The 131384-nt window shown below is 41.1% G+C and overlaps 2 protein-coding genes and 1 pseudogene across 15 annotated transcripts; 2 read left to right on the top strand and 1 right to left on the bottom strand.

The window, feature by feature from the left end:
- Positions 1-9849: 9849 nt before the first annotated feature.
- LOC112205654 (U7 small nuclear RNA) lies at positions 9850-9940 on the top strand (annotated as a pseudogene).
- An 11656-nt stretch (positions 9941-21596) lies between these two features.
- TM6SF1 (transmembrane 6 superfamily member 1) lies at positions 21597-50905 on the top strand. 12 transcript variants are annotated; one of them, XM_054667878.2, is made up of 11 exons: positions 25043-25123; positions 25539-25671; positions 26756-26859; positions 29805-29902; positions 33558-33661; positions 35895-35977; positions 36723-36844; positions 38632-38736; positions 40721-40813; positions 41328-41447; positions 50465-50905. In XM_054667878.2, exons 2-11 carry the CDS (start codon positions 25568-25570, stop codon positions 50654-50656), a joined length of 1125 nt encoding a protein of 374 aa, XP_054523853.1. In that variant the 5' UTR covers positions 25043-25123; positions 25539-25567; the 3' UTR covers positions 50657-50905. The 12 variants fall into 12 exon arrangements, with proteins under 12 accessions (XP_024205108.1, XP_016782801.1, XP_063650362.1 ...); XM_063794287.1 differs by lacking the exon at positions 50465-50905 and adding an exon at positions 44703-44924 and having other exon boundaries at positions 25053-25123; XM_063794289.1 differs by lacking the exon at positions 50465-50905 and adding an exon at positions 50250-50393 and having other exon boundaries at positions 25060-25123.
- On the bottom strand, positions 27576-121653 carry HDGFL3 (HDGF like 3). 3 transcript variants are annotated; one of them, XR_008539646.2, is made up of 7 exons: positions 121161-121512; positions 77984-78060; positions 71883-72021; positions 71395-71553; positions 65199-65345; positions 28418-29701; positions 27576-27737 (listed from the first exon to the last, which is right to left on the bottom strand). XR_008539646.2 is itself a non-coding variant. In XM_009429704.5 (6 exons), the coding sequence occupies exons 1-6, from the start codon at positions 121242-121244 to the stop codon at positions 29669-29671; spliced, it is 639 nt and encodes a 212-aa protein (XP_009427979.1). In that variant the 5' UTR covers positions 121245-121512; the 3' UTR covers positions 28087-29668. The 3 variants fall into 3 exon arrangements, 2 of the variants coding, with proteins under 2 accessions (XP_009427979.1, XP_001149122.2); XM_009429704.5 differs by lacking the exon at positions 27576-27737 and having other exon boundaries at positions 28087-29701; XM_001149122.8 differs by lacking the exons at positions 27576-27737; positions 28418-29701 and adding an exon at positions 51787-53260 and having other exon boundaries at positions 121161-121653.
- Between the last annotated feature and the right edge of the window lie 9731 nt (positions 121654-131384).

Here is a 131384-nt window from a genome sequence, read left to right as displayed (position 1 = left end):
TGTCCTATGTCCATGAAGCAGTCCCTGTCTATATAGTAGGTGGTAGAAGTTTTTAGAATATGGTCTGGGGTCCTGAGGATCATGGAGACCCTTCAAGTGATTTGTGAGGTCAAAAGCATTTTCATAAAAATACTAAGACATTTTTGCCTTTTTTACTCTCATTGTCTCAGGAGCGTGCAGTGGGGTTTTCCAAAGGCTACTTGACTTGCGATACTGAAACAGATGGAATGCAGAAGCAGAGAATCCTGCTGTCTCCTATTAAGCCAGACATTGAAGAGTTTGTTTTTTTGTGTGTTTTTTGTTTTCGTTTTTTTTGTTTGTTTTTTGAGATGGAGTCTCACTCTGTTGCCCAGGCTGGAGTACAGTGGTGCAATCTCAGCTCACTGTAACCTCTGCCTCCCAGGTTCAAGCAATTCTCCTGCCTCAGCCTCCTGAGTAGCTGGGATTATAGGTGCATGCCAACACACCCAGCTAATTTTTGTATTTTCAGTAGAGACGGGGTTTCACCATGTTGGCCAGACTGGTCTCGAACTCCTGACCTTAGGTAATCTGCTCGCCTTGAGCTCCCAAAGTGTTGGGATTACAAGCGTGAGCCACTGCACCCAGCCTTTTTGCAGGGGTTTTGTGTGTGTGTGTGTGTGTGTATGTGTGTGTGTGTGTATTCTTTGTGGTTTTCTATATATAGGATCATGTCATCTGTTAATAAAGATAATTTTACTTCCTCCCTTCCAATTTGGATGCTTTTTTTTTTTCTTTTTCTTGGCTAATTGCTCCATCTAGGAGTTCTAGTACAGTGTTGAATAGCAGTGGTGAAAACAGGCATCCTTGTCTTATCCCTGATCTTAAGAGAAAAGTTGGCCGGGCACGGTGGCTCATGCCTGTAATCCCAGCACTTTGGGAGGCCGAGATACGTGGATCACCTGAGGTTGGGAGTTCGACACTAGCTTGACCAACATGTAGAAACCCCCGTCTGTACTAAAAATACAAAATTAGCCAGGTGTTGTGGCACATGCCTGTAATACCAGCTACTTGGGAGGCTGAGGCAGGAGAATCACTTGAACCCGGGAGACAGAGGTTGCGATGAGCCGAGATCGCGCCATTGCACTCTATCCTAGGCAACAAGAATGAAACTCCACCTGAAAAAAAAAAAGAGGAAAATTTTGCTTTTTACCATTGAGTATGATGTTAGCTGTGTTTTTCATCAGGTTGAGGATAGTCTCCTTCTATTCCTAGTTTGCTGAATGTTTTATCAAGAAAGCCTCAATAATTTTTAAGAACGTGAAGTGTCCGTGAGACCCGTTTGAGAACTGTAGATCTAGAGTATTAGTTAAGAGCAAGGGCTGTAAAGTTAGTCTACCTGGTTTTGAACTGCAGCTGGGCCACTTATTTGCTATAAGACCTTGGCCAATTTACTTAACCTTTCTGTGCCCTAGTTTCCTTACTTGGAAAATAGGAATGACGATAATAGTAACATGATCTACCTCAGAGGGTTAAATTAAAATGAGATGAATACATATTAGAACGGTGCCCAATGTAGGATAAGTGCTCAACAAATGTTAGCAAGTATTCAAAGAACCAAACCAATTTCAATACTGGCTGGCAATTTCTGTATTACTCTTTTCCTAAAGTCTACCCTACAAGGATTTAATAATTTGACTTCGCTTTTGATTGTTTAACACAAGATGCCTCATTTTTCAAATTTACATTTCTGTAATTGTTATTGTTTACATTTTTGTCATAGTTGTTTTTCTTCTTAATCCATTTTAACTGTCCAATTGTGCTTTTATTATTAGCTGTCTTACCCACTGCTTTGATGCAGTCAAATATAAGATAAATAACTAAATTTAGGCCAGTTTATACCACATTATCAAGGCTGTTGTTGTGTCAATAAAAATAATAATAGGGCTCCAAGGACTGAAATTATCTGTCCCACATGTTCTGAATCTTTTAAATAATCTATGAAGACTAGGCACAGTTGCTGTGATTCTACTGCAGTGATATAAATATGACCTTCCACGAAAAAGCATGTCATGGCCAGAAGTAAAATTCAAAGCAGCAGGTTGGGTTTCAGAGTCTACGATGCTAGAATATGCTGCCTCTCTGGTTACAGGGAAATAAATATAGACCAGACTGATTATGTGAACACATTTTATTTAACTTTGCCCATCTTTACTCATTTCCCAGCCAACAGAAACTAAATCAACCCAGCTATAAGTAGGTCTGCTTATCTCTTTCCTTCCAGCCTCAGAAATTTCCCTTCTTTTCAAGGCTAAATTTTCCATCTTTGCTGTTGAGTTTATTCCCTTGCTGTCTTGCTAAATTACCTGTCCATTTTTTTTTTCTTTTTTTTTTTGAGACGGAGTTTTGCTTTTGTTGGCCAGACTGCAGTGCAGTGGTGCGATCTTGGCTCACCACAACCTCCATCTCCCGAGTTCAAGCAATTCTCCTGCCTCAGCCTCCTAGGTAGCTGCAATTACAGGCATGCGCCACCATGCCCGGCTAATTTTGTATTTTTAGTAGAGATGGGGTTTCTCCATGTTGGCCAGGTTGGTCTCGAACTCCTGACCTCAGGTGATCCACCCGCCTCAGCCTCCCAAAGTGATGGGATTACAGGCGTGAACCACCGTGCCTGGCCTGTCCATTTCGTTTCTGGTGACTTTGATGTCTCCATTTCCACTGGTTCCTTTCCTTGATATCCACAAATACATAACTAATTTCCCTAACAGAAAAACATCTCCTCAAAGCCTCTGCTTCAGCTTCTGAGTGTCTTCCTTTCTTCTTCCTTCCTATCAAAGTTTCTTCACTCCACATTTCCATCTCCTCACAGTCTTCATGCCGCTGTGGTCTGGCTCTGGCCACCACTCCCCTGAGTGGCTCTAAGGCCACTGGCTGGTGATCTCCTACCTGCCAAGTCCATGAGTCTTTTTCTGTCATGTTATTTGACCTCACTGGGCTTGGTGGTTGACCATTCACTCCTTGAAACTCTCCTTACCTGGAATTTGTAACACAGTTTTATAATTTTTCACACTTGTCTTTCTCTAATGTTTTCTTTTCAGTTTGCTGTATCACAACCTCCTCTTCTGCCCCACCTTGGGCACTGGTATTACCCATGCTTCCATCCTTGGCTGTCTACTTCCTACTCTCAACCCACTTTCTGCTTAATCTCATGGATTCCCATGATTTCAGCTAGTGCTGGTGATCTCCAAAGCTGTATCTCCAGCCCTGATCATTCTTAGCATAATACTTGTTTTGAATATTCAAACGTCTAGAAATCTGTTGGTGTCCTACAGACATGTCAAACTGAACTGACTACATCTCCTTCCCTGGAGCCTCTTTCAATTCCTTGTAAGCAAATTTCTGCTACCTTAAAAAAAATCCAGCCAAAATCCTGGTAGTGAAGCGGGAAGAATGTCTGGCTGTCTGACGATAGCCTGTGGCCTCAACAGATCATTTATATAAGAATGTGACAGAAATGTGCTAGCTATGTCATACAGTTGTGTCCAGAGATGAGGGGAAAGATTTCATCACATTCCTATTTCAGGGAATAACACCACCAACCAGTTAGCCACATGCTGTGGTAGAAACTAGCTAAGCCCCGGTTGCTATCCTGCTATCCTGGTCTACTCATCAACAGCTAGGTGAATTTGGGCAAGGATTTTTGTTTGTTTGTTTGTTTGTTTTTAATTGAGACAGAGTTTCTCTCTTGTTGCCCAGGCTGGAGTGCAGTGGCGCAATCTCAGCTCACTGCAATCTCTGCCTGCTGGGTTCAAGTGATTCTCCTGCCTCAGCTTCCTAAGGAGCTGGGATTACAGGTGTGCGCCACCACGCCCAGCTAATTTTGTATTTTTAGTAGAGACAGAGTTTCACCATGTTGGCCAGGCTGGTCTCAAACTCCTGACCTCAGGATATCTGGCTGCCTTGGCCTCCCAAAGTGCTAGGATTACAGGCGTGAGCCACTGTGCCTGGCCTGGGCAAGGTTTTAAACCTTGCTAGGTTTCTATTTCTTCTTCTGTCAAATGGGGATAATAACATTGTTGTTTACCTACCTAGGATAACATAAAAGATCAGATTGTTCAATTAGACTCACAGGACTCAGTAATCTTATCCACTATTGGCCTTTACTGAGAATTCGAAAGATACACATGATATTGAGACTTGGGCCAAGCACAGAGATGCTGAGGACCACCAGTGCAGCTCCCGGTCCTCTCTTGCCATATTAGGATGCACCCTGGCACAAAATGGACATAGGAGGTTTTTAAGTGATGCATGCAGGATATAACTTACATAAAGAGGTCAGGAAACACCTTCGTTTTATACTTCAGTAATTACACAGCTGACAGATCAGCTATATCCTGGTAAATTATTGCATAAATAAGGGCTTTTTGTTATCTTTCTGATTGTAAATGCCATCAATAAGTATTTAGGAGACTGGGCCAGGTGTGGTGGCTCACGCCTGTAATCCCAGCACTTTGGGAGGCTGAGGTGGGCGGATCACAAGGTCAGGAGATTGAGACCATCCTGGCCAACATGGTGAAACCCTATCTCTACTAAAAATTAGCTGGGTGTGGTGGTGCCTGCCTGTAGTCCCAGCAACTCAGGAGGCTGAGGCAGGAGAATCGCTTGAACCTGGGAGGTGGAGGTTGTAGTGAGCCGAGATCGTGCCACTGCACTCCAGCCTGGCAATAGAGTGAAACTCTGTCTCAAAAAAAAAAAAAAAAAAAAAAAAAAAAAGCATTTAGGAGATTGACCTGGGTCAATTCTTTTTTCTTTTTGTCCCCTTTCCTCAGATGTTCTGAAGGTTGGAAATATGACTTACTACCATTACCTAACAGTTATTTCTTCTTCTTTCCTAGTTAATACAACCTGATTTCATTTGGGCCACAACATGTACAAAGAAGGAATACCTGTCCCCAGGCCTCAGAGAAAAGTCATGATTGATTGAAGCTTAGCCCGTTCCCCTGCTAGAGATTGCTTCTGAACTCAGCATGTGGCCAATTATGGCCAATGAGATGGAAGAGTCTGGAAGCAGGCTTTTGGAAAGATTCTTGTAGCCTAGTTAAAGATAAAATCCCGGAAAGGGAAAAGCCTTGTGTTGACAAGCTTAAGAGTGAAAAACCAACGTGTTGAGGAGGAGGATTAGGAAGACATAAAGAGGCCGGGTTCTTAATGACATCCTTGAGCCACTGCAGCTAAAAAGGAAACTTCTTTCTCCAGGATTCTTATGTCAGATTTTCAAATGTCTTCATGGCTTAAACCAGATTTATGCATTCTGTTACCTATAACTTCATGTGTTCCCAGTGAAAACAGTACCTTGTAGAGTTGCTTGAGAATCAAGACAGGCACTGAAAGTAATGCGTCAAGCATACAACAAGTTTCTATCTTATAAGCACTACCCAACATCTTTTTCTCCTTTCTTCCCTGGTTTATAAAACTTGATTTTATTTGGGCAGCCACAAGCACAAGGAAGGAGGACCTTGTTTCCAGGCCTCAGAGAAGAACCCAAATAGGTCTTAGCATCTCTCAGTATACCTTAGTCCTTTTAGTTCCCTTTCCTTTTCCTTCTCCCAGCCAGCTGTCATCCCTAAATTCTTCTGTGGTCCATGTTTCTCAACATCCATTTAATCATCAAACTCTTAGATTTGATTCCTAATTAACCTTTCCTTTCTCCTTTCGTTGCAGCCGCCATAGTCAAGACCCGTTCATTTGTAGCTTAGATTACTGCTCTTCTCAGCTCTTTGCTGCGTAGTTCATACCCCCTCACCTCATTCTCTGTATATCTACCAGACTAAGCTACTAAAATGGCCAAGCTGAGCATGTCACTCCTCTGCTTAAAAGTTTCACTAGGATGGGCACAGTGGCTCACACCTGTAATCCCAGAAATTTGGGAGGCTGAGGCGGGCAGATCACCTGAGGTCAGGAGTTCGAGACCAGCCTGGACAACATGGAGAAACTCCATCTCTACTAAAAATACAAAATTAGGCCGGGCGCAGTGGCTCATGCCTGTAATCCCCGCACTTTTGGAGGCCGAGACGGGCAGCTCACAAGGTCAGGAGTTCAAGACCAGCCTGGCCAGCATGGTGTAACCCCGTTTCTACTAAAAATACAAAAATTAGCCAGGCATGGTGGTGTGTGCCTGTAGTCCTCAGGAGGCTGAGGCAGGAGAATCGCTTGAACCTGGGAGGCGGAGCTTGCAGTGAGCCGAGATCAGGCTACTGCACTCCAGCTTGGGCAACAGAGTGAGACTCCGTCTCAAAAACAAACAAACAAACAAACAAACAAAACACAACAAAATTAGCTGGGCATGGTGGCAGGTGCCTGTAATCCCAGCTACTCAGCTACTCAGGAGGCTGCGGCAGGAGAGTCACTTGAACCTGGGAGGCAGAGGTTGCAGTGAGCCAAGATCACGCCATTGCACTCCAGCCTGGGCAACAAGAGGGAAATTACATCTCAAAAAAAAAAAAAAAAGGTTTCACTAACCTTCCTCCCCCGGCCAGGTGGCTGGGAGTTCCTAGATTATGCTGTGGGATTATAGCGTCTGGGCCATTCTACCTGCTCTAACTACCTTTCTTCTGAAAGGCACTCTCTGCCCTGGTCTTTCAGGGTTCACAGTCTCTATCTAACTAGCCTGCCTCCCTAGCTGAATTAATCACTCTCTCCTGATGAGGTTCAGGACATGTTACCCCAAAAGATAGCATCTTGGCATTTGAGAAAACAGCAGAATTAGTAAGGTCACTCTCACCTCCCTCTTGCCCTTCTTTGGAGTGAATCATAAAACCCTCACTCCAGAAGTAGCCTTCCTATGTGCAGAGGAAAGGGGCATTAGGAACATCCTAATCCTGAAGAGACACCAAGAAGAATCTGAACAAACAGGACTTGCTGAGTTCCCCTCAGTTTCTTTCCATTAGATCACATCCTCTTTGTCTAATCATACTTCCTCATGACTACCCACTGGCTGGGGCTGGTCCTGGACTGATAAGTACACACTTGATCTCAGCCAAAGAGCAGAGAAGCGACGGACTGACCAAGTATAAGGAGGCTCCAGACAACGTGCAGACACCCAGCAGCTGGCCCTTTTGCTTTTATACATCATTGCCCCAGAGAAACTCCTGAGCATGTACACAAGGCAAGCAGTACAAGGATGTTCACTACAACATGGTTTATAGTAGTGAAAAATTTAAACCTAGCACAAAAATGTGCAAGTTTCTTTGTTTCTTTTTTTTTATTTATTTTTTTATTTTTTTATTTTTTTATTTTTTAAGACGGAGTCTTGCTCTGTCACCCAGGCTGGAGTGCAGTGGCGTGATCTTGGCTCACTGCAACCTCTGCCTCCCGGGTTCAAGCGATTCTCCTGCCTCAGCCTCTCGAGTAGCTGGGACTACAGGCCCACACCACCATGCCCAGCTAATTTTTGTATTTTTAGTAGAGACGAGGTTTCACCATGTTGGCCCAGATGATCTCGATCTCCTGACCTCATGATCTGCCCGTCTCAGCCTCCCAAAGTTTTGGGATTACAGGCGTGAGCCATCGCACTCGGCCAAGTTTCCTTGTTTCTTTGGGTCTTCATTTGGAATATAAGCCTGTTTGCTTAGTTTTTTATTTCCTCTCACTACTTCTGCCTCAAATCCTCTGGTGAAAAAGTTTTTGTCTCTAAGACCTTCAAACATACTAGATAACCTAATAATTTCATCTTTCTTTGGAGGCAGCCCTCCTGCCCTAAGCAGGACTGTTTGTCATCCAGGCTTGCTGTACAGCTGTCACCCCATCAATGCTAGGGGACCCCTCAGCCTCACTCCTGGGCTGCAGCTCCTGTTTCCTGAACCCCACATCTTCCTCTGCATCGTGTACTGCCTGGTTTTGGTGGAGTAAAGGCCCTTGGGAGGTAGATTTTTTTTGAAATCTTGCATCCCTGAAAATGCTTCTTTTTTTGCTCCTCTTACCTGATAGTTAAATTTTTCAAGTTCAAATCTCAAACTATCTTCATTAGATAATCTGAGAACACTTCCACTACAAAACACCTAAAAATGCTGGATACAGGCTGGGTGCGGTGGCTCACACCTGTAATCCCAGCACTTTGGGAGGCCGAGGCAGGCGGATCACAAGGTCAGGAGATTGAGACCATCCTGGCTAACACGGTGAAACCCTGTCTCTACTGAAAATACAAAAAATTAGCCGGGCGTGGCAGCGTGTGCCTGTAGTCCCAGCTACTCAGGAGGCTGAGGCAGGAGGATGGCGTGAACCCGGGAGGCAGAGCTTGCAGTGAGCCGAGATTGCGCCACTGCACTCCAGCCTGGGTGACAGAGCGAGACTCTGTCTCAAAAAAAAAAAAAAAAAAAAGCTGGATAAAATAGAACAAAATCATTTAAACACACATCCAAGCATCCAAGAAAATAGGTAAAAGCCCCAGAGGCTAGGAGAAAACTAAACTCTGGGACCTAGAGTCTATGAGCAACGTGGCACAGCTCTAGGGAGGTTGCCAGCTCAGTAACCTAGAAGCTTGGTTTTTGTTTACACCAAGTTAGAAGAGCAGGCTTTGAGTTTACTGGATGCAGAAAATGGATACTGACATCTCTGCAGAGAGCTGGGGCTTTTAAAGGTGATGTGGGGATAAAAGGGTGAACTAGCAAAAAAATGTCCCTGCACACAGGGAGACAACAATGAAGACTATACGTCTTGGCCTGGACTCAAAGTAGGGTGAAAACTCTTGCTTATTAATTTGTGGCCATTGTATACCATTGTTTGAGATTTGAGTTTCTGCTACCAGCACATTCTGGAAGCAATGACTCCCCTTACCCATCTGATTCTTCTGGCAACACATAGCACCTTTTGTGGATGTCTGGTTTAGGTTAAAAGGTGTTGTCTGTAGCTGTGGATTAGGAGAATGTTTCTCAGAGTGTAGGCTACAGACTACTTGTATTGGAATCTCTGGGGAACTTGTTAAAGATTCAGATTCTTAGGCCTTACCCTAGAGCTAACAAATCAGAATATCCGGGAGACTACATTTTTAACAAGTTTCCCAAGCAGTCCTTGGACACACTAAAACTTGAGGCCACTTGATTAAAGCCAAGCTGAGTGACTCTTAAAGGGCCTTTGCTTTCAAAGCTCAGCAGGTCAGTAAAGGAACTGGCTGGAGCTGGTCCTGGACTGATCAAGTACACACTTGATCTCAGCCAAATCACAGAGAAGCGATGGACCGACCAAGTATAAAGAGGCCCCAAATAACGTGCACACACCCAGCACCTGGCCATTTCACTTTTAGGCATTGCTGCCCTGGAGAAACTCCTGAGCATGTGCACAAGGCGAACAGTACAAGGATATTCACTACAACGTGGTTTAGAGTAGTGAAACAACTCAGTGGCCCATTAGTGAGGGGAATGAAAAATTGAGGTATAGTCAATACTCTAACAGTGAAAATGAGTGACCAAATGTATAAAAAGCAGTGGATTTCAAAAACTTAAGTGAAAAAAAATGTAAGGATATTATTTACATAAACTTTAAATTTTTATAAAATAACTATATATTGTTTATAGGTAAAGTATATAAATATGGGTTGATCATGCCCCAGTTTCAGGAGAGTGATTGCTTCTACAGATGGAGAGAGAGGACCAGGACTGCAGAGGGGATTTCAATTTTGTTTTTTTTTAAAAGAAGCATATTTTCTGCTCACCCCCTGCCCTCACCTCAATTTTTGTCAGTTACTGTTCTTACAGGGTAAACGTTTATACAATTTACATTTTATTTTGTAACTCCAAGTAAGTTTTCTATGTTTTGCCTATAATTGTTTCAAAAATTAAAAACTTTTAAATAGCATTTCAGCTTTGTGACTATGTAAATATTATTAACTAAATAACCAATTGTTACAGCTCTTTTAGAATTTGTCTAGCAGGTTTTCTGTTTTTTGTTTGTTTGTTTGTTTGTTGTTTTTTTTTACTGGAAAACCCCCATTAAAAAAAGAACCAATTAATATGACTGGAGCCAGGGAATATTAATAAATGTAAATCCTCATGCCATTTGAAATGTTGGTCCAAGGAAATCCTTTTGGGCATCTGAAAATGATGAATCCTCTTAATCTCTTGCTGGCTTCTTTCACTTCTTTGGGGTTTCAATTTCTTGTATCCCATGTTGTCCTTTTTCTTGGACCCTCCTTTAATTTTTGCTGGAAAATATGTTTGAATAATTTTGTCATCCAAGGAATATGAACAGTAAATGTTCCAAGTTCTTGTATGTCTGAAAATGCCCTACGATTGCCTTTACAAATAACTGGTACTTCGGCAGGGTTTAGATTGTACCAAGCTTTTCTTCCTTGCTAACTATGAAGATGTTATGTTATTCATTGTTGTCCAGGATCCAATGTTGTTCATGTCAGGTGAAAGTTCTGTTTCTTTTTCTTTCTAGGAAATCCCCAAGATTTTAAGATTTCCCATTTATATTTGGAGTTGTGAAATTGTACCAAGATGTGTCTGGATTTTAATTCAATTTGACGTATCTTTACTGATGGCTCCAGGGTGCAAGGCACTGTTCAAGGTGCTGGGCTTCATTAGGGAACAAATCAAAGATTCCTGCCCTCCTGGAACTTACATTCTAGCAGGGGAGACAGGTCATAAATAATATGCATAATGCATAAGACAATTATGTAGTGTGCTAGTATTATATAGTGCTATCAAAAAAAGGAATAAATAGAGTAAGGAGAACTGAGAATGCTAGTGAGGGAGGTTTAATCTTATTTTTTTCTTTTTATTGAGGCAGGGTCTCACTGTGTTGCCCCAGGCTGGAGTGCAGTGGTGCAATCATAGTTCACTGCAGCCTCCACCTCCCAGATTTGAGTGATCCTCCCACCTCAGCCTTCTGAGTAACTGGGACTACAGGTGTGCGACATCACGCCTGGCTAATTTTTAAATTTTTTGTACAGATGGGGTCTCACCATATTGCCCAGGCTAGTCTTGAAATTCTGGGCTCAAGTGATCCTCCTGCCTTAGCCTCCCAAAGTGCTGGGATTATAGGCATGAGCCACCATGCCTAAGAGTTTAACCCTTTTACCTTAATTTTGTTCAGTGAACACTTTCAGTCTTAAAGACTCACATATTTCTTGAGCTTAAGAAAATGTTGTTCTGTGACTTCTTTGGGTATTCTCTCTCTTTCATTTTCTCTGTTCTTTCCTAATCAGACAGATGCTGGATCTCTGTGTCTGTCCTTGGCACTCTCTTATGTTTGCTGTCTCTTTGTTTTTCTTGCTCTACATTCTGAGATTCCTTGATTCCAGATCAACTGCTTGGTCTTTTGCTGCATCCAATTTATTATTTGGTGCACTTATTGAGTGTTCCCTATTGCAATCCCACTTTTAATTCCCAAGAATCTTTTCTTGTTCTTTGCTTGTTCCTTTCCCATAGCCACCTCTTCTCAGTTCTTGAATGCAGCATCTTCTCAAATTATTCTGAAGATAGTGACCACAATTTTTATAAAATCTTTCTTTCCTAAATTATCTCTGTTTCCTCCAAGGTCAATTTTTCTATTGGTCCAACTTGGATCTTCTCTTCCATGCTGTTGGTTTTCCTAATGTATTTGCAATCTTTGGTTTTCTGTTTACATTGATGAATAAAGGACTATGTTCATTAGTATGGTAGTTTCCATGAGTGTCTTTGCAGAGATGTGTAAGTCACTGTTAGGCCCCTTCCTTGGCTGACAGAATCATCTGAGGGTTCTTTGTAAGTAGGTGGGGCCTATCAAAAGATAGAAACCCTTTTAGGTTGTCTGAAGGAGAAGCAAACAGTCAGGTTAGAGACATTCACAGTAGTTCAAGTGGGCTTTACCCTCCACTGAGGGGTAGATCTCTTTAGTATTTCAAACTGGGGTCTGCTTCATTCTCAAGCCCTATACCCCGCTTCAAACACTCCATGAGCCACCCTGGGCAACATAACAAGATCTCGTCTCTACAAAAAATTAGCCAGGTGTGGTGGTGCAAGTCTGTAGTCCAAGACTCTGGAGGCTGAAGTGGGAGGATCACTTCAACTCAGAAATTTGAAGCTGCAGTGAGCTATGACTGCACAACTGTACTCCAGCCTGGGTGACAGAGCAAGACCCTGTCTCTAAAACAACAAAAAACACTCCTTAGGAAGTTTGCCCACTTTCTTTAAAAAGCAGTTTTCCTGATTAATCTTGAGTGTGAAAGCCATTGCTTCTAGTTACTACATGTTCATGCACAGAAGAGGATAAGAGCTGACTATCTGAGCTATTCTCAGTGCTGTTCCTGAATGATCATCCAAAGTCTCTGTCTACTCTTTGCATTTGTTGATTCTGAGCTTGGACCTATGTCCCCTAGGAAGAATTCTGGTGCTTCAGTCTTAATCCTCTATTCTTTCTCCATTGCTGTTTTGTATTTTTCAGTTATCTACTGCTGCATAACCACCCCAAAATTTAGTGGCTTAAAACATTTAAAAAAGTATCATTTCTCATGTGGGTTGATTATGCAGTTGTTTTGCTTTATTTGGTGTTGAAAGGTTCATGACATCCTCCCATGGCTAATTTTTAGTGATACCTACTGGCTGGGATCTCAATTCAGGTTGTCAGCCAGGGACCTTAGTTCTTCTCCATGTTAGCCTTTCTACATGGCTGGTTGAGCTTCCTGACAGCATGGTGGCTTAGGTTCCAAGAAGGTGCATTCTAAGAGGATTAAACCCTAATGTACAAGCAGTTTTATAAGCCTCTGCTTACATTTCCTAATGTCTCACTGGCCAAAACAAACTACATAGCCAAGTTCACAGTCAAGTGGTAGGAGAGATGCTGTTTATTAGGGGCACCCAAAGTAACAGCACAATATTCTATGTATCCTTCACATTTTCTGGTTCACTAGTAGAACCCTTTCCTGTTTTCAAGTACTGTGTTTTTTCTTCTTTAAAAAATAAAACAGAGCTGAGATTGGTGGTGCACACCTGTAGTCCCAGATACTCAGGAGGCCGAGGTAGGAGCATTGCTTGAGCCCAAGAGATCAAGGTCAGCCTGGTAAACATAGCAAGACCCTGTCTCTAAAAGAAAAAAAAATGTGTGTGTGCATGTATGTGTATGTATGAGAGATACATACCCAGGAACAGTCTAGATACTACAACAACACTGGGTTTTGATTTAGTTCTTACTCTAATTCACTTTTTTCATACAGAATGTCAAATTATCCATTTCTTTGCTTATCAAACCATTACATTTTATCCTTACTTATCAATACATAATATTTCTTCTTTCTTGCCAGCCACTGTAACTGCACACTTCCTCTTGCCTCATTTGTATTCAAGCTTTATTATATGAAATAATATTCATAGAGCATTGCTTGAAGGATATTCACCAATTCCCTTTGATCAGAGCTGGCAGATAGATTCAAGTTGGCATGGGAGAAGAACCCTATTAATGAGTACGGTTGGAAAGGATTATGAGGCAACGTCCAGTCTCAACGGGAAAAAGTTCAGTGATCATTTGGTGATGTTTGTCCTGGGCTTGGACTAGAAGTGATGGTGTGGGTGCCAGGAAGGCATTTTCATCCCTTTTCCCAGATATTGTAAAATGTATCACTGAAAACAAGCCAGAACTTCAGAAAGTTGCTTTTCTGTATGTAATTGTTTTGACCACTTGAGTGTCCTGAGTGGCACTTGACAATATGCCAATCACCTGCCTTGAGGATGTTCTGGGAGACAATTGTTCAGAGTTTGATTCTATATTTATTGCAGAAATGTTGCTGAGGATAAACTATATGACATGGTGTTCCCTTTAAGAAGAGCCAGGGAAGAGTTTTTCTGAGCAACAGATCTGTTTTTATCTTATGGACACTGTGAATGTTATAACTGATTATGTTTCCCTCCTTGCTTTGGTTGCTAGGAAACCCAGGACAAAATTGCAGACCTCCTCTGGCAACTGCACAAGACCTTTGAAAAACATTTGACATGCTAACTTTACCTCTCCTGTCATTTTATTTTCATATCACTTTTTCTTTAGAACTCCTTCCTTCCCTCTCGATTTCCTTCCGTCCTTTCCCCCGTTTTCTTTCTTCATCTCTCCTTTCCCCTCCTCAGTTAACATTAATTGTGCATCTGCTGTATGCCTGGCACCATGTTAGGGGTTGGACACACAGCCACCTTTACCCCCACCCCCCTTCAAACCCACGTTAATAATTGCAGCCCTAGTCACAGCACTCGGGGTTGCTGGAAAGACTTAGGGAGATACATGCACCGAGGGATTCTTCCAGAGTTTTTTTTCAGGTGGGCTGGGCCCTCCCTGGTTTCTTCTTCAGAGAGGATTCTAGTGACCTACACACTAAGCACATCATCCTTGCCCTGGTCTCTCTCAGATCATTTGTTCTGTCCCTATACACCCCATAGATCAATCTGTTTAATTGCCTCTTGCACATTCATCTAGAGTGGGTAGCCTTTCATGAGTACACAAATACAACTTTTATCAAAAAGATTTTTTGAAAAAGGAGAATGGAAGCATGTGATGAAGGGAAGAGGATGAATGTTCAGGAGCTGGGGGCTAAAGCATGAAAGCTGACTTCCACTTAACTTTTCCTGAAGATCATTAATCTGCCCAGCCCCACTCTTCCATTGTTCCTGCTTCCAATGTGACCAAGCTCCTCAAAGTTCTGCTTTCACTTCCCCTCTGTGGCAGAAACAGGCATGGTAAGGTGGGGGCTTTGCATTTAATTCCTGATTAGTCAGTTAAGTCAGTGATTTTGAATCTGCATTACAAAACACTGTGTGTTTCTCAGGTAATCGGCATTGTACAGCCTCTATGTTTCTATTTTTGCTTCCAGGAAGCTTGGAGTCAAATTCGATGCTTCGTCACAGCTGCAATATTAGCCTTCATGGCTTGCAAGATTGATGCTCCTTAAAAAGCAGAAAACAAAAATCAAAAAACATCTTTATTGTTTGAATGACTTTTTTTTTTCTTTTGAGATGGAGTCTTTCTTGCTCTGTTGCCCAGTTTGGTGTGCAGTGGGTATGATCTTGGCTCACTGCAACCTCGGCTTCCAGGGTTCAAGCAATTTTCATGCCTCAGATTCCCAAGTAGCTGGGATTACAGGTGTGTGCCACCATGCCCAGCTAATATTTGTATTTTTAGTAGAGATAGGATTTCACCATGTTGGCCAGGCTGGTCTCGAACTCCTGACCTCAACTGATCTGCCCACCTGGGCCTTCCAAAGTGCTGGGGTTACAGGCGTGAGCCACCACACCCAGCCTGAATGCCTTTTTAAAAAGCCATATACAACCCTTTTTCAAACAATGATTTTGAAATTGACCTACACTGAGCAGAACTTCAGACCTTAATCTCCTGGGCAATGAGTCAAATGATCAAATCAAAGCGTGTCCAAACACCATTGTCTAAGGTGCTGGGCATGGAGCTTTGCTGGGGGTCAGCTGTGATATCATGAGTCTAGCTACTTTAAGTCAGAAGATGTGAATTCAAGTTTCCCCTGTGTCTTCTTAGACATTTGAATTTGGCAAGTCATCTGTCTTCTTTCAGCCCCAGTTTCTTCATCCATAAATGGCTCTATGTTCTTCAGACAGCTGTTGTGAGGATTACAGGAGATAGAATTGATGGAATTACTGTTTAATCTACAGAATACTATATTGTCACAAAATCGGATTATATTTGTTGGGTTTATGACTTACCCCAAAACCCAGGGAAGTTTCCTGTAAAAACTGAAAACTTCTTCCCAACTACAAGACCACTCATATTTTCAGCGTTAAGAGAAACTTGTCAACAAAAATCATGTAGTCTCCAATACGCACATCACAATACCTCAAACACTGCCATGTCACTTGGGTCCCTTGTGGGCTCTAAGGGAGCAGCTCTCAGTGTTGGGCTGTTGGATGTTTCTGTTATTGAGTTCAGATGCCCATGGCTGTTCTGCTGGTGGCAAGGCTCACCGACCCCTCTGAAGTGGCTTCTGTTCACCATTCTCTTTGGCTCTCTCCTTTTCCTGGGACATTGATTCATTTCCTTTGTTTTAAGCCCCACCTCTTGCTAATGACCCCCAAACTCTCTGTAGCTTGTGCCTCTCTTGGTGCCACAGATGAGTATCCAAACAGTTGACAGCTCTTCATGGAAGCCCCTGGGTACTGAAAAACCCACATGTCCACAACCAAAATCACCTCTAGTGCCCTCCTCCCAGCCGTCTCCAATTCCTATCTAGATCTTTCACACCTGTGTCCTCCTCTTCTCCTCTTCCCTCTCACTGCCATTGCCTTGGTTCAGGGCCCATCCTCTCTTGCCAGGACAATTGTAGGAGCCTCCTAATTGTTCTTTCTGCCTCCTATCCCCCTTCCTTGTAAACCATGGTCCATGCCAGCTACCAGACAGAGCTTTAAAGATGCTACTCTGATCAAGTCCATCCCTCCTCCCACTTATACGGTTTATTTTTTATTTTTCAGAGATGAGGTCTCATTCTGTTGCCCAAGCTGGAATGCAGTAGCACAATCATGGTTCACTGCAGCCTTGACCTCCTGGGCTCAAGTAATCCTCCCACCTCAGCCTCCAGAGTAGCTGGGACTATAGATGTGTGCCACCACACCTGGCTAATTTTTTGGCGGGGGGGGGGGGTGGGGTAAAGATGGGGTCTCATTATGTTGCCCAGGCTGGTCTCCAACTCCTGGCCTCAAGTGATCCTCCCCCCTCAGCCTCCCAAAGTACTGGCCACCATGCCCAGCCTCATATACAAATAATTTAAGATTTATAATCTTTTCTGAGATTGAGCCCCTGATCCCTCTCCATCTTCACCTCCTGCCAGCCCCACTCACACACGACATCCCAGTATTTCCAACCAGCGCAAATTACTTGCACTTCATAAAGTGGCAAGCTCTCCCACACATTTCTTTCTGCCTTTAACATGTTTTGGCTCTGTTGCCTGGAAAGCCCAACCTCTTCTGTGTCTGTTTGGCCAGCTTCTACTTGTTCTTCAAGGCTAGTCTAAAGCCTCACTTCGTTCTGAGGCTTTTCTTGGATCCTTCAGACCAAATTTGCTGTTTCCTATAGCAATTGGCTTATATATTTTTTATTGCATTATATGGTAATTGTTTACATGTCTTTCTCATACTAGTCTGTGGTCCTCTTGGGCAATTTGTAATTCATCTTTGTATGCTCACTTCTTAGAATAATGACGGAAACACGGCAGACTGTCTGAGGATGTTTGTTGATAAAATGAATTGATTAGTGATGTAATTATCATATCTATTTTTACAATAGTAGAGAGCACAACTGAAGCCAGGTCAGTATGACAGGAGGGGTAAGTCTAGAGCTGCCATGTCCAGTACAGAAGCCACTAGCCACATGTGGCTGTTGGGCACTTGAAATAAGACTAGTCTGAGTTGAGATGTGCTATGTCAAATACACATGGGATTTTGAAGACTCAGAATGAAAAAGATTATAAACTATCTCATTAATATATTTCATGTTGATAACTTGTTGAAATGATAATCTTTTGGATATACTGGGCTAAATAAAATATATTATAAATTAATTTTACTGTTTCTTTAAAACTTTTTGATGTGGCTACAAGAATATTTAAAATTATACATGTGACTGGGCGCGGTGGCTCACGCCTGTAATCCCAGCACTTTGGGAGGCCGAGTTGGGCAGATCACTTGAGGTCAGGAATTCAAGACCAGCCTGGGCAACATAGAGAAACCCCATCTCACTAAAAATACAAAAAATTAGCTGGGTGTGGTGGCGCACACCTGTAATCCCAGTTACTTGGGAGGCTGATGCACGAGAATTGCTTGAACCAGGGAGGCGGAGGCTGCAGTGAGCCGAGATCGCACCACTGCGCTCTAGCCTGGGCAGCAGAGTGAGATTAGGTCTTGAAAAAAAATTAATAAATAAAAATAAAATAATACATGTGGCTCACATTTGGGCTCACAGTATATTTCTGTTGAGCAATAATGATCTAGAGCATTCAATCACTGAACAAATATTTCTTTCTTTTTCTTTTTTTTTTTTTTTGAGACAGAGTCTTGCTCTATCACCCACGCTGGAGTGCAGTGGCATGATCTCTGCTCACTGCAACCTCTGCCTCCTGGGTTCAAGTGATTCTTGTGCCTCAGCCTTCTGAGTAGCTGGGACTACAGGCACACATCACCATGCCCAACTAATTTTTGTATTTTTAGTAGAGATAGGGTTTCACCATGTTGCCTAGGCTGGTCTCAAACTCCTGACCTCAAGTGATCTGTCTGCCTTGGCCTCCCAACGTGCTGAGATTACAGGCTGAAGCACTGCGCCTGGCTTACAAATATTTCTTGAGCACCTCCTATGTACTGGGCATTAATCTAGATGATGGGAATGGAACAATGAACCAGCCAGAGAAGGTTCCCAACCTCGAGGAGCTTCCATTATCATGGAGGAGAGATCCAGACCAGTAAACAAAGGCGTAAGCCAGATAATTTTAGATAGTAAAAGTACTCTGAATCAAATAAAGCAGGGCGCTTGATAGGTGAAAGTTCAGGAGGGTGGTCAGGTAAGGCCTTCTACAGCAGCTGAGTCAACTGAGCTCAGAGGCAGGAATCAGAGGGAGGAGACTAGGACATGTTTAGATGAGAGGCAGTATAGACCAAAACTAAGAGGAGGTGCGGATGGGGAGGAGCAAACAGACTTGAGTGATATTTGGAAAGTCACACTGGGAGAATTGTGTAACAAAAGGAATTCCGGAGAGGTGGGAACTGATGGCTCCCAGGCTTCTGGCTTGGGTGAGTGGGCGAATTGTGGTGCCACCAGATAAAATAAAGCAGGAGTGTGTCTTGAGGAAATGAGGAACTCTGTTTTGACATTGTGAGGTGCCACCGGGATGCCCAGGCAGCCATGCTAAGGGAATAACAGGTCAGGGCTTGTTATTTGGGATCTAGCATCATAGATGTGGCCATTAAAACCAAGTGTGTCTGAGAAAGAAACGAGAGAAGATGGTAGGCAAAAGAGGACACTCAGGGCCAGGTGTGGTGGTTCACACCTGTAATCCCAGCACTTTGGGAGATGGAGACGGGTGGATCACCTGAGTTCAGGAGTTTGAGACCAGCCCGGCCAACATGATGAAACCCCATCTATACTAAAAATACAAAAATTAGCCAGGTATGGTGGCGGGCACCTGTAATCCCAGTTCCTTGGGAGGCTGAGGCAGAATTGCTTGAACCCGGCGGGGGGCAGGGCAGAGGTTGCAGTGAGCTGAGATTGTGCCACTTCACTCCAGCCTGAGTGAAAGAGCGAGACTTTGTCTCAAAAACAAACAGACAAACAAAAAACAAACAAACAAACAAAACCCAGGACACTCAGGTTCAGGGAGCAGATTTCTAAATTGGAAGCTACTTGAGCATGTGTCTAGGTTGAGCGGAAGGATCCAGGGCAGCCAGAGGGGTTCACTTATCCCAAAAGCCAGGGAAGGTTCCTGCGAAAAACTCTTCCCAACTACAAGCATTCTGACCACTCATATTTTCAGCATTAAGAGAGAAACTGTTGTCAACAAAAAAATCATGCAATTCCCAATATGTATATCACAATACCTTGAAACTTTGCCATGTCACTTGGGTCCCTTGTGGGCTCTGAGGGAGCAGCTCTGAGACTGATGCAACAAGGTTGGGTGTTGATGGAAGGGATGGGCTGGCTTGGGAGCCTGGATGGGAGCTCAGAGGTATAGGAGGAGGTGTCTCTTGTCAGGGAGGAAGTAGGAGTTTAAGGAGAGTGGTGAAGGTTAGGGGTGGAAGAGGGTGATGTGCAGGTAACAGGTGAGGACACCTCTTGGAGAAACTTTGGATATGTCACAGTGTGGGCCAAGGCTTAAACGTTATGCACTCAGAGTTGGAGAAGCCTTCAAGAAGAACTAGGATGAAGGATTAGGAGAACTGGCATTTGAAAAGTGGAGTGGCCCTGGAGCAGGCCATAGCCTCCTTGTAGCTCATTTTCCTCATGTCTAAAATGAGCCAAATGGTCTTTTAGAGGCTAGGTGCGGTGGCTCACACCTGTAATCCCAGCACTTTGGGAGGCTGAGGAGGGAGGATCACTTGAGCCCAGGAGTTTGAGACCAGCTTGGGCAACATAGTGAGACTCTGCCTCTACAAAGAAGTGGTGCGAGACTGTAGTCCCAGCAGCTAAGGAGGCTAAGCTGGGAGGATGGCTTGGCGTGGGAAAGTGGGGACTGCAGTGAGCCCTCATCTCTCCACTGCCTCTAGCCTGGTTTGCAGAGTGAGACCCTGTCTTAAAAAAATAAAAATAAAAATAGGCTGGGCGCGGTGGCTCACGCCTGTAATCCCAGCACTTTGGGAGGCCGAGGCGGGCGGATCACGAGGTCAGGAGATCAAGACCACGGTGAAACCCCGTCTCTACTAAAAATACAAAAAATTAGCCCGGCGCGGTGGCGGGCACCTGTAGTCCCAGCTACTCTGGAGGCTGAGGCAGAATGGCGTGAACCCCGGGAGGTGGAGCTTGCAGTGAGCCAAGATTGCGCCACTGCACTCCAGCCTGGGTGACAGAGCGAGACTCTGTCTCAAAAAAAAAAAAAATAAACAAAAATAATAAATAAATAAATAAATAAAATAACCCCCTCAAATGGCAACAGCAAAAACACATAAATGGTCTCTTAAATTCCCTGGAAGTTGTAAAGACAGTAAGTACATGCCGGTACCTCCCTCAGTTGCTTGAGCTGTTTTCCTGGAACTCACTGCCCTTCAGATAGCCACAACACTTGACACACAATATTTTCCATACCCGTAGGCATCTATCATTCAGAGGAAGAGGCTTATCTTCCAGTCTTTGTACCCTGCAGGGCCCAGTGCAGGCTGGCTGGTGGCAACCTGGCCTCCAGGAATGCTTGGAATAGCAATGAATGGCGCTCTAGTCTCTTAAGAGTCTCAGCATTTACGTCCATTTCAATTAAAGAAAAAAAAAAAAAAAAGAATCGCAGGAGGTGGTGTAGTCAGCAGCACAGGATAACGCGCTTCGTAGGTATGAACTCAGTTAACCCCACAGTCACACTATGAAGTGTGTTATCCCCATTTCCCAGATAAGGGAAAAGACAGAGAGGTTAAGTAATTTGACCAAAGTCAACAGCTGGTGAGTGGAGAGCCAGGTTTAAAAACCGGATGCCGGCTCCGTGCAGCAGCCCGCCGATGGCTACTGGAGCGGAGAGGTTCCGAGGTTTCAGGGGCATTTTGTCCTTTCCCACTTCTGGGCCGTGGGCTCCCCCATAGACGATCCCGCGGGCCCTTCCTGCTCTGACACCCTCGGATCTGGTTCCACCTTTCCCAGACCGCAGCTCAGCCCCGCGCCTCTCCAGCTCGTCGATGACCGGTTCCCGGCCGTGCCCCGGGCCCTCCCTCGGAGCGCGCGCCGCCAGGGGCACCTGTCCCCGCGCGGGGGTGTCGCCGCCCCTCGGCGCCGCCGGGCGCTTGCCGCTGAGCAGTGGCGCCCCTGGCAGGAGCACTGCAAGGACGCCTCCCGGGACTGCACCGCGGCCCTGCGCACTTGGGGCGACGGGGCCAGGCGCGGGGGACGGCTGCGGGCTGGGAGGGCGCGCGGAGGAGACACCGCTGAGGGGACGCCGCTGAGGGCGCCACGCGGGGGGCGCGGCTGGGGCGCCTCGAAGGGCAAGCGCCAAGGGGGCGCGGGCGCCGCCGGAAGCTGGGGCGGGGCGCCCAGCGGGATGCGGTGAAGGGCGAGCGGCGCGGCGGCTGCGATGAGTGCCTCTGCGGCCACCGGGGTCTTCGTGCTGTCCCTCTCGGCCATCCCGGTCACCTATGTCTTCAACCACCTGGCGGCCCAGCATGAGTGAGTGAGCCGGCGCGGCGGGGGTCGCGCCGAGGGGCGGCGGGAGTTGGCTCGGCGCGACGGGAGCCTCGCAACTTTTCCGAGGGGGCTGGGACCGTCCGCCGCGGGACAGAGGTTCGTGGCCGCAGGGGCTCCCCGCGCCTGGCCAGACTAGGGGGGCGCCCCAGGGGTCGCACGCGCCGGGTCTTGGAGCCGGGCCCTGAGGTGCCCAGGCTGGCGCATTTCGGGATGTTGGTGCCAGCACCGCGCCAGGTGCCCGGGGTCACAGGCGTCAATACGGCCATGCCCCTGCCCTGGAGGGGCCCAGGGGCCGGTGGGGAGCGGAACAAACACGGACACTACGAACCTGGCCGTGTCAGCTCGTTTGTGCCTTGTTCTTTTTGCATCTCACGGGAACGTTTCCATGTATGGACTTTCGCATACTTATCATTTCTTATTAATTTTAGAAACTGTTGTGAATGACTAGCAGAAATAGCCGAGAACCAACAGGCAGAGACGTGGGTTCTAGGCCTGGCTTTGGCACTGACGGTGTGGTCTGGCCTCGGTTTTCCGGTCAAGTGGACTTTGTGTGCGTCCTATTGTAAGGTTCCACGGAGACCTGTTTGTGAAGGGGCGTTGTGAATGGAGAAGTGCTTCCCAGTGCCTGCGCTGGGGTAGGATGGGGACAGGCAGCAGAGGCAGAACACTTCAATGTGAAGGAAATGGGTGGGGCTGATGGAGGGGGACAGGGCTTGGGTTCGAAGCCCTGCCTCCCACTCCACTGCAGGGATCACAGACTAACCTGCAGCGGGCAGCTGAAGGCCTGAGGGTCGCCGGATGTTGGGACAGGCGCCAGCCTCTGTTCCTGCTGATGTTGGTTGCTGTCTGGAGGGAGGAGGAAGTAACCTGCTATGTCTCTCAGCTGTTGGTGCTAAGGAAATTGCATCAGTCTGTAGGCTGCAAACCCCCTTCAGCTGGTCAGGCCGTGGAGCGTCTGTACATAGGGTGGTAACTTCCTCCTCTCCAGCTGCCTGGCCGCCTGATCCAGGCAGCACCCACACTGAGTGCTCACCAGGCACCAGCAGTGTCTGCCCTTGGTCTGGCCCAGTCTCTGGAGGCATCCCCTGGAGGCAGCTGCTCTGGGCCACCCAATATTACATGCCTGTCAATATAGTGCATGGGGGACCCTGTGCTCCAAAAAATGGCATTACAGGTAGTTCAGTGAAGATATACTGAGTGCCTACTGTGTGTTTGGCACTGTTCCAAGTGTTGGTGACATAGCTATGAACAAGCCAGAAGAGGCTGTGGAGGCAGGTAATGAGATAGACATCAACAAACATTAATACATCGATAGTGACATGCTATGAAGATAATAAAATAGGGTGACTGGGGAGGGGGCTGGTGGCCAGGGAAGGCTTCTAGGAGGAGGTAACACTTGAGCTATGGGAAGATCTGGGAATGGAGCCTGTCGGGCAGGAAAATGGAGCAGTGCAGGGGAAGGAATTGGATGGGCGTAGTAGGTATTTTGGAAGGTGAACAGACGGGGCTTACTGAAGAGGGTTGCATGGCAGCAGAGGATTTGAGGATGAGCCCTAGGTTTTGGCCTCAGCCACTGGGAAGATGGTGATGGCATTTACTGAATACAGACTGAACTATGTATTGCTGTGCATGATGGAGCGCATTGGCAAGCACTACAGCATTTTGAATAATTAGTGTCAGCCATTCTTCCTGTCCTCTTGCAGGTTAAAACCCCCGTGGCCTTTGATTCCTCTCTTCTTTCTCCACTCCCTTCCTCCTACTGTCTGCTTCCCCACAAGTCCTGGGGCTCTAGTGTCTGTTCCCTCCTTTCAGTTCTCCCTGGCACTGGCCCTTTCTGACCTGGACTGTGGCAAAGGCTCCGGTGCAAGTCTCGCCGCCCAGCCCCGCTGCGTGTTTCTCGGCCTCGGCCCCCCAGTCCCAGCCCACGCACTAGTGCTCCTGCCGCACCAGCCTGCCTTTGCTCCTTGACCATTCCTCCTCCTCTCCAGCCTCTAGCCCGGACTCCTGCTGCTCCCTGACAGGGATGCTGCCTTCCTCCTATCGCAGACTGTTGAAGCCGCACCTGGACTTTATGGCCACTTCTACCTTCTGCAGACCCTCCCTCGCTCTCCTTTGAGCTCCCTCAGTCCCTTGTTTGCACCTTTCTCCCGAGAGTTACTTTCCTGTGGTAAGAACTTACCTGCCCCAGCTATAGCTCACCCCTCTGTACTGTCCTGCCCAGGCCAGCGCCATGTGCATCGTAGGCACTCAGGTATGTTTGACTTTGTTGAATCGAGTTTCCTTCCCACCAAACCTTTTATGCAACTCTGAAAACCAGAAAAAGAAAATTAGATTGAGAGGTCAGGAAAGGATTGAGCGTGTTCTGTCTCCCTCTCTCACTGAGAGAGACACACTGCTCACACTCATCCTTGCATGTCCCCTCTCAGTAGGTGTCTGTTCATAGAAGGGCATCAGCAGCCCTTCCCACCCCCCAAGACTAGCAACTTTCTCATCCTGGGGTTAGTCGCAGCCCTTACCTGTCCCTGAGTCCCTGCAGGGCCTGTTTCTTCCTGTGGTGAGCAGGTCCTGCACTTGGCTGTTGTAGGAGGGTCTCTGGGGACAGTGCCAAGAGTCAGAGACAATCTGCTGCCCTAGTTTCTCTTCATTCTTCCCTCCTCTCCTGGAGCTAAGAGCATGAGAGGACGCTGTGAACCAGCTTACACTGCTCTGTCCTGCTCCAGAAGAGCACCAACCACGCGATCCTGCTGGCAGTGAGTGCAGGCCCTTGGTAGGAGTGAAGACTGGAGTTGTCACCTGACCACCACCTGCCTCAGGCTGTTCACCATTAAAATGCCTGTCAGCTGACCCAGCACACCCACCTCTTCCCTCATGGGATTCTTCAGCCCAGCATCATACTCTTGACCCACATTGGCTTCCTCCTTCTTCAGCTCATCCCCACAGGAGGAGCCTGGAGCAACCACTGAAGTGCAATCACCAGAAACCTCCTATTTTTCAGTTTCTCACCTGGACATTGAAACAGCCACCCTCATTCTTTTTTTAAAAATTTAATTAATTGTTATTATTTTTTGAGACGGACTCTTGCTCTGTCATCCAAGCGGGACTGCAGTGGCGCAATCTTGGCTCACTGCAGCCTCCAACCCCCAGGTTCAAGCAATTCTACTGCCTCAGCCTCCCAAGTAGCAGGGATTACAGGCATCCGCCACCTCGCCTGGCTAATTTTTTGTATTTTTAGTAGAGACAGGGTTTCACCATGTTGGCCAGGCTGGTCTCCAACTCCTGACCTCGGGTGATCCACCCGCCTCGACCTCCCAAAGTGCTTGGATTACAGGTGTGAGCCACTGCGCCCGGCCTCATTCTTATCATAGAATTGATCCATCTATCATTTATCCATCCATCCTCCATACATTCATCCATAATCCATCCACTCATCATCTATCCATCCATTTATCCATCATCCTCCATCATCCATCAATTCATCCATCGTCCATCCATCCATTTATCCATCATCCTCCATCATCCATCAATTCATCCATCATCCATCCATCTATTCACCCATCATCCACCCATTCACCCATCATCCATCCATCCATTCATCCATCATCTATCCATTCATCCATCATCTATCCATCCTTTCATCCATCATCCATCCATTCACCCATCATCCATCCATCTATCCATCCATTCATCATCTATTTGTTCCCCCCTTCCCTCCCTCCTTCTATTCTTATCTTTCTCTCTCCTAGGGGATGGTGATAGTTATCCAAAGGTCCCGATGTTGGGCTGTGATGGTGTGGAGGGGTCTCAGTTGAGGAGTGGTGCTTGTAGCTGCTCCAAGCTGAAGAGGTCCTGGTGTAGCAGGCCACTGGAGTGGGCCAGGTAGTATTTTGTCTAGAATTGGAAGCCCTGTCAGTGCTGGAGGTGTGAGAGGGAGAGTATTGCTGTTGGACTGCAAGAGAACTCCTAGTGGGTAGAGCTCAGAGTCCATTGAGATAGGTTCCTCCATGTAGGCAGGGACTTCTCTTATTTATCCAGTCTCCTAGGGCCTGCAACAATGGCTACCACATAGGGGTGCGGAATACATTTTTTTGCTTGCTATGTTTTTGAATTAATAAACAGATAGATGCAATGGTGTGACTTTCCTAGGGTGACACAGTTAGCAACAGAATGGGTACCAGGATCCCAGTTTCCTGACTGATAACTCTACCAAGCCTCGTGCCCTATCGCTGCCCCACTGAGTAGCGGCTTTGGTCCCTGCTGTCCTTGGTGCCACTCCCTTTCCTGTAGAACATCCAGGGGATGTACTCAACTAAGCTTCACCTTGGTTTCTGTGGTTTGGGGTTGGATGCTGGTCTGTTGGCCCTGGTTCTGGGGTGTTGGGCTATCTTCATTCTGGCCTCAGGTCTAGTCCAGACTCCTTCTCTATGGATTTCCTGGCCTCATTCTCTGGCCCATTTGACTATACACATAACATAAGGTCTTTCTTGTCCCCTGGAAGGCATGTTTAGTTGTAATGCCTATATATTCCTTGGAGCTCAGTCTGAGGGTTTCTGACTGGCCCTGAGGGAGGTGGCAGAGTCAGTGGTGAGGCCTGTCAGCTGCTAGGGAGCAGGGGTTAGAGGAACGTGTAAGTGGAGGCAGTGGGGCAGTGGCCATACGTGCAGCAGGGTGGGGTGAGGCAGAGGGAGCTCCAGACGTGTCATCTGTGCACATGAGACAGGATAAGAGGAGAATGAGGAGGACCTGATGGCTTCGGTCCCTGAAAGTCATGGGCTGCAGCCCAGATGGGCCAAAGAGCTGCAGATAAACTTCACTAACTCTACAGTGCTGGGAGCTGCAGGCAGAGGCAGAATTATGGATGAATTATGCAGCACTAGGAGCGAATACATTCAATAGTCAGGAAATTCCAGGCACCAATGTGTTTATTTTGATAGTGACCACCTCCCTGTTCTGGTCGTTGCAGTTCCTGGACTATTGTAGGGGTTGCTGCCCTCATCCTGTTCCTGGTAGCACTGCTGGCTCGTGTCCTCGTCAAAAGAAAACCACCCCGGGACCCACTGTTCTATGGTACGTCTCCACAAAGGGAAATCTTTTGTATCTGATTAATAACACAATACTTTCGGCCTCAGTCACATATTCCTCCTTGGTTGTGAATACTCTGAGCCCTTTGGTAACAGTGGCTGCAAGTGTAGGGGTGTTTCAGGACAATCTGGCCCTCGCCTCTGGCTATTGCCTCTCAGGCTGTGGACTCCACCCTCTCCCAGGTGGCATCCCGGTGGAGAGTTACTGCCAGGCCAGGCAGGGCACCCTGCCAACCCCAGCATGCTTTGACCTCTGACCTCTGACCTCGACTCTCATGCTAGCTCCTTCCTGGGCTTCCTGTCTTCAGCCTGCTACTAGCAGTCCCCCCCACTTAGTGCAGAACTTAACTGTGTGGTGTCTGGGTCTGCACATATGCATGAAGAGGAAAATAATGGAACCTGCCATAGAGACAAGCACCTATAGTGCACCTTGTATGACCCTGAGCACTTTAGCAGCAGGCTTTCACCTAATCCTCACCATCCCTCCACTTGAAAGTGAAGCAGCTGGCTTGGAGATGCTAAGAAATGTGGCAAAGGTCATGTGGCTGTTGACCCCTAAAGCCCATGCCCTTCCATCATGCGTGCTGCCCCAGCCAAGCTGCTACCAGCCTTTGAGCACTTCCTGTGCCAGGTACCTTGCTGGGCATTTTGTTCTGTAGTTTCTGCTTCAGTAATGCTGCATATCAAATGCACCCCAAGTCCTACAGCAATAAACATTTATTTTTCTTGCTCACAGGTCTGTGGGTTGGGGCCACTCTGCATCAGGCTGTGGGTTGATTTCAGGGCTGTTCTCTGACTCCTTGTTCTTGGACCAGCAGCTCCCAGGCATGCCCTTCTCATGGCAGATACAGAGGCACAGTGGGGCTAGAAGGAAGAAAGTGGTGGCTCTTAAGGCCTTGGCTTGGAGCTGCCCCATCTTACTCCCACCCATGTTCCAATGGCTGAGATGAGGCATAGGGCCAAGCCCATCAGCAACAGCATAGGGAGCATTCTCTGCCTACAGTGGGCCTTGGGAAAGGTGGGGTGGGAAAGAAGAATTGTGAGTAACTAGTTTCTCCCAATCCACATATAAGAAGCTCTGAAGCTTCAGAAATGATGTAATTTGCCTAAGGTTTTACAGCCAGTCATTAGATGAGCTGGGTCCGTCTGCTTTCAAGGCCCACATCCCTTTTCCTGGCTCTCTCCACTGGCCTGTGCTCTGACCCTTGCACACCTTTCCAGATGAGTTTCCTGCTGCTGTCTGTCCCTCCTGTTCCTCCCCACTCCATGGAGCCTGTATTAACTGTACTGATGTCTCTCCTGACTCTTCAAGGCTGGGCACCCTTTCTCCTGTACCCTCAGCCCTCTGTCCTGGTCTGTTACAACTTTGAGCACACTGCAGCCTCAGGGTGAGGCTCAAGGCCAGACTCCTCATGTACTAGAAGGCAGAGACGATGTCCTTGTCATTGCTAACACAGTGTCTGACACTTGTGTTGGCATCAGCAATCATTGGCAGATTATGTGCCGAACACTTCCTTTCTTGGAGACATATGATGGCTAATCACCTGGGAGGCTTCTGGAAAATGAGTATCAGGAAGTGACACTGCCAATGAGAACTGGGCCAAAGGCCCCCATGGAGGCGTGGGGAAGGCACATCTGCAAAACAGGGCACATGTGGCCTTTTGTTCCTTCTGGGGAGAATGTGAATGCTGGACTCCTGGCTGCTGACTCCAGGCAAGGCCAGCTTCCCTTCTCTGTGAATTAACCATCCCCACACTCCTCTCCATTTCTTTTTTCACAGCTTTTCTTATATTCACCATCAGATTTTTCTACTGTCCATGTCCATCCCATAGTCTGAGGCACCAATCTGTTACAAATTGAAAATGCAGCTTTGACAAACTAACATGCACTAAATTTGATCACCTGCTGTTTAAAAAGTATTATTTCTTAGTTATTTGTGCTAGTAGTTTTAAGCCCATTTAGGAGATGCTCACAACTCTGGTAAGATTCTCTGACAGGTATAGCTTTCCTTCTGTCATATTCAATTATACCCTCTTGTATTCATTTTTAACATCACTAGTCTTTTTTCTGAAAGCCATTGTCACTTGCACATCAGCCACCTGTCTGTCTCTAGGATACGCCATGTGGAATAGGGTAACCACACTGGACACGCTGTGAGGTGGCCTGCTTGGGAATCATTGAGATGAATCACTTTGTCAAGTCATTGTCTTTTTTTTTTTTTTTTGAGACAGTCTTGTTCTGTCGCCCAGGCTGGAGTGCAGTGGCGTGATCTCGGCTCACTGCAACCTCCGCCTCCTGGGTTCAAGCAATTCACTTGTCTCAGCCTCTGGAGTAGCTGGGATTACAGGCGTGCACCACCACACCCAGAAAATTTTTGTATTTTTAGTAGAGACGGGGTTTCAATATGTTGGCCAGGCTGGTCTTGAACTCCTGACCTCAGGTGATCTGCCTGCTTCAGCCTCCCAAAGTGCTGGGATTACAGACTTGAGCCACCATGCCCAGCCTGAATCATTGTCTTAAACTTAGTGGTCACTTCTATGCTTCCTTGGCCACTCAGTTACTGGCTTTGCTCCCACTGCCCATGTGGGATGTGGGTTTGATTCTGGGCAGCCACTTGTAGGGGAGTGGAGGATGGGTGGAATTGGCCTGCTAGAATCTTCTGTGACTGAGCCGGCAGTGACCATCATTCTCCACTCCTGTGATGAGTGTTCCCTTGATGAGAGTACTTAGGCAGGGATGGGGAGAGCTGCGAACACAGGTGGAGGTCCAGCTGGGTGTGTAGAAGGGGTATTCTGTTAGTCTATCTCGATAATTGTCCACAGCATCTTCTGGAAAACATGAAAAACATTCCATTATTATTAGCTGATGCCAAGCTTGTAGTAATTGTCTCCTGAGCTATTGCTTTTTAAACTGCTGCTTTCTTTGCTCTAGTGTATGCAGTTTTTGGATTTACCAGCGTGGTGAACCTCATCATAGGACTGGAGCAAGATGGAATCATTGACGGGTTCATGACACACTACTTGAGAGAGGTATGGGATCACTTAGTGATTATGAGGTTTCAACCAAAAGGCCACAACCCAGATCACATTACTCAGAGACAGAAGTCCTCTCATTTAGTGTGAACAGGTACGATACGCAGGCTTTCATTTCCTATAATAGCCTTAGGTCGCTTAGTCACATGGAAAGTGGAGTAGAAAGGACGGTTAGATCACAGGAGGCAATTCTCTGCAACATTCAGCTCTCACGGCTTCTCTCACTCATGACCGCACACATGACCTGCTTTTCCCCTTTATTTGTATTTAATATAAATAAGGTACCTTAAATGGATTTAGTATTTATGTGTCTGTTAATACATGACTATCTCAGAAACCCCAAGTCAGTCTTAAATTTGTAAAGTACCCAACACAGAGGCACTTGATGAAGTCATTTGATTGTGATGGCTTGCACTCTCCACCACGCTGCCCAAATCATAGCTTTGATACTACCTGGTACTCGAGAGAGCTAGTCCTATTTTCTTATTTTATGGTGGGCTGAACCCAGCCCCAGAGAGGTTAAGTGACTTATTCAAGGTGACACAGGAAATGAGGAAAAGGGCTCAAAGCAGATTCTTCATCCATGTTCAGATAATGGGGAGCTTTGTATGTACGCTGTGGGAGTTTGGGTTTTATCCTGTCTGTGAGGGAAGATTTTAAGTCAGTGAAGAATACAGGCAGCTCTGGGAAGGATGGGCTTGCAGGGAAGGGTCCGTGCCATAAGCTGGGGCACCAGTCAGGAGGCTTCCTCGGGACCAGCAGGGGCATAAACGTGGCTGGATGGAGGCAGCGCATGGGAAGTAGAGAGAGGGATGAACTTTAGAGAATCGGAGTGGCTGGAATGAATAAGACTTGGTGACAAATTGGGAATGATGGGAAGGATGAGGCCTAAGACAATGTCCTGATTCCTGCTTTGGAATTTGGAAGAATGCTGCTGTTTTTACACCAGAGAGGGATGACAGGAGGAATTTATTTCTGCAGACATTTGTTGAAGGGGACTCTGTGGTCAGAAGACCTGCTCCCTGCCCCCTGGGAGCTCCCTGCCTGAAAGGGTGGGGAGATGGAATTGTCCCGGGCACAGTGAGAGACTCACTCCAGGCACAGAAGTACTCAGAGGAGGAATTAAGTCTGGGTGCAGTCGGGGAAGGCTTATTGAGTTGGTGACACTGCTGTAGCATTTTAAAAATGGTCATGGCAGTGGAAGATGGACATTTCCAGATGGACCAGGGAGGTAGGGGGAATTCCGGAGAGAAGGGACAGCTTGGGCAAAGGCTTGGAGAGGAGAAGGAGCATGTGCCTCTCCCTGGGGCACCAATCTGCAAGGATGAGGCTGAGTTTCTATGGGGAGGTGGAGTTTCAGATGCTGGCAGGGCTTTGCAGGTCTTGAGCTCTGAGGAGCAGTCCTGGAAGAGAGAGTCACGGGCCATCTCAGTGCAGTTGGTACCTGAAGGTCTGAGAGGAGAGGGGCTTGCCTATGAGAAGGTAGAGAGAGAAAAGGGCTGAGCTTGGGACTTTAGAGACCATGGCCAGAAGAAGAGAAGCCCCTGAAGTGGACCATGGGGGGCAGGCCAAGAGGCAGAAGGAAAACCTGGAAAGTGGGGGCCATGGAGCCCAGAGGAGGGAGGTTTTAGGAAGGAGGCAGCTGACGAGAGGGCTGGAGGCTGAGTTGGCAAGGGTGGTAAGCATTGGGGCAGACAGGGTATCAGAAGGGGGACTAGGGTGTAACTGTGGTGGCAAGGTCTGCAGGGCCAGGCTCTGGGGACCCAGCTGTGATAGAGAGGAGATGGGGCTTGGTCCAGCAGGCTGTGACAAGTTTTGGGGAGTTTTAGAGTAGAGGAGCAACATGCCAAGAGCCAGGCCTTGAGAATCTTTATCTGGCAGGAGGAGTGTCATGGGTTGGAAGGAGGGGACAGAGGTAGGGAGACCATTTGGGAACATAGCTGTGGTCCAGTGAGGGACACTGAGGGCTAGACCTAATGCTGTGAAGAAGAGGGAGAATTGCCGGGGTGACATCATAGCAATAAAGTTGATAGATTTGCTGAAAGACTGCATAGGAGAATGAGGAATGAAAAAATGACCATGTGGTTTTGACCTTGGTAAGCCGAATGGTTTCACCATTAATATAGAGAGGCCATGGCTGGCCTGGTGGCTCATGCCTGTAATCTCAGTGCTTTGGGAGACAAAGGCGGGAGGATCGCTTGACGCCAGGAGTTGAGACTGCAGTAAGCAATGATCACCACTGCACTCTAGACCAGGTGACAGAGTGAGACCCTGTCTCTATACACACACACACACACACACACACACACACACACACACACACACACACACACATACATACAGAGAGAGCAAGAGAGAGAGAGGCAAGATGGAAGGCTGGTTGAGGGGAGAAGCTGATGAATTAAGAGTTCAGGCGAGTTGAAGGGACCTGTGGCCTGTGCACCATGCAGTTAAAGATGCTCATCAAGCTACCAGGAGAGGCCAGCACTGGCTCAGAGAGCCAGGTGTGTTAGCAATGGAAGTCTGAAACCATAAATCGGATGTATTCTTCAGTCAGAGCAAGTCCAAGAGAAGGGACGTGGGCCTGGCATGGGTGTAGAAGCAGAACCTTGATTCTGTTTCCTGCTTCTCTGATTTTAATTTGATTTGATCTGTGGGAGAGATGACAGAGCAGTCCTTGCCCCAGGGGAGCATGAAGCTTAAGAGAAAGCCCTGCTTGCTTGGCTGATTGATGGGCTGGTTGATCTGCACTCTTCCTTGTTGTAGAAAGGACTTAAGGCATCTTACAGCGTGAAACAAGCCAGGACAGCATGAACGTGGGAGAAAGAGGAAAGGAAAACAAGGTGGGGCCAAAACAACAGTAAAAATGCACAGAAAATTGATGACAGTGACTTTCTAGAAGCCACCTGGAAATGTAACCACCTAGAAAAGGGAAATGTAGTTCGTCATATAATCTTGTGTTCATAACATTAACATTTGCCCAGGAGAAGTATGGCTCTTCTTGGTCTCTGCTAGGTATACTAGCTACGTGACCTTAGGAAAGTCTTGTAATCTCTCAGAGCATCTGTTTCCTCATCTGTAAAATGGACTCAATCCTGTCCATCCCACTGGGTTGTTGGGAAGGTAGAAGGAGGGGTTGGGTGTGAAGCTCCGAGTTCGGTGCCTGCCTGCCTATGTGTCAGTATGTGGGGAATGAGTGCTGTGCCATGCCCAGCCCAGCAAGCCACGGGATCAGCATGAATTATTAAGGCTAGCCACTGGTTCTGGAAAGCAGGGTCATCCCTGGCCACCTCTCTGGTCACTGCCAAGCACCTTGTGTCAAAGATTTGGCTTGGTCTCCATGAGTTTGCCATACAGCCAGGATTGCCTATCATGCCATCTGCCTTCGCATCACAGTACAAACCTATGTTGATGCATCATGGGCCAATTGGCCAGGCATTCTCTAATTCCATCCTCTGTGGCCAGACCCTGGTTTTGGCAGCTCCAGCGTAAAGTTGTATTTTCATGTTCCTACCAATTTTGAAGAAATAGTTTCATCTTAGCAGATGAACACAAGTTAGTTCTGCTGTTTTATTTTACTTGCAATACAGGTCTGATGTTCTGCATTTACAGGTCTTATTTAAAGTGGACTTCTTTTTAATGCTTTCTTTAGGGTGAACCATATCTGAACACTGCATATGGGCACATGATCTGCTACTGGGATGGCTCTGCTCATTATCTGATGTACCTGGTGATGGTGGCAGCCATAGCATGGGAGTAAGTCAGTTCACCTGGTGTGTGCCTTTGCCACCTTAGCAACCGATAAGCGGGTATGTAAGGAAACATTATGCATAGAGGCAAATACACAAGCAGGTATACTGGACATGAATATAAGTTCCATGGGTGCACGTCAGACGTGGCTTTATCCTCCTTGTACCACTGCCTTTTGAATATGTCCCTCTGAATTGCTCCCTAGCATGGTGACAGCTCGGGCAGACCCTTTAAGCTTTCTGATTATGTTGTCTTACAAGAATAATTTTTATTTTCAGCAATTAAAGCTAAGCACATCTTAAACTTCATTTCAAAACTTCAAAATTTCCAAACAGCAATCTCATTTCGGTTCAAAGCTTCTGTCCTTCCCCAGATCAGGCACAGCTCTGCGGCTTGGCTCGCACTAAGGCTTGGCTACATGGCTTGTCCATTCACTCCTCCTGTCTCACTCTGCGGCTGGCCCCTTGGCAGTGGATGTGTATGTACAAGGGATTAAAGGAACAGGAGCAGAGTCTTATGTGAAAGGTGCTGGTTTTTGGGTATTGGTACCCCCATCATGATATGCTAGCTTGGTCTTGGGAGGCACACATGTGAGTTCTTTAGAGACCCCAACCACAGGAGCTTCTGCATTGCACTAATCCCTGAAGTGAACGACGTGCTCTTGGGCTGAATTTCTGCCCATGGTGGCACACCCACAGCTTTTTTTCTGCTGGGGCCCCTGTAACCCAGAAGGTACACCCTTTGGGGAGGGATCTTTTCCAAACGTTTCAAGTCCGGCCATCTTCTCAGGCCTCCACTTGCTTCTGGGTTACAGAAAGTCATGCATTCTTGCCCCATACAAGGTTGAAATGTAGTTTAACCAACTATCTCCCTCACTCCCAACATGCACTCAAGGTCAGCTCCAGCTAATTCTTTTTTTTTTTTTTTTTGAGACAGGCTGGAGTGCAATGGCACAATCTCAGCTCACTGCAATCTCCGCCTCCCAGGTTCAAGCGATTCTCATGCCTCAGCTGGGACTACAGGCGTGTGTCACTATACCCGCAAAGTTTGTATTTTTAGTACACAAATCTAAACATTTTTTTCACCATGTTGGCCAGGCTGGTCTCAAACTCCTGACCTCTGGTGATCTGCCTGCCTCAGCCTCCCAAAGTGCTGGGATTACAGGCGTGAACCACCGTGCCCGGCTCCAGCTCATTCTTATCTGTTCTCCTGCTTACAATCCCAGTCATTGTGAATGGGCCTCTTGGGGTCTGGTTACATTTGGCTTGAGGGCTGGGGTGGGGCAGGACGCACACAGTATTCTCGTTTCCCTTCAGAGAATTTCCTTTTGAATTTCTCATAGCCTGTTACATAGTGTGGAGTTTGGGTTATTGGGGTTATCAATTGAAGGAACTTTTTTTATTTTTATTTTGAGACGGAGTCTCACTCTGTCACCCAGGCTGGAGTGCAGTGGTGCGATCTTGGCTCGCTGTAACCTCCGCCTCCCAGGTTCAACCATTTCTCCTGCCTCAGCCTCCCGAGTAGCTGGAATTACAGGTGCATGCCACCATGCCCAGCTATTTTTTTTTTTTTTTTTTGTACTTTTAGTAGAGATGGCGTTTCACCATGTTGGCCAGGCTGGTTTCAAACTCCTGACCTCAAGTGATCTGCCCACCTCAGCTTCTCAAAGTGCTGGGATTACAGGCATGAGCCACCATGCTCGGCCTGAAGGAAGTTTTTGTCAGCATTGAAGATTTGGGGTATATGTCTAGCAGCTCCTTGGCAACATGGGGTACATGTCACTTGTCTTCACCTTTGGGGCTTTGGCCAAAATTCTGTGACCCCAGGAAAAGTCCATTTAACATTATCATTGTAAGTATAACTCATACTTACAATGATTAAAAATATGGATCCAATTTCTTCTTTCAACTTTCTTTTTCCTTTCATGCTGTTGAGTTTCACACACAATAGGGAAATGCAGGAGTCCTGTGGCAGGGATGATCATGTTGTAGTTTAACAGAAGACATAGCAGGCATAATTTCCTATTTAAAAGGACACGAAGAAGGTTCTATAGTATATCACATGGCAATGAAGTTACATAACCAGGGCTCCTTGTGTTTGATTTATTCCTCTCAATTCAATATGTTTTGATTGATGTACTTTACTAGTTTGAATACAAAATAATATTGAAGATCATTTTTTGCTTAGTATTCTAAGACAAACATACCAAGTCAAGATTTTGTTGTTGTTGTTGTTACAGGGAAACTTATAGAACCATTGGCCTATATTGGGTTGGATCTATTATTATGAGTGTTGTTGTTTTTGTGCCAGGAAACATTGTAGGTAAGAAACTTTATCTTAAAGTTCACTTTCCTTTTCTAAAACAATGGGGCTTGTTTTTAAATAGAGAAGCTCTTTTAGTTATAATAGAACCAAGTGATTCCAAGCTTACTAAAAACCTGTTTTGCAGAATAATTCCTTTTTCTCACCTTTAAAAAAAGTACTTTTTAAGAAGTGCTTTGAGCAATTTTCAGACGTGTGCATTGAACAATTTGGCAGTCAAGTTATCAGGGATTCCTGTTTTTTTAGAAGGATCTTGAGGGAGTGAGTATGGTGTTTATGGCTATATTTAGTGTGCAAATATGTTAACTCCTGACACACTATGAGAACTCCAAAAATGTACTTGGAAATTACAAGTACATTATTAATGTATGCAAGAAATCAGGATAGATAGATAGATAGATAGATATAGATATAGGGAGATAGATATATACAAACATATATAGATACCTATCTAGATGTATTTTTTGAGACAGGATCTCACTCTGTTGCCCAGGCTGGGTTGCAGTGGTACAGCCATAGCTCACTGCAGCCTTGATCTCCTGGGCTCAAGCAGATTACTGTAGATAGGATATGCCTGTTAATACATATCTAGTATTTTAAATTGACCTTTTTAATTTGGCCTCATTAAAAATATTGTCTGGCCCATAGCAAAATTTTAGATGACCTGAGATGGGGAGGTATACTAAATATTACTTGTGTTAGATATGCTTTTGGTAACTTCTTTCTCTTTCTCTCTTTTAAATAGGGAAGTATGGAACACGAATTTGCCCTGCTTTTTTCTTAAGCATACCATACACTTGTCTTCCTGTCTGGGCTGGTTTCAGAATCTATAATCAGCCATCAGAAAATTATAATTACCCCTCAAAGGTGATTTTATTAAGCTTTGATGTACCCTGTTCTCAAACTCATAGGGTTCTTTCGCATCCACTGGCCACTGAATTGAACCATGCCTCTGTGGACTGGAGCATTTGGGGCATCCAAACAGTGCGACTGTTTTGATTATGTAGCATTAGCTTACATATTAGTTAATGTAGGCAAGAAGGTCTGTTTCTGTCTGAATACATCTGCTTCTGTTGGCAAGGCCATACTTTGGGGAGCTTCCTGTGCCAGTGGTCACACTGGCTCTAACCATCAGATTCTGCATTAGTGTGTCAAGTGAAGTCCATAGTGTGTGGTTCATCTAGGATTGTTAATGGCCTGGACGTTGAACACCTGGGTTCCTCTGTGACACCTATGCATTTACTACCCCAAGAGGACACTGGAGGGATACTGCTCCTCAAGGTAGTCTACACAGCCATACAATCTTGACTCCAGAGATCCAGGCCCATAGAGACTGGCTACAGGACATCTGAGACACCTCCCTTCCATTCACAGCCAAGGTAGTCAAGGTGAAACAACACTGGCCTGGCAGATACTCTGTTAAGGCCTTCATTTCTAAGCTAGTTTCTCTCTGTTTCTTTTACTTTTCTAGGTATTAGATCATTTAGCAAGATCTTTTAAGCAAAACTGATATATGAAAATATGAATTACTAGAGATAATCAGAATATGACTATTCATTTTACAAAAGATTTTCAGTATAATTCATTAAAATACATTTTAATTGACAAATACTTCATTTGTAAACATTTAGACACCTTCTATGTAAACTCAGGCTGGCACACTGACAGCTGGTACTAACTTCCCTCTGAGGAAAGAGGTGGCTGTTAAAAAGAAAAAGCAAATAGTCAGTCCACCCTTAGTCCCGGCTCCACTGCTTTTAAAGGTTCCATGTCAGTGTGTCAACAGAGTAGGTATGCCATGAGGCATGCAGAATTACTTATCATTATTTTTAATGTGAAAACACAGTGACAGCCAGGGCCAAGCAGGCATTGTCATACAGTGCTGACAGAAACATAAATTCAGAATTGCTCTGCAAAGCAATTTGGCAATGTTATCAACCTTAATAATTCTGGAACCCAATAATTCTGCTCCTAGAGCCCTATCTTCAGGAAATCATCACACAGATACCACCAAAGATTTACAAAGTTGTTCATCATTACATTAAGTATAACAGTGAAAAATGCCTAAATATCCAACAGTGGGAGAATGGCTAAAGTGTGGTGTTTCCATATGGTATTCAGTTTGAGAAAATTTTTAAACATGTGGGAAAGTGTTTATAATATAGGCAGATGTTGAGAGCAAAAAGAACAAATACAGAATTGTTTATATACAGGAATAATTTTATATATAAAATTGTTCCTAATTTTGTGAAAAATGTAGATATATGTGTATGTATATATGTATGTTGTGTGTATGTATCTATTTACATGTATTACTGGAAAAGTATACCAACGGTTAATAGTGGTGTGGCAGGTTTATGGTTTACCTTTAAAATTTATTATCATTAAAATGTCATTTCAAGAAAAAAAGTGGACTCATAAAGCTACAAGGGCCCTTCGAGAGATCATTTAGCCCAAATTCTTCATTTCACAGATAAGGAAATTGAGACTTGAGGAAGGAAATGATTTTCCTAAAGTTCCATGGCCAGTGATTTATGATATAAATTGTGCATCTTCAAAATTCTCTTATCCATCATCATGACATTTAATGTTTCAGATTTCAGATTCTTCTTTGGCACTTTGGGCCTGCTCTTTAGGTACAAACTCTATTTTAGGTTATTCAAGAAGCCCAAGCGAAAGACCTGCTGAGAAGACCATTTGATTTAATGTTGGTTGTGTGTCTCCTCCTGGCAACTGGATTTTGCCTGTTCAGAGGCTTGGTAAGCATAACAGATCATAATAACGTAACATTGTGATACTACTCACATTTCCAAATGGAAAAAAACTTAGAAATATGTTTTTGTTTTTCCATCAGACTTCTTAGAAAACTAACAAACCATTCCTCCCATCAAAGCCTGGAGCCCTGGACCTGCTTCCTGCTGCTCCCAACCCCAGCCTCCTGCTGTCACCTCCTCCTGTCCTTAGATCAAGCTCTACTCAGAAGCATCTTCCTCCCCGTTTTAGGACATCTAAAAAATCAGCCATCAGAGTCTCTCTTTTTTATTCTTTTGATGTTTCTGATTTAAATGTAAATATCTTTGGTAAGGATGGCACCCTAGGACTGCAACACAACTGTGGCACAGAGCATCCCTGTGTTCTCAGGAGGAGGGGCAATGGGGTTGAGGAAGGCGTACCAGTTCAACAATTCACGTGTATGTAGGTAGGGTCATGGGAATGTCTCACTGGTAAGAGTAGTGTTGAGTAAATTCATCTCAGGCCTGGAGTCTTTGTATTGATGTGACTGAAATACATTAAGGGCACATGGGCATTTCATGTTTTCTATTTTCTCTTTATTAATATTTTACTGCAGAGGTTAGGAAAAAGACTCACAGGCTTTGGAGTTAGAATCCTGGCCACTTACTAGCTGTGTGGCCTTGGAAAAACTACTTAACCTCTTGGACTCTGTTTTCCTCTCTGTAAAATAACACTACCTACCTTAACAGTATTGTTTTGGAGATTAAATAATGTACATCAAACACTTGGTAGAGGCTCTTATACATAGTAAATGATTACTGTTAGGATTTTTATTGATCAGTGATCCTTCACAATGCCCCAATTTGATGATTTCTTCTTAGTAGAAATGAATTTGGGAAGTTTAGAATTATATTGTTAATTATATTCAGCTTCAGTGACAATTTCTATTCTAAGCCTGTTGGCGCGCATAACAGTTGGACAGTAGAGTGGCAAGTGTAAGCCCATGCGGGTGACTTTTCTCATTTCAGGGTCTTGGGCTACTGGGGGCCTGTGCAGCAGGCTGGGTTCAGGGTGAGAAGCTGTTTTAAGAGTTATCTTTATCTGTGAAATGTCAGAAACTTTCTGGAGGAGAGCTGGCTAACAGGAGGAGGGGCATGGGGAAGAGAAGTAAAGAAGGCAAGGCCATAGCTTTGCTTAGACCACAGGGCCACTGAAACTGTTCTTTGGTTAGTTTGTTGTAATTCTTAAAGTTCAAACAACAAAAAATAGTGGGCCCCACCTGTATTCCTGCACGGCCATATCCCCTTCCCTGTGCAGGAGAAAAATGTGTGCATGTGTGGGGGTGCATGCAAGGTGGGTAGGGCTTTTGGATTGGGGCCATTTTTACCAACTCTGCCATTGGCCTGTGTTCATATATGCCATCTAGGTGGGACAACATTTATGGCCAAAGACATGAGGAATGGTGCCTGAGGGGAGGAAGGTGACTCAGAGAGGGGACCTAGTAAAGTGCCAAAGAGACTTTCCGGCAAGAGGACCCTGCTTTCAAATCATCTTTTACTGCCTCCAAAGGCCATATACTCTATGATGCACTGGAGACAGGAAGGTGCTATTTTCAAATCTTGCAATGCATAGTAAGATGAATTTGGTGTAGAAATATACTTTTCTTCCTGTAGGGAATAGTGGGCTAAGTTATTTCCAAGAAAAGTGAAACTCATAATTTAAAGCAAGCTGTGCTTTGGCTAGCCAAACCTAGATACTTAAACTCTGAATATCTGAAAAATACCCAAGAATAGGGCATTAGTTTCCATTTCCTGCACCATAATTAACCTTTGCTTAATCTCCTTAGAACAAATCTGCAAAATATTTCCATCATTGATGAACCTCTACAATGCATACGTTTTGTTAAACAGCAAAGCAGCTTGTGACTAAACCTGGCACATTTAGCCTTATCAGCAAACCTAAGAACCAGATGTGATTGTATTTTTATAATGAGTTTATTTTTGTCCTTAGATTGCTTTGGATTGCCCATCTGAGCTCTGCCGATTATATACGCAATTTCAAGAGCCCTATCTAAAGGATCCTGCTGCTTATCCTAAAATTCAGGTCAAGTAGTTATGAAGCCTAAGATTTTTCTAAAATTAATTTTCTTTTTAAAAAATGGGTCCCAGCTGGGTGCGGTAGCTCACGCCTGTAATCCCAGCACTTTGGGAGGCTGAGGCAGGTTGATCACGAGGTCAGGAGTTTGAAACCAGCCTGGCCAGCATGGTGAAACCCCATCTCTACTGAAAAAATACAAAAAACTAGCCGGGCATGGTGGCACATGCCTGTAATCCCAGCTACTCAGGAGGCTGAGGCAGGAGAATTGCTTGAACCCGGGAGGTGGAGGTTGCAGTGAGCCGAGATTGCGCCACTGCACTCCAGCCTGAGTGACAGAGTGAGACTCCACCTAAAATAATAAATAAATAAATAAAAATAAAGGTAAAAAAAAAAAAAGAGTCCCATATAGGAAATAGGAATTAATATTTTCAAAGATGAAAATGTTTACTTTTTTGTACTTTTTAGTCAGGCCAAGTTAACTACCAATTTGCTGATGATGTTATTTCTCTGTTCAATATAGATGCTGGCATATATGTTCTATTCTGTTCCTTACTTTGTGACTGCACTGTATGGCTTAGTGGTTCCTGGATGTTCCTGGATGCCTGACATCACATTGATACATGCTGGAGGTCTGGCTCAGGTACTAAGAATATTCTGTTGTGAAGGTTTACTTGTGGTCTAGGTGTCAATTGTTGAATATATGAAAAACTTCTCTGCTCAGTGTTTTAGACTAGGAGATAGCTATTAGACATGTCACCTTTTGTTTTGCAGTTCTTCAGAAGACATTTCTGCAAGTACATTTTATTTCAATCTCACAATAACTATATGGTAGATGTGCCATCCAGTTACACAGATGAGGAATTTATCTGTGGTCCAGTGAAGTTAAATGATTTGCCCAAGGTTACACACCCAGCATGTGGCATTGTTGTTTTATTGGACTGTTTCACAATCTCTGAATACCATGGCTACTAAAAAAGGATTGAGAGCTGTCACCTTCAAAATGTCCATCCAAATTTAAGACTTCAGAATTCCACTACGCTATGCTATACAGAACCAGGGAAACTGATTTTAAAAATGTTCTGGGCCTGTCGTTTCATTCCTTTTCCGCTGGCACCTTGCCAAATATTTGGCCTAGAGTAGGTGTTCAGTGAATGCTTACTGCGTTTAACTGAAAATGAAATTATCTATGGAGAACTTCACACATAACATAAAGCACATTTTTACAAGATAATTAGCAAAACAAATCAATCTTCTGAACAAGGAAGAAAATTAATTTCATTGTTTTTCTTACTAGAAATAAAACAAATGAACTTATCATTTAAAAACATTAGCTTCATCTTGTTCTTTTCAAGCAGTTATAAGAATGAGGTTCATCTAGAAACTGTAGGCTTGTACAGTCAATTATATGCATGGTATAATAACCATGATCGCAAGACATACTAGAATTCACACGGTTGAAAAATATAGTATTTAAGGGGTCAATGCATTAAATCCTTTCAGTTTGAGGTAATTCTTAATTATAAAATTAGCATAGTAGTATCGAAAAAGTTGATGTAGCATCCAGAAGTAATGGTTCCTGTCCTTTTCTTGAGGGGCTTAAGAAGGAAGAGAACTAACATTTATTGCTCTTTGCTGGTTGTTTTTCCTTTGCAGACCTCTAAATACCCGATTCCTCAGTCCTTGGGGTTTATTTCTGTATTTTAGGTCTTTATCTTTGTATCTTTCAATACCAACTATAAGCTGATGACTTCCAGTTTTCTACCTTCGGCCCACACCATTCCCAGACTCCTGTATTTCATTCCAAACTCAGTCTTTTTACTTGCATGCCTCACTAGCACCTCAGATTTAATATATAAAATAGGACCTGATCCTCCCCACAACCTTCCATTTTTTCATTATCTGTTTAAATAGTCCAACTGCATCCAGCAACTCAAGCCAGAAACTTGGAGTAATTATTTACACTCCTCATCCTCTACATCTAGACCACCACTAAGTCCTTTTTTTTTTTTAAGAGACATGGTCTTGCTCCATCTCCCAGGCTGGAGTGTGATGGCACAGTCATAGCTCACCGCGCCTCAGACTCCTAGGCTCAAGCAATCCTCCTGCCTCTGTCTCTAGAGTAGCTGGGACTACAGACATACACCACCGCACACAGCTAATTTTTAAATTTTTTAAAGAGATGGGTGGGATCTTATTTTTTTGCCCAGGTTATTCTCAAATGCCTGCTTCAAGTAATCCTCCTGCCTCAGCCTCCCAAAGTGGTAGGATTATAGGTGTGAGCCACCACACCCAACCAGGTCCAGTTAGTTTTACTCCAGTGATTCTCCAACCCATTTTTTTTTTCCAGCTCCGCTGCCCCTACACTAGTCTGAGCTCTCATTACCTTACTTCATGCCAGGCAAACCATGTTAAAAGTTTTACTTACCTATTTGTCTAAGGATAGGCTATGTGCTCTGCTGCTGTAACAAATACTCAGAGTAGCTTAACATAATTAAAATTTTAATTCTTTTTTATGCCAAGATCATGTGGGATATTTTCAAGGTCCAGGCCTGGCACCAGGTCAACTGAGGGGAGGCTGCTGACTGTGGTCTTCCTGCCTGCCTCAGAATAAACAGCACAATGGACACATAATATTATCTTTTGTAATAGCTCTGGAAAAAAAACCCCAATTTAAAGATGAGGAAGCTGAGGCTCAGTCCACCTGAAATTATTTGCCTAAGATTACAGTTATTAAATGGCAGAATAGGTTTATGAAATCCTGTCTGACTCCAAAGCTCATATTCTTCACCATTGTGTTATCTCACCCACCCCATGCAAACAATGAACTATGGCACAGAGTCCTACAGCACAAAAGACTGTATGTAGTACGAGGTGTTGGAGAACCTTGTGGGTGGAAGGCAGTGACATTCTGAGTTGGACTCTGAGGGCCAAGTGGGGCTTTATTAGGCTGAGCCTCTCCAGGGAATAACCCAGGGAAACACTGAGGTGTGGGCATATGCAGCAGGTCTGAGGGCAGAGTAAGCCTTGCCTTTTTTTTTTGGCCTGGTTCCTCTGCCTTATTCTCCTGTATCCTTCAGAACAGATGGCCGCATACCCACTTCACTCTTGCCAGCCCTTTCTTTAGAGGATTAGACTGTTCAGTTTGACAGCTGTTCAGTTTGACACCTATTACCTGTGTGCTTTGCCTGCACAATCAGGCCTCCTCTGCCTGCCATGTGCCTGGTCGGCCTGGTACCAGTCCCTGATGCAGGAATGCTAAGTGTCATCAGCCAGCAGGCTGGTTAAAGAGACCAGATGTTGGACCTGGTCAAGTCTCAGGAGACAAATGGAAACAGCAGGAAAACCTAGGCAAAAGCCTAGTCACATGGCCAGGGTCAACAGTCAGGAAGCTTAGGAAGGTCATAGCTTAGAGGAAAATGGGCATGGTAAGCCTGTAGCAATAAGACAAACCCTAATCTGTTGGTGAAGCTAAGCTTGCAGATGGGCACTTATTACTCCAGCCAAGTGGTTCTCAGAAGGGCAGTGTGGACTACAGAGCAGCTGGCAGCCGCAGGGGCATTACCTCGTTCATGTCAGACGTCAGGCATCCTGGGGCTTATCCATCACTGCCCAGTTGATAAGGCAGCCTGAAGCCCCTCTCTTGATGGTGAATGCCCAGATCCAGAGCCTAAGGCTAAGGACCAGATCCTGTAAATGTCAGAAGGATGTTTCTCCCAGCCCAGCAGGTGAAGACAGACTGAGTAAAGAATTATGGGTCTGATTCCCATAGCTCTTGGCTGAGCTTTAATATCTACCCACTTATAGTGTGTAGGCTAAGGAAAAGTTAGAAGCCATGCCGCAACAAAACAATAGATATGACCAGAATACTGAATTACGTTATTTGTTTTGTACTTAGCAAATACTCGCTTATGAAATGGAGTCTCATCTTATGGGAGTATCTGACACATTCATCACAGAAAGCACTCTCCAGCAAGGCACGGTGGCTCACACCTATAATCCCAGCACTTTGGGAGCCCGAGGTGGGTGGATTGCTTGAAGTCAGGAGTTTGAAACCAGCCTGGGCAACATGGTAAAACCCCATCTCTACAAAAAATACAAAAATTAGGCTGGCGTGATGGCATATGCCTGCAGTCCCAGCTACTAGGAAGGCTGAGGTGGGAGGATCGCTTGAACCAGGAGGCAGAGGTTGCAGTGAGCCGAGACTGTGTCACTGCACTCTCCAGCCCAGGTGACAGAGAGAGACCCTGTCTCTCCCACCACCACAAAAAAACAAAACAAAACAAAAATAGGCATTTTTCTGTAACTTTAATCAGCATCTTTGCTTGCTAAAATTGCCATTCTTATTTAGAAGCCTTATGCATTCATGATCCTACTAACTTTACTAAAACTTACTTTTACTGAAACATCTAGTAAACTCTCAAGAATCTATGCAACTTAGTAAGGGAAAAAAAAACCACCTTTGAAAAGTTCTAGATCAGTATAGGCCAATGGAAGAAATATTGAGTAGTGGCCAGGCGCAGTGGCTCACACATGTAACCCCAGCACTTTGGGAGGACCAGGCAGGTGGATCACCTGAGGTCAGGAGTTTGAGACCAGCCTGGCCAACATGACGAAACCCCGTCTCTACTAAAAATACAAAAAATTAGCTGGGTGTGGTGGTGGGCATCTATAATCCCAGCTACTTGGGAGGCTGAGGCAGGAGAATTGCTTGAACCTGGGAGGCAGAGGCTGCAGTGTGCCAAGATCACGCCTACTACACTGCAGCCTGGGTGACAGAGCAAGACTGTCTCAAAAAAAAGAAAGAAAAAAGAGTGAGTAGTTATTGGGGCCTTGATTTCAGACCATGTAGGAGTCTGCCAAATCTGCTGCCTTCAGAAATCAAAAGATCAAGGAAAGAGTAAAAGAAGATTGAATAAAATGAAACCAGGACACATTTTAGACCAAAGAGTTCCAGTGGGGACTTACTCATAACCCAGGTATCTTTTCATATAAAATGCTAACCATAGGATTAAAGCTGCAAGTGTAATCTGAAAGGCATTATAGGCTGCTTAGATCCACTTATTAGCATTTCCTATCAATTGAAGCATTTTCTTTGCTAAAATATCAATGAAAATGAAAAAAAGCCAAAGCCAGTAGAGTTCATATAGTTAGGAACATAAGCTCTGGAGGTGAACTGGTTCAGATTCTAGCCTGTTGCTGATGAGCACAATGACCTTGGCTACTTTACCTCTCTGATCCTCAGTTTCCTCTTCTGTAAAGTGAGGATAATAACAGTAGCTTTCTCATGGAATTGCTGTGAGGGCTGGATGAGGTAATTATGTAAAGGGCTTAAAACAGTGTCTGGCACATAACAGCTATGTAACCCTTTGTTGCTATTATTACTGGTAGAAGATTCCCAGTAAGAATTTGGAGATATGCCTTATGTTGTTCCGAAGATTAACCTGAAGACAAACTAATTAAATTAAGTGTATTGTATATAATTACCAAGAAAACAAAGAAACTGGGTGAAAGCTTTGGGACAGACTCACCATGGGCTTGGTAAGGAGCCTGCCATCCCACAGCCAGTGAAGGAGGTTCAGTTACTTCAGTCAGGTGCTGCCCTCAGACTCTCTAACTCCCTGGCTATGTAGGTGCTATGTCATGTCTTTTTCTCACAAAGAGATATGGAAACTTACGTGTGAATAATTTGGTTGTGAAGAGTTAACTCTACTGAAGTAAATTTCTTTATCCTTTTTTTTTTAACTTGAGACAGGGTCTTGCTATGTTGCCCAGGCTGGTCTCAAACTCCTGGACTCAAGTGACCCTCCTGCCTTGGCGTCCCAAAGTGCTGGGATTATAGGTATGAGCCACCACGCTCAGCCTGGAAGTAAATTTCATATGGTTTTTCCCTCATGGAGACGTTAAGAAAAATCTGAAAGTAACAGTTTAGGAAGAACATGGATAGTTGGGATACTAATGCAAATCTTGTTTTCTTCATTTGCTTCTGGTGTGATTCATTGCTAAACATCTTTATTTAGTATTAAATTATACTGATTTAACATCTTTTATGTACTTATCCTTTCATGGAGACACTCACAGTAAAAAGGTCAAAAGGTCAAGAGAATCTAAAAACAAAGGGCCCAGATTTTCTAGAGTCGAGCACCAGATCATGAATGGGTATTTCAGTTTTGTATTTGTGTCTACAGAATAGCCCCAAGTGCTTGACACTGTCTAAGCATGTCACAAACATCACCTCACTGAACCCTCATAACAACCTATGAGGTGGGTTCCACACCTCACCCAAGGCCATACGGCTGGTTTGTGGTGGAGCTGTGATTTGACTCTGGATGTCTAGTTCCAAAGTCAGTGTTCTGAACCAATGAACTATGTTGCTCAGAAAACTCTAAGAAAAGATAACACAGTTCTAGATTAGCTATTTATACTGTATTAGCAAAAGACCCTGGCTATCATCCCAATGGTCACCTAAGTTTTCTGCCTATAACATTCACATGGACATATAACACTCTTTCAGTTCCTCCTTCTGGAACCACGATTAACTTTTTTAGTTATCCTTTACAGATTGTCTCTCTATACATGTAAGAAAACAGCTCTTAAAATTTAACCTTTGTTCACCTTATTGTCTCATGTGCCATTCCAATCATCCATTCTTAAAAAAAAATCAGAGTATATCTCTTAATTATTTCTGTAAGGTGAAAATGATTTAGAATGAAGCAGAAGAAAAATTATTAGGGACTCAACCTCACATTGCTAAATTCTGGAGAAATTTCTAGGATCAACAACTCATATCTGTAATCCTGGGCCTCCTGTTAATTCAGCAGCACTGAGTTCACTGAGCCACCTGACCCCAGCACAGGCTCAGGCTGAGCTCTTCAGGTCCTGCCATGAGAGGCCTTGTGCTGCTGGGAACATCACCCAGGAGAAAACCTGCAGCCCTTTATTAGCTATGTGCTTGGGAAGAGAAAACTCCTCAGGTGAGACTGTTTTTCTGAACTTCAGAACCCTGAACACTTAACATCCTATGCCTTAGGAGAAAGCTATGGTCAGGTGCTCACTCAGCTGGAAGTGTGGCCACCATAAGTACATCCATTAGGACTATGAGCAGTACTGGGAGCTGCACACAACTGGCCTTAGAGTTCTTCTCTCACATACAAATGCCTCTTTTGATTATGAATGTTAAAATTTTTGTGCCTTGTTTAATAATTCTGAATAAAGAGGCCTACTAAAATACATACAAAACTAGAGAAATGCTTTGTAGACCCTTTTTGTATTTTGACAGTCACAAGTCCATTGTTGTTGAACGTTTATTGAGCTCTAACAATGTGACAGGTGCCACACAAAACATTAGACACAGTACCTGCCCAGTGGGCTTACAATCTAATCTAAGGACATGAATCTTTTTTTTTTTTTAAAGACAGAGTCTCACTCTGTCACCCAGGCTGGAGTGCAGTGGCACAATCTTGGCTCACTGCAACCTCCACTCCCCGGGTTCAAGCAATTCTCCTGCCTCAGCCTCCCGAGCAGCTGAGATTACAGGCGTCTGCCACCACGCCCGGCTAATTTTTTGTATTTTTTAGTAGAGATGGGGTTTCACTATGTTGGCCAGGCTGGTCTTGAACTCCTGACCTCAGGTGATCCACCCGCCTTGGCCTCCCAAAGTGCTGGGATTACAGGCGTGAGCCACTGCGCCCGGCCGTGATTCACTTAATGTTGCCATGAGTTTGCTGTTCATGAAAATGAGGTATTAACTGCACTGGTTAGTGCAGGAAAAGAGCCTACAGAATCACTGACTTTTTACACAGGCTCCCCTATGCAAGTAGGCACAACTGCTCATATTTATTCTCTCAAAGTATGGTTGGCATTTCCCCAAATTTGGTGATTTTGTGATGTGTACAAGTATCTATAAAGACAGAACCACCAAACCCAGATTTCTGAGAACCAGGGATCAAATTTGGCTTCCAGTCCAGAAGAAAATGCTTGGTTATATATTCAGAAAAACACTATTATTCAAAACAGGCCCTAAGGAAAAACAGTACAGGAGCCATGCTCCTGCTCAGAGCTCCTAGAATGTCCAGAAAGCACCTCCTCAGGGCAGCCCTGAAAGTGCCCTTTACTCTCAAGGCTTTTTTGTCCTCGGAGCCCAGAGATGCAAATACATTTGCTGGGTTCTGCCTGGGCATCTACCCAGGGGAGGTGTATCTGAGGGCCGAGTCCTCTCAGTGCCTCATGGATCACAATGTAGACAATCCACGTGCTGGTCCTTGGCAATACATCATGCTAATTTAATTTATATCTCCAGAGTAGCAAAAATGTACCACAGATCTCCAGAATATATCAGGAATTTGTAAAAATGCAGCCCATTAAAATATCTGCCACTGATAAAAAATTCATAAAGATGCTGCTTAAAAAAACTTGTCCTTTTCTTGTCATGGTGAAGTCAAGTAAGTAACACCTTTATCTGTGAAATCACTCAGCAGAATAAATTGGTTTCATATGGAAGGAAATGTAAAATAACTTATATGTATTTAAAGCAAATTATCTAGTTCTTCATTCTTGTTACTTCTATGCCTTCTCTATAGTGCAGTCTTTTGTCTCTTTGATCCTGATGAACTGATAATTTACTACTTATTACATTTAGATTCCCAATCCTTTATTCATGTGTATCTTGAATTTCAGCAAGATATGAAAATGCAGACTCCAGGGGTACATTTTGTAATGATACAAGCCTTCTGAGGAAATTTTCTGACAGGAGCTTTTAATCCTGCTGTGGTCTGTTTTACCCTTTCCAATACAGTTTTCCTCTGTGCTTGCGAAAAATATCAAAAAAGACCAATTGGCACATTCTGAATGTGTTTTCTGAACAAGTATATAAGTAGAGAGGGAGGCCATTTTGCAAATGTGGATAATGCTGACAAGTCATACTTCTAAATAAATTATAATTTGATTTAAAAAGGTTGCCTGCATGTACATTTGCCATTTTACAAAGAGCAACCGTACTCCTACCTCCACCCAAGTTGGTAACAACCTTATCTTACAAACAACCCTTAATATTTTAAAAGCTGCAGAAAAAACAAATACATGAATAAATGAATAAACAAAAAACACATAGGGAAAGGGTATGAGCTCTTGCTCCAAGGAGTAGATGAAAGACTGATAAATGAAGCTGAGGTCCCCCTAGTGCTTCCCTTTCAATAGTTTGTTATGCTAAAAATATTTGTTTTTTAAAACTCTGCGCTTTCTTCATTTTTATTGGAACACAATTTGTGAACCACAACTGAGTCTGTATGTAGGATCTCCAGAACACAAATCAGAAAAAAATTTGAGATTTTATTCAGATTTTTCTATTAGATTGAGCCACTAATGTTCGGTAAGGGGCACTTGATGGTTAAAAAACACAACTGGCATGATAAAACTACACTAAATAATATCTACTTTATTTGAACAGTCATATCAAGAATGGCCCTAAATTTAATCAAGGACTAAATTTAATGAAAGTCTCTGACATTAAAGACTCTGGATTGTTTGAAGGTATTTTGCCTGCAGGTGAGACTGGTTTTGAGGGCACAGAAACGTAGCCTCAATGAACCATTCAGAACTCATCATGCATCCAACTGAACACGTTTCATGCTTACCCAATTTTTTTTTTTTTAAATGCAACAGGCTCAGTTTTCTCACATTGGTGCATCTCTTCATGCTAGAACTGCTTATGTCTACAGAGTCCCTGAAGAAGCAAAAATCCTTTTTTTAGCATTAAACATAGCATATGGAGTTCTTCCTCAGCTCTTGGCCTATCGTTGTATCTACAAACCAGAGTTCTTCATAAAAACAAAGGCAGAAGAAAAAGTGGAATAAAAATATTACTTCATGTTCCTCCTTTCTAAATTACTAACTTTTGTTATACTGGTACTGATATTTTGTCCCATTTCACTCTCTTCTCATACGTGAGTACTTAAGAATATGTACATTCTTGCTCTGCACTGTATGTGTGAGCTATATGGTATTGTGTAAATTTTTTTTGAAGGAAAATGGAAATTCTTGAGAAACAGTTTGTTTAAAGAAATATATTCAAAATCATTTGTGAATAAACTTGATCATCCATCTCAATATTGTTTGACATATAAAATAATTATAAGTGTAAAAAATTACAATTTAGTGCCAACAATAGTGAGCATGAAATGAAACTATTCAAAAGAGAATACGGCCTGTGCATATTAAAAAATTCAAAACAGGGAATGCAGACTGGAGGAGTAACTTTTGCAAATAAGATGAATATGCTTCATTATTAAACTCAATATAAAAGGCAAATCATCAGAATATTTTTAAATGTTGTTTGAAAAATGTTTTCCCAAGGAAAGTTTATTATTTGCTGCTGTTTTAAGAAAATTACTTTTACTAAATTTTTTTGTGTGAATTTAAACAGCTAAATAGGGATCAGTAACTTTATCTCTATCCTTAATGAACACTTGTTTTATTGGTGGCTGGAAATATTTCTATTGTATTTCTGTGTATATTTTTAATAAAATTATTTTTGGCCTCTTATAAAGACAAATCTTATTAAATTTGAAACATTTCATATATACACATAAAACGCTTTTAAAGAAAATTTGTGAGTTGTATATTCCAATTCAAAATGTCATCTACATTCCCCTTATGTTTCAGTGTGAGCAATGAAGAGGTCTTTTGATGAATTAAATTTCATTAATTAAAAAATACATTCAAATATTCAAAATTAAAAAGGACCTTTTAAGGAAGAAGTATTAGATTGACATCCCTACTATCTTTTTATGAACTTTTCATGTTTGGGATTGTATGTTGAGTATACTAGAGAAAATCAGTATTCACTAAATGAAAGAAACACACCAAAAATACAAACAGCCACCTCCTCACTGTGCCCTGGAATGATAAATGGACTGGTGCTTTCATACCCTTAGCTGCCATCATCACCATCATCATTATTAATGGCCCTAGGCTTTTAGGTCTGCTCACATTTTCTCATGTTTTTATTAGCTCTCATCAAGAAAACCAAAAGAAAATGGGATACAAATCAATGCATGGATAATATCAAGTTACAAAATCTAGGGTCCACTGGGCTGGTAAATATGTAAGTGTAAGCAAATCATGTAGTCATCTCCCCATCATCCCCTACAGTGTTTTCAAATAATCTAAAACCCAGAGAGTGTTTAAAAAAAAAAGAAAGAAAGAAAAAGAAAAACCCTCACCTGCACTTGATTCTATTGTCAGCTTGCTGTGAACAATTTTTGCTTTAATATATGAATTACATTAATACCTCACGTTACATATATGAAGCCAAATTACACTAACTTAGTTTGCTTACAACCTCAAATCTTACTCCCAGTACACATTCCAATAAATTTATTCTGTAAAAACAATACATTTTTTTGTTTTTGATTTTTTTACAGTAAACTTTTCAACTACAAACCTTGAATACGCGAAAGATGTTCCAAGGACAAGCATTAACAGGATTGATAAAACCCAAACTGACTAAATGTGTTCTCACAATATAAGCTGGCATAAAAATAAATAAAATTCTCTATTATCACAATAGCAACAATAATGTACACATAATAATGGTTTAAGGATGAATATTAACTATTCTAATTGTAGTTCCAAAAGAAAACAGTTTATTTTAAAAGTCTACATTTAAAAGTCAATGCTTTGTCTGGTTTCCCATAGGGCTGTTGCTGATTCCAGCTTTAAAATGTAAAGTATCCACCTTGAGTGCTTAGCTCAAAATTGTATTGGCACTGGGAAAAAAATAAATCATTGCCTTTATTTTGGAGTAACACAAAAAGACTCACTAACTTCACATATAGAAACTTAGTTTGTGTACATAACAATATGAATTTTGAGAAGTATAAGCTGTCAACTAGCTATTTCTAATACGGAATAGATATTTTACAATATGGTTAAACTTTACACATGGCCTCAAAACTGAAGGACAATTTTAATTTCGTCTTCAATATACCAACGTTATGTATTTAGGAATTAATTCCTGGGTTCTGTCACAGAGAGGAAATCCCATTCTTAAGCATTATGTTGAGTGGTCATCTAAAAAATGTTAATTTATATTTAACTGAGTGTTTGATGATGGTGGGGTCAAGGCAGGAAAACGATGATCATAACTGCCTTGATAAAAGGATCCTAGACATGTATAAGTCTGCGCAAAAATCTTGATAATCCTTAGTGGTTAAGGGCAACTTCATGCAACCAAATAACATGAAATTAAATCAGTAACTTTTAAAAAAGGCTAAAATGTCTTTTCCCCCCGAAACACAACAGAGAGGAATATGAATAATGTACATACAAACTGGGGTTCTGTCAATGACAACAAGGACTATGTGTTGGTTCATATCAAATCCAAGAATATTAGACAACCAAACATATAACCTTCTTGTGGTTTCTCTTAATATGCAGCATTCATTATGGTAGTTAGGTCTGTAAAAAAAAAAAAAAGAAAGAAAACAAGCCTTTAGATGATTTAGGATACTAACAATGAGAGCTATCCACACCTAGATAGTACATAATTGGGTTTTCTGAAATTTTAATATGCACTGCAGCATTAACAATACTTACTGAGCAAGAGCAGCTTCTGTGGCTTTGCTTTAGACCTGTCAGTGCAAAAAGTTAAAGGAAATACTAGGGTATTTTTAGTGTCCCATAGAAAAAAATTATAAACCTTGTCTACTGTCTGTTAGGACAGAGTGCAGCAGTGCACATTCTACAATTCTAGGACTATGTTTATTGCTGGAATACATCATCAGTGGAGAAATTGATATAATCTATCTTTGTGAGGACATTCTTCAGAAAGAAAGGTAAGCTGTGTAAAATTTAAAAAGCACTTAGAGTGTGCACCAATTAATCTTCAGAATATTTATAACTTAATTACTTGTGACACATAGCTCAAACAAATGTAGAAGTTAATCACGATGTACAAAGTCTCTGACTTCTTGCTTTTAAAAAAAACATAAAGGATAAGAGGAAGCCTAGATTTCTTTTAAAATTTAGATGGCATCCGTGTGACAAACAGAAAATAAAACATTTGTTTCATAAAAGAATTATGTTTCTATTTGGGTCCCACTTTAAATTGTGTCTGGTTCTATTTCCCCAAAAGGATGCTATTTTTTCCCCCTCATCATTAACCCAAATATATTAAACCCCCTAGTAATACCCTCATGGGATGAATGAAAGAGGGAACTCAGCCCTCAAATATTTTTTCTAAAAACAGCCTGCTTCCACTCTTAATTTCACTAAATGAATGAACATGTTTGTAAGCACATGTGCACACTGATGGGTATGTTCTCATTCAGACAGCCCAACATGTATACTAAATGGTATATATTATAATAAACGATTCCAGGACCTTCAAAGGAGAGAGAGTTACCAAAACTTCCATCCCCCTAAGATGGCAGAAATATACTTTTTATCCTTCTGCCCCTATTAAAATGAGGAAGTAAATCTCTAAAAAAAAAAGTTTGAAATTTGTGAACTTAAAAAATGGAGTGCCTGGTGACTCCTAATTATTTCTTAACAAAAACACCAGTTATAAGATTATACTCACAGATACTTTGGAGGATCTTCCTCCCTTGTGAAGGAGGAAGACACCCATTAGAACAATGAAAAATTGTTAGTCAACCAAAGAAACTTTTTTTTTTTTGAGACAGAGTCTCGCTCTGTCACCTAGGCTGGAGTACAATGGCGTGATGTGAGCTCACTGCAACCTCCACCTCCCTGGTTCAAGTGATTCTCCTGCCTCAGCCTCCTGAGTAGCTGGGATTACAGGTGTGTGCCACCATGCCCGGCTAATCTTTGTATTTTTAGTAGAGATGGGATTTCACCACGTTGGTCAGGCTGGTCTCAAACTCCTGACCTTGTGATCTGCCTGGCTCGGCGGCCTCCCAAAGTGCTGGGATTACAGGCGTGAGCCACCGTGCCTGGCCGAAACCTTCTTTAACAATGTTTTCTTATTATTACTGTGAAAGGCAATAAATTCTATGTTTATCTTGGTAGAATAATCACAGTAAAAACTACTCAATCCACATCAAAGAATATTTTTGGAACAGGTGGTCCCATGGCAGCCTCATAGTAGTATTAATACCCCAAACAAAGTGAAGGGAGCACCAAGAATGTGACTATAGTTTTAAGGACATGCTTTTTGTGGTCTTTAAACAAGGTGCTGTCAAATGGGTGCTTTGTAAAAGCAAATTACAAAATCTGAGATTAAAAAATTCTCATACCATAATCACTTTGCATCTATGTATTGAAAACTGCATCTTGCTAATTCATCATGGTATATATTCTGGACATGGTACTCTGACTGTCTCCTAGATCTGAAGTCTCCTCTGAGTAAGTAGCCACAAGTGGTTCCTTATGCACTGGTTGCCATGCACCCTTATATTAGATAATGGCTGGAGAATCCAATCGGATTCTCTCTGGAGGTATCTAAATGTGAGGCACACTGAGAGGCTATAGGGTGGCAGCAAAACTGAAGGATACCCAGAACACTGTAAGCAGAAGCTATGAAACAACAGAAGCCGTAAGGATCTTTTCAAGGAGTACCATTTTGATATGAAGGAATGATAATATTCAATATGGCTATGCAGACTCGGCAATTTGGCACGTTATAACAAATAAGTAACTTATTACTTGCAGAAAAACAACTGTTTTTTGCCAATGATAAAATTTGAGTGTTCAGTGAAAACTAGAATTTCAAATCCTCCATGACTGACAGTTTTCCAATATTTAAAGACTTTTTTTTTTAGAGACAGGGTCTTGCTCTTGTGCCCATGCTAAGTGTAGCGGTGTGATCACAGCTCACTGCAGCCTTGAACTCCTGGCCTCAAGCTATCCTCCTGCCTCAGCCTATCAAAGTGCTGGGGTTACAGGTGTGAGCCACCAAACTTGGCCCCAATACTTAAAGACTTTTCTGATGAGATAGGTAGTGATATTAAAAATGTGATTAAAAACATTTTGTACTGAAATGAGTGAATATTTGGAAGACCCAAGTAATTCAGAAAACCTATATTTTCTAACTGGGGGAAAGCTATTCAAAGCGCTAGACAAACAGGCATATGAAGAAAAGCTCAGTATCGCTGATCATTAGAGAAATGCAAATCAAAACTGCAGTGACATACCATTTCACACAACTCAATGGCTATTACTAAAAAGTCAAAAAATAACAGATGCTGGCAAGGTTGCAGAGAAAAGGGAACGCTTATATGCTGTTGGTGGGAGTGTAAATTAGTTCAACCGTTGTGGAAATCAGTAGGGCAATTCCTCAAAGAGCTAAAAATAGAACTACCATTCAACCCAGCAATCCCATTACTGCTTATATACCCAAAGTAATATAAATCATTCTACCATAAAGACACATGCATGAGAATGTTCACTGCAGCACTCGCTATATACAATAGTAAAGAAATGGAATCAACCTAAATGCCCATCAATGACAGATTGGATAAAGAAAATGTGGTACATATATACCATGGAATACTATGCAGCCATTAAAAAGAGTGAGAGCATGTCTTTTGTGGGAACATGCATAGAGCTAGAGGCCATTATCCTTAACAAACTAACACAGGAACAGAAAACCAGATACCACGTGTTCTTGCTTATAAGTGGAAGCTAAATAATGAGAACTCATGGACACAAAGAGGGGAACAATGGACACTAGGGCCTACTGGAGGGTAAAGGAGAGGAGGGAGAGGATCAGAAAAAGTAACTATTGGATACTAGGCTTAGAACCCAGGGTAACAACAAACACCTGTGACATGAGTTAACCTTTAATAATAAATCTGCACATGTACTCCCTGAAGTTTAAAAAAAAAGCAAGACAGTTAAGATACTCATATCACCATTTTTCAATTAAATATCTGTATAATACCAGATTTTCTTCATATACCTTCAACCACAATTACATATTACAATAAAGAGAATGCAGAAATAGATATGAGGATCTAGTTGTCTTCTATCAAATCAGACATTAAAAAGATTTGCAAAAATGTAAAAATGTCATTCTGCAAACTTTTCTGTGAAATGTTATTTTCATAAAAATGCTATTTAAGTAATGGATTTATTATATTAAATGAATTAAGTATTTTTAAAATTTGTTTTTATTTCTAATTAAATAAATATCATTAACGATCACATATATAAACAAAACTCTTTGGGGCCCTCAATAACTTTTTTTTTTGAGACAGAGTCTTGCTCTGTCACCCAGGCTGGAGTACAGTGGCACAATCTCAGCTCACTGCAATCTCCGCCTCCCAGGTTTAATCAATTCTGCCTCAGCTTCCTGAGTAGCTGGGATTACGGGCACATGCCACCACGCCCAGCTAATTTTGTATTTTTTGTAGAGATGGGGTTTCACCATGTTGGCCAGGCTGGTGTTGAACTCCTGACCTCAGGTGACCCACCCACCTTGGCCTCCCAAAGTGTTGAGATTACAGGCCCCTTAAAGGGGGCCAGGTGCAGTGACTCACGCCTGTAATCCAAGCACTTTGGGAGGCTGAGGCAGGCGAATCACTTGAGGTCTGGAGTTCGAGACCAGCCTGGCCAACGTGGTGAAATCCTAACTACGAAAAACACAAAATTGGCCAGGCGTGGTGGCACGTGCCTGCAATCCCAGCTACTCAGGAGGCTGAGGCAGGAGGATCGCTTGAACCCAGGAGGCGGAGGTTGCAGTGAGCCAAGATCGTGCCACTGCACTCCAGCCTGGGCGACAGAGCGAAACTCCATCTCAAACAAACAAACTTTTAATGGTATTAAAGAGGTCCTGAGACCAAGAATAAATGAGAGTAAACGGTGAGAGGTAAGACTGCAAAGATAAACTGGGGTCAGCTGTGAAAGGCATTGTATGACGGAATAAGGAACGCAGACTTAATCTTGTGGGGCACTGGGGAGATATAAGGCAGCAGCCACTATATTGTAGAAAGAACGGGTTCAGGGTCAGAAGAATAAAGGCATGGCCACATGGTAAATCGTTACAGTAAACATTGTAGCTATCATTCCAATGTTTATCCTCTGTCCCTCCCTCCATTTGTGTGGTAGCCTTGTGTTTTGTTTGTTTGTTTGTTTTTAATGATATAAGACTTTATTGTCATTTGAGGGTCTGTTTTCCAAATAATCTCTAGTAAATATATTGGAATAATTACAAATTTTAAGTCCCAACTTACCGATACGGCACGATTCTCAGACCTTCCCCTCCACTGACTGCCAGGCAATCGTCAGCACCAGACAAGGCTGCCCACCACTAGTATCTTTCACTGCAGCCCTCCTGGGCTCAAGCAATTCTCCCGCCTCAGCCCCCCAAGTAGTTGGGACTACAGGCGGATGCCATAGCTGTGTGGTAACCTTGTGATTTAGCGACCTGAATCCAGCTCCAGGAGTGTGGAGAACCTGAATGGTGTGAGCCAGTTCTAATCCTCTTGTATCAGTAGTTGGTTTAGGGATAGGTAGCCTTCTGATATAGTCTCCAATGATTCCTGCCTCCGGTATCTCTACATCACATTCTTGTGTAATCACCGCCCCTTTAGTGTGGGCTGGACCTAGTGACTTGCTTGTAATAAACAGAATGAAGCAAAAGTGATGGGATGTCACTTCTGAGATTAGGTTACAAAAGACTGACTTCTGTTTGCCAGCACTCTCTCTTACTGACACTTTACTGCTTACTCTGATGAAGCCAGCTGCCATGCTGTGAGCTGCCTCATGGTGAGATCCATGGGGCAAGGCATCAGAGGAGGCCTCTGGGAAACAACTCATGAGGAACTGAGGCCTCCAGTCCAACAACCGTGAGGAGCTGAATCCTGCCAGGAACAATTTGAGTGATCTTAGAAGAGGATCCATCCCCAGTTGAGCCTTAAGATGATCTGAGTTCCTGCTGACACCTGGACTGCATTTTGGTAACTCAGTTCCTTTTGCAAGAGACCCAGAGACAGAGGATTTAGCAAGTTGCACCTGAATGGACTCTTGATGAGTCTTGAAAAGATGAGATAATAAATGCTGCTTTAAGTCACTAGGTTTCAGTTACATGGCAATAGATAACTAATACAGCAGGTGTAAGCCAATCAGTGCATGGTGTCCTCCTGGCCACAGATGAGTAACTTTCACCTTCTATCCATATGAATCGAAGGAACTCCAAGCATTCTAGATAAGGGCGCCTGCTCCTTTCTGTCTCCTTCTGCTAGTGGCAGAAGGGAGGAAGTACTCAGAGAGCCTCTGGGAGCAAAAAGGGACCCTCGTAAAAATCTCTTCTTTCTTTCCCTTAACAATATGCATAACATCAACCCATCATCTGCTTTGAGACCATCAGGCTTTTTATCATTATGCCCTTTATCCTAGCTTACTCTGGATACTACAAGATGGGCTCCAGAGCACCCATCACTTCCTGAACTCATATCCCCAGTCAGCTTTGCACAGGTCCTTTTACGGCCTCATTTCTTAACAGAACCCCCAACCCCATTCTTTAATCTCTTCTACTGGGCCCCCTGAAAACCACAGTTAGCCATTAGCAAAACTCCTATATTCTCAATTTGAATTTCCAAGAAATTCCACTCAACAACTTGTTCTAACTAAAACCTGTTTTCTTCTAAGGGCAGTGCTGCCTCTTTCCCTGTAACCCTCTCAAATGGTAGCTCTGTTCTCTCCCACAGCTCTTGTACTACTACTTGCCCTGGAGGTGGAGAAGGTGTCCTTCTTGCTCCTCCCTACTATTTATAAGCTATTCATTCTCTCCCCTGTGCCCTACACTCCCTGAAAATAAAAGCCTCCCAGTTTTGAATCTCAGTGTAAGCTACTCCCCTCCTTCCTGCAATCATCTACAGACTCCCTGGATTATTCTCCTTACTCTTTAAAGATTTCACTTCTGGCCCTCTGTCATTCATCGTAATTCCTGTGATTTCAATATCTACATAGATTATCTTTCTAACATTCTGGTATCTCAGTTCCTTGGTGTCCTCTCTGCCAAAGATCTTGTCTTCTAAGACCCTACCTCAGTCACTCGCTCCCATGGTTTGTTCTTTCTCTTTTTTTCTCTCTCTCTCCCTTTCTTCTTCCTCTTTTTTTTTTTTTTTTTTTTTTTTTTTTTTGAGATAGAGTCTCACTCTGCCGCCCAGGTTGGAATGCAGTGGCTCGATCTTGGCTCACTGCAACCTCTGCCTCCCGGGTTCAAGCGATTTTCATGCCTCAGCCTCCCGAGTACCTGTGACTACAGGTGTGCACCACCATGCCCAGCTAATTTTTGCATTTTTAGTAGAGACAGGTTTCACCATATTGGCCAGGCTGCTCTCAAACTCCTGACCTCAGGTGATCGGCCCACCTCAGCCTCCCAAAGTCCATGGTTCTTTCTTAAAACAAGTGATTCACAACCACTGGGAGTAACTGTAAATACTGTCTTAAGCCACTGTTTTGAAAGCAAAATTATGTAGGCATTTTAGGTTATTACTAAGAACTCTGGGGTTCTACTGGCATTTAACGCACAGGACCATGGGTACTAAATGTCTTGTGATGTAGACAGTGCTCGTACAATGAAGAATTAAGTGTCCCACTGGAAATACTAGTAGCACCTGCACTGTCATCGGCAACTACTGCAACCTTTCCATGATTCTATTCAAATACCTCACTCTTCTATCACCATTTATATTTCCGGCTCATACTCAAACTCTGTTGACTCTCTCCCTTTCTCATTTACATCTTTCCTCTTAACATATGTTGGATTCCATGGTCCATTGTTATAATCCTTGTACACATCCTTGATTCCCTGGCCTCTAATCTTCTTTACCCTACTCTCTGCGAAAACCTTAATTCTAGTTAAATTCAATTATCTGTCCTCTCTGTGACTGAATAATTGAATATGCCTGGAGAAAAACACACAACCATTGTGACCCCTCTCACTTCAAATTCAAGACCACTGGTCTCAAGCAAGCCTTTAGTATTACCTGGCAATTCAACTTCATTTCCCAAGTTCATTCATTCTCTTATTCTTCTAAATGACTATTTTGTACCTTTTTCTCTCTCTTGAATCTTCCAACATTTTTTCCTATTCTCAGTCTCAAATGCTAACCTTGTTCCTTAAGAAAATAGAAGCAATCAGGTAAGAATTTCTACAAGCTCTCACCCCAAGTATCTACTTACCTGTATCCGTGCCCAAATACTCTGCCTTTCCTTCCAATTTAATGGATGAACCAAGGTAGCCCCTCCAGATGTGCACCAGATCTTATACCTTCTTTCTTTTTTTTTTTGAGACAGAATCTCGCTCTGTCACCAGGCTGGAGTGCAGTGATGTAATCTCAGCTCACTGCAACCTCCACCTCCTGGGTTCAAGTGACTTTAGTGCCTCAGCCTCCCGAGTAGTTGGGACTACAGGCACGCACCACCACACTCAGCCAATTTTTGTATTTTTAGTATGGTGTATTTTCACCATGTTGGCCAGGATGGTCTCGATCTCTTGACCTCGTGATCCATCTGCCTCGGCCTCCCAAAGTGCTGGGACTACAGGTGTGAGCCACCGCACCTGGCCCTACCTTCTTGCTTTCTAAAGGACACTGCTTCAGCAATTCTTTCTTACATTATCATTTTGTGATCATTTCTGACTTGGATCATTCTTACTAGCATATGTAAATTCTCTCATCAAGAAAAAAAAAGACCTTCCTTGAACTTCTATCCCAGACCATGACTATTAAATATTTGAAAACTAAAACTATTCAATTAGCCCTACATGATATCAGGACTCATTATAAAGCTACTATAATTAAGAGAGTGTGGTATTGACCAACAGAACAGAATAGAGAACCCAGAGAGAGACCTATGAATATACGACAGATGCACTGCGGATCAGAGAAAAAAGGAAGGACTATGCAATAAATGGTGCTGGTTCAAATGGTTATGCTTAAACAAGACAGAAAAATGCTAGCCATAAAAGGAAAGTCTGATAAAGCTGACTACAATACAATAAAATTTAAAAAGTCTGATTGCTAAAAATATCTATCAGAAAGAAATTGAATAGACAAGCCATAAACTTGGAGAGGATATCTGCAAGAAATGTGATGATCCATGTTAGTTAGAATCTAGAGTATGTAGAGAAGTCCTACAAATCAGTAAGAAATGAAATCCAATAAGAAAATGGGCAAAACCCAAAACACGCGCTGTACAGAAGAGAAAACATGGGTGGTCAATAAACATGAAAGGCAGCTCAACCTTATCATTAATCAGAGAATTATAAATTAACACTATAATGACCATTTTATACTCACTATATTGGCAAGAATTAAAAAGCCTGACTATGCCAAGTTAATCACAGGGAACTCTTCCACACCTCTGGTGAGAATGTCCAACTACTAAGGAAAATAATTTGGCATTATCTTGTAAAGTTAAAATCCATCAACTCACGGCTCAGTATTTTCAGTTCTAGTTACATATCCTAAATAAACTCTTGTACACGTATACTAGGAGACAGGCATGAGAATGCTCACAGCCACACAGTTCATAATAATTGCAAAAAGCTGGCCAGGCACAGTGGCTCACACCTGTAATCCCAGCACTTTGGGAGGCCGAGGCAGGCAGATCACGAGGTCAGGACATCGAGACCACCCTGGCTAACACGGTGAAACCCCGTCTCTACTAAAAATACAAAAAAATTAGCCAGGCGTGGTGGTGGGTGCCTGTAGTCCCAGCTACTTGGGAGGCTGAGGCAGGAGAATGGTGTGAACCTGGGATGCAGAGCTTGCAGTGAGCCGAGATCGCACCACTGTACTCCAGCCTGGGCGACAGAGCGAGACTCCGTCTCGAAAAAAAAAAAAATAATAATAATAATTGCAAAAAGCTGGAAACAACCCAACTGCCCATCAATAGGAGACTGGATAAATAAGTTGTGGTATACCCATAAAACTGAATATTATACAGTAGTTAAAATAGACTACTGCTACACATAACCACATGAAGGAATCTTGGGAAAACAGTGCTGAGTGAATGTCTTAAGTTTTTAAAAAGCTAAAAATAAGTAATACTAAACAATATACTGTTTATACACCTATATGTTAGGCATGGGCAAACATTTCAAAAAGAAAAGGAAATAATACAACATTAGTGCTCATCTCTGGGTAGGAAGAGGGACTGGAAAGAATACATAAATAGATACAAGTTAATTGTGATGTTCTAGTTTTTAGGTTCGGTGGTAGGGTCACTTTATAGCTTTATAACCTTATATTTATATATATTATTTTGTATATAACAAATATATCATTAAAAATAGGCTCTTGCTTCCCACTTGAGCTCTTACTAGCTGTGTGATCCTAGGCCAATTCTTTCAGTCTCAGTTTCCCCAACTAAAAAGCAAAAGCAATACCTGCACCTACCTCCTGAAGTTTGTATGAGGATTAAATGAGATAATGAATGCAGAGCACGCACAATATGTGGCACACAGGATACTAGTGCTAGCTGTAGCAGCTATTATGTTCTAAGGTGCTTTCAAGAATAAATGGTTTTATTAGTGGTTAGAACAATGAATCTACAATGCATAGGATATATAGAATGAAAACGTAATCAGTAAAGTTGAAATCATATGAATGGATAAGATGAACACAAGATGTTTTCAGAGTAGAAGTGTGCCAAGTCAGACTGAAGAAAGGAGCTCTAGAAAGAGACTAAGAAGGAACAGGGAGAGGAAGCGGAACAGATTGGTAACCTGGAGGAAAAGTCAGGAGGAGAAATGTCTGATAGTATTAAATTTTGCAGAGGTGAAAACGAAGACTAAATGAGACGTTGGATCGGGCAAGGAGAGGATCACTAGGAACCTTTACAAGAGCAATTTCAATGAAGTGGTCAAAGAAGAAATAAGAGTGCAAATGGGTTAAGTCATCAGGAGGAGGAGAGGAAATGGAGACTGGGAGAAAAGATCATTCTTTTTACGAAGTTAGAGATGAAGGGAAAAGTGAAAAGGGTAAAATATAAGGTTGAAGGGAGGTATCATCAAGATTAAGGGAGACCTTAGGCTGTTTATAGGCAGAGGGGAAGGAGCCAGTGGAAAAGAAGGTGTGGTATAGAAGAAGGGGACGAATGACTGGGTGTGCTTTGGAGAAAACAGGAGGAGATAATATTCTGAACCATGACAATAGAAAGATGTAAATTAGTGCTTCTCAGACTTTCATGTGCATATGAATTACTTGGGGTTGAGTTAAAATGCAGATTCCGATTCAGAATCTGGAGTTTCGGGCAGGTCTGAGATTCTGCATTTCTAACAAGCTCCTACCTAATGTTGATGCTCCTGGTTCACTGACCACATTCTGAGTATTAAGGGGGTAGGACAACTCTTCCTTTGTCATGAGAAGTGCATCTAGAAATAAGTTTGGTAGTAAAGGGAAGATAAATTGTTGGAGTTGTTGCTATTTGCATATTGAAGCGACCTGACATAAAGGTAGCAGGTGGAATAGAAAGAAAATCAAGTGAGCCAGGTGTTCAAGTTCTCAGTGACTGTTAGCAGGTATATGTCCCTGGGAAGGCTGCTGGCAAAAGTAATGATAGAGGACTACTTATTAAAGAAAAGTCAAGAGGATGAAGATAAGCAGAGGACAGAGTAGGGCTGAGCTGGGTGAGAGGAATAAGAGAACAATCAGAATCATAATACTTTGGGAGTAATTATAGATAACTGGGAGGAAGGAAGAAAAGAGTTGAGAGGTAAACAGGACTGACATGAACAGGCAAGAACTCGGCTGAAACCAGATAAATTTCTTAGGTCATTATTTTTAAATGATTTGACATTGTCTAACTAGTCTTCATAGAGGAAAGACTCATGGAAAATGCATGGGGGCAAAATTTGCCTTCACCAAGTTTTTTACAAAGGTGGACTTACCTGTGCTTTGAAGTTAACAAAGGTTAACAAAAGTTATGAAGAGTCATCGTAGACAAATTTGTCCCTAGGGGTACTTTAAATATCAATATTCAAACATTGCTTGCATATTTAAAGTCCTCATGGGTACATTGAATTACACACTGCTTCTGGGAAAGAAGCAGCAGTATGTAATACTCTATTTTGAACATGCCATTGATTTTGTGATAAAAGAAATACAACTGTTGAATTTTGAGGTGGCATTTCATAATTTCAGTATTTCACATTGTACTTTAAAAAGACTCTAAAGTTAGTATAAAGAAAAATGAACCTGTTCATAGAGATCCAAATTGACAGGCAGGTATAATTCTCACTTGGCTCTTTTGTTCAGACTCTAAGAATTTGATTATATTAAAGGGCTGAGTGGATGCATAAAATAGGGTGAGAATACTTCTCCATTTATCAACACAATGTTTACTAATGCTGACATATGGATGCTGAATCTGAAGCAAAATGTCTTCTAATAGAAGGTAAGAGAAATTATAAGCACATCCTTACCCCTTCACTGGTTTTCTGCAAGTCTGAAGTTGTGTTTCTTGTGTCGTTGCCCGCATCTCCACCCTCAGAGCTGCTTTTGTTTTCCTCTTCTTTGCAGTCTTTGTCATCTTCATCTCCTGGAGATTTCCGGGACTGTTTAGAGGATTTCTAAATGTTTAGACAAGTTAAATATTATAGTCAAAAGCAGAAATCCAAATGTACAAGTAAGAGATGCAGAAATAGCTGACTTGTATCTATCTAGTTTTAGTGGTTGATAGAGGATATACTGACACAACATGTAGTATGCCAAGGCTGAGCTAGGTGACATTGGACAAATCATTTCACCTCATTGGACCTCAGTTTAGCTGGAAAGGAAGCAGAAGTGGGCTAGGTGACCTCTTAGTTATTTCCAGCAATGTGATATTAAAAGCACAAAATGAAGATTAATGTACCTAGAACACTGTCAATGAATAAATACAGCTGGATGGACACCACCTTAAGAAGGCTACAGAACTGGAAGGTACCCTAAAGGTCATCTTGTCCTCCCCATCATTTTATAGTAGTGGAAATTGAAAGAAGTGAGGTGAACTATCCAAGAGAATATATAGATATTCATGCTGGAACACCTCTTGAAGCTGTTTGGCTAATGGGATACCCAGAATCATCTTGATAAAACTGTTTGATATAAACTAATCTTTTCAATTGTGGAGCATTATTTAAGAACTCAAGGCCATACTGGTGAACCAGTCCTTTTTCCTTGTCATCTTGCATTTGAAAACAAGATGAACTCTAGAGGAAGATGAAAATACAATTAGTTTGCCTCAAGAGTTGCTTGGCAGCATTGCATTAAAATTATAGAAAGCTGGCCCCAATTGTGCGCCTTAAGAAAGTAAAATATAGTGTTTTTCTACACTTCCTCTTTGAGACATTTTAAGAGTCTTCAAGCACGTTGCAAGTAAGAGGTAAGGCAAAACTGATTTTGCCAAGTTACTTCTGGTCTTCCAGAAACGAATGAGCAAACTGAAGCTTCTTCAGATAATCAGTTTTTAAAAATGCAACTTTAAAAGAGAAAACATAGGCCAGGCATGGTGGCTCACGCCTGTAATCCCAGCACTTTGGGAGGCTGAGGCGGGTGGATCACCTAAGTAAGGTCAGGAGTTTGAGATCAGCTTGGCCAACATGGCAAAACCCTGTCTCTACTAAAACTACAAAAATTACCTGGGGCTGGGCGCAGTGGCTCACGCCTTTAATCTCAGCACTTTGGGAGGCTGTGGTGGACAGATCATCTAAGGTCAGGGGTTTGAGACCATCCTGGCCAACATGGTGAAACCCTGTCTCTACTAAAAATACAAAATTAGCTGGGTGTGGTGACGAGAGGCCTGTAATCCCAGCTACTTGGGAGGCTGAGGCAGGAGAATCACTTGAACCTGGGAGGTGGAGGTTGCAGTGACACTCAAGCCTGGGTGACAGAGTTAGACTCTGTCTCGAAAAAAAAAAAAAAACCAAAAAAAGAGAAAACATCCTCTAGCTGTGTGGCAGAATATATAATTAAACTGTTTCTATTTTACTTAACTGAAACTACCAGCCAAGCCCAAAATGTCAGTTTAAAATGTGATTTTTACTTTTTACATGAAGGGAAACAGGGATTTAATAATACAAATGTGGAGTATTTCAAGTGACGATCAAGAATGACAATAGTAAAAGTGAAACACTTTCTCTTTATAGTATAATTATTAAAATGTAGCAACTGCTTTATATAGTGATTTTCAAATAACAGTCCTCAATACGCAGTTCTTTTTTTTTTTTTTTTTTTTTAAGACGGAGTCTCGCTCTGTTGCCCAGGCTGGAGTGCCGTGGGGCTATCTCGGCTCACTGCAAGCTCTGCCTCCTGGGTTCACACCATGCCATTCTCCTGCCTTAGCCTCCCGAGTAGCTGGGACTACCGGTACCTGCCACCACGCCCGGCTAACTTTTTTGTATTTTTAGTAGAGATGGGGTTTCACTGTGTTAGCCAGGATGGTCTCGTTAGCCAGGATGGTCTCGATCTCCTGACCTCATGATCTGCCCGCCTCGGCCTCCCAAAGTGCTGGGATTACAGGCGTGAGCCACCATGCCTGGCCCCTGGCAGTTCTTATAATAATGAACAACTCCCTAAAATTTCTAATGCTCATAAAGGATCTTTATGAGTAACCTTATAAATTAGTTTATAAGTATTACAATTTGGCATGTATTTGGGATATACAGAATAGAATTAGGGCATTACTAGTGTTTTATTAATGACTCACAACATTTAGTATTCTATGAAGAAATCTGGTTGCCAAGCTCTATTTGGTAATCTTGAAAAGTTTTTCAGATTACTGAAACTCCTGTAATTTTGGAGAAGGACTCAGTTTTATCAGTGTGGTCCTAAATTGGTTATGTGTTTGATTTTTGCTATCTTTGTTTTTTTAAACTAAAATTACTGGTGGTTTATCAACATCAGTTTAGTTTGTTGTGAGGCTCTCATTAGTCCTATTGTAAATAGTAAATAATTTGTATGCAAAATATTTTTGACCTATGATTTTCCAGTATCTGCTATGACTCAAATATGAATAATCCATAGCCTTACTGCTAAAAAGAGAAGACATATAATCTCCCTCAAATCTACTATAGCATGACTTTTCATTATGATTACTGAGCGTTTTCCTTAGAAAACTGAAATTAGGTGAGGTAGAGGAGACAGGTGTGGGGCCTTTTCCTCTACCCAACTGGAATGTAGTAAAAAAAATTTTGTGAGCCACTAATTTTCCATGCAAAGGAAGACTATTCAACTCTTAAGAAATAGACATAAAAACTGGCCGGGCACAGTGGCTCACACCTGTAATCCCAGCACTCTGGGAGGTTGAGGCGGGCAGACTGTTTGAGCTCAGGAGTTTGAGACCAGCCTGGGCAACATGATAAAATCCGGTCTCTACTGGAAAAAAAAAAAAAGCAAAAATAAAAAAGCAAAAAAGCAGCGTGTGGTGATGTACGCCCGTGGTCCCAGCTACTGGGGAGGCTGAGGTGGGAGGGTAGCTTGAGCCCAGGGGGCAGAGGTTGCAGTGAGCTGAGATTGCACCACTGCACACCAGCCTGGGTGACAGAGCAAGACCCTGTCTCAAGACAAAGAAAAAAAAAAAAAGGAAAAATCACCGTATTTGTTTTTTAAAAAGCATTTGGGAAGCAAAAGAGAACAATGAAGTTATGCTAGGCGAGCGGTTCTCTAAATGTGGTTCCCAGATCAGCAGGATAAGCCTCACCTGGAAATTTGATTCCCAGACCCCACCCTAGACCTTCTGAAATAGAAATTCTGGGGATGGGCTTCAACAATGTTTCTATTTTACTTAACTGAAACTACCAACCAAGCCTAAAATGTCATGTTAAAATGTGGTGATTTTTACTTTTTACAAGAAGGGAAAACAGGGATTTAATGATACAAATGTGGAGTGTTTCCAGTTAAGATCAAGAATGATAGTAAAAGTGAAAAACTTTTTGTTCTCCTAGTAAATACAGTATAACTATTCAATGTGGCAAGCTTGTCAAACAATGTAAGCTTGTCTTTATAAGTCTTCCATGTAATTCTAAAACATGTAACAGTTTGAGAACCATTATGCTAGGTTATTTCATTGATATTAAAAATAAAAAGCTATTCTTTTTTTTTTCCCCCTTTTGAGACAGGGTCTCACTCTGTTTCCCAGGCTGGAGGGCCGTGGCATGATCATGGCTCAGTACTCGCCTGGACTCCTGGGCTCATGCAATCCTTCCACCTCAGCCTCCCAAGTAGCTGGACTACAGGTGTGAGCAATCACTCCTGGCTAATTTTATTATTTGTGGAGATGAGGTCTCACTATGTTGCCCAGGCTGGTCTCAAACTCCTGGGCTCAAGAGATCCACTTGTCTCAGCCACTCAAAGTGTTGGGATTACAGGTATGAGCCATTGTGCCCAGCCAAAAGGCTATTAAATGATCATGAAGTTGTAATCTTCAAGGAAAGCAAAGGAAATGATCCCTTAATTTAAAATAGATAAACATTAGTAAGCTAAGTGTGTCTTTACCCTTTCTCTGCTTTAAATTTTAAGTCCACCCAGGTGGAGCCCCATTACTTTTGGTCTTTGTAACAAGCAATAAAATAATGGCATTTAAAAGCCACATATCCACACTATTAAATGCCTAGGCAACATTAGGTAGCTTAGATAATTTAGGGCTGCACAACACATTAGGTGGAAGCTCAGCAGGCAATCACAAATTAAGTAAAATCAATTCAAGTAGGTGTTTATATGAAGTCCAAAATGCTAAACGAAATTCAGCTTAAAAAAGTAATTACAATGGAAGATAAAGTCTGACAAGAAAAATTCTAATTACTTTGTAGTCATTTGCAAACTTTATCCCCATCCAAGGCAATCACATGTTTTTCATTAGGTACACAGGAAACAATGCTGCATTCACACAATTCTGCCTGTATGCCAGTTGGGTAAGATTTTATATACTGCCAAAATAAATGCTGATAATCTAATAAACTCTAGGTACTTGTTTTTAGAGTTTCCTAAGTGTATTCAGTCACTAAACACCAGAATTTAAATAGAAGTAATTTATCCAGGTATTCAATCATGTGACAGACCAATTATAGTGAAACCTGTACCAATCTTTGGTCTTCAAGGATCCATTTATCTTGCTTTCAGTTTCTAAAAGGTGAATAATTTTCACAATCTCAGAGTTCTTTCCATTGTATTTCTGAATTACCATATGAAAAAACCTAGACTTTCAATTTGTAAATCTAGGATCATGTCATTCCTCTGTTTAAAATCTTCAAGTATTGTTAGATTCGGAATAAAATCCAAATTTCTCATTATGGCCTACAAGTCTGCATAATTAGGCCTTTGCCAGCCTTTCCCCCTTGGTCATGATTCTCCAGCCACACCTTCTTTCAATACAGGAAAAACATGCTAAACTCTTCCCTGCCTCAGAGTTTTGATGCTACATTCCTTTCCCTCTGCCATATATGGCTTCTCCTCCTACTCTCTTCTTTGAGGTCTCAGTATAAACTACACGTTTTCAGAAAGCCCTGGCCACCCTATCTAAAATAGGGGACCTATTTTAGGTCCCCCTGCTCCCATTCAATTCCTTCACACCCTTTCACAATTTATTATTTACGTGATTACTGTGTGCTACCCCCACTCTCTGTTGTACTATAATTTATGTGAAGGCAGGAATGGAGTTGCTCACCGCTGTATACCTAGTCTGGTGTCTGGAATAGACTAGGTGATCAGGAAATAAAAGAACTGAATAAATAAACAGCCAAAGCACATTCTTTGAAGCAGAATGACAAGTAAAAATATATCTTTTTACAGTCATGTCACATAGTAATGTTTGGTCAGTGACAGACCACATATACGAAGCCTTGATGTGTGGTAGGCTGTACCACCTACATTTGTGTAAGTATACTCTATGTTGTTTGTACAATGACAAAATTGCCTAATGATGCATTTCTTTTTTTTTTTGAGATGGAGTCTCGCTCTGTCACCCAGGCTGGAGTGCAGTGGCACGATTTTGGCTCACTGTAAGCTCCGCCTCCTGGGTTCATGCCATTCTCCCACCTCAGCCTCATGAGTAGCTGGGACTACAGGCGCCCGCCACCATGCCCAGCTAATTTTGCTTTTATATTGTTAGTAGAGATGGGGTTTCACCGTGTTAGTCATGATGGTCTCGATCTCCTGACCTTGTGATCCGCCTGCCTCAGCCTCCCAAACTGCTGAGATTAAGGTGTGAGCCACCGTGCCCAGCCATGATGCATTTCTTAGAACCCCATAGTTAAGTTACATGTGATGCATTTACACATATAGTACATAGACATAGTCTTGAATTATATTGTGTCTCCTACATTTCTCAATTCTTTAGAGCTCGTCTGGAGGTTACTGTAGGAGGCAAAGCTACTCATATATCCTTAACTAAAGAACAGTCAGTCCTCCTCCAACTAAAAAGGTGGTATTTTCAGGGCCAAATCAGCCCTAAAGAGTCAACAGTCAGATTGCTCTAATATCTAAGGTTACCTGACTTCCCTCTGCTGTATTTTGTCCCTAAAGGCAGAGGCTCCATAGAATTTAGTATATTTCTATGTACCCAATAAACACATGGAAAATAATCTAAAAATGTTTAATGGATATGCATATAACATTAATAACAATGAGAAGTTTCTTAGTAACCTTTGAAGTATATGACTTTTTCCGTTTTGAGCCTGCTTTTTCATTCTTTCTTTTGCCTTTTCCATCTTCTTCTACTCTATCACCTTCTTCCTCACTGCTTGCATCTGCAGTATTTCCACCTTCTCCCTCAGTTTCTGAAGAGCTCTGTTGCTGAATTGCCTAAGAAATAATAAAATATTAGCTGATTACATTTTTGAAAAAATAGCAAAGAACAAACACTGAAAAGAACTACTCTGTTTTCATTTGAAAGGGTTCCACTTACTCGGAAGATTTTCAAAAACAAAGGGCTGTCAAACTGAATTTTCCAATGGACACTTGATTTGAACCCTTCTGATTAAGAATTACATTTAATCCAAAATGCTACTGGAGTCAAAAAGAATTGTGACTTCAAGGTAACTATTAGTAGAAAGGACGTATAAGAAAGATTTGAAAAAGCGTTAAAACCAAAGAAATGAGATATAGCAAGTGACAAGGAAGTAAACCATTACCTGGTAGCCAGTAAACTTTACTCCTGGGTTATTTTCTATTTCCCACAATCCTTCGTTAAATCCTTTCCGTTTGTTTGACTTTCCAAACTTGTCTTTGTACTCCTTATAAGGAAAAAGGTCTTTGGGACCTAGAAATGCACTGCAGAGACATATTAGAAATAGAATTGACACACTGACCTTCAAAGGTAAGATATTTTAAATATCAGTATCAGTGAAGATGTCACAGCATACTATAGCAAACAAATCTAAAGTACATATAAACCCTTCAAGTTAGGCACATATTACGAGGTGTTTCAGACACATACTTCAAGGCAGAAAAAATGGATAGCTGAGCATACAAGCCAGCCACCTGGATTGCGCTACTTTGATTTTACTTTTAAATTATCAATATCTTCATTTAAAAACTGATTTTTAGTTACATAAGTAGAATTAAATATGTCTACTTTGGCCACTTAAATCATCATCTTAAACCAAGATTTATCTATGTTAATCTTACCACAGGTAAGGGTTTTGTGAAATTCACAGTAAAAATATAAATGCTAGAATAAAAAAAAGATTTTAACTCTCTATATAGTAATTCCCCACTTAACTGTGGTTTTGCCTTCTGTGGTTTTAGTTACCCATGGTCAACTGTGGTCCAGTGGAAAATGAACAATTCATAGGTTTTAAATATTACACCCCTCTGAGTAGGCGATAAAATCTCACACCCACTCCATCCTGCCTGGGACATGAATCATCCCTTTGTCCAGCATATCCATCATATTTGCACTACCTTCCCACTAGTTACTTAATAGCTATCTCTGTTATCAGATGGAAAAATCATAGTATATATAGGCTTCATACTATCCACGGTTTTAGGCATCCACTGGAGGTCTTGGAATGTATCCCCTACAGATAAAGGGGGCACTACTGTACCACGTTAGTATATTTATTCACTATTATTTCTTTCTTTTTTTTTCAGATAGAGTTTTGCTCTTGTTGCCCAGGCTGGAGTGCAATGGTATGATCTCGGTTTACTGCAACCTCCATCTCCCGGGTTCAAGGGATTCTCCTGCCTCAGCCTTCCAAGTAGGGGATTACAGGCATGCTCCATCACATCTGACTAATTTTGTATTTTTAGTAGAGACGGGGTTTCGCCACATTGGTCAGGCTGGTCTCGAACTCCTGACTTCAGGTGATCCACCTGCCTCGGCCTCCCAAAGTGTTGGGATTACAGGCATAAGCCACCGTGCCCAGCCTATTATTTCTATAAATTAAAAAATCATTTTAGTGTTTAATGAGGCACTAAGAAAAAAATTAGAAGTGACAAAGCAGATAGACTTTTATCCAATTTAAACCACATCCTAAATTAATCACAACCAAGAAAAAAAAAGAAGTTAGAACAAATTCTGAGCCTGGCTAATAGATGTGAGCATTCAAATCAGAGTCTTTAGCATTAGGCCACAGTTCTGGCTGACACCCCTAGAGCTAACTTCTCAAACTGAGATTCACACATTCCTTCATTCAACAAACATTGATTGAACGTTTGTTAATACAATGTGCCAGGCACTATTCCAGAGGAGCTACAGGGAACAAAGAGACAAACATCTCTGTTTTCTTGGAGCACATGTTCTAGTGGCAGGGGTGGGGGTTTGGACAATAAAAAGATAAAATATATAGTATGTGTGCTAAAAAAAATAAAGCAGAGAAGGATGGGAAGAATAGGAGATGGATTTTATAATTATAGATATACAGATCAAGGAAGGCAAAGGGAATAGCTAAGTAAAGAACAAAGAAAGTGAAGGAACAACTCATGCAGTTACCTGGAGAAGAAAAGAACAAGTTGAAGAAGAGCAAGTACAAGGTCCCTCAGGTGGGAGAGGAAGAGTGCCTCATAAGTTTGAGAAACAGAAGAGGTCAGTGTGGCTAGAGTGAAATGAGTGAAGGACGACCGGTGTAAGACAGGTTAACAGAGTGGGGGCACAGATTATTTAGGGCCTTGAAGGCCACTATAAAGGCTTTGAGTGAGATGGGAAGCCATTAAAGGTTCTGAGAAGTGGCAATTTATGTCTTAATAGGATAACTTTGGCTGCTGTACTGAAAACAGACTGAAGACTTAGTTACTACAGTAGAAGCAGGGAGACTAATTAGAAGGCTTCTGAAGTAATGATGGTGACTTGAACCAGGGTGTAAGCAGTACTGTTGGTAAGAAGTGGTCAGATCCTGAATTCATTCTCAAGAAAGAGCATCAAGATTTGTTGATGGGCTGCATATGGCATATGTGAGAAAGGGTAGAGGAGCTGAGGATATCTCTAAGGTTTTTTTTTTTTTTGAGACGGAGTCTCACTTTGTCGCCAGGCTGGAGTGCAGTGGCACGATCTCGGCTCACTGCAACTTCCGACTCCCTGGTTCAAGCGATTCTTCTGCCTCAGCCTCCTGAGGACCTGGGATTATAGGCACACGCCACCATACCCAGTTAATTTTTGTATTTTTGGTAGAGACGGGGTTTCACCATGTTGGCCAGGATGGTTTTGATCTCCTGACCTTGTGATCCGCCCACCTCAGCCTCCCAAAGTGCTGAGATTACAGCCATGAGCCACCACACCTGGCCATCTCCAAGGTTTTAGACTGAGAAATAAGAAGGAGTTGGTATTTACCGAAATGGAAATATTTTGGGGGGGAACAATATTTGGGGGCAAAAAACTCAGTTTTGAATGCTACATTTAAAATCCAGTTTAGACATCCAAGTGGAGATGTCACGTAGCTGGAGAGAGGACTCTGGAGTAGAGGGGAAATGTGTAAGCTGGAGATGTAAATTTGGAAATTATCAGTAAAGAGAAGATACTGAAAGCTTTCAGACAAGAGGTTAACAGTTTACTATTGATCTCTGTAAATTCCATTTTCTGCCTGGGTCTCAGGGTTGATCCCTCGCATTGTGCAGCTGATCAAAAACTTCAAGTTCATTAAAACTCCTGGGTAAGCTTTCTGACCCCAGAGCGGTTTAAGAAGCACCAAACTTTTAAGAAGCACCAACCTTTTCCTTATTGTTCACCTTTAATTGCTCAGTCAGCATGATTCTACCTCATTGAACCCAGAAATAATTTATTACATTACTGGACATCTTAATAAAAAAAAGTCAAAGTCTTGCTTGATAAACTGAACACAATAAATGGACTTTGTGTATGGCAACTTCACTTTTAGAAGAATTTGTCGTGAATTATTAGACTCTAGCTTTTGACCTTCCCCAGTCTTTGACTCTATGCTTAAGAAATAACTGTGGGCTAAGCTGCCTGGTATTCACATCAGCTACTTGACGCTAATCAGGGCTTGCCTATACTTCTTTTTTTGGGCAGGGGAGAAAGGGTCTCTCACTGTAGCTTTGGCTTCCAGGCTCAAGTGATCCTCCCACCTCAGCCTCCTGAGTAGCTAGGACTACAGCCACCATGCCTGGCTAATGTTATTTTTTTGTAGAGACGGGATCTCACTATATTGCCCAGGCTAGTCCCGAACTCCTGAGCTAAAGTGATCCTCCAGCCTTGGCCTCCCAAAGTGCTGGTATTACAGGCATGAACCACTGCACTCAGCTGCCTATACTGTAATAATGCCACAAGAGTCAGGGCTAATGGTCATTATTTTTTGATGAAAGAGTTAACAATTTTTGCCCTCTTTATTTTTATCTTGTCCCACTTTTGGATGTATGAGATGGACGTCTTCCTGTTACAGGAAGCACTCTTTTATGAATAAATGATACATTTTTACTAGCATTCCGCAGGAATGACTTTAACTGACAACTGGCCACGTTAGCTACTGCCAGCAAGAGGGAGCCTGAACGAACTGTTCTAAAACAAGTTGTAATTTTTTGATAAACAACCCTGTTTTTTTCTGGATTATAGATAATTGTGTAAATCAAATCCCCTCTCAATTGGTTAATTGCTATTATGTTTTAAAATTTTTTAAGCGTAGAAAAGAAAATACATTTTTTCAAAGCTAAATGCACTGAGGATGATATATTTTTCCATGTTAAGGGTTCCTTGAAAATTGTCTAGACTAAAACTACTGGGTTTATGTTAGAAGCAGAAGAACTTGAGGCTCCAGTCACCTACCTCAGAATTAGAACAGATTCAAAGTCATGTCCTGAGGAAAATTCTGGTCGTGCCTAGGGTACTCCTTTAGCTGAACCAAACGTAGCCTTCTTGTTAAGCTCACCTCACTTTTCACATACCTCCCCTGCATCATTTAACTAATTTTAATTTAATTGATAGCTATTTTTTAAACACCTACCATGGGCCAGGCACTGTGTTAAGCACTGTGTAAGTAGAGTAAGAAACACTGACATAATTTCTGCCTTCAGAGAGGGTGAACATTCATACTTGCCAGGGCAAGTATAATCTCAGGTTCAGGGACACCCAATACTTAGTAACTAAGTTCAGTAGAATCAATGTTATGACAGGTTTTTTGAAGTTAATTCTCCCCCAGGTATTTTTAAATCTGCCTCTGGATGATCAAACCAGCAAAAAAATCACATACAGACTACTGTACAACCAGATCACTTGGAGATGGGTTCTAAAAAAATCAAACCAATGGTACAAAAATAAAATGGGGGCGGGAATAAGGAAAATGCAAAAATATGCATCATAAAGCCCTATACATTTATTATAGGTAAAACTTATTTCTAAGCTTTCTAGCAACCTCTCTTAAGGAGGAAAACATGATCGGTTGCATAGTCCATAATGTCTATTACATAAAAATAATACAAAAGTAAATAAAACTTCCTGAGAGAAATTACAATTATTTCTCTCATGAAAAAAAGTCTGTCTTGAGAGGCTTCTCCTAACTCTCTTTCAAGACAAGAATGAGGAAGATGTTGGGTGGCAGAGACAACAAGCTAAGAAAGTTCATGCTAGGCTCTACTAACGTTCAAATGAACATAAGTGATGACCCTGAATTTGAAGACTTAAAAATTTTGTGACAGTTTTTAGCTTTTCTCCACATTTCCAATTTGTTCCATTTGTTTTTTGTTGTAAATAACCATATCCGTTCCCAGTGTGTCAAAGATTGCCAACTATTCCACAGTATTCATGCTCTTCTTTTTTCCTATACTGAATATTCCTTCCAATTTTTAAAGCAGGATACAGAGTTGCCCAGCTAGAGACCGTTTCTCAGCTTCCCTTGTAGCTAGATGTGGCCACATCACCAAGTTCTTGTCACTGGAATGAATGCAAGTGTAAATGATGTACAGTAAGTCCACACTTAATGTCGATAGGTTTTTGGAAACTGTGACAACACTGAACAAAAAGAAGTTAGTTGACAGCCTGCTGTCTGATGTTTCCTTTAAAGTCGCAGTTTCCAGGAACCTATCAACTTAAGTGAAGATCTACTGTATGTAACTTCCTGTCATTTCCTTACAAGGAACTACTTGTTCTTCACCTCTTCTCTTTCCTCCTTCCCACTGCCTGCAAGATGCACATGTGCTGCTGAGCCAGTTTTGTTTTAGCGGTTAATGACAGGACAAGAAACAGAAGCAGCTCCGGTCCCTAGGGCAAAGTAGTCTACCCACCCCAATCTACCTGCCTACCTCTGAATTATTTCAAAAGAAAGAAATAAACTTCTATATTATTTGAGACATTGTATTTTTAGGTTCCTTTATTACATCAGTGTAGTCAGTACACCAACAAATACAGTTAGAAAACCTAAAAAAGGTGGTATATTTCCTTGAGGGCCCAACAAGGTGAAAGAGCCAGAGAGAACATAACTTTGTTCTGTGAAATATGAATGGAAAAAACTTCTCTGGAAGGGAAATATATAAGAGCAATAGAAGAAATTACTGGGAGTGGTACAGAAACCACTCTAGGACTTAAAAGTGTCCTAGAGGAGACTTGTGGGTGATGACCAACATTTAAGCAGAAACACAAATGACATTCAAAAGCAAAGATACGCTTTTAGTCATAAAGACTTCTATCATGAAAACTATTTACATTAACAAAAATACATTATTAACTTTGGCAATTTTATATAACTGATTATAATGATTTTAATAAGATGTAAGATGTCAGAGATCATCCGTAACAATGTAGCGTAGCAGAGTCAAGTTAGAGCTGTTGAAACTATTTTTGCTAACTTACGTTTCATGGGTGCCAAAAAAGAAGATAGGATACTTGTTTGCTGGAGGCTTCACAGCGCCCTCTGGGAGTTCATCAATCTATGAAAGATAAATTTAGTTACTGAGTGAGTGGTTATCATAAATACAATGTGAGCATTGTTCTGATAATTTACTGCTAATTTCAAAATAAAATCAATCAAAACTCAGATAGTTTTTTAGAACTTTACAAAATGATTCTAAATTTCCTATTTGGCCCACCACATGGAAGTCAACTCTAGGAATGGATTACAACCATTATAATAATTTATAAGCAGGAGCCAAAACTACTCATTTCCTTTGACTCAACAGAATTACTCCAGGGAATCTGTCCTAGTGAAAAATTAGAGTAACCAAAAAAAAAAAAAAAAAAAAAAAGAATACAAAAAGATGTGATTCTTTTGAGTAACAGTGAATACATATACATCCCTAGAAACATAAATAATGCATAACAGAATTATAAAAACTTAACTTGATGAACTATTATGCAGTCATTAAAAGACATCATCTCTTGCCTGGACTACTACAAGTCTCTCCTCCCATCCATTTAAAGTAGAATTCCCTTTGAAAATGCACATCTGATTATGTCACTTCCTTACTTCAAATCTGTCTATAGCTTCTCATTGCTTACAGCATTCCTAGCTGTACATCTGACTCACTTATGGAGCTTTAAAAAAATAAAGATATTTCAGCCCTTCCTTCCTCAGATCTACCAATTCTTATTTATAGCTGAAGTTGAGAATCTCTAATAGGATAAAGTCAAAATTCCTTAGAATACTATATAATTACACATACATTATTCCTTAGAATGTTTCAAGAAAGGTTTTGACCAGTCTAAACTCCTGTCACTTTTCTCTCCTCATGCCATGATTCGGCAGTGTGAAACTGCATGGAGTTGTTTATAAGCATGCTATTTTATTTCATGTAGCCTTCTCTGATGGTTGAACTTCTCATCTTTCAGACCTACAATGTTCAATTACAAAAGTGAGTATTTACAAGAAGAAAATAAACCACAACAAAACTGCCAGAACTTTTCTTCTGAGACGCCATCAGGCAAGTTCCCAGAAATGCTTACATAGAAATGCTTTCTGGTTATACCCCAGCTTCCCCTCTCTACCTCAAACATGACAACTCCCAGCATTCACAGGTGTCTAGCAAGTGGGGAACCCTGAAATTTACGTTTCATTAGCTTCATTGTAAATCCACCTCTGTATGTCACTCTCTCAAAGCAAGATCTATGTACAAGTCTTGGGTACAACTCTGTCACTTATTGGCTGTGTGATCTTGGGCCAGTCACTCAACTGCAGTTTCTTTATCTCTTCACATATAACTACAGACACTCAGCATACAGAGTTGCTGTGGGCAAATGAATGGTAGTTTAGAATCTCTAGCACATACCAGTTGCTTAATAAATGCCAGGTAGTTGTTAACTGTTATTATTAGCTATCAGAACCCCTAGAGAAAGAGCAGCTCTCCCCATGTGGCTTACAAAACCCTCCACTACCCACCTCTTATCAACTGACTTCTCTGAATTTCCCCCATTGTTCCTGTCTGCCCTGTAAAGCTACATGACATGGCTGGGTGCAGACACATTTTAAAAATCACTTCTTTTACTAAAAATGCAAAAAAGTAGCCGGACATGGTGATGGGCACCTGTAGTCCCAGCTACTCAGGAGGCTGAGGCAGGAGAATGGTGTGAACCTGGGAGGCGGAGCTTACAGTGAGCCGAGATTGTGCCACTGCACTCCAGCCTGGATGACAGAGCAAGAATCCATCTTCCAAAAAAAAAAAAAAAAAAAAGGAAAGAAATAGACTGACCAAGCAGATGGAAGAATTCCAGAGCTTGAAGACTGGTCTTTTGAACTAGTCCAGGCAGACAAAAATAAAGGAAAAAGAATTATAAAAAATGAACAGTCTTTGAGAAATACGGAATTATATAAAATGACCAAAACAAAGAATTACTGACATTCCTAAGAGAGAATAAGAAAAAGGAAACAACCAGGAAAATATATTTGAGGAAATAATTCAAGAAAATTTCCCAAATCTTAGTAAAGAAATAGACATCCAGATGCAAGAAATCCAGAGAATACTGGTAAAATACTATACAAAATGAACATCACCAAGGCATATAGTCACTAGACTGTCCAACATCAACTCTAAAGAAAAAAATATTGAAGGCAGCTAGAGAAAAAGGGCAGATTATGTAAAAAGGGAATCCCAGCAGGCTAACAGCAGATGTCTCAGCAGAAACCTTACAAGCCAGGAGAGACTGGTGGCCTATTTCCAGCATTCTAAAAAGAAAATAAATTCCAAACAAAAATTTCATATCCTGCCAAACTAAATTTCATGAGCAGAAATAAAGGAGAAATAAAATATTTTCCAGACAAGCAAGTGCTAAAGGAATTCGTTACTACTAGACCAGCCTTAGAAGAGATCCTTAAGGAAGTTCTAAATACGGAAACAAAAGAATAATACCTGTTACCAAAAAAACACACTTGGGTACAGAGCCTGCAGACCCTATAAAGTAACCACACAATAGAAAGTACAAAACAACTGTATTAGTCTGTTCCTACATTGCTATAAAGAAGAACCCGAGACAGGGTAATTTATAAAGAAGAGAGGTTTAACTGGCTCATGGTTCTGCAGGCTGTACAGCAAGCATGGCTTCAGGGGACCTCAGGAAACTTACAATGCCTCAGGAAACTTACAATCATGGCGGAAGGTGAAGAGGAAGGAGGCACATCTTACATGTCCAGAGCAGGAGGAAGAGAGAAAAGGGGGAAGGTGCTACACACTTTTAAAGAAGATCTCATGAAAACCCACTCACTATCACAAGAACAGCAAAGAGGAAATCTAACCCCATGATCCAATCACCTCCCACCAGGCTCCTCCTCCAACACTGGGATTATAATTTGACATGAGACAAATCAACATATGGGCAGGGACACAAATCAAACCATATCAGCAACCAACAACTTCATGACAGAATCAAAACCTTGCATATCAATAGTAACAGTGAATGTAAATGGTCTAAATGACCCACTTAAAAGGCACAGAGTGGCAGGTTGGATAAGAAAACAAGACTTATCTGTCACCTGTCTTCCAGAGACCCATCTTAGATGTAACGACACCTATAAGCTTGAACTAAAGGTTTGGAAAAAGATCTACCATGTGAATGGAAAACATAAAAGAGCAGGAGTTGCTGTACTTAGATAAAACAGACTTTACGTCAACAACAGTAAAAAAAGGACAAAGAAGGCTGAGCGTGGTGGCTCACCCCTGTAATCTCAACACTTTGGGAAGCCGAGGCAGGGGGATCACCTGAGGTCAGGAGATCGAGGCCAGCCTGGCCAAGATGGTGAAACCCTGCCTCTACTAAAAATCCAAAAAAATTAGCTGGGCGTGGTGGCGGATGCCTGTAATCCCAGCTACCTGGAAGGCTGAGGCAGGAGAATTGCTTGAGCCCAGGAGGCAGAGATTGCAGTGAGCCGAGACTGCACCACTGCACCTCCAGGCCTGGGTGGCAAAGTGAGACTCCATCTCAAGAAAAAAAAAAAAAAAAGTACAAAGAAGGGCAGTACATCATGAAGAATTCAATTCAACAAGAAGGTTTAACCATTCGAAATATGTACATGCCCAACATTGGAGCACCCAGATTCGTAAAATAAGTACTTCCAGACCAATGAAAAGACAGCCACACAATAATGGGAAACTTCAACACCCCACTGACAGCATGACAGCATTAGATAGATCATCAAGGTAGAAAACTAACAAAGAAATTCTGGATTTAAACTCAACACTTGGACCTAATAGACAACCACAGAATATTAATCCTTCTCATCTGCACACAGAACATACCCCAAGATAGACCACATGCTTGGCCATAAAGCAAGTCTCAATAAACTAAAAAATAAAAGACAAAAAATCATATCAACCATACTCTCAGGCCACAGTGGAATAAAAACAGAAATCAATACCAAGAAGATCTCTCAAAACCACAAATTACATGGAAATTAAACAAATTGCTCCTGAATGACTTTTAGGTAAACAATGAAATCAAGGCAGAAATAAAATAGTTCTTTGAAATAAATAAAAACAGAGATGTAACATACCAAAATCTCAGGGATACAGCAAAAGCAGTGTTAAGAGGAAAGTTCACAGTGCTAAACACCAACCTTAAAATACTAGAAAGATCTCAAAATAATGATCTAACATCTTCCCCGGAGGAACTAGAAAAACAAGAACAAACTAACCCCAAAGCTGAAAGAAGAAAAGAAATACCAAAATCAGAGTGGAATTGAACGAAATTGGACCCAAAAATCCATGCAAGGATCAATGAAACCAAAAGCTGGTTCTTTGAAAGGATAAACAAGATCCATAGATCGTTAATAAAATTAACAAAGAAAAGAGAAGATCCAAATATTATGCACAATCGGAAGTGACTAAGGTGACATTATAACCAATTCCACAGAAATGCAAAAGATCCTCAGACTATTATGAACACCTCTATGCACACAAACAAGAAAATCTAGAAGAAACAGGTACATTCCTGGAAAGATTCAATCAGGAAGAAATTGAAACACGGAACAGACCAATATTGAATCCTTAGGTTGAATCAGTAATAAAAACCTACCCCAAAAAAGTCTCAGCCTAGATGGATTCACAGCCAAATTCTACCAGAGGTACAAAGAAGAACTGTACCAATTCTATTGAAACTATCACAGAAATTGAGGAGGGATGCCTCTTCCACTCATTGTACAAAGCCAGCATCATCCTAATACCAAAACCTGGCAAAGACACAACAAAAGGAAAAAACTACAGGCCAATATCCCTGATGAAAGCAGATGCAAAATCCTCAACAAAATACTAGCAAACTGAATTCAACAGCACATCAAAAAGTTAATTCACCACGATCAAGCAGGTTTCATTTCTGGGATGCAAGGTTGGTTCAACATATAAAAATCAATAAATGTGATTCACCACATAAACAGAATTAAAAACAAAAGCCACATGATCAACTCAAAAGACTCAGAAAGAGCTTTTGATAAAATCCCTTCGTGATCAAAACCCTCAAGAAACTAGGTATTGAAGGAACATATCTCAAAATAAGAGCCATATATGATAAACCCACAGCCAATATCATACCAAACAGGCAAAAACTGGAAGCATGCCCCTCGAGAATTGAAACAAGACAAGGATGTCTACCTTCACCACTCCTATGCAACATAGTACTGGAATGCCAGTCAGAACAATCAGGCAAGAGAAAGAATTTCAAGAAATAAGGCAAATAAGAAAAGAAGAAGTCAAAATTATCTCTCTTCGCTGATGATAGAGTCTGTATCTTAAAAACCCTAGGCCAGGCACGGTGGCTCACGCCTGTAATCCCAGCACTTTGGGAGGCCGAGGCGGGAGGGTAACTTGAGGTCAGGAGTTCGAGACCAGTCTGGCCAACATGCTAAACCCCGTCTCTACTAAAAATACCAAAATTAGCTGGGAGTGGTGGCTCGTGCCTGTAATCCCAGCTACTTGGGAGGCTGAGACACGAGAATCACTTGAACCCAGGAGGCAAGGTTGCAGTAAGCCGAGATTGCATCACTGTACTCCAGCCTGGGCGACAGAGCAAGAGTCCATCTCAAAACAAACAAACAAAAATCCCTAAAGACTTTGTCAAAAGGCTCCTGGTAACTGACAAATGACTTCAGTAAAGTTTCTGGATACAAAATCAATGTACAAAAATCAGTAGCACTTCTATATACCAATAACATCCAAGCTGAGAGCCAAATCAAGAATGCAATCCAGTTTACAACAGCCGCACAAAAAATAAAACACCTAGGAATACATCTAACCAAGGAGGTGAAAGATCTCTACAAGGAGAACTACAAACACTGCTAACAGAAATCACCGATGACACAAACAAATGGGAAAACATTCCATGTTCCTGCACTGGAATAATCAGTATTGTTCAAATGTCCAGACTACCCAAAGCACTAAAAATTCAATGCTGTTCCTATCAAACTACCAAGATCATTTTTCACAGAACTAGAAAAAACTACTCTAAAATTCATATGGAACCAAAAAGGAACCTGAATAACCAAAGCAATCCTAAGCAAAAAGAACAAAGCCACGGGCATCACATTACCTGACTTCAAACTATACTGTAAGGCCACATTAACCAAAACAGCATGGTACTGGTACAAAAACAGACACATAGACCAATAGAATAGAAAAGAGAACCCAGAAATAAAGCCATATACCTACAGCCATCTGATCTTTGACAAAGTGGACAAAAATAAGCAATGGAGAAAGAACTCCCTATTTGATACATGGTGCTGGGATAGCTGGCTAGCCAAATGCAGAAGAATGAAACTGGACCTGTAACTTTCACCACATAAGAAAACCTAACTCAAGATGAATTAAAGTTCTAAATGTAAGACCTCAAACTATAAGAATCGTAGAAGGAAACCTAAGAAACACCATTTTGGACACAGGCCTTGGGAAAGAATTTATGACTAAGTCCTTAAAAGCAATTGCAGCACAAACAAAAACTGACCAGTGAACCTAATTAAACTAAAGAGCTTCTGCACAGCAAAAGAAACTATCAACAGAGCAAACTGACAACCTACATTGAATGGGAGAATATATCTGCAAACTATGCATCCAACAAAGGTGTAATATCCAGAATCTATAAGGAATTTAAAGAATTCAACAAGCAAAAAAAAAAAAAAAAAAAAAAAAAAAAATCTCATTAAAAAATGGGCAAAATATATGAAGAAACACGTCTCAAAAGAAGACATACAAGCCAAGAAACATGAAAAAACTTGTCATTAATCATCAGAGAAATGCAAATCAAAACCACAATGAGATACTATCTCACACCAGTCATAATGGCTACTATTTTCTTTTTATTACACTTTAAGTTCTAGGGTACATGTGCACAACGTGCAGGTTTGTTACATATGTATACATGTGCCATGTTGGTGTGCTGTGCCCATTAACTTGTCATTTACATTAGGTCTATCTCCTAATGCTATCCCTCCCCCCTCCCCCCACCTCATAATGGCTACTATTAAAAAATTAAAAAACAATGTATGTTTCATGAGGTTGTGGAAAAAACAATGTTTACACACTGTTAGTGGGACTGTAAATTAGTTCAGCCACTGTGGAAAGCAGTTTGGAGATTTCTCAAAGAACTTATGAATAGAACTACCATTTGACCCAGCAATCCCATTACTGTGTATATATCCAAAAGAAAACAAATTGTTCTACCAAAAAGATACCTGCTCCCTCATGTTGACTGCAGCACTATTTATAATAGCAAAGATGTGGAATCAACCTAGGTGCCTATCAGTGGTGGAACAAATAAAATGTGGTACATATACACCAAGGAATACTACATAGTCATACAAAAGAACAAAATCATGTCCTCTGCAGCAACATGGATGCAGCTGGAGGCCATTATCTTAAGCAAATTAATGCAGGAACGAAAAACAAAATACCGCATGTTCTTACTTGTAAGTGGGAGCTAAGTAATGAGTATGCATGAACGCAAAGATGAGAACAGTAGACACTGTGGACTCCAAAAGGGGATGGGAGGGAGGGGGACAAGGGATGAAAACCTAACCATTGGATACCTGGGTAATGGGATCATTCATACCTAATACCTCAGCATCACACAATACACTAAGATAACAAACCTGCACATGTTTTCCTGAATCTAAAATAAAAGTTGAAAATAAAATTAAAAGAAAAAAAGAACACTGTATGAACATGGTGGTTTCCTCTTTTTATCTCCCCTTTTCTCCTCATCCATGGCAATTTAAATTTATCACCAAAATACTAAAGTAATTATCTCAAAGGCCACCAGTAACATTCCCCTTCCCAGTCTATATCCTCTTGCCCTCTCTATGGCTCTGCTATGGCTTGAAGGGCTCCCCTCCAAAATTCAGGTGCTGTTAATGTAATAGTATTAAGAGGAGGGACTTTTCAGAGGTGATTAGGCCTTGAGGGCTTCTCTGTCATGAATGAATTTTGATGCTTATAAATAAAGGGGCTGGACAGAGACAGAAAGAAGTTGGTTCTCTCTTGCCCTTCTGTCTTTGGCCATGTAACGATACACCAAGAATGCCCTCACAAGATGCCAGTGCCTTCCTCTTGGACTTAGCCTCCAGCACTGTGAAGAAATAAATTTCACAATTCATCCTTGAACAACAGGGATTGGGGCACTCACCTCCTGCACAGTTGAAAATCCATATATACCTTTTGACTCCCCCAAAACTTAATTACTAATAGCCTACGAAGCCTTACCAATAACAAACAGTAGATTAACAAATATTTTATATACGTATTATATATTATTACAGTAAAGTAAGCTAGAGAGTAAATGTTACTAAGAAAATCAGCCCAGGTGTGGTGGCTCACGCCTGTAATCCCAACACTTTGGGAGGCCAAGGTGGGTGGATCACCTGAGGTCAGGAGTTCAACACCAGCCTGGCCAACATGGTGAAACTCCGTCTCTACTAAAAATACAAAACCTCATGCCTGTAATCCAAGCTACTGAGAAGGCTGAGGCAGAAGAATCGCTTGAATCCAGGAGGCGGAGGCTGCAGTGAGCTGAGATCGCGCCACTGCACTCCGGCCTGGGTGACAGAGCAATAGACTCCAGCTCAAAAAAAAAAAAAAAAAAGGAAAAGAAACTGTATTTACTATTCATCAAGCGGGAGTGGATCATCATAAAGGTATTCATCTTTGTAGTCTTCACAATGAGTAGACTGAGGAGGAGGAGTAAAAGAAGGGATTGTCTTGCTGTCTCAGGATTGGCAGAGGTGGAAGAAAATTCACGTAGAAGTGGACCCACAAACTTCAATCCTGTGTTGTTCAAGAGTCAACTGTATTGTTTCATGTATTTTGTCGTAGCAAAACAAAACAGCCTAAAACAAACCCTTATCATTCTTGACAACCTTCTTTTCTCTTGGTTTCCACAGTACTACAGATGGTTTCTGACTTATAATGGTTTGACTTAAAATTTTTCAACTTTATAATGTTGCTAAATTCATACATATTTAGTAGAAACCATACTTCAAATACCCTTACAACCATTCTATTTCTTGCTTTCAGCACAGAATTATTCAATAAATTATGTGAGATACTCAATACTATTATAAAATAGGCTTTGTGTTAGACGACTTTGTCCAGCTATAGGCTAATGTAAGTGTTCTCAGCACATTTAAGGCAGGCTAGGCTAAGCTATGAAGTTTGGTAGCTTAGGTGTATTAAAAGCATTTTTGACCTAAAATACTTTCAACTTAAGATGGGTTTATCAGGACATAATCCCTTGTAAGTTGAGGAACATCTGTACTCTTGTATGGTTCTCTTATTTTCTAGCTACTTTTACCAATATGTAAAAACCAGAGAAAACTCTGGTTTTTCTCTTTCTAATCTAGCGATTTTTTATGTTTCTCTAGATTTCATTTCCAGATCTCATCTACTCTGAAATTATGTTCTCTTTCCAAGCAACCCCATTCACTTAGATGATTTTAACTTTTGCCATTATTTTTATGGACTCCCAAATCTCTACCTCTAGCCTCAAATTTTCCTTTGAACTCTAGGGATGAAATTACAAACATCTACAAACCATCTCCTTTACAGGTCCCGTAAGTAACTTAAACCCAAGAAAAGACTACAAATAGGAAAGGAGGCACACTTATAGTTTAAAGAATAAGAAAAAGGCTCTGGTATCCATTCTCTTGAAGAAGTCTGCAGGCCTTCTTAACTAACATACGGCAACAGCCTGAGGATTACAGTACCATCCCAAAGTCATCTTTGAACTGAATGAACCATCTGTCACAGAGCAAAGATGCTCTGGTGTACTAAGAAAAGATGGACTTTCAGTCTAGAAACTTATTATTAAAGTAAGCCTACTTTTTATTTAAATTGTGATACTGAAGGTATCAATCTCTTGGGGCCCTGAGTTTCAAATCTGTAAAATAAGATGGTTGGATTAGGTAACCTCTAGATTTCCTTCAAGTCCTGAAATTCCATGGTTTGTCTACAATTGAATTAATTTCCTCTGAATCTGTTTTTCTTCCTACTTTAATTATTGTCATACTCTGATCTTCTGAGTATTTTCTCGAGCCCCACATTCCGCTGTTCCCTGAATCCTGTCAATTTAACCCCTGAAATGTCTCTCAAAGTGAGCACCATTCCCATTACTAAATTTAGTTCTCGGAATCAAGTTCTTATCTTTTGGCAAGGCTATTGTAACAGTTTTTCAAAATGTCTCCTTGTTCCCAGGATTTCCCATTACCTACTATAAAACTTCTGTAAAAACCTTGTATATGTTACATTGAGCACCACCCTAAAAAAAAAAACCTCAAAATGAATCTGAATATATAATATGAATTGTAGGAAAAAACACGACATAAAATGTATCAACTTAACCATTTTAAAATGTATAGTTTAGTAGTATTAAGTATATTCACATTACTGTGAAACAGATCTCCAGAAAATGAACATGCTTTAAATGGCCAAAAATAAAACTTAAAATGTATGTATATGGTTATGTGATAGGCACTGAATTACTAGCTGGTAAAACATTATCACATAATGTACTTATTTTACTCTTGTGAGAAACAAAGTGAAAGGTTTAAAATAATCTTTTGAAACTTCTTTCAAACAAAAACAACCTTTGGTTAAGCTCTTCTTCTGCTATATAACTACTAATATCTACTGCAGAGGTTGCAAATTGGTGGCCCTCAAGCCATTTACAGCCTGAAGATATGTTCTGTTTGGCTCATACAGTGTTTTTAAACATTTGAATTAGTTACAAACACCTAAAAACTAGAAGATTCAGATTAAAATCCAGCTTAATGACTTCTGTGAAAAGAATATGAAAGTGAAAAAATCTAGCAACACTAAGCTTGCATTCCCACATGGTAACAATTAGCTGAAGATGGTCAACCATAGTTGCCCACTTTAGACAAAGAATGTGCTCTCAAGTTTGTCACACTCTCTACCACTCTCTAACACTGTCAATGTCTTCTTTCCTTATTTATATGGCTTGCTTAGCCCCTTTGAGTATTTGAGTTTGTACCCCCTGGAACAAATATTGTAAAAAACAGAAGCCAGCCTTAACATTACGTTGGTTCCCTCATGAATTTAATGTTTTGACATGCACTCACTTTATATTTTTATGAGTCTTGTTTTTAACTTTTTTGAAAATTATACTTTGACAACTTTGGAAATACACCATGATGTTCAAGTATCTACACCTTCCTAAGCCATTTAAAGTGTACACCTCCCAGGCACAGTTTTTCTTAGCTTCTAAAGTGATTATCAAGTGGCAACAGAACTTTACTTTTATTGACTTTGTTTCTCTACTATTTCTGTTTTCCTGACTTTGTATTTTTACTTTTGTTCTGATGCAACAAAACTTCATGGCTGGCTGGGCGCGGTGGCTCATGCCTGTAATCCCAGCGCTTTGGAAGGCCGAGGTGGGTGGATCACGAGGTCAGGAGATCGAGACCATCCTGGCTAACACGGTGAAACCCTGTCTCTACTAAAAAATACAAAAAATTAGCCGGGTGTGGTGGCGGGCACCTGTAGTCCCAGCTACTCGGGAGGCTGAGGCAGGAGAATGGTGTGAACCCGGGAGGCAGAGCTTTCAGTGACCTGAGATCAAGCCACTGCACTCCAGTCTGGGCGACAGAGCGAGACTTCGTCTTAAAAACAAAAAACAAACAAAAAAAACACACATTAAAACATTCATGGCTGAACACACAACACCCAACACTGGACAGATGAGACAGATTTAGCCACGTTTGGTTCTGATTCTGGTTCTGCACAGACAGTAAGTTTATTCCCTATAATGGGATGATAGGTACCTAATCTCTGTTGGATGCAGCATGGCAAAGAATCTGATACACTAGTCTTTTGCCTTGTAGAGGAACATGTCTTGCTTCAACTGGGAAGAAGAAAAGCCCTTTGAGATCTAGATTGCTATGTGTGTCCTGTGTTTTCTTTCACTTGTATATGAAGTTGCACACCTGAAGGTAAGCCTCAATGTGTGACTGTACTTGAGAAAGCCTTTACCCCTTTTTGAGTTTGAAACATTGTCCTACCTCTGGAAAGGGTATTAACAAATTAGATATAAATCTCTTAAAATAAAAGCTGTTTTTAATTGGTTTATAGATGTCGGTAAGACTTAAGAAATCTAACATAAAATGAATATAAGAATTTTCAGGAAATAAAAAACTGAATTTTGAATACTTAAAATGTGGTGGCATTTTTGTTGTTTGCTTGCTTTGCTCATTGCAGAGATACTAAGGGGATATACAGATTAGAAATTTAGGCTCTTCCCTTACAGCCTGCAAATCTGCAGCCCCATGGACTGGAGCCCGGGGGGAGGCAGCCTCATTTTCCATAGAAAACTTATTCTCAGAGTTTCATCCCTGGACCTTCACCATTAGTGTCACTGGGACTCATTAGAAATGCTTATTCTCAGTCCAAAACAAAGGCTTATAGACTTTGGGGAAGAATCAGTGTTTTTAGGAGCCTCCAGGTGATTTTGATGCATATTTTAAGAGATTTCATCCTCTTGCTGTGGTTCCTGCGGATGGGTTGCTTTCATTTCTTGTAATTAACATGCATCTCCTCAAACTCGGCAGGATTTTTGCACTGAGATTGCAAAAATGCATTGGTGCAAGTTGGTTTCCCTAATTCTTTTTAAAAAAAGTACAAAATGTCAAATTTCCTATTTTTTATTAAAGAAGAACTACACTATATTAAATGTGGTATCCTAAAAACCCCTTCTCACAAAAACTACTAGCTTAGAAGGTGTTTTTTTTTTTGTTTTTTGGAGACAGAGTCTTGCTCTGTCACCCAGGCTCGAGTACAGTGGTGCAATCTCAGCTCACTGCAACCTCCGGCTCCTGGGTCCAAGCAATTCTCCTGCCTCAGCCGCCTGTGTAGCTGGGATTACAGGCATGTGTCACTATGCCTGGCTAATTTTTTGTATTTTTAGTAGAGACAGGATTTCACCATGTTGGCCAGGCTGGTCTTGAACTCCTGACCTCAAATGATCCATCCGCCTCGGCCTCCCGAAGTGCTGGGATTACAGGCATGAGCCATTTTGCATTTTTATATAAGAATCAAAATTCAAATAATCCAAGTGAATCCTTGAACAAATCAGACTGGTTTGATGAATTTTTGGTTTTAAAACACCTATTTGTCCTTGTCTGAATTTAATTGCCATGGAGTGTGTAATATAAGCAAATGTTTTATTTTTCAAATAAGATTTGGGTTGTTTGCTCATAAAGACACAAATAACATTTTTGAACTTCTTATATAAGGTCCACTGTTAAGCTAGTATTACTTCCATTTAATGATTAAGAAAAATATAAACTTGAATTACAAAATATAAACTTCGAATTGACACACTTTTAAAAAATTTCAACAGCAATTATGTTCTGTAGTTTGTTAGATTAAACATAATTTCTAATATTCCTGGTTAGCTTCAAGACCCTACACTAACATTGTCATGTTAATCAATGGATAATCTTTGCATATTTGAATTTTTAAGATAGAAATATAAAAACATTGGTCACTGAGTGTGTGTGTGTGTGTGTCTGCTTTTAATTTTTATATGTTATGTAGTGGCTATTTTTGCACTTTAGGAAGATATAGAAAGGATGTATAATATGTATATTATGCACGTTCATGAACTTTACTGGTTTGCTACAATTTCATATGACGTAATTTCTCAGTTACTTAACTCTGTGAAACAGAAACTAGTTGCTTTGGTTGTTATAATTAACAAGAAGATTGAGACAATATTAAAAACAATAGTGGTACAGAAGTCAACTGCATATGCAAGATGATGGATATATTTTTGTTTATTAATGGGAAAAGATTAGTTTTGTTCATCAAGTATCTGGGTTTCTTTCAAAATGCGCAAGAGGATAATGAAGGACAAAACCTGGATGAATACTGAAAGCTGTGAAGGTTTGTGGAAAGGAAAATGTATTTGCTTTGAACTATAATAACTGCAAATAACAGTCCGAAAACACACAATGAAATATTAAAATTGCTGAAGTTGGCTCAGTTTTAATGAATTTCTTCATAAGATTAAAAAGGGAAAGCTTCTGAATCTACCAATGTCAAATATTTGTTAATACAAAGCTAGAATTTTGTTTTCTGTGTCAAAATAATGAATTGGTCTTGGAGAATTCTGTCTGATCTTAAAAAGATATAGTAAGAGTTACTCTTCACCCTCTAAATAATCTAAGTAGCAGAGATGATATATTTCACTAGAATAACCTCCTGAACTTTGTGTTGACTCTTGTCATACTCTTAAGTTTGTTTTTAAATAAACAAAAGTTCCTCGCTTCTACCCCGGGCAACACAGGCAGACCCCATCTCTACAACAACAATAAAATTAGCCAGGTGTGGTGGTGCATGCCTGTGGTCCCAGATACACAGGAGGCTTCAGTGGGAGGATTGCCTGAGCCCAGGAGGTCAAGGCTGCAGTGAGCCATGCCTGCATTCCAGCCTGGGTGACAGAGTGAGACCCTGTCTCAAAAAATAAAGAAGTAAAAAAAAAGTTCCTCACTTCTCACAGAGCTAAGTTTCTTTTAGAAAAATTGGGTTACCATTTTCTATGTCTATTTAAAACATTATATTGTTGTTTCAATTAATTCATTATTTATTATTCTCAGATGTCTATGCTCCTACGTTAAATCAGTGATTAATTCTTCTCTGATAACTCTTCCAATGTCACTGAGTTCACAGTATTCACTGCGAAATGGATCAGGCTTCTACTGTGGTGTAAGACCTAAAGCTTGATATTAGTGTTGTCTTGTCAGGAGAGCCTATCTGCAAGTTCTCCTCCCTACTCTTATTTATCTTCTATAGATAAAGACCCCTAGCCAAAAACCCTCCTTATCAAACAGAACAGGCACAGTTCCTACTTATCCCCAAGTAGCAGGCTTCAGTTTCCTGCCAGTCTGTAGAATTATTCAAATAAGCCAATCACATTCTCCTGTAGGAACCAGGTGGTACCTTACCCTCTTGATACTACAAAACCTGCCTCCCACTGCCCCTGGTGGGGCATTCTGTTTCAGAGTGCAATTTCCATGTGGCCCATGTAGCGTGCAGTGCCCTCCTCTCCTGAGCTGTGAGTATATGTAACGAATAAACTGCTGTCTGTCTCATCTGTCCAGTGTTGGGTGTTGTGTGTTCAGCCATGCCTATAACCACAGGGTGGGAATCCCTCCTTTACCAATAGAGTAAATAGGAGGTGATTAAAACACAGATAGGTACCAACATGACGATAATCTAATTAGGAAACAGAGGCAAGGAAATTCCACATGGCTCAAACTTGTATGTGTGGTAGCTTAGTGGTTTTGTTCATTGTAGGAGTCCAGATGGTAGTTGGGGGTGAGAAGTCCTAAGAACCAGAGGGCTAGGCAAGGATACCAAGGTTCTCCATAGGCAAAGCCTCTTCTCTCGAAAGTGCTCATGGCCTACTTCCTTAGTCCAATCAAATCTCTGCTTAAATATCATCTCATCAGAGATACTTCCTTTATAACCTAACTTGAAGTAGCACCTCCTTCCCTATTATTTTCTATTCCCTTATTCTGATGGATTTTTATTTTTAGCATTTCTCTAATATTCAGTATATGTTTGTCTCTTGACATTAGAGTAATCTCCATGAGGGGAAGACTTGTTCATCCCTGTAGCACTACTGCCTAAAGCAGTACCTGACAAAATGGTAGGTGCATAATAAATATCCCTTGAATGCATGATGTTATAAGTCTAGTCCTATGGGCCTGGCCAGCTCTTTGTGTGTGTTGTGTGTGAAGGGAAAGAGAGAAAGGGAGAAAGTAAGGAGTGAAGTATAAGGATTGTCACTTGGGGTGTGTGTGTGTGTGGCGGGCGGCAGAGGGAGGTGGTGGGTGGAAATCCAAGACTACAGCTGAAACAGTAGATGCCAAACCTAGCCTGAGGAATTTATTTCAGGATTCAATAGTGGAAAAGGAAAAAAAAAAAATAGGGAAGACCAAAGTGTCCTGATTGACTCCGGATCTGACGATGCCCACATTTACACATGGAGGGAATCCATAATCCCTGCTGTGGTGGGGAATAGAAAGGAGAGTTATGGAATAACGTTCAATAACAAATTACTAAGAAAAATTATTATGAGGTTATAGAATAAAGGAGTCTCTATGCATAAGAAAAGAATGGAAGAAGGGCAAGCAAACTTGTCTCTGAGCATGCCAATGAGAAGAATTTTTTGGGCTAGCTGACAAAAAACGTAGAGAAAAAAACATTTTAGCTATTAAAAAGTTTATGAGGTGTGGTAAATTAGAAAAGGGGAAAAAACCCAAACATGTGATGTTGTTATAAAAATGGATTTGGATAAAGAGAAGTCTGCAAATCAGTCAACAAATTTACCATAGGGGCAGAAGGGAAAATCACAGTATGAAAAAGGAAATGCATACAGGAGAAAGGGGAAAGAATTTTAAAAATAAGAGTCTGTTTGGTTTAATAAACATGTAACTTAACAATTTTTTTTTTTTTTTTTTTGAGACGGAGTCTCACTCTGCTGCCCAGGCTGGAATGGAGTGGCATGATGTCGGCTCACTGCAACCTCTACTTCCCAGGTTCAAGCGATTCTCCTGCTTTAACCTCCCAAGTAGCTGGGCCTACAAGCACACACCACCATGGCCGGCTAATTTTAGTGGAGACAGGGTTTTGCCATGTTGGCTAGGCTGGTCTCGAACTCCTGACCTCAAGTGATCCACCCACCTTGGCCTCCGAGAGTGCTGGGATTACAGGCGTGAATCACCATGCCCGGCAATTTAATATTTGAAAAGAACACTGTTAAAAGAACTGCAAGCATGATGATATGGAAACACCTTCCAAAATACTAGTTTGAAAAAATGTATGAAATATCAGGCTGAGTTATCTTCAAATATATAAAAACGACCATCTACTAGTGATAGAACAATCTTATAGCTACAGACATTTTTTCACCCAATAAAACCCTAAAAACATTGTCATTTTAATCTTTAAAATGATTATAAATAATTTTGAGAGGTCATGATATACCTAGAACTTAGTGCTTTTAACTAAGTTGTATATAGCAGATGTACAGGGGATGTATGCAGGCTGTATAAAGGGGATGGGCCAGATGATTTACTGAGGTTTCTCATTAGCATGTTACACTGCTGATTCTGGAGGAAGAATATATGTGGGGCATTGACTCAGCCTCATAGTATACCTGGGGAGAGGCGTAGTCTCTGACAACTGAAAGAACACAGCTCGAATAGTTAAAAGTGAGGCATTTCGATTTATGATCTTCATTTAAACCTCCAGGGTTTATCCTTTTTAATTCTTGTAGTCACTTTTTTTTTGAGATGGAGTCTCACTCTGTTGCTCAGGCTGAAGTGCAGAGGTGCGATCTCGGCTCACTGCAGCCTCCGCCTCCGGGTTCAAGTGGTTCTCCTACCTCAGCCTTCCGAGTAGCTGGGATTACAGACATGTGCCACCACGCCCGGCTAATTTTTGTATTTTTAGTAGAGAAAGGGTTTCACCATGTTGGCCAGGCTGGTCTTGAACGCCTGACCCCAAGTGATCTGCCCGCCTCAGCCTCCTGAAGTACTGGGATTACAGGCGTGAGCCACCATGCCTGGCCTTTATAGTCACATTTTAAATTGAGTTGTCTGATCTGGCTTATTCCCCCAACGCTGCACCCTCCTCCTCCACAATCCCCCTTGGTCTTCAAAGCTATTGTCCACATAGATTCTATTTTGAACAGGCATAAAATAAAACACACTTGCTTTTAGGGTTTATTTTTACTTTTGTTGAGGTAAAACTTAAATGCAGTAAAATACATGGATCTTAAATGTGTATTTCATTATTTGGTAATGTGATAAATGCATATACCTATATAACAAATACCTAAATCAAGTATAGAACATTTAAGTCATCTCAGACATTTTCCCTGTACTCTCTACCAGATATTTCCCTTTTCTCATAGTCTTTTTATGGCTTTTTATGGCCAGTCTTTTAAATTTTAGTCATTCTAGTAGGCATGAAGTAGTATCTTCTGTGGATATCTTTTAACAAACTAAAGTGTTATAATGCTTTATGTATTTACTCAAAATAAATGAAAAGGTATGTCCACACAAAGATTTGTACAAGGTTGTTCATAGCAACTTTATTCCTAATAGCCTAAATCTGGAAATAGCCCAGGTGTCCTAATGAAAGTGGCCAAACCAACTATGGCATATTCATACAAGGGAACACTACTAATATATACAATAACATGAATGAATCTTTAAAACACTATGCTAACTGAAAGAAGACTTACACAAGAGTACGTATTGGATGATTCCACTTATATTAAGTTCTAGAAAAGGAAAAGCAAATCTATGGTGAAAAAAAATCTGAGTATGATTACCTCTGGAGATTGGGAAGGGTATTAGAGAATTTTCTGGGGTAACGGTAATATTTTATACAGGTCTCATGAAATTTAACACTTAAGATCTATGCATTCACTGTATGTAAATTTTACCTCAAAAGTTTAAATAAATATTAAACTCTAGTTAGTTATATGCATGCTGAAGTATTTAGGGATGAAGTAAATTAATGTCTGCAATTTACACTTTAAAATACATAAAAAATAAGATAGCTTGATGGATGAACAGAGATTGTTAGATGGACAGAAATGTGATAAAACAAATTTAGCAAAATGCTAACTATAGAATGTAGGTCTTGGGTGTATGGGTGTTCACCGTGATATTCAACTTTTGTGTATATTTGAGTATTTTCAAAATAATACGTTGATATAAATAGAGAGGGAAGAAGAGGATGAGACTAGTGTTAACAAATTGGCTATATCCTTTTCTCTTAAAATGTAAAGTCAACAGATATTATCTAGTCAATAAATCAGGAGACTACTGTGCTTCATTACAAGCCGAGGTTGATTTTTAAAACCCTGTACAGATTGAAACCACAGTAGTAGCTATTGGGTACTATGTTTATTACCTGGGTGACAAAACAATCTGTACACCAAACCCCCATGACATAAAAATCAAAAAGAAACCAATAATAATATACATGCACAGGGCCTGCCCCAGAAAAAAGTGTCATTCAAAAAAACAAAAATCGTAGAGTGAAATTATTGCTAAATAATTGGACAATTAAATTTATTGTGCCCTGCTGTCTACAACTTCTCCTTTAACAGGCCCTCAAAAAACTGAACCAACAAGAACCTTGTCTGATTGAATATAAAGAGCACCTTGGCTGGGCATGGTGGCTCACGCCTGTAATCCCTGCACTTCGGGAGGCCAAGGCAGGCAGATCACTAGAGGTCAGGAATTCGAGAACAGCCTGGCCAACATGGTGAAACCTCATCTCCACTAAAAATACAAAAATTAGCTGACTGTGGTGGCACGCACCTGTAATCAGAGGTTGAGGCAGAATTGCTTGAACTCAGGAGGCGGAGGCGGAGGTTGCAGTGCAGTAAGCAGAGACTGTGCCAATGCACTCCAGCCTGGGCGACAGAGTGAGACTCCATCTCAAAAAAAAGAAAAAAAAAAAAAAAAGTATCTTTTCCCACTGCAAAGAGAGTTTGGTAGGGGTTTCCAGTTCTAAACCTGGTTTAAATTTCTAGGAACCTTTATTTGCAGAACTTTAACCTTACCTTTGCCATCTCCCCAATAATGACTCTTAGCTGGCCCTCCTCCAGCAAAATTTCCCTAGTTATATGCAAGATTTTATATATTTCATTTTAATGGGAAAAGAATTCACTGCTTTACTCAGATCTTCCAAGCCTTGCCTCTCCCACCAAAAAATTTAAAGAAAGATAATCATGTACAAAAAGCTAAATTCAGATACATGTAAATCCAGTTCATAACAGTTGTGCCAATTTGGGCACATCTTTTATTTGTGGTGTCAATTTCAGAGGGCTTTAAGTTGTTAACACAAAAATGATATGCGATATCAACTTTTTTACCCTTGAATTCTGTTTTCTCTTACATAAATACTGCCAACTCTTTGTTTTATTCAAGTCTGATAAATAGGGCTTTCCAATTTGGAGGTAATTTTTGCCTTCTGCTATCTGTGTTAAGTCAGTGTTTTATAAGCAACATATTGTTGGATTTTATTTATCAGTCCAAAAGGAAACCATTTGTGCTTGTACTATGATGTCTGGCTTTTTATGCTTGTTTTCTCTCTTCATGTTTATCTTTATTCTATGAATAAGGTATTCAGACACCTCATTCTTAATTCTATAATTAGATATTTCAAGAACACTATTAAAACAACTTATAAAATATAATCACTGTTAATAATATAATTACTGTTATAAAATATTTTATCTATTCTAATCTGAAATAAGGTACTTAGTGCTTTCCTCTCTTCCTTTCCCTTTCCCATTCTTTATGAATCTTTCCTCCGTCTTCTCTACTAGGTTCCACTGTTTGGTTTAATATATTAGGTAGTACTGTAATCACTTTTATTGCTACAATAACTTCAGGAAACTACCCAGGGCAGATGTCTTCAAAAAAAGAGCAGGAAGAAGGCAAATGGCAGATGAAATGAGATGTCAATATGGAACTACTCGAGCGTCAGTTGCAAGGGAAAATCCAAGACAACAGATAATACATTTCCATTAAGAGGTGGGTAACCATTACCAGACTTGCAAAGAATGTGGTAAAGACCCTTGTAAACTTTCACTCTCGTACAACAACAAACGGTTTTGGAGAAGGCAAGAGGAGAGTTGGAGGTTATTAGGAGATAATTTTTAGTAAAAGCTATGTGTATGCTGTGGGTCTCAGCACCCTTTTTTTAAATTTTTATTTTTTGAGACGGAGTCTCACTCTGTAGCCCAGGCTGGAGTGCAGTGGCACAATCTCGGCTCACTGCAACCTCTGCCTCCTGGGTTCAAGCAATTCTCCTGCCTCAGCCTCCCGAGTAGCTGGGATTACAGGCGCCCACCACCACGCCCAGCTAACTTTTGTATTTTTAGTAGAGACAGGGTTTCACCATGTTGGCCAGGCTGGTCTCGAACTCCTGACCTCAGGCAATCCGCCCGTCTCAGCCTCCCAAAGTGTGCCCGGCCTAGAAGCTTTAAGAAGACTGCTTGGAGAGCTTAAGATAAGTCTTCAAGAGCCTAGAAGTCATAGAATGCTGGTATTTGACTCAAGCCCAAGAAATCTTAAGAGCACAGAACTTTCTGGTTAGTCGGTCTGATGGCACAGTGAAATGGGTGACTGCACTGGGATTGGCTTGCACTCTCAGAGTTTCTTGTGGTAAAGAATGTAAGTTTTCCACAGACCATCAGCTAGAGACTGTGTGAGGTTGTCTTAAATACCGTCAAAGAGGCTACCCGGAGGCGAGAGGATCATAGCAGAAAAAAGCTGAAAATATACCATGAGATGTCCTGGGAAGAGGGAGTTTAAGTGACCACTTCAAGAGAGATGCATTTGCCTGTATTGAGAAGTGAAGATGAGATAATCCCAGGAACACTGGTGATGGAGGTGGCAGGTTGTTTCTAAAATGGCTTGTGTGATCCCCACTCTTGATATTCATATCCTTACATAAAATCCCCTCTCCTTGAGTATGTGCTGGATCTAGTTACTTACTTATAATGAATGGAACATGGCAAAGGGGATTGGATGCCACTTCTAAGATTAGGTTACAAAAAACTATGACTTCTATATTGCTGACTCTTGCTCTCTTGCTTGTCCGCTCTGAGGAAGCCAGCTGCCATGTTGTCAGTTATTCTATGAAGCCTACATGGCAAGAAGCCTAAGGCAGGCTCTGGCCAACATCTCATGAAGAAATGAGGCCCTTAGGCCAACAACCTATGAAGAACTGAATCCCATCAACAACTACTTAAGTGAGCTTGAAGATGGATCTACTCTCTAGTCAAGCCTTAAGATGACTGCCCTTGTGGGAGACCCAGAGCCAGAGGATCCAGGTCGGCCATGCCTGGATTCCAGAAACACAGAAATCGTGACTAAATGTGTATTGTTTTAAGCCATTAAATTTTAGAGCAACTTGTTATACAGCAAAATATAATTAATATGGAGTAGCTCTGAAGAAACTACAAAAAGAGTTCAAGAACAAAGCAGGAGATACCAGACAAGTGTGTTCATGATTCAGATATTCAGTTAGACTTATCGCTCAACTGAACACTACTAGCTGCTTATGGATTTGATATTAACCTACTGTAATTTCCATTCTAAGTCTCATTTAGTTTATACTCAAACTACTGGTTAAAGATGGAAGGCTAAGACAGCAAAAGAACATAGATGTTCAAATAGAAGTTAATGAAGAGCACAAAATAGTAATCCGGTAAATTTATTTCAAAATTTTCTGTATTCTGAAATAATATCTTCTACAGCATCCTGGATGAAACCGAAGGCCATTATTTTAAGTGAAGTAACTCAAGAATAAAAAACCAAATACTACATGTTCTTACTTATGAGTGAGAGCTAACCTATGAGTATGCAAAGGCATACAGAGTGGTATAATGGACACTGGAGATTCAGAAGGGAAGAGGGTGGGAGGGGGGCGAGGGATGAAAAACTACCTACTGGGTACAATGCATACTCAGGTGATGGTGCACTAAAATCCCAGACTTTACCGCAATATAATGCATCCATGTAACCAACAACCACTTGTACCCCATAAAGATATTGAAAAATAAGTAAACAAATACATTTTTTTAAAAACAAAATTATCTTTATTCTATCTGTAAATTGGATTTATCTGATCAATATTAGCATTCTCCATCTGAACCAGCAATGAAAGGAGAAAAAAAATGGTGATGAATATATCCCAAATTAGCATTTTACTTTAAAAAATTAATTATACTTTAGGATTCTCATTTTGGTGACTATCTTTTCATGTCATATATATACACACATATATTTTACATAAATGGGCTGTATGTCACAGAAGCTACTTTTCTTGGAAATTCTTTTTTTTTTTTTTAAACAGAGACATTGTTTGTTTGTTAATTGAGTAAGTGGAGGCTTACCGCTAAATCTTCCCCCAGACTTACTCTTCCCCAGGTAATCACTACTTATAACAAAGTATGCTTTTCTCCATGTTCATATACATAATCATATACAAATGTTACACGGGCAGAGTTTTTGTGTGTGTGTGTGTGTGGAGAACTACTCTCTGTGTGTGTCTCTCTCTCAAACACACACCACCACAAATACACACACAGGAATCATACTTTATAAAATTCTCTGCATCATGAAAAGTCCTTGCAGTCAATTGCCATAAATTTAATTAATTTGTTTTTAATGGCCACATAATAATACAGTGATTGGATAACCTATAATTTATTTAACCTTTCCCCAGGGATGGGCATTTACCTTGTTTTCAGTGCTTTTCCCCTTAGAAAATGGCTGCAGTGGCCGGGCGTGGCGGCTCATGCCTGTAATCCCAGCACTTTGGGAGGCTGAGGTGGGCGGATCACCTAAGGTCAGGAGTTCGAGACCAGCCTGACCAACATGGAGAAACCCCGTCTCCAATAAAAATACAAAATTAGCCCGACATGGTGGCACATGCCTGTAATCCCAGCTACTCGGGAGGCTGAGGCAGGAGAAGTGATTGACCTGGGAGGCGGAGGTTGCAGTGAGCTGAGATCGTGCCAGTGCACTCTGGCCTGGGCAACAAGAGCGAAACTCCGTCTCAAAAAAAAAAAAAAAAAAAAAAAAAAAAGGAAAAGGTTGCAGTAAACACACATTTTTATGCACTGGCGCTTCTATTTACATGGGATAGACTTTGAGGAGATTGTTGGATCATAGATTAGAGGTGTTTTCCGTTTTAGCAGATATTACCAGAACATATTTTTTAAAGGCTATAATAATTTACATTTCAACCAAAGTATGAAAATGACTTCCCTTCCAATCTTTGACAGCATTAGACATTATTGCTCTTTTAAATTTGTATTTCCCTGATTAATGGTGAGGTTAAGCATCTTTTCATAAGTTTACTGGCCATCAAGATTTGCCTTTCAGTGAACTGCCTATTAATATCATTTCTGCATTTCCCTACAGGGTTATTTATTTTTATTTAATTTTTTGAGACAGGGTTTCACTCTGTCGCCCAGGCTGCAGGGCAGTGGTGATCTCAGCACACTGCAACCTCTGCCTGCTGGTTCAAGCAATTCTCGCGCCTCAGCCTCCTGAGTAGCTGGGACTACAGGTGTGCACCACCACTAGACCCAGCTAATTTTTGTATGTTTTGGTAGAGATGGGGTTTCACCATTGTTGGCCACGTTGAACTCCTGACCTCAGATGATCCGCCTACCTTGGCCTCCCAAAACCTGGGATTACAGTATTTTTTAAAAACAACTATTAATGTATAATATACTCATCTGATATGTACAATTTCCACTGCATATTTATTCATTATGTAATGTATCCATTGACGTATTTTCTTCTTGGATTCCAGGATGCCATAGTCTCGTAATATACTTTTTCCCTATCTTACCATCCACTTCTTATGAGTCTCCTTTTATAGCCCCTCTTCTCTTCTCTACCTACCTACACTTACTCCCTTGGTGATTTCATCTGGTTCTATGGTTTTAAATGCCACCTGTATGTTGATGAGTCTCATATTTCTATCTTCAAACTCCAGACCTCTCATATGAGCTTCAGACTCACATATTGGGTGTCTCACTGGCATTTCTAAAATGAACTCTTAACATCTTGTGGCCTAATCTACTTAGCTTTCAAGATTCTCCATGTGAGTAAAGGGCATCACCATCCATCCAGCTGCCCTTACCAGAACCTGGAATTCATTATGGATTTATTCCTCCCCCTCACAGACATATCTCATTCATCACTGTGTCCTTCAATTATACCCCAAAACATGTCACCAAACTAACCACTTCTTTCTACATCCATTGCTACTCTACCCCATCCCTATCTACTCCACTATCATCCAAATTTCTATGAAAGCCTCCCAACTGGGCCCTTTGAATCTACCTTCCCCTACCCCACCCCTCCCTTTGCCCCCAACAATCAATTCTTCAGTCCCTGAATATAAATCCGATCATGTAATTCCCCTGCTTAAAACTCTCCTATGACTTTCCATCCTACTTTAAAAACTCTAAACTTGTTACTAAACTATAAGGCCTTACATGATATGGCTTTGTCTACCTACCTGAATTCATCTTCTGTCCTTCTCCCCCAGGTCCTAGCTCGCTCACTCTGCGCCTCATTTGCCTTCTTGCTTTTCCTTGATTATGCTGAGCTCATTCCTACTTTTTCCTCAGAACATCCAACTCTGCTGAAGTGTCACATTTTCACAAAAGTCTTCCTTTATTATACAGAAACACACACATCACATACATGGTAGCCTCTTACTTTGCTTCAGCTTTTTCCATACCTTTCCTGGCTACATTAAATTACATATTACTCTGCTTGCTTACTAATTCATATCTCCCCCTCTAAACTAAAATATAAGCTTCATGAAGACAGAAGATGTGTCCTTCTTGTTCACTGTTAAATCCCTGGCACTCAGAACAGTAATCTGGCATACAGTGGGAATTCAATCATTTTTTTTAAAATAATGGGTAAATATTGCTTTATTATTTTTGACACTGATAATTGCAAAGGTACTCTGATTAACTACATTGAAAGCAACCAATGTATAGCCGTAGTTCATTCATATTTAATGCGGCATAATATCCTGTTATGTCAATACACTACAATTTAACTTTTCATCCTCCATCAAAAAGCTTGGGTTCTATGATTCCAGCACTTTGGGAGGCCAATGTGGGATCATTGCTTGAGCCCAGGAGCTCAAGACCAGCCTGGGCAACATAGTGAGACCTCATCTCTACAAAACAAAACAAAAAAATTAGCTGGGTGTGGTGGTGTGTGCCTGTAGTCCTAGCTACTTAGGCACAGAATCTGCGGTAAGAGGATTGCTTGAGCTTGGGAGCCTGCAGTGAGCCATGATCGTGCCACTATACTCCAGCCTGGGCAACAGAGCTGAACTCTGTCTCAAAAAAAAAAAAAAGCTTGCTCATTTCCAAATTTTGTTCACCATTATGAATCCTGTTGTTGTAAAATTCTTGTACATATCTTCTGTTATATGTATTTCTCTAGAGTGTACAACTAGGATTAGAGATGCTAAGTCAGAAAGTATGCAAAATCCAACTTTACAACATAAAGTGAAATTGTTTTCCAAAGGGGTTGGACCAGTATATACTTCTTCAGTATTGTATAAGAGTTTCTGTTCACCCATATCCTCTTTAACATATGATACTGGCAAACCTTTTAATTTTTGGCAGTCTCATATTGATCTTACTTTGCATTTCCCGATTACTTATGAGGCAGAGCATCTTTTCATATATTTATAGGCCTTATGTATTTTTTCTATGAAATGGCTGTTCATGTCTTTTGCCCATTTTCCCATTGAGCTTTTGTCTTTTTCTTACTGACTCATTTTGTATACTAAAGCTTTATTGGTTCTATGTATGGTAAGCATCTTCTCCCATTTTGTGGCTTATCTTTTCAATTTCATTATAGAGTTTTTCAGTGAACAAAAGCACTTGATTTTAATGTACACAATTTTATTAATCTTTCCTGTTATGGCTAGTTCTTTCTATGTCTTGTCAGGAAATTCTTCCTTACTCCAGGGACACAATGATATTTTCCCACAGGCCCTTGAAAGCCTTCCACACTTTTATCTATGTAGAAACGATTTTTGTACATGGTGTGAATTAAGGATCTAATTTCATATGGATACTATGAAAGTTAACCCATATGGATATTTAACCTATATGGATAACTAATCATATCAGTGTTTTTAAAAAAGTTTCTCCTTTCCTCCCCTTGATCTTGAATTCCATATCAAGAATTCCATCTATCTGTGGGCCGGTTTCTGTATTCACTTTCTATTCTGCTGGTTAATACATCTCTCCCTGAGCCAAAAGCGGTCTTAATTTACTGTTAATTACTATTTGAACAATTCTGTGTGTTGATAACTGATAGGACAAGTCTCACCACCTTATTCTCCTTGTTCAGAAATGTCTTGTTTTGGCTGTCTTTATACATGCATTTGAAAGAACAGAAATAAAAAGAAAACACAATTAAACACGCATTTATAAAATCAGCAAGGACTAAAAGATACCTAAGAATATATCTAAAATATATGTACAGAAAATTACAAAACAATTTTAAAACATTTAAGAAGGCCTAAATAAATATAAAAATAAGCCACAGTCATGGATTAGAAGCCTCAATATTCTAAGATGTCAATTCTTCCCATACTAATCCAAAGATATAATCCAAATTCCAACAGTTAATTGTGAATCTCAACAAGCTAATTCTGTTTGTCCCAATTTTTTATTGGAAACATATAAAATTGTAAGTTTAAGACTTTAACTAAAGTATGTCTTGGAATCTAACATGTTATAAACCTTGTCAATTTCCAACTATGTCTGTTATTAAGGTGAGGAAAACTTTCTTTTATTATACTCTGGATATGTTCCTCAAAGTCTGTCATTTATTTGGCTAACTTATTTTCAGTAACATTGATTCTTCTGCTTGTTATCTTTGGATGTATATCCTAGACTGATACCAGACAAAAGGCAAAAATCACCGAATCAAAGCACAAGCATGATAATCCATCAAATGTCTCAAAAACTTAACCTATGGTAGCATTAATAACATTGTAAGGATTTTGAACCATCTGTTAAATGCATCCTATTGTAACTTATCTCTCCTTTTTTTTTTTTTTTTTTTTTTTTTGAGACAGAGTTTCGCTCTTGTCACCCAGGCTGGAATGCAATAGTGCAATCCCAGCTCACTGCAACCCCTGTCTCCCAGGTTCAAGCAATTCTCCTGCCTCAGCCTCCCAAGTAGCTGGGGTTAGAGATGCCTGCCACCATGCCTGGCTAATTTTTTGTATTTTTGTAGAGGTGGGGTTTCACCATGTTGGCCAGGCTGGTCTCGAACTCCTGACCTCAGGTGATCCACCTGCCTCGGCCTCCCAAAGTGCTGGGATTACAGGCATGAGCCACTGTGCCTGACCTGTAACTCACCTCTTTCTAAGGATACAGATATGAAGACAGTTTTGACTTTCTGCCAAAAGTTCCAATCTAAAAATAAAAAACAAAACAAAACAAATTTTGATAGACATGCACTCCTGACAGGGTTGCTAAACAAACATTTAATTATGGAAAGCAAACAGTAGGAAGAAAATACCAATATATGCCACAGTTAAGAGAGCAGACATGGTGAGTACTTTGATTAGGAAGCTAACATTAATTTTTGATGAGTCAATGTAGTTCCCAATAAAATAAGAAAAAAGGCACGATGAATGAGCTAATTGTAATATTTCCATAAGTACAGGTTAAGACTTGGTTGTGGGAACATAAATGTCCAGAAAAGACAGCATTTTTTGGATAATTTTTTCAGAAATAATCTCCTTGAGTTTATGTCTCAAGGATGAAATTCATCACAGGAAAATTTGAAAAATTCTAGGCATAAAACAAAATCTTAAGTTTTGGGTTTTTTGAGTCTTAAGATATGCCTGTTTTAAAAACAAATAAAAGTGGTAGCACAACCAATCCATCTTGACCACCCTATATGTACAACATCTGATTCAATCATTTAAATAATCAAACACAGACATTTTCTGAACACTATCTTACTTTCTTTGTTCTCAATTCTAACCAATTGCCTCATTTAAGGACAGGCCTGGGCAAACTTCTGAGGTTTGTCTTTAGTCTTAGCTCTTTATCTTCCAGTAACTTCCTCTCCTGTTCTATTCCATGTAACGCAATGTCACCACAGGACCTTACTTCATTGCTCCTGCCTTTACCACATATGGACTTCCATAAAAACTCACTGTCATGGGACATCTCTTCCAGAGTCCCGTTCTCTGCTTATTTGAATAAATTACAATAAGCACAAAAATCAAGAGTAAAAAAAGGCAATCCGTGCAATGGGAGAAAATTATTTGCAAATCATAGATCTCCTAAGAAGCTAACAACCAGAACATATGATTAAGTCCTACAACTCAACAACAACCACCATTTTTTGCTGATTAAAAAATGGATGAAGGACAATAGACATTATTCCAAAGAAGACATACAAATGGCCAATAAGCACACGAAAAGATGCCCAACATTACTGCTCATTAAGGAAGTGCAAGTCAAAACCATAAGATACCACCTCACACTCATTAGGATTCCTACTTTGAAAAAAACAGAAAATAAGCATTGGCGAGGAAGTAAAGAAATTGGAACCCTTGTGCATTGTTGGTGAGAATGTAAAATGGTGCAGTCCCTATGGAAAACAGTACGGTGTTTCCTCAAAATATTACAAATACAATTACCATATTGAAGTAGAAGGCAGGGCTTAGATCCTGGACCAGAATGAAGACTAGCAGAAACAGGAAAAATACGAAAGCAACTCTCCGTAGGACACACCTACCAGTGCCATGTCAATTTACCATTGCCAGCACAACATCTGGAAGTTATTGCCCCTTTCCATGGCAAAGACAAAATGACCCAGAAGTTACAATCCTTTTTCTAGGAATTTCTGCATAATCTGTCCCTTAATTTCCATGTAATTAAAAGTGGATATAAACATGACTGCAGAACTGCCCCTGAACTGCTACTCTGGGTACACTGCCTACAGGGTAGCCTATAGCGTAGCTGCACTCTGCATGGGGCAGTACCTGTGCTGCTGCTGCTATACACTGCCACGTTAATAAGAGTTGCTGACTCACACCACCACCACCCCACCCATGAATTCTTCCCTGGGCAAAGCCAAGAACCCTCCCAAGCTAAGCCCCAATTTGGGGGCTCACCTGTCCTGCATCAATATGAACAAGGAATTCAACTTCTGGCTACCTACTCCAAAGAACAGAATGTAGGGTCTTTAAGAGATAGTTGTACATTCATGTTCATAACAGCATCATTCACAATAACCAAAAGGTGAAAAAAACTCAGGTATCCATCAATGGATGAATAAACAAAATGTTTTACATATACACAATGGGATGTTATTCAGTCTCAAAAAGGAAGAAAATTTGGACATACATGAGCCTCAAGGATATTATGCTAAGTGAAATAAGCCAGTCACAAAAAAACACATACCATATAATTCCATTTATATGAGGTACCCAGAGTAGCCCATTCATAGAGACACAAAGTGAAGAGGTGATTGCCAGGGACTAGGAGGCAGGGAATGTAGAGTTATTTTTTAATGGGTATAGTTTGTTTTGCAAGATGAAAAGAGTTCTGGAGATAGAGAGTGGTGATGGTTACAAAACAATGTACTTAATATTACATAAACTATACACTTAAAATGATTATTAAGATGGTATAAATTACATTCTATGTATTTTTACAATTAATTTTTTTTTTTAATTACAATGAGCACATAAAAAGCTTATTCCAAGTCTGGTTTTCACCTTTTCTTTACCTAAAATAAATTCAGGGTTTCTGCCTAATTGTCAAAGTGGTTAGTGTGAATTCCTTATCTCCTTTAACTTCCTCCTGGCATCCTATGGAGATGGGTGCAGACAGCAATGAATTTTAGTGCAGCTCCCTTCCACTTACTTGCTCTGTAACTGAGCAAGTCAGTTGGTAAAAGAGATTAATGCATTTTAGCTTTCTCATCCCTTCGAAAACAACAACACTGAAAATCATCTTAAATCTTATGTCTCAGAAGGTACTATCATTTAAATTTTCATTAAAGACTTTGAAATTGCCTGCAGGGAAGGAAAAAGCAATAGAACAAAATGTAAAGGAGGGCTCACTCAGGATGCAGTGTTATCTCTTTCTAATGGTAAGACTATATAGTTGTATTACAAATAATGTAGACAGTTCTAAAAACTACATTTCAATATCGTATGACAAAAAAAGCTGAAACCCAGTCTTTTTGTAATAAATTGCCAATTAAAAATGTCTCCATGTATTCTCTTTTCCACGCTCTTTCTTAGTCAGTTTTGGTTCATTCTTGTTCATTTAGTCTAATTGCAAAGATAGAAAAATCCTGTCATCATGTTTCAGACAAATATTGGGCAAAAAACTTGAGGATTGTATTTGTGACTAATTGTATAACAGTTATTTTAGTTTCTGTTATGTGGAAAGTGTAAAACATTCCAATAAAGGGTTTTTAATGTAGATTTTTTTTTGCACCCATGCTGTTGATTGCTAAATGTAATAGTCTGATCATGATACTGAATAAATGTGTCTTTTTAAAAAAATAAAAGAAAAATATTGTCATCGAGATCTACATATATTGCACTTGTATTCCTCTATGTACATGTTTCTGTTCCTTAATCTATCTCAAGCTCTTTAATGGTAAAATCATGTCTTATTAATTTTTATAATGCTAAGTGTATCACAGTTACTAACCCAGAAGAGATACTCAATAAATACCTAATGAGATTATAATGGTAGAACATTAATGTTACCCAATTCACATAGTTCTACCTTCACATGGAAATAACTGAAAATTTAAAAAGTAAAAGTTTCAATGACAGAAATTAAGAATGTTATATGCTTAAATGCTTAAACCCAGGTTCTTACAAAATTTGGCAAAGAGTGAAAAAAGGGAAAAAAATCTCCTAGGAATGGTTTAAAAAATTAAGTTACATATACTTATATCTTAAAACAAAACAGAAAAGTTTTGAGTAAAATTCTGGATAAAGATGTATTAGTGAAATAAAAGCAAAAATGAAAACAGGTTACAAAACTAATATCCAATGAAGTACTATAACTTATGTGCTAGAAAGTATGAATAGCAGATCACTATATTTTGACTCCATCCTGAAGTTACAAGTTATACACATTTATGTGCCAAATAAAGCCCTGACATTTATTAAATAAACAGTCAAAAAAAGGGACAGATATGTAGAAATATAATAGATATGTTAGATTTATATACCTCTTCATTTTGGAGAGAGTAGTTGACAAAAAATAAACATTAAGAATTTTAAAAAATATATTAGTAAATAGCAATATATTTATATTTGTCCATTATATTTATTGACTTATTTATTAAGTCAATATACTTATTGACTCCTAAAGAAGCTTTCTTTTCAGGAATACAAAAACCATTTTTTAAAAGTTGATCACATATGAAAAGAACACTAAATGAATTAAAATAGTTAAAAAGGATACATAATCTGACAAGATAACCATATTAAAAAACAATAAAGCATTACATACAAACTCTTTAGCCAGTTATAATTCCTAAAATTCTCTCCTAAATATCTCTTGGGCCAACTCAGAAATGAAAATCACAAAACTTATTTTGAAAATGACTATAAAACACCAATTATTCAAATCTACATCATGAAGCCAAATATGACCTGAGGAAAACTAGCTTTAAAAGTTTTCATTTTCAAAAAGATTTCAAAGAAATTAAATAAGACTTTATTTCATTAAGTTTGAAATAGAAGAAAGGAAAAATATACTTGGGGAAAGGTAGTGAAGATGAGATCAGAAATTAATGATTTAGAGAAAAAAATAGAATTGATTAACAAAAAAGGGGGAAACAAAAATCCAAGAAGATTAGAGAAGGTTAGAGAGAGATGATTTTCATTTATAAGCAAAAGATAGGAAGGTGCAGTTAAAGCCTGTTGGCATCTATTTTCTCTATGAAGTATGAAGGTAAAACAATTTGCTGAAAATGAGGGGGAAAGGCTGGAAGAGAATAGTAAATGTATCTACTAACATCTGAGGAAGATGTACAAGGAACTGACCTAGGGCATGCCCACTCTTGTTAAGCTGCACTACTTTTGTCATTTGCTTTTACAATATAAAAATAAGGGACACATTTGTTCTGGGTTACCTGATCCTTTGTAGTTAAATAAATCTTTATCCCAGGAGTGTACTCAAAACGAAGAATGGAGACCATGATATTTCATAACTCTACCTAAGGCTTTGTCCTTCCCCTGACATCACACATAGCATAAGATAGGGTCAGTGCTGAGCTGGAGAACAGCCAGAGTTCTTGAACACCTGGCATATCATAAAATTTAATCTAATCTTATTTCTTTTACTTCAAAATATTTCCATTTATAATAGTATAGTGGGTCTGTTTCTAATAACATTTTACATATTTTATGTGAGTCAGTGAGCCAGATGTAAGACATAAAACTGTGCTTACAGTAACTTTTCAGAAATGTTTCTTTTAAAAAATTGAAGAATGCCTTCCTATCATCAATACCAGGTTCTCTCTACTCAGACTGCTATATCTCACAGTAGCAAGGCAATCTCTTTTTGATGGGACAAAATAATTAAAAAGGAAATACAAAACCATTAGAAACATGTTAATCGCAAAAACTTTACATCCACTTTAAAGGGTACCACAAACCTGCCCTATCTTCGAGTTTCTGAACTTCACAAAAGCTCATCATCTTCAGTCATAGATAGCTTGATACCTCCACAGTCTAGTCCCACAAACCAGGAAAACTCCACAGCCTCGATATCATCAGCCACGGAACACTAGTTTGTCAAACACTGTATATAACTCGGTAGTCAGCAAACGTGTGGAACTTACTACCTTTAAGAAGTCAATTATAGGCCGGGCACGGTGGCTCACGCCTGTAATCCCAGCACTTTGGGAGGCCAAGGCGGGTGGATCACCTGAGGTCAGGAGTTCGAGACCAGCTTGCCCAACATGGCAAAACCCCATCTCTACTAAACATCTAAAAAATTAGCCGGGTGTGGTGGTGTGCGCCCGTAATCCCAGCTAATTGGGAGGCTGAGGCAGGAGAACCTGGGGGCGACGGGGAGGGGGTGATGAGGAGGGTGGTAGAGCTTGCAGTGAGCCAAGAACACACTACTGCACTCCAGCCTGGGGTGACAGAGAGAGACTCCGTCTCAAAAAAAAATAAATAAATAAATAAAGAAGCCAATTAATTATATATATAGTTGTTGATACATTTGCAGTTGAAAGATTAAAAGGAAGATGAGAATTAAAATCTATATAACTAACCTTTTGGGATCAGGGGACATATTGGCCTGGATAGTTCAATGACCTAATACACTATTGCTTTAATTTATGTTCGTGTGACCTTCATGTAAGACTGTGGCTACAGCAGAATAAAAAGCTCAGGACTGTTAACAAATCATCCTCTCAAAAATCCAACTTCTGTTCTATATAAACGCATACAACTCACAGAGATTACTTTCCCTTTGGCCTACTGACCAGACCAGTGTTTTTCAAACTGTAGGTAATGAAACTCATTTAGCAGGTTGCAACCTGACTTTACATAAAATGAAATATAAAAATATCAGAATGTATCACATATAGTAAGTACAACTTGAAAATTTTTTTGTTATAGGTGCATCTTAGTCCATTTTGGGTTGCTGTAACACAATAAATGAGGCTGGGTAATTTATAAAGAAAACAGGCTTTATTTAGCTCATGGTTCTGCAGGCTGGAAAGTATAAGCATGGTACCAGCATCTGCTCAGCTTCTGGTAAGGGCCACGTGCTAACTCAAAACATGGCAAAGAAGGTCAAAGGGAAAGTGGACACGTGAAAAGCAACCAAACAGGAGGAAGAAACTTGCTTTATAACTCACTCTTGCAAGAACTAATCTATTCTCAGAGAACTAATCTAGTCTCCAGAGAGGGAGAACTCACTACCACAGGACCAGCAACAGTACCCAAACACCTCTCGCTAGAACCCACCTCCCAACACCACCACACTGGGGATAAAATTTCAACATGAGTTTTGGAGGGGACAAACGGATCATATAAAAATCTCAGCAGAGTGTGTGTGTGCATGCATGTGCACGTACTGGGATGGGAATTAATATTTATTTCTCACTGTAGGTTACAGTCAAAAAACCTGAAAGCCGTTAGACTGCAATCAATCAGCAACAACAACTCATTTCCAAAGTCTAAATATTTTTTTCAAAATTATTGACTTCATCATCATGTAGTAGTCCAGGGAAGGAGATAAGAAAAGTTATAACTTGTTTTAAATTAGTTGGTTTCATTTGGAACATCAAATAGTGGTCTAGAGGGAATTTTCAATCCATTCAACATATGGTAACTCTAAAAGGATTAACTGAGAATTTATACTACTACTCCCTCTGAACAAGCATTTCCTCCAATATCAAACATGTTATTAATAATAAAGTACTACTTCAGTGTCAAAGGAAAAGGAAATAGAGATCTGAAGTTGAGTTTATTTTCTGACCTGTCTACATCATAAAAAATCCTTAATCTTCTGTGAAACTCATTTTTATATGCGCTAACCACTACTGAAACTATCACTTAAAACCACTCTCATCTCATATTTTGCAATAGAAACTGAGAAGTTATTACTATGTGATCAGAAATTTTCCAGTCCCCATACAGGCAACCTGGCAGCTACCACTGACTCCCCTACACTGACACCTCTACTTCTGGGTAGCTGTATAGACTCTATATTCAGACTTAGAGAATCTATTCAGAATATGAGTTTCAATGATCAAATGAGAAGAATAGTTTATTCTTAGACCCTTTTTGTATGTTAATGTGGTCCAGTTTATCTTGTCCCCAAATCCTGAAGCTCTGTGGAACTTCTAGAAATGGCCTATCACAAGCCAGGTGCAGGGGCTCACACCTGTAATCCCAGCACTTTGGGAGGCCGAGGCGGGTGGATCACGAGGTCAGGAGTTCAAGATCAGCCTGGCCTAGATAGTAAAACCCAGTCTCTACTAAAAATACAAAAAAAAAATTAGCCGGGCGTGGTGGTGGGCACCTGTAATCTCAGCTACTCAGGAGACTGAGGCAGAGAACTGCTTAAACTCAGGAGGCAGAGGATGCAGTGAGCCGAGATCGCCCCACTGCACTCCAGCCTGGGCGACAAAGCGAAACTCCATCTCAAAAAAAAAAAAAAAAAAAAGGCCAGGTGTGGTGGCTTACACCTGTAATCCCAGCACTTTGAGAGGCCGAGGCAGGCAGATCACGAGGTCAGGAGATTGAGACCATCCTGGCTAACACAGTGAAACCCCATCTCTACTAAAAAAATACAAAAAAATTAGCCCGGCATGGTGGTGGGCACCTGTAGTCCTAGCTACTCGGGAGGCTGAGGCAGGAACCCGGGAGGCGGAGCTTGCAGTGAGCAGAGATCCCGCCACTGCACTCCAGCCTTGATGACAGAGCAAGACTCCATCTCAAAAAAAAAAAGAAAAAAAAGAAATGGCCTATCACACTCAGAAATCAGGATGGGTAACAATGGGAAGTCCCCAAATTCCCAGAGTCTAGAGCCAACTCACTATTATAAAGCCACAAAGCAGCTGCTGAAAAACATACCTTCCAAACCACAGAAGCATTTACTGAGACTTTACTACGTTCCCTGCATTGTATAAATAAGAAGCTTTGTGTTCTTGGGAGATAATTATTTAGTAACTTAATTGGAACTTAATTAGCAAATAGTTCTTTCATATACATTTTAACATTTGATCCTTAGGAAAAAGAAGGGAAAGAGTAAGAATTATCATCCATCCTATTTTACAAAGAGGTTCACAATAAAAAAGATGCCCAGCCTAACAAACCAAGATAGTAGTGGAATGAAGTACTTGTCTTTTAACCCCTGGTCTGATTCTTTCTCTTCATTGCAGGACTTCCTCAGAAATCTGGAGGATGTCATTCTGAAGGCTTGTGCTCACCAATCATTAGATTACTTTATTCTTTTTTTTTTTTCCACTTCTGTGTGGCTCTCTGTGACCATACAGATGGTTATTTACCAGACTAATTGTGGTAAATTCTTATCTAGGTAAAAAGAAGACAGAAAAAAATAATTTACAATCTCTATCCTCTATTTCAATGAGGGTATTTTTATGCAGGAGAAATTAATATTTGTAACATGAAGGTCAACCTATTCCCCCTTTTACATAGTTGCCAATAGTTTAAATACACCATATGAGCAAATTATTTTACGTATTAGGACCACTGTTGACCTTTAAAGATCCTTCATAGTCAGTACTTCTACTCTACCTAGAGTGAATGACTAGTTTTTTTTTTTTAAAGTTCTAATGAGTTGCAAACAGACATGTTTATAAAATAAAAATAAATTATGAGAAAAATAAAGACATACAAAATGTAAGCCTCAATTATTAGATTCACAAAGCTACTCCATCAAACGGCTCTAAAAATTTCTAAACTCTTATTTCAATTTCTGTACCTATTTTGTCACTGACAAGTAACATTCACAGGACATGCTTTCAGTAGCACTGCAAGTGATTAGAACACCTTTTTGTAGTGGATGAATAACTACATCAAGTGGGTTGGATTCTGATCTAACATCTGAGACTTTTGAAACAGAAAACTTTCTCCAATAAATAAATATATTCGGGCTAGTCTCCTACTATATTTATTATACTTACAAGCCTATAATACTTTTCTAATGCGAACAGGCTTTTCAATGAAGTTGTACATAATTTTAAACCATCAGTCATTTCCCAAAAGAATCAAATACAATCTCTAATAGTAGAAAACTGACTTCCGAGAATTAATATTATTTTCCAAATCATGGAGGAACAGTAGTCATTAGAGAATTCCAAAGGGGATGTGCCAGGAATAGAGACTCATCTGGTTGAAACGGGAGCATCGGAAAATGAACATATTGGTATCAAAAGTTTAAAGTTCCTATTAGCTCCCAGATTAAGTGGGAGAAAATGAGACAATTTGCCAAATCCTTGGCAAAGTGAAAGTAGTCCCTGGGAAAAAGACTGAGTGAGCTTGTGCCAGGACTGAACAACTGATGTACTTCTTAGGCCAAAGTAATGAAGATTATAAACACCTTACTTTATGTTGAGATTAAAAAGAACTTAAGTCCCAAATGATTCTCTGAAAATAATGTGGCCTGGTCTCCAGAAATAAATTTATCACCTTCTTAGTAGATCATTGTCAAATGCAAAAAACCTGAAAGTGCTATGGATCAGAAAAGGAAGATTCCCAACAAATATTTATATTAATAAAGGGTATGGAAACACTTCATAATCATGTTTTAGAATTGCTGCAAATTTAATCTATTGCTAGAGATATGAAAAAACTATACCCCTGTGCCTTACATACAGTAGGTGCTCAACAAAAGTTCAGTAAGAGCTCAGCTCTTGAAGCTGTATAAATAGGAAGGTCAAATGCTTTATTCTTATGCTTTACAAAGTGAGAGGTTAAAGAAAGCTAGATCAAAAATATGATAAGCAGTGATTTAATATTAAAGGAAGAGAAAGACACTGATGCAGGTAAACAAACCAGACAGGCTGAAACCAGAACTCAAAGAAAGTCTAAAGAGAATGCTCTAAAGTAGAAAATGAAGTTTCTATATAAGTCATAAGGGAATAGGAAGATGCAGCTTGGTAGGAGTGAGGACTCGAAGGAAAAAAAAAAACTCACTGAAAGCTAAAAATAGTGAAATTTAATCCATGTAGAAGTATTAGTTCTCCTTTCTCCCTAACTCATATAAAATGTGTTTTTTTAATTGAGGTATAACTTTCATACAGTATAGTGCACAAATCTTAAATGTACAGCTTGATACATTTTTACATATGTACACATCCATGTAACACCATCCAGATCAAGACAGGGAACATTTCCAGTGCCTTCTCCTATTCAATAACTCCTTTCTACCCACTACAAACCAGTGACCACTGTATCAGTAATTTATTCCTTTTTATTGTCAAATAGTACTCCACTATGTGAATATACTACAAATTTGTTCACTCATTCTCCTGTTGATGGACATTTGGGTTGTTTCCTGTTCTATCATGAAGAAAGTTGTTATGTATGAGCATTCTTGTACAGTATTTTGGTGAATATAAACACTCATTTCTCTTGGGTATATGCCTAGAAGAGACTGCTAGGTCACAAGGTAAGCATATGTAGATTAAGTCAGTTTTCTTAAGTAACTATCAATACACTCTACTAGCAATATTTGATAATTCTCATATAAAGTTTTTAAATGTAAAAAAGTGCTTTAGTTAAAGCACAAGAATTTTGAGGCTTTTTGTTTACATTGTTTTCTGACCTTTTAGAGTAGGGGGTAACATAAGCAGAGTGCTCACATCTCAGCGGAAGGTTTGGGTGGGGTATGGGAAGAAAACAGAATTTCGATTTCAGTTTCTTACTCTTTTAGCTAAAAAGTAAATTTTACTAATATTTTATATGCAAGTTGACACTATTAATAGTATTCTTATTCAGATGGTTATGTTTATTCACGTTGGGTATACTGTGATTTACTGCCATTTGGTGTGTGCCCGGTTGAGCAGGATTATGGACTATCTACTTCTAACTGAACTAGCTCTCACCAAATGAACAGGTGGCTAAAAAAAAGAAAGATTCCTACACAAAAAGAATATTAGTAATGTAGATGCAAGCAAACAACAAGGTAAATGTCTAAGCTGACACTTCTATTTTAGAAAATCTCTTCGGAAGTTAAGAACAATGACCATCCATCTAGTCAAATCTCACAAGAAGCAGGCAGAAAATATTCCAAAAATTAAGACTTTAAAAAATATGAACTTAACCTATAAGTAATAATAAGTATTATTACTGTTAACGATATTGTGCAATGAAAATTTTAAAACATATTGTTTTCATCATGTCATCCCTTTTAGTTTTTGTGTTTATTTTATGCTGTATATAGTAGTAACAGAAAGCACATGTATATATAAAGAAAATTTAGATATATTAGTGATGTATGCTCAAATTATTTTACCAACAGGGTACACAAACAAAAGCAATCAGAGACTCGTTTTAGCCTCAGTACTTTTTAACATTAAGCTAGCTAATCCATAACATAGATGAACTTCTAATTTTTAAAGCCACACAAAATTAGGCATACTAGATGAGAAACAGCCAGCTGCTATTTAATGTTAGAATAATACATCTGAACAATGGGGGAGAAGGAAGGAGGAGGACAGGAATCTACCAGAAAGAGGCATGAGAGTACTTTCGTAGGCACTGTTCTATACCTTGGTAGGTATTATGCCAATGTATTTATGTATTTATATTACATATATGTATCACATATACTTATATATATCAGACATATATCATATAGAGAGCTATATTTATATTATACCAATGTATACATTTGTCAAACTCACCGAATGGTACAGTTAAGGTAAGTACATTCCATTCCATGTAAATTTTACCTCAAAAGAGAAAAGGATCCATTCAAAGTATTAACCACTAGGTTAATGGCATGCATGTGTCTAGGAGTAAATTATGGCGATGTGTGCAACTTACCTTGAAATGCATTAAAACAAGAGGAACTATTATGTAGATAGAGGGATGGATATACGAACAGATGCATGAAAGAGCAAGTAGAATGAAATTTAATTGTAGAATCTAGGTGTAGATAAATGGGTCTTCACAGTTCAATTTTTTAAACTTATCTATATATTCGAAATTTTTCAGGATAAAATATTGGAAAAATAAATCTGAGTTGAAAGTTGACAATAATTTAAAATAGTGTAGTGATACAAAGGAAAGTTAGAAATTCAAAAAGGAAAAAGGTAGGAACATACAAGTACCATCACTTGGTGCTTCTAGATACTCTGTATTTGTGAGGTGAGAATTATCTTTATTTTACAGACGAGTAAACAGAAACTTAGAAAGATTACAGAACATGCACAAGGTCACAGTGTGAAGCCCAGCCAAGAGCTGAATCCAACCTGTAGGAATTCTGAATCCTCTTGACTTACATTCCTCACAAAGGGCTGCCTAGGACCAAACATCTTCCCTAGAGCAAGGAAGTTGCTTCTCCATTCCTGCATGAACCAGCTCTAATACAAAGTGCCTTCCTACAACATGTACTCTGAAATCTGTTTCTTCCTGGTTTCCCTCCTAAGTTTGAGTCCTTGGCGCCCCACAGTATCTAATCCCCACATGAATGGCCTTCGTATCAAGTGATAATATTTGAAATTTCAATAAGCAAGACTTTTTTTTCCCAGTTAGCATTTTATAACATTATCATCTACACAGCTATACCTAGGTGTAAAATGGGAATAATGCCTCATAGAATTGGGATAAAAAAAATGAAAACATATGTGAAGTATACGCACTGTAAAAAAGGGGACTCAAATCTTTTTCTAACCTTTACCTTTGGAAATTGCAGCATGCCACTAACGAGAAAATAAAACTTCTTTTTTTGAGTCTTAGGTTGTTTCTTGAGGAGCTCGTTAAATGTGAATAGATACAGATTTTTCTTTCTTGTACCTATTTTATCTAAAAACTTAATTTTGTTTCCTCATTTTATTTTCCATTTTGCCTTATTTGGAATTATCACTTCCAGGAATTTTATGTACAATTAGATATACAACTAGGACCACTTCCGTAGGATTTTTCTGTTTCACAAATTACTACAGGTGGCCAACCTGTACAGGCAACATATTAATGAAATTTTAAGTCTATTTTCTTTTTGACTATCAGAAGATATTTTTCAAAGGGAAGATTTTAAAAAGCCATTATGTTACTAGGAAATGACCAACTAGTAACGGTAACCTTTAATTGGCTTTGACTGTGTTTATACACATATGGCCCTAAAGCTATACATTTCTTACTTGGCAAACAGATTCGGGGATTTTCTGAAGTCACAAATATATTCAGGGACTCCTAAAGTCACAAATCTTGCCTCTCTAAGCAATACTGTATTACAGCATAAAAAATAACCAGTTATTCTACCTTAAAAACTTTGCCTTATCTTAAGGACAATCTACAGTTCAGATGCGAAGCTATTTTCAGTCTACTGGAACCTGAATAAGACTGTTTTTTCCTCTTGATATCTGAGGTTGTTAGTGTTGGAAAGGATCCTAGAGATGATTTTATAGTTGCAGAAATGGATATGCAGACAGTTGAAATGATTAGTCCATAACAGAGCCTGAACCAGACACCAGGTCCCCCAATTCCTGGCCTAGTGTTCTTTCCATTTGACAATCATGCCAAACCAAATATTTAAAAAGTGATTATGTCCATCCATTACTTCAACTTCACTAAATTTCAGTCTGGCCACTCGTGATGTCACTTCCTTTTGTGAATGGGTGTATTTTTTTTTTCTTGATCTTGCTATCTTCACTTGACTACAATACAACATCTTAGAGCTCACACTATATTTATGCCAATTTTCTCCATGCCTGTTTCCGTTCCTAAAGGATACCAATATAATCTCTAGAATGCCTTGACCCTCCTTTTCACAAGATTTCTTATTTCAAGCAATCAACTGCCAACCATACAAAAATAAAAATAAAAAGGATTTCTTCTAAAACACAAAGCACACATGGCAGTGTTGTGTGTCTTCCTCAAAGAGCTTAATAAAAATTGTGAATGCTACGTATTACATGCAGACGCTTTCTAGAAAAAGAGCCCAACGACAACCTTGTTATGTAGGAAGAGAGAGCTATTGTGGACTGTAGCAGGAGGCCAAGAATAAGGTTTGAGATTCTACCTAAAACAAATATGGAGGTGGAAAGGCACAAGAAGCTTGCTGGACCCACCAGTCAGAGGTAGGCTGCAAGCTCTCGGCTATCAGAGGTCGGTTTAAAAGAACGATGGGCACCAGAGAGGCACGTACCCTGGGACAATGATAGGGCAGGCGGGGCACCGGGAATCGCGCTCAGGGAAAACTCAACAAGTCTAGAAGGGAAAGAGATGGATGAATGACTGCCAAGAGGCTCCCGCTGGCCTCTGGATGACCACTACCACTTTCCAGGATTTACTGCCCGCCGGCACTCGCCGGCTCGCGGACAGCCGTTCACCCCGCTGCCGTACCTGCCCCGACGTTCGCCCGGGACCCAGGGTATCCACCAATGACCCTGCCCGGAGCCGAAGCCTCCGTCGCAGGCCCGCTGCCCGGCGGCGTCGCTTCCCGGTCGGCACCGGCTTTCCAGGAGGAAGGCAGCGTCGGGCCTGCGGGGGCCGGACCCGCCTTCGAAAGTGGGCGGAAGGATGGCCGCCCTGGCGGAGTGCGGGCGAGGCCGGGAGCCCTTGCCTCAGCCCCGGCCCCGTCTTCTTCGTGCCGCGCCGCCCTCAGCCCTCACCACAGCCGGCCGCGAGCTGCGGGCTCGGGGCTGAGGCGATGGGGAAAGGGGGCGGGCGCGCCATCATGAAGGGGAAAATGGTGGGCGGGCGGGCCCGCGCGCGGCCGCGGTACTCACCCGGGCCGGCCAGTGCGGGTAGCCCTTCATCTTGGCGAAGACCAGGTCGCCCGCTTTGTACTCGCGGGGCCGCGGACGCGCCATCCCAGCCGCTCCCCTTCCTGGTAGTCCTTGGTCGCCGCGAAGATGCCGGGAGGCCGCCCCCCCGCGGGCCGACGGATTGCGCCGCGCTCCCCGCGGGCCTCAAGCCGGGCGGACGAGCGGCCGCTCCGACGAGGGGAAGCGGCGAGGCGGCGGCTGAGGCAAGGGGTGGGCGGGGGGCGCAGCAGGCCCGGCAAATCACGGCCCGGCAGCGGGGGAGGGGAGCCCCCGGCCGTTCGGCGCTCGCCCGCGTCCGGCCGCGCCAAGGTCCCCGCCGCCGCCGCCGCCGCCGCCGCGCGCGCTGCTCACCAGCGCCGCGTCGCCTGCCTCATGCCGCCGCTGCCGGTCTCCCTCCCGGGCTCCCGGGCGCGGCGCGAGCGCCGGGCCTCGCGTCTGCTCCGAATTCCTTCTCGGGCAGCGACCGCAAACACGATCTTATTATTGTTCTCGCGCGCGCTCAGCATCCCCCCCGCCCCGCTTCCCGCTTCCCGCTTCCCGCTCCCCTCCCCTTCCCTCCCGCGCCGGCCGGTTAATTCCTAGGTACACGGCCGGCTTTCGCGGAGAAACCGAGCGCGCCAGCCCGGCTTCTCGGCTGGCGGGCGGGCGGTGGGCGCGTCCTCCCCCAGCACCGAAGCCCGCGCCGGGCGGGCGGGAGTGCCTACTCCGGAGGACGCCCGCCGCCTGCTCTCTTTTGTTCTTGGCCCGGAGCTGCCTGCCGCAGCCCAGCCAATCACCACCCGGCCGCCCCCTTCCCCTCCCGTCCGTGCCACTCTGGGGGTTCTCCCCACTCGCGCCCCCCGCTCCCACGCCCACCTCCCGCTGACTCGACCCTCTCCTGGCTACCCCCAGCCAGCCACTTCCGCGGCTGCTCTCTGGTGAGTGGGGGACAAAGGCGCTCCAGGCCTAGGGGACGGCGGCGCGAGGGGACCCTCTGCTGGGCACCAAGCTGCCGGAAAGAGCACCGCTCCGGAGTCAGCGACCTTATTGGATTCTTGCCCCAGGTCTGCCCTTAACAATGCAGTGTGACCCACCTAGGGCGAGCTATTTAATCGGAGTCATGGGAGGTTTTCTCATTTGCTGAATGGCACAGACGGGATTCGAACCTGTATCCACATGAGTCCAAAGTCCATAAGCGGTTATGTTTCTCTCTGTGTGCGTTTCCTAGGCCTGCAGTGTTTGTGAAAAGGACTTGCACTGGCCGGTCACTTGTTTCCAATCCTGGCAACCTTTTGGACAACGTTTTTGAAATTAGCATCCCTTTCTGGAGATTTATGTACATATACAGTTCATTAGCTCTAGAACATGTTCATTTACCACCATTTTACTCTAAATTCCCTAGCTGGCTGCTTTCAAAGACATTTTGAGAGTAGGAATCTTCCTAACACTCTCTTTTGTGAGGAGTAAGTAGAATAATTCAAGGAATCGTTTGGAGTCTGTCCAATGAATGAATGCTGCTTCTTTAATCATGCTGTAACCCACCTCCTTTAAGGGGTCAGCTGGCATAGCTCCTAAATGCTGCTTTCTGTGGCCCTCACCTTGTCACACGGACAGTTCTCATTTGTGTCTGTTCTCTCTCCCTTTTACAGAAGCTACAGTTTTCCCCACCATCCGCCCCCCTCTCTGGCCTTGTAGAATGGTGTGTGTGTGTTTTAACTCCTGCTCTTGTTCTGTGGTGCTGGGCTTCCTATGATGGGGCTTTAAAGTCTCTAGATTTCCTGTGGATTGTTTACTTTGTTAGCAGTGCTTTTACATTACTTTACTAATGCATTTCCTTACTACTTGCATCTCATGATTTTTCTTTTTTTTTTTTTTTTTTGGTATTGACCTGTACTCACCTGTCCTACAGGTTCGTTTTTTTCCTCTTTTCTCACTGTGGAAGATGAGTCTAGGTCCTCTTTGCCTCAGTTGTAATGATCTGCTAACATCTCTCTCTCCTAGAACCTACCGTATGCAGCTGCCATGATGTCACACATTGCTCATGAAGCTGTAGAATGATTTCTGTATCCTCATATGTCAAACTCACATCCCTCTGACTAGCTGTCAAAGCCCTAGCTGTTGCCTGCTTGCCCCTACAGTCCAGCCTCCCTGTGGGCACGGGGTGGATATAGGGAAGAGGAGAGAAATGAGAGGGGAAAGGTTGTCAGTTGGAAGCCAACCAGGGGAGGGCAGTAAACAATGGAGGGATGCAATCACAGTTCAGGTTTAGACATTACTTTGGTGGCCAGCATGGGACTAGACTTGAGGTGAGAGGCTTGGGGCAGGACCTGCATTGATATTCTCTCCCCAGGAGAGATAAGACAAGGGCTGAGACAGAGCTTGCTGATTCTTTGGGTGGTAGGTGGGTAGGAAGGAGGAAGAGTAGAAACTGATTCCCTGGTTTCTGGTTGGAGCAACAGGATGATTAGTTTTGACACTCACCAAGGTGCAGAAATCCATGAAGAATGGGCAGGTTTAGAGATGAGATCTTGAGTGGTTTGGGATGTGTTGAGATTTCCATGGGCCATCCAGAGAGCTAGTTAGTGGGCAGCTAAATACACAGCTTAGAGAAAGTGGTCAAGACAGAATGTAGACTTTTGAGTGATATCAGTATATAAGTGGTCACTGAAACCATAACAGAGGATGCCCAGGAAACTGTAGAATGAGAAAAGCAGTGCCCAAGTTTGGAGCCAGGTAACACCAACATCTAAGGGTCAGGTAGAAGAAGAACGTAGTGTCATAGGAGCCAAGGAGTAAAAGATTTTCCAGAAGGAAGGAAATGTCTGGGTAGGTGCCACAAGGAGGTCAAGTGAGATATGGAAGGAGATAAGTCTGTTAAACCTGGTGATTGAGAAGTCACTGATGAAACAGTTGGGAACTGTTTCACTGAATGGTATTGGGAAGACACCAGAGTGGTGGATTGAGATGTGAGTAAGAGGTGAAAATGTGGAGGCAGTATAGACAACTCATTGCTCATTGCCAGCAGTGGAGAAGGAGTAGCAAGAAAGGATGAAGGAGCCAGGCATGGTGGAGTGCGCTTGTAGGATTTCTTGAGCCTGGGAGTTCGAAGCTGCTGTGAGCTGTGATCACACCACTGCACTCCAGCCTGGACAACAGAGACCTCATCTCTTAAAAAAACATGAAGGGAGAGTTATTCTGTTGTGATTTCTGGCTGGTTTTTAAAGCTAGGAGAAATTTTAGTTTGTAATGAGGAGAAGTAGCCAGTAGAGTGCATAACTGATAGAGTTTGGTAATTTTGAGAAGGTGGAAATTTCTCCCAATCTAGGCTTTGGTTTCAGGTTTGCTCAGCACACATCATTTGCCTGACTCTCAATCTTTCATCTAACCAAGTCAGACTTAATAATACACCCACATGGGCTCCCTCTGGCTGGTCATCAGGAATCGCCTAATGCTCTTGGCTAAGAGCCCATCTGTCTCTGCAGCCAGGATGGATGCACACCACCTTGTCAACACATTGTGACTGGGGATGAAGCATTGCCCTGTGGCTTTCACTGCAGACAGAGCTTTCAGACTGGTTCTTCCACTTTATGCAAAGGACTAAGCTGTGGCTATTCCAGAACAACGCTCTACTCAAATATTTAACAGATAATATGTAACTCTTTAGAGATATAATTAGGACCATTAAAAGAGTCTGATGTATTTTATTTTAGTCAGTGTGGCCCCAGGAGCTGGTCTATTTGCTATATCAAAATAGCATACATTAATTTTACTTCTGAAACATAGAAGGAAATCCATTCACAAATGGTGATAATACCAACTTTCTTTGATCACTTTTTATTTCAGCATCCTCAAATCCCTGCAGGCTAGTACTTCTCCTTGCCTTTGGCTTCTTGATGTATTTTTGCCATCCTCTTCTCAATCATACACATATATGTATATTGTTGACGTGATCCTGTTGTCACTTTCTCCTTTCATCACTTAGCTTTCTAGTAAAACTCTAACAGTTCCTTCAAATCTTGCCCCCAAATTCACCCATTCCATAATGCTTCAATTGCCTAAAATCTATTCCTTTGTCCAAGTTATATATGAGGTGATACATACAAGATACTTAGAACAGTGCCTGGCACATAGTAAATTCTCATTAAATGTTAGTCGATATTGTTATCTTTGTTGTTTACATGGTGTGGTGAAAAGAACTGTGGAAAGGGATTCAGGAAAATTTGGTGTTACACACACACACACACACACACACACACACACACACACTCAGCATGTTAGAAGAGAGCTCCCTGGGCCTTGCATCAGAGTCCATTTCCATTACTTTTGCCACTAGAGGTATCTCTTAAATGTCTTTCACCCCAATCCCAGGGGACTGGTCTCACATTCCTTGAAAGAGAAAGGTCTGTAAGATATTGACACCCTCTTGAGAGTCAAATAAAAGAACTGTAACATACTACTTGTAGTGAGAGAGACAACTCCCATGTTGGTGTGAGCATCAGGGGCAGTTCTAAGTTGGTAAAAGGCACCATAGAGTCAACATGGGCCATGAGGGGAGAGGTCCATGGTTAAATGTTGGGGTCAACCAGAATTGCCTGAGTAGGGATGGGTAACAGCAGCAACTGCACTTAGGTCACCAAGTAGAGATACAGATAGCACCTCAATCATAACCCCAGAAATGTTAATGGTCTTGGAAGGCACTGCTTGAGCTACCTGGGACCTTATTTGGGGATGGAAATAGGGATTGCTTTAGGTCCTAGGAATTCTCATGAGACTGTGTGCCTAAGGACTATTTCAGTTTAGGTTGTTTTCATTCTTACCCCTTCACTGTTGTGTTGCAGGCTGAGGAGCAAACTGGGTAATTTTACTGAATGACTAGCTAATTGGAGAGAGGGGGTTCAAGATGTAGAAGATATTAAAGGTTTGAAGAGTTTTGCAAGTTTGCCTACCATTTATGCTAGTATTGTTTCAATAGTAGTGTATATGCTGCTGAAGGGAGCATTAGATTACAATTATATTATTAGTTAGCATTCATTCATTTATTGAATAAGTATTTGTTGAGTATGGTTATGTGTCATCATTGTTCTAGATCTAGGACCCATGGAGAATAATGAAGGAATCAAAACTATGCCAAATGAAGTAGTGTTACAGGAGGCTAGGGTATCTATAGCTAACCGTCTGAAGGGCTACCATGTAGAGTGAACAATGTGGGAGACATGATACTTTGATAGTTTGAGGCTTAGACATGAAGAGGCCTAGTAGCTTTAATTTCACCCTCTTGAAGTGCTGACCTACTGTGTAAAGAATCATAAATACCTTGCTAGTATGGAAGAGGAGTGGGGCACATGGAGAGAGATAGGTCTTGGAGAATGAAAAATGAAAGAGAGGAGAGAGAGGCCCAGCCAGTCCCCAACTCTTCCAGTCTCTCTTGTTGACTGGAAGCCAGACATGTGAGCAAAACCATGTTGGATCCTCCAACCTCAGTTAAGCTATCCTAGCCAACACCATGTGGCAGAGACAAACTATCATCATTGAGCCTCACCCAAATCACAGACCATGAGCAAGTAAATAATGGCAGCTGTTTTAAGCCACAAAATTTGGGGCTGTTTTGTTATGTAGAAACAAACAACAGAAGCAGGGTTTAATAGCAGATTAGATACAGCTGAAGTGAGCTACTGATCTGGAAGATGGATCAAAAGGAAAGATATTCAGACAGAAGCTCAGAGGGAAAAAAAAGGGAGGAAAAAACAGAAAAGAACATAGTATACTCACACCAACTTTCTATTAGCTAGTATTTGTAAGTTAGTATTCTTTTTCTCTGAGATATGGTGAAAAATCTAATATGAAGTCCCAAAAGATGATGAGAGGGAGAGAATGGAATAGAAGCAGTATTTGAAGCAGTGATGGTCATGAATTTGCCAAAACTGATTAACAGTACAGCTATGGATTGAATATTTGTGTCCTCCCACCCCCGATTCATTTGTTGAAACTCTAATCGCCAGTGTGATGGTATTTGGAGGTGGGGCCTTTGGGAGGTAATTATGTCATGAAAATAGAGTTCTCATGATGAGGTTAGTGCCTTTATAAGAAGAGATACAAAAGAAGTTGCTTCTTTTTTCTTTTTTTGAGATGGAGTTTTGCTCTTTTTGCCCAGGCTGGAGAGCAATGGCATGATCTTGGCTCACTGCAACCTCCGCCTCCTGGGTTCAAGTGATTCTCCTGCCTCAGCCTCCCGAATAGCTGGGATTACAGGTGTGCACCACCACACCCAGCTAATTTTGTATTTTTAGTAGAGACGAGGTTTCACCTTATTGGCCAGGCTGGCCTTGAACTCCTGACCTCAGGTGATCTGCCCAACCTCGGCCTCCCTAAGTGCTGGGATTACAGGCATAGTCACTGTGTCAGGCCAAGAGCTTGCTTCTTTTCTCTGCCTTTACCCTATGAGGATACAGTGAGAAGATGGTGATTTGCAAACCAGGAACTGTGCCCTCACCAGACACCAGCTCTGCTGGTGCATTGATCTTGGATTTCCCAGCTTCCAGAACTGTTAGAAATAAATGCCTGTTTAAACCACTCAGTCTACGGTATTTTTGCTATAGCAGCCCAAATCAAATGAGACAGATATCAAGCCATAGATTAAACAGTATTTTGAACATCAATCATGACATATTTTTTAAAACCACTCCTAAGAACATAATAGTAGGCTGGATGTGGTGGCTCATGCTTATAATCTCAGCATTTTGGGAGGCCAAGGCAGGAAGATCACTTGAGCCCAGGAGTCTGAGACCAGCCTGGGCAGTATAATGAGCCCCTGTCTCTAACAAAAAAAAAAACAACAACAAAATCCAGCAGTGGTGGCATGCACCTGTAGTCCCAGCTAATTGGGAGGCTAAGGTAGGAGGATCACGTCAGCCTGGGAGGTTGAGGCGGCAGTGAGCTGTGATTGTGCTACTGCACTTCAGCTTAGGTGACGGAGTGAGACCCTGTCTCAAACAAAACAAAACAAAACCAAACCCAGCAACCATAATAGTAAAATTGTTGAAACCCATAGACAATGAGAATATATAAAAAGAAGACCAAGGCAAAAACACATTATCTTCAAAGGTGCAGCACAAAGAATGATAGCTGATTAATCAGCAGAAAGAAAATAACTAGCAACCTAAAATTCTAAAGCAAACTTCTTTCAAATAAAAGAGAAAGACAATTTTTAGACAAATATAAACCTAGAGAATTTATCAGCAGCAGACTTGCGCTAAATGAAAAACTAAAGGGAGCTAGTCAGGTGGAAAGAAAATGATCCCAGACAAACAGCAAGATGCAGGACAAAATGAAGAACGATAGAATAAATATTTGAGAAAATCTAAAGAAAAATAAACTATAAAATTACATAATGATCACTTACTTGGGTTATATATATGGGGAATTAAAAATTTACAAATAGGGTGTTTTTGTTGTTGTTGTTGTTGTTTGAGACAGTCTCACTGCGTCACCCAGGCTGGAGTGCAGTGGCGCCATCTTGGCTCACTGCAACCTCTGCCTCCTGGGTTCAAGCAATTCTCCTGCCTCAGCCTCCCGAGTAGCTGAGATTACAGGCACACGCCACCATGCCCAGCTAATTTTTGTATTTTTAGTAGAGATGGGATTTCGCCACGTTGGCCAGGGCGGTCTCGAACTCCTGACCTCAGGTGATTGGCCCACCTCCACCTCCCAAAGTGCTGGGATTACAGGCTGTCCCCACTCAAGTAGTGAGATTGAGGTAAGTGAAATAAAAAGGTCTAAGTTCCCAGAATAATACAGAAAGTGACAAAAATATGAACATACTACATTTTAGTTTTTATTATTATTTTCAACTTTTGTTTTAGGTTCAGAGTTTATATGTGCGGGTTTGTTACATGAGTAAATTGTGTGTTGCTAAAGTTTGGTATATGAATGATCTCGTCACCCAAGTAGTGACTATAGTACATGGTAGGTAGTTTTCACCCCTTCCTTCCCCCTTCTCTTTTGGAGTCCCAGTGTCTATTGTTTCCATCTTTGTGTCCACATGTACTCAATGTTTAGCTCCCTCTTTTAAGTGAGAACATGCAGTATTTGGTTTTCTGTTTCTGTGTTAATTTGCATAGGATAATGGTCCCCAGCGGCATTCATGTTGCTGGAAGGACATGATTTTGTTGTTTTTTATGGCTGCATAGTATTCCTTGGTATATAGGTGCCACATTTTCTTTATCCAGTCCACCGCTGCTGGGCATCTAAATTGATTCTCTGTCTTTATTATTGTGAACAGTGGTGCAATGAACATACCAGTGCATGTGTCTTTCTGGTAGAACAAATTATTTTTCTTTGGGTATATACCCAATAAGGGGATTGCTGGGTTGAGTTGTAGTTCTAATTTACTTGAGAAATCCCCAAACTGAACTAATTTACATTCCTCCCAACAGTGTATAAGCATTCCCTTTTCTCTTCAACATTGCCAACATCTATTGTTTTTTTGACCATTTAGTAATAGCCATTTTGATTGGTGTGAGATGTTATCTCACTGTGGTTTTGATTTGCATTTCTCTAATGATTAGTGATATTGAACATTTTAAAATATATTTGTTGGCCACATGTATGTCTTCTTTTGAGAAGTGTCTGTTCATGTCCTTGGCACATTTTTAAATGGGGTTGTTTTTTTTTCTTGTTAAGTTCCTTATAGATTCTGATATTAGACCTCTGTCAGATGCATAGTTTGTGAGTATTTTCTGCATTCTGTAGGTTGTCCGCTTACTCTGTTGATAGTTTCTTTTGCTGTGCAGAAACTCTTTAGTTTAATTAGGTCTCATTTGTCAATTTTTATTTTCATTGCATTTATTTTTGAGGACTTAGTCATAAATTATTTGCCTAGGCCGATGTCTAGAATGGTACTTCCCAGGTTTTCTTCTAGGATTTTTATAGTTTTAGGTCTTACATTTAGGTTCCTAGGTTTTCTCCTAGGATTTTTATAAGTTTTAGATCCTTTTGCCATAGACAAAACTAACTCTTGGGTTTTGTATATGGCAAAAGGATCTAAAACTTATAAAAGTTATATGGCAAAACAAACGGGTTGTTTCAGTCTTCTGCATGTGGTTAGCCAGTTATTCAAGCACCATTTATTGAATAGAGTGTCCTTTCCCCATTGCTTGTTATTGTTATTGTTGACTTTGTCAAAGATCAGATGGTTGTATTAATAGGTGTGCAGCTTTATTTATGGATTCTCTATCCTATTCCATTTGTGTATGCATCTATTTTCGTGCCAGTACCATGATGTTTTGTTTACTGAATATTACGTTTTAATAAGTTAAAGATATATGTTGTGGTCTCTAAGATAACCAGTGGAAGAATAATAAAAGAATGCTCAACTAATGGAGTGATAACAAAATAAGAAAAAAACACATAATCCAAAGTGGCATGAAAGGGGAGAAGAAAGAACATGGAATAATTAATTAAATATGAAATAAATGGTCACATGATAGGGTTAAACCCAAATAAATCAGTGGCTACATTATAGGTAAATGGAAGATATAATCCAATTACAATTAAAAGATTGTCAGGCTGATTAAAAAGACAATTAACTTTATACTGTTTACAAGAGATATATCTTGAGTAACAATTTTGAAAGGTTGAAAGTAAAATGATGGAAAAATAAAAACTTTGGAAATACCGATAGAAAGTGGCTCTGCTAAATCAGATAAAGTAGACTTTATGGTATAAAGCATTACTACAAATCAGTGGTTCTCAACCAGGAGCGATTTTGCCCCCCAATGGACTTCTGGCAATGTCTAGAGATATTTTTGATTGTCACGACTTGTGGTGAGGATGCTACTACCATCTAATGGGTAGAGGACAAAGATGCTGCTAAACATTCTGCAGTACACAGGACAGCACCTCCCACCCAACAAAGAATTCTCCTGCCCGTGTCTTAAATGTCAATAGTGCACAGTTGAAAAATGCTGCTATAGATGAAGAAACATTACATAAAAATAAAAGGGTCAATTCACCAGAAAAAATAAAATAATTTATATACACTAATAAAATTACCTCAAAATATATAAAGCAAAAAACCTGACAGAATTAAAAGGGGAAAAGAAAAATTCAGTTATGGTGGGAGGTTTCAATACAGTTCTCTCAGGAACTGATAGAACAAGTAGACAAAAAATCAGTAAGAATATAGATGACTCAACACAAATAATAAAT

The sequence above is a fragment of the Pan troglodytes genome, chromosome 16 (genome assembly GCF_028858775.2).
Source record: "Pan troglodytes isolate AG18354 chromosome 16, NHGRI_mPanTro3-v2.0_pri, whole genome shotgun sequence".
NCBI lineage: Eukaryota > Metazoa > Chordata > Mammalia > Primates > Hominidae > Pan > Pan troglodytes.
Note: the sequence above shows the minus strand (reverse complement) of the source record. Positions and strands in the feature narration are given on the sequence as shown.

Excerpts from the sequence above, each read along its gene's own strand:
- TM6SF1 (XM_054667878.2), top strand. The coding sequence starts at position 25,568 with ATGTTGGGCTGTGATGGTGTGGAGGGGTCTCAGTTGAGGAGTGGTGCT. Across the intron at positions 26,860-29,804 it reads CCGGGACCCACTGTTCTATG|TGTATGCAGTTTTTGGATTT; the intron begins GTACGTCTCCAC and ends TCTTTGCTCTAG. Across the intron at positions 41,448-50,464 it reads ATGCTGGAGGTCTGGCTCAG|GCTCAGTTTTCTCACATTGG; the intron begins GTACTAAGAATA and ends TAAATGCAACAG.
- HDGFL3 (XM_009429704.5), bottom strand. The coding sequence starts at position 121,244 with ATGGCGCGTCCGCGGCCCCGCGAGTACAAAGCGGGCGACCTGGTCTTC. Across the intron at positions 78,061-121,160 it reads ACCCGCACTGGCCGGCCCGG|ATTGATGAACTCCCAGAGGG; the intron begins GTGAGTACCGCG and ends TATCTTTCATAG. Across the intron at positions 29,702-65,198 it reads TGCAGAAAACCAGTGAAGGG|AAGATGCTGTGGACAATTAT; the intron begins GTAAGGATGTGC and ends CATGTTTTCCAG.